The sequence below is a fragment of the Sylvia atricapilla genome, chromosome 20, assembly GCF_009819655.1.
Source record: "Sylvia atricapilla isolate bSylAtr1 chromosome 20, bSylAtr1.pri, whole genome shotgun sequence".
Lineage (NCBI taxonomy): Eukaryota > Metazoa > Chordata > Aves > Passeriformes > Sylviidae > Sylvia > Sylvia atricapilla.
In genome coordinates this window covers 507,940-647,035 of record NC_089159.1, presented here as the reverse complement: position 1 = coordinate 647,035, position 139,096 = coordinate 507,940, and the positions used below count along the sequence as shown (strand labels likewise).

Here is a 139,096-nt window from a genome sequence, read left to right as displayed (position 1 = left end):
GACTGCTGTTACCCAGCAGGACCACACGATGCACCTCGCAGGGTCAGTGCCAGGGAGCACTCCCGCAGCGACCCGCAGCATCAGGCACTTCAGAGTAGAGCCACGAAGGTCAGGCACTCATCTCCCTCACAAATCTATCCAGACATGTCCCTGGGGAGCCCCAGCCAGCCCTGCTGCAAGCTCCGAATGGGATCTGGCTTTTTGCAAAGCCTGGCCCCGGCTGTGGTGCTGAGTGCTGGGAAACCTGGCACTGAGCTCCTCGAAATCTGACTCTTGACACTTAATGACTTTCTCTCATACGACGTGCTTTGTTATTTAAGTAGGAATAAAAGTCGGATGTTGACTGCCAGACTCTCTCCATCCTTCTCTTTCTGAAGTGCTCTGCACCACCATCCCTCCCACGTCCTGCTGCTTTCACCATTGCTCATATTTTTATACAAGTGCAGCAGTTGGCTCCTCAGGCATTCTCTGTGCTCCTTCAGAGCCTGTCCTTGGTCTCACTGAGCTGTGCTGGGATGGTTTGTCCCTGCTCTGCTAGGTTTGCTCCCTGGCAGCCTGCCTGCTGACTGAGTCAGGAGAGAACACCTCCACGCCACCCACACCTGGCCAGGAAGCCCAGAAGATGTCACGCTGTGCAAAAGCCCTATTTCACCTCCTGAGCCAGGCACAAGGAGCTGGTGGGTGCCCTGATTGCTCCTGCCAGAGCGACAGATCACCCCTGCTTATGTACACCAGGAGCCAGCACCTGCTGTGTCCTCAAACTGTCCTCCTGTCCTGACCCTGGAGAAGAAGGTGCTCCCTGTGTCATGCCACTGGCTGATACCTTGGGGCTGTCTTACCATGCCTCAAGCCCAGGGAGCTGGGAGGGTTTGGCCCAGCTGCCCTCTCTGTGCAGGAGAGCTGGGGGCTGGACTGTCTGCTAGGCTCAGCTGCCCACCAGCACCCAACCCCTCACACCTCCTCGGCTCTCTGGGGAGGGTGGCACAGTGGGGAGCACGGGGGGAGCGCCTCCCCACTCCCGAATCCCAGTCAAGGCCAGCTCATGGAGCGACAGAGCACAGACCACTGTCCTAGGAGTAGCAGTCACATGGGGAAAGTGGTTTTCAGCCTCAAGTGAATCTCCAGAAGGAGCAGGGGCCCAGGCTGGCTGTGCAATGGAGCACACAGGCACCTGAGCACATGAGCACGAGCCTCCCGTGGCGCTGAACACAGGCCCCGTTATGCAAAACCACGGCTGGCCAAGGAACGCAGCAGCGCCGGCCCTGGCATGCCAGAGTGAGCACACACAGCACCGAGTGCACCTCATTTACAAAGCACCAGCAGACACACACTGGAAACACAAACCACATGTTGGCCAGCACACACACCCTGTTGGCCACGCCCTGCGCCTGTGCCCTGCCAGCCACGTGTGGCCCCACACACTGAGAGAGCACACACCGCGTTCCTGGTGACCCTCACCGTGCTCCCGGCGAGCCCTGTGTTCCCAGTGAGCCTCATGCTCCTGGTGAGCCTCGTGTTCCCAGTGAGCCTCATGCTCCTGGTGAGCCTCACTGTGTTCCTGATGAGCCTCATGTTCCCAGTGAGCCTCACCATGTTCCCAATGAACCTCACCATGTTCCTGATGAGCCTCATGTTCCCAATGAGCCTCATGTTCCCAATGAGCCTCACGTTCCCAGTGAACCTTGCCACCCCACAGGACCATGTGCCTCTCTGATCAGCCCTATTATGATGGTGGAAATGCTCTCCATGTGGGGACATCTTCCCTCCTGTCTAGGTATTCCCCATTGGCAATGCCAAAGGGCTGGGACATGCCCTTGGCTGTCTCCTGCTCCCTGGTGGGGTTGGTGTGGGTAGGTTCCCCCCTTTCTGAGGTGAGAGACAGCTGTTCCAACAGCCTCCAGGCACCCAGACACCCTGTCCTGCTCTGCTGCCCATGCCAGGACTGACAACACGGCTGAGGGACAAATCCGAAGAAGCAGCAGGAATTTGAAGGCCATTAGGAGCTCTCAGCAGAGAATGAAACTCCAAGTCCCTCTGATGTGGGTGCAGGGAAGCTGTCACTGCAGTGAGAGGCTGGGAACAAACACACCCCACCAGAGAAGACCCTGGCATCAAGAGCTGGGACATGTCTTGCTGTGGACAGGGCATCTTGTCCTCTACAAGATGTCCAGCACACCTCAAGGCTGGGTCTCACCTGCAGCCAAGTATTACCTCAGCTCTTGGGCCATGTGCACACACTGAGCCCAACCTCAGGCCTCCTCAGGCTTCACCTCACTGCAGGAAGGGCTGATGGAAATGTTTGACTCCTGAGAAACCCACCCCATTCTCCCCTCATGTCCAGTTAGGGGTCCTCAGGCCACCCAGCACTGGTAAGGGTTCTTCTGTCTCATCCGACCCCAGGGGAAGAGTCTGGACCTAGGCTGAGACAGCACAGTCATACCTACAGCATCCCAAGCCAGGGCCATGCCTTTGAAGTGTTTTTTCCTTCAGAAACATAGCCAGGAGGAAAAGTGAGAAAGCTGCCGCACGAGAGTTGGTCAGAAACATTTAGACAAGACATTTCTCCATTGGAATGTGCTGGCTCATGGGGATGTTTTGTGGAGACGGTTTGATTGCAGTTGAACACTGCCAAGAAACTGCCAGACCTGCTGCCTGGCAATGCTCCGCCTCTGGAGCAGCTGCCTGGGGCATGGGCAGGCGCCCAAAGGCCGGTGGAGTCTGTGAGCCCCAGGTCTTCACTCACCGCTCCAGGAGAAGCTCAGCTCCCATGGCTGGCCCGGGTTTTGGCTGGAGGACAGAGCAGCAAGCGGAGTAGCGTGAAGTCAGCGTTCCCAGGAATTCCCTGGACCTGGGTGTCAGGGCAGCCAGCTTCGGATCCAGGCGTCCCCACCCTCCCAAAAAAATCTGTGGACATGAAAAACTGTGTATTGGGGTCATTCTATGTCTCAACAAAACCAAGACTCCAAATGTCAGATGTCTGGCAGAAAAGAGAATTGGAGACTTGGTTTATGCACCAGATCCTGAGAGGGTCTCCCTTGACCCAGCTGCTCTGTTGGTACCATGCTCCAGCAACTCCAGCAGCTCCAGGAGCTCCATCTCCAGGGAGAGCTGGGGGGACCTGACAGGAGAAAGCTGTGCCCTTGTCCCTCTGCCAAAGGAAGGGCAGTCTTCCCCAGACAAGCCTTGGGTAAAACGTGAGGAAAAGCTGTGCTAAGCACCACTATGTGCGGAAATCCTTCCTTCTGACATGAAGGGAAGGTCCATATGTGGCTGTGGCCGTGAAACAGGGACTGGATCCCCCTCCAAAAGTGCTTCTCAGCACAGGAGAAAGCTTTCCCTGCCCTTGGTAGGAAAACAGAGACCGCAGTTTGGTGCGGTCTTTGGCCAAGATTGGTGTGTTTGTTCCAGATGAAGTGTTGACTCTGGAAGGGCCCCAGTGTGGGGACAAGCACGAGAGGTGGCGGAGCTCTGATTCTGGAGGCTTTCAAACCTCAGGTAGACAAAGCCACAGTCACTGTGACTGAGTGCTGGCAACAGCCCTAATGTGAATCAGACTGGTCTGGAGCCCTCCAAGGGCCCCCTCCCACCAAATCTTAGGGGGTTCTGGAGAACTACCCCAAGGGATGCCTTCAAAGCTGGACCTTTCCTGCCAGGAGATGCAGGTGCCCTGCAAGCAGCATGAGGATCATGTCTCAGGCATCTGTTTCTATACAGGCACAGTCCTGCCAGCTTAACTTCGGTTGGGGCAGCCCCAGACCAGGCAAAGGGATGGTGTTCCCTTCCAGAGGGACGGTGCTCCATGGGCCAGGGGTGGATGTGTGAGAGCCGAGCATGATGACGGTGCGGGACGGTCTCCAGGAAACACGAGGGCTCTGTGATGTCATTGGAGAGGCAGTGGTTGTGTCAATGCACTGGGCTGTTGTGCGACAGGTAATTGAAGCCGGCCCCAGATTTCAATCAGAGACTAAACAATACGAAAGCCACATGGCACACGTGGAGAGGAGCGGAGCTCTGGCCAGCTGACAGCTCTCAGAAGCAGCTGAGCTGAGGCCCATCACTTGCAAGAGAGTTCCCGCAGTCCCAGTCCTCCACTGTTCAACATGAAGACAATATGATTAATGTTAGAAATGATTAATGGCTGAAAAACATGATTAATGTTGGCTGCAGATGGCACAGGCTGCAGTGGGAGAAAGCAGCCACTGTGCCCTGGGATCAGCAGCATTTTTCTAGCCACATGTGAAGCCATTTTGGCAGCAGCAGGGTACAGACCAGGGGTCTGGCCCCATATGTGCGGACTGAGGGTCGAGATTCCCCTTTCCACAGGCTGGGCCTCCATGCCTGGAGGCAGTTTGAGGGTCTGGTAGGTGATCACAGCCCCCAAAACAGTGACACAGAGGAGCTGGGGAAGAAGCAGGAAGGCTGTGAGTGTCCTGGTGTGCCCCCACAGAGAGCTGAGCTCAGCTCCCACCCATCACAGGGGAGGGCTGGATGGAAGGTCTGGGAAGAGCCATAAAACTGATTACAGAGGGAAGCAGAGAGACTCAGGAGCCACAGAACTACAGGGGACACTTCGTGATGTCCACAAATGTGTTTTGATGGGCAGTACATGAGAGTTCCATGTCTTTGTTTGCAGAGGGGTGCCCGCAATCCTTTAAGGGACTGACTGCACCAGACAGCCCCTCTTGAAGCCAATGTAAAACTGGGAAGTGACAGGGAGGGAAGGTCACAGGTACAGCAGGGTGGGCAGGAACCTGTGCCCCAGCAGGAATGTGGGAAGAGACAGCCTGCTGTGGTCAGATGTCAGTGCTGGAGTCCCTCGAGATAAATGGGTTACGAGGTCATGCAAAATCCTTTGGAGGCCCAGCAGGACAAGGATTCAGAGCGCAACATCTGTCGTGTGAAATGCGACAGCTTTTCTCCCAGCAGCGGTGCAAGGGCTGGAAACCAAGAGCTCCTCCGTGGAGCGGCGGCAGATCCCCGGAGATCCCCGTGCCAGGGGAGCTGGGCTGCCACTGAGCTCCAGGACCCTGCGGCTGTCCCTGGAGCACAGAGCCCTGCGGAGCAGCGGCCACCCACCACCTCGTCCCGCGGGGCAGGGAACATCCGAGTGCCGGCGTCGCCTCCCCGGAGAGCGACCGGGCCCAGTCGGGTTCCCGAGGCCGGCGGTGACCGTTCCGGGAGGTGGCCGCGGGGATCGGCAGCAAATCGCAGCCCGCAGCCACGGCCGCCTCAGCCCGGCGCGGATCAGCGAGGCTTTGCCGGCTGCCCCTCGGGGGTTCTCGGGCCTCAGGCCGTCAGAAAGCAGCATTCCTCCCCGCAGGAACGGCAGCTCGGGCCAGCCGTGCCCCGCGCAGTCGGGCAGTGTCCGCAGGGATGTGCCGCTACCCGGGCGGGGACGTGCAGCAGCGCTGGTGGCAGCGGTCCCCGGCTCCGGGGTGGCCGGCCCGCCAGAGGGAAGCAGACGTGCGTGTGCGGGGAGGAATGTTTGCTCAGGCAGGTCCAGCCCCGGCGCTATTTCTGGTCCCAAGAGGCCCCGAGGGAGGGCTCTTTATCAGGGATAGACTGTACCAGATGGACTTGGCATCTCTAAAAGAAACAAAGTTCATTTTGGGGGGTAGGTGGGGTCGGTTTTTTGTGGGTTTTTTTTTTTTTTTTTTTTTTTTTTTTTTTTGTTGTTGTTGTTGTTGTTGTTTTTGTTTTTGTTTTTGTTTTTGTTTTTTTGTTTGTTTTTTTTTTGACAAGGCGACTGCGAGGAAGGTTGAAGGAGAAGGAGGTGACACGGGACCATTTGGGCTGTAAGGGACAGGACAGGGGGTGTTGGGAGGGCCAGCACAGCAGCCAGCAGAGCTCTCTGCAGTACATTTTTGGAGCCAGGTCATCAGAATCCCTGAAGAACAAGAGGCACAACAAGGAATACGGTGTGTCAAGAGGCTTCAGGAGAGCCAAGTATTGGTGACACAGAGAGCTGGAGTCAGGAAACAGGCCCAGTGTGATGCTGCAAGAAGGTTATGCTCTTAAAGAGGTCCATGGGGCTGTGCAGGAAGAAGAGACTTTGTCTGGTGGAAGCCTCCAAGGCAAAGACTGGCTGCAGGTGTCACCCCGAAACCAGCAATGAGACATGACTGTCAAAGAGGCAAGAGCATGCTGAGGTGACCAAGGCTGGACTCCTGGATACGCGGGGATGGGATTTGCCACCTCTGTGCTGCTGCTTCTCCACCATGTGCCTCTGTCCTCTCCGTCTCCTGGGAAGCAGAAGGTGGAGCTGTCCACAGGCCTCCATGAAATCCCTTTAGGTCCTGGAGGCTGCCCACTGTCTCATCTCCTGTCCAGCTACGTGCTGGAGTGGCTGCTGATGTTGGGTGGGAGGATCTGGAGAACTCAGAGGATGGGACAGAAGTTCTACATGGCCTCAGGTCACTGGAGGGACTCCATGGTTTGGGATCCATCACAGTTTGCAAAGGAACAAGACCTTGGCCACTGCCATGAGAGGTCTCAGGTGGGGATTAGGTGTCTTTTAAGTGCCCCTATGGAACTGAGGATGTCTCTGGCCCCTGGGATGGGTTCCTGGAGGATTCACACTGGGCATCCCAAGCATATGGCGGGGCTGAGACAAGCTGGACTGCTCCCAGGTCATGGGAAGTCTAAAACAGGAGACACCTACTTTTATCACTCTGGGAAGGAAGGGTGTGAGACCGCACCGTGCTGCTGTGAGGCCAAGAGGACACAAGGCACAAGAAGGAGCTACAGGGCTCCAAGCTATGTGACGTTATCAGCCACGGGATGTCCTGGCTGGCAGGTACCCGAGCCTGCGCCTGGGACAGACTCCCAGGCAGGGAACGGCGCCAGAGAGGCACTGGGACAGTGATAACGGAGGTTCTGGGCCACCCATCTGCAATAGCAAAGCCTGGATGAGAGCTGTGTCTCCTTTGGGAGCTAAGCTCATGGCAGGGATCGTGGGAGCAAGTGGAGGATGTGCAGGGACAGCAGCCACCCCAGGACAGCCCGTGGCAGGGCAAGAGCTGGCACAGGGCAGCTCCTTTCAGGAAGGTTCACCCGTGCAGCTCTCCAAGACTTGTTCTCTGGCACCAAGAGCCAACTTCCAGGAACTCCTGGCTGCCTGGGAAAGCCTCAGCTGCCTGCATGTCCTCCTCCATTTAAGGAGTTTGTCCTCCCCAGCTGAACTCCCTCTGCCCTCCCCGAGTACCCTGGACGGCACGGGCACAGCCAGCAGTGCTCCAGCACAGCTTGGGCACAGGCTGTCTGCTCTGCCAGCACTGCTGGCACTGTGGGCATTGCTGGCACAGGCAGGGTGAGCCTGCAGCACCTGGGCATCAGAGGCAGCAGAGTGGAAAAGCCTGGGCAGGGATATGAAGGCTTCCAGTCCTGAGCACATGGAGAAGGAGCTGAGGTGGAGTGAGATGACACATGGAGCACCATGGAGCCTCAGGACTGCTGGGTTGGGGCTCAGAGCAGGAGAGCATTTGTGGGTGTGTGTGACCACCTTCTCCTCTGCACACATGGGTGGACATGGTCCCTCTGGTGCATGTCTGGATGCTGCCACGCCCAGCCCTGGGGTGTATCTGTGTCCTGAGGCAGGGCAGCACTCTAACTAACTAACGCAGGTCCTTGTGCCTGTGTGTGCTGCATGGCTGCCGATGCTGTGCAGCTGTGTGTGAACAGGAACGTGCTGCTCTCCTCCCTGGAAGGGCTCTGCCATGGCCACAAAAAGCTGGTTACACTCATGTGGGACGCTGGCCAGGGTCACCTGCACCCTGCAGTGTGCCCCAGCCAGCTCCCCGCCACACCTGAACCCTCCAGCAGTGGCTGGATTTGGGGCAGGGAGGGCACAGACCTGCTGTGCTGCCTGAGACCCTAGCAGTCCCCACGTGTGGCCTCATCCCCTGCCAGCCCTCCCAGCAGTTGTCACTCCAGCAGAAATCTCAGGGTTTCTGTGGGACACGGCTTCCTCCAATTGTTCCTGAGCCACTGGGCTGGGCATGGGGCGGCCTTGGCACCGGGGACATCAGAGCCACCCACGAGCGAGGTGGGGGAGAGAGATAAGGAAGGGGGCCAGACACAAAAAGCAGCAAGGCCAAAGCTGCCAAGGCACATTGGTGTGTTCAAGACATACATCTTCCAAAGGGACACCTTGTCCTTACAGGGAGGTCAGGGCCAGCGAAGATCCTTGCTATGCCCTGGTGCTGTTGAAGACAAAGCAACAGTGGCCTCGTGTCCTGTTGGTGCTGTAGGGCTGCACAGCGGGGTTAGGGTGGCACAAGATGGTGGAACTGAGAAGCAGTGAGAAGCCATTCATGGAATCACAGAATAATTGAGGCTGGAAATGCCCTTCTGCATCATTAAATCCAACCATTCCCCAGCACTGCCAAGGCTACCACTACACCAAGTCCCCAAGTGCCACATCCACATGGCTGTTAAATCGCTCCAGGAATGGTGACAGCATCACTGCCCTGGGCAGCTGTGCCAGGGCCTGACCACCCTTTCATAAAGAAATTTACTCTAGTGCCCATCCTAAACCTCCCCTGGCAGCACTTGAGGTTTTTTCCTCCTACTTCTTGTTCCCTGGGAGCACAGCCCGACACGCCCTGGCTGCCTCCTCCTGTCAGGGAGTTGTGCAGAGCCACAAGGTCCCCCCTGAGCCTCCTTTTCTCCAGGCTGAGCCCCTTTCCAGCTCCCTCAGCTGCTCCTGGGGCTCCAGCCCCTTCCCCAGCTTCATTCCCTTCCCTGGACATACTCCAGCCCCTCAATATCCTTTCTGTAGTGGGGGGCCCAAAACTGCCCCCCAGGATTGGAGGTGCCTCAGCAGTGCCAGCACAGAGGGACAGTCATTGCCCTGGTCCTGCTGATCTCTGCTTCCCAGCTTGTGGCACAGATCCCAGGGCTTGGCCACCTCTCCCAGCTCCTTGTAGAAGTGACCAGAAGTAGTCTGACATTTAGGCAGCTGGAAGGGAGGATCCTGTGCCATGAGGCTGCCTGGACCTCAGCACCTGGCAGGAGTCATCACCCCATCCCAGGGGGAGCAAGGACACTGGGTGCAAGGCTGTAGGGCAGCCCCCAGCACCAAGGGGTTTGGAGGTGTGCTGAGTCCCTTTCCGGCCATGGGAGGGCGGGAGCCATTGGCACAAGCCAGGTGCAGGGAGTCCAGCCAGCAGAGACCATACCCCCATCTTTAGAGGCACAATTCATGGGAAAAGTGACCTGTGTGCTCCAGGTTTGTTTTGTCATTGTGCCTTGTACATTTTCTGAGGTTACTTTGGATTTTGATCAGCAGTTGGAAAAAAGTTACTAAAAACCATTTCATTGAAAACTGCCTATTTTGCATGACTCGTTATAACTGAGCACCTGGGTCTTCAGCCCACATGTGACTCACTCCATGTGACAAGGTTTCGGTAGAAGTCACTCTGGGTCTCCCACTGGGATTTTCTGTCATCTTGAGCAGAAACTCACGGGCGGCAGCAGCTCTCCAGCTTCCCAAAGTGTTCTCCAGCCCTGGCACAGCTTCTCAGGGTGGTGGTGGAGTCACCACCCCTGGAGGGGATTAACAGCCCTGGGGATGTGGCCCCTGGGGACATGGGTCAGTGGTGGCCTTGGCAGTGCTGGGGATGGTTGGACTTGATGATCTTAGCGGTCTTTTCCAAACTAAATGATTTTGTGATTCTACTGCCCCATGAAACAAATTTGGCAGTGTCCAGGGATCCAGACTCTGGGATCCAAACCCTGGGATCCAAACCCTGGGATCCAAAGCCTGTGCTGCCCCATCCCCAGACAGCTGGGACCAGACACAGCCCACAGTGCTTTCCCCAAGTATTTTCTGGCATTCCCATCTATTCCTTCCCCACATTCCTGTTTAGCATCAGGAATGTGTCCTTTAGTACCTGCTCGTGTCTCAGCCCAACCTTTCCATGCTGCCAGAAACTTCTTAGGGGGCTGGAGATGGCGTAGCAGTGCTTGGTCCTTCTGGCACAATTTGGGCATCCCATCCCACTTTCACTTTCTCTGAACACTGCCCATCCTGTCCCATTCACTGCTGGACAGTTTCTCAGCTACAAACAACTCCTGATACTCGGGGTGACTCCTGGGCAAGGAAAGCTTCCTGCAGAGCCAGCCATGGGCCGTGGGAAGGTGGAAACACCCGTCCTCTTCCAGGAAATTGTGTTTCCAAGGCTGCTGGGCCCCAAGGACCCCTCATGCAGGTAGTGGCCTCCTCACCCTGTGTGCCAACCCTGCTGCCCCAAAAGGACCAGAAGCTTGTTGGGAGGGTTGAGGTCCTGATCCTGCTTGTCAGAGGTCTGCAGGAACAGCCCTGGTGCAACGGTGTCCCCAGTGTGGGATCAGCCCCCGGGAACCTGCCACCACCTTCATCCCAGCCCGAGCTGGCAGAGGGCCCAGGCGGGCAGGGGGGAAAGGCTGCAGGAACTTGATAACGGTGTAGAGGGTGGGGACGTGGGGCTGGCTCCAGGCTGCCTGAGGACAGCCCTGGTCACATCGGGGTCCCCAGGCTGGCAGCAGCTGAGGGGTGCTGGGCTGGGGGGTGTAGGCTGGGACTAGGCACAAGCCTGACTCTGGCGTTGTGTCCTCGCTAAGCAGAGAAAGGGTCCCTGCAGCCTGGGCTGCCTCAGGTGCACCTGCAGCAGTGCCCAGAGAGCAGCCTGTGCTCAGGAGACATGAAAGAGCCAGAGCACAGGGGTCGTGCTCTGCCCAGGCAGCACCTGCATAGTTCTGTGTCTTGATCACGGGACCCCATGGTTTGAAGCTACAAGGGACTTTTGCTGGAGCCTGATGGTCCCTGAGCTGTCTCAGACACCACAGCTTCTTCCTGAGCCCCTCAGAACATGCTCCCAAAGTTTATCCCCACCCTAGTGCTACACTGTCCATGGGCGATAGTTGGCCAAGCAGCCCAGCAGCAGCTGGGAGTGCTTGGCCCTTCATGGGCAAGGGGATAGACTGACACCAGAGAATCATGGAATCATGGTATGGTTAGTGTTAGAACAGAACTCAAACTCATCCAGTTCTGTGCCCTGCTATGGGAAGGGAATTGGCATCTTCCACTATCCCAGGTTGCTCCAAGCCCCGGCCGCCCGGCCCTGGACACCTCCAGGGATCCTAGGGTAGCCACAGCTTCTCTGGGCACCCTGCGCCAGGGCCTGCCCACCCTCTAAGGGAAGGATTTCTCCCTGACATCTAATCCCAACCTCTCTTCTTTGTTCCCCCTAGTCCTGTTTCGCTCTGCCTGTTTTAAAATTCCTCTCCCTCTCTCGTGCTGTCCATGCTCCATCCGTGCTCGGGCCGTGGCTGGCGTATTCTTGCCGCCGTGTGCCCACAGCACATCCCGGGGGTGCCGTTGCCGCTCATCCGCTCCGGCAGCCGCAGCAGCCGCAGCTCCAGAGCCTCCTTGGTGCCCCAGACAGGCCCTGCCGCGGGGGAACAGGGGCTCAGGGGCCGCAGGGACATCTGCAGGGAGGCGCAGCCCGTTGGCAGCACTCGAGGCTCAGGAGCGGCAGCGCCGTGCCCCGGCCCCACGCCGAGGCGCCCGGAGCCCTGCTGGCCGCCGTCCCTCGGACACAGCCGCTCCGAGCGCTGCCGCAGCCGCGCACAGCTGCTCATCGGCCGCCGGCACATCTGGAGCCGCTCAGGCGCCTCCGGGAGCTGCCCGCGGAGCGCCAGGCAGCAGAGGCAGGGGCTGTCACTCTGCCAGGGCAGGATGTCACTGCACCCCACTAGAGACGCCCCAGGACACGCCGCTGTGCCCACCCACTCTCTCAGAGAGAAGCCACACGAGGAGTGGCTGAGGTCACTTGGAATGTTCAGCTAAAGACGAGGAGATTGAGGTCAGACCTCACCGGGTGCTGCAGCTTCCTCCCAAGGTGAAACTCCAATTTCTGCTCCCTGTGAGCAGTGACAGGGCCCAGGAAAACGCCGGAACTGTGTCAGGGCTGGGTATCACGTAAAAGTTCTTCCTCCAGAGGGTGCTGGGCACTGCCCAGGCTCCCCAGGGAATGGTCATGGCCCCGAGTCTGCCAGAGCTCCAGGAGCATTTGGACACTGCTCCCAGGGATGCCCAGGGTGGGATTGTTGGGATGCCTGTGCAGGGCCAGGAGTTGGACTGGATGATCCTTGGGGGTCCCTTCCCACTCGGGATATTCTGTGATTCTCTGAATCTTTGGTTCTATGACTCTTGCTCCAGACCCACAGGATCTCATCCCATTTTCCCAGGGCTGCAGAGCCTGATGAGTAGCAGAGCAGGGCAGAATGATGCCACCCAGGACGGGGGGAAGAGGCTGCCAGCACCCTCCAGTGCCCACAGGGGTCTCCTGGAGGGACAGATGGGAGGGGTGGGCACGAACAGGGGACTCAAGCACACTGAGTAGGGAGAAAGCAAGGCATGGGCACAGCTGGCTGGGAAGGGTCAGCCTGAGCAGCCCAGCTCTTGTTGGACCTGGATGTTTGTTTCAGCCATCCCTCTGGACCTCAGGATCCTCCTCTCCTGCAGCCCAAGTGCACGTTTCATGGGATTCCTGTATAGCCCCAAGCAAGAAGCCCAGAAGATCCCAGGCAGGCTTTGGAGCATCTTCTGGAGATGGTGACCACAGGATTAGGGGCACATGGGTGGGTGGGGCCGCCAGCAGAAGGAAGACATGCCCCAGCCCCACTCTTGCCCAACAAATCCACCAGCAGTCCTGTAGAGAGTGCCAGCACAGCCCTTCTCTCCACTACCCCTCTTTAGGCACCCTGCGCTTTCCCCTTGCCAAGACCCATCCAAGCAGGGTCTTCCCACACCAGCCTCCATCAGGGGATGGGGCAGGCACCTGGACACTCGCCTGGAGGGTCCATCAGCAGCTGTTGTCAGTGCCACATGCAGGACTTCTGAGTTAGACCAGCAAAGACACCAGTTACACCTTGGTGCAGACCCCAAGGTGAAACCAGCCCTGCCCCTGCATTTTTCTTTCCAAGGAATGTCTGTCTGCTTTAAAGCAAAGGTTCTCCATCCAGGTGCTTTCCCCAAGCCACTCTGGGCAATTTCCATCTGGCTTCAGCCCAGGGAGGTTCCTGCCTGGGCACACGTTGGAGTTTGTGCTGTTCACAGCTGGATTATCTCCAGAGCATCTGCTGAGCACCGGCCCCTCCCCAGCCAGGGGTGACCACCACTGCCCACCAACACTCTGGTGAGGGAAGGGGAGAGAGGGAGTGGTGTCCCAGCGCTGGAGTCAAAAACATCACTAATGAAGCATCAGTAGCTCATCAGGGGAAAGCAAGGCTGTTTCCAATTAGTTCAGATCTAGATTAGGCAAGAGAGGTGAGTAACAGCGTGGGCTGGACCCATGTAAAGTTGTTGGCTCAACTAAACTAAAAAATGAACTGGGAAAAAAAAAAAAAAAAAAAAAAAAAAAAAAAGAAAGAAAGAAAGAGAAGAAATACCATATTCAGGTTTGGTTTGTTTATTCAGAAATAGAGAAAATTAAAACATAAGTACTGGGACAAAATATGCCAGCTCTAAATTCTGCCTGAGATGATGATTTTATTAGCAAAGAATCTGGATCTCAAGTTATGTCTCAAAGCAACACAAAACCAGATGCAGAGGTCAGTACTCTCCTGCCTAATAACAATGCTTTCAGTGACATCCTTAAGGAAGAGATGAACTTATCTTGCAAGAGACTTTTAAAACAAATTTGGAGAGCAAAACAAGATTTCACTCTTAGAATCTGCAGTTCAAGTTGAGACAGAGCATAATGGAAGCTCTGTTCCAAATACAATCCCATGACATCACAAAGACTCAACAATTAACATCAGCTGCTTCCCAAGTAGTTTGAAAAACGGAGATGAAGTCATAACTCATCAGCTAAAGCCATCCCATAGGAAAAACCAGCAGTATTCTGAAAAAAACCCGGGGCTTGAAGTCTCAACCTAAAGCCATTTCCCTGGGGAATAATAGCAAAATTAGGAGGAAATAAAGTAGGTAGAGATAAGACAAATGTCAAAAAAACAAAACTCTTGCAGCAAAATCAAGTCCTATGGAGAAAACACTCTCCACTAGCCACCAAGGAAGAGATATCCTAAAGGTCAGCAGGGACACAGCTCAACTTTCCAGGTTTGGAAGAGATTAGCCAGCTCTAGAGAATAATGTGGGCGTGGCAACATGACAACAGCAACCAACAAAACCCTGGGGAAGTGGTGGAGTTACCATTCCTGGAAATGTTCCAAAAAACGTGTCAATGTGGCACTGGGGACATGGTTAGTGGTGGCCTTGGCAGTGCTCGGGGAAAGAGTTGGCTCAGTGATCGCAGAGGGCTTTTCCAACCTTAGCAACTCTATGATTTTATGATTGAAAGAAGGTACTCAAAAAATAAAGCACAAAGACTGTCACAGGAAAGGTTAAGAAATCCTGCAAAAAAAACCCAAGTATGGGGGCACTGGGACCAGCTGGCATCTGTTATTTGTCTGCAAATCTTGTCTTCATTGCCCTCATTTGCGTATAAACCCCAAGTATTTTGCATTTAATTGGAAAATATTCCAGGAAGTCGTACAAAGGGGTTGCAAAGTGACACCCAGGAACAAAACTGGAGACAGGGAGACTCTGTGTCCATGGAGAGCAGTGGCTCTGCACAGATGTGATGTGGACAACTCCATGATTATCCCGACACGTGTGAGCACCCTGCAAGTGCTGTCAGCAGTGCTGCAGCTTGCTTAACCCGAAACTACAGTCAGGACACAGCTCTCATGGCTGACAGAACATCTCCCAGGAGGACTCCTTGGCTTTCTGTGCTGTTGTCTGTCCTGGAGGAAATGTTGATGAGATTCCACCACAAAAAAATGCCATTATCAGTCCCTGGCATTTCAGATCCCAGAGCAACATGCCACATACCAAGATACCAGGACGTTTTGGAGTTTGGAACAGACAAATATGGCACTAAAAACATGATAAAGGCTCCCAGAGGGAGTGGGAACAGAGTATCCAATGCCATGGGAAACCCTCTCTTATCTTTAGAGAAAGCTACAAGTACATGGCATTTGGCGTTTTGGAAAGTGTTTATCAGAAATGCTGATGGCAGATAGACGCTCCTTTTACTCTCGAAAGAAAAAAGTTTTTAAAACTCTGATTTGGACACTTTGTATTTTCAGTCATGTTTTAATGCTCAGCTCTCCCAGTCCAGCCCCTGTCCCAGGGGTCTGGCTCTGACAAGGCCCTCTCTAATAGGAACATAAAACCCACAGAAACCTTTTCCCACCTTAAAAATCCTCCACTTTGCCTGGGGAGGGAAGGAGCCCAGAAGATGGGAGGTGACCACTGTGCTGGAGGCACCAGGCAGCTGCAGGGTGGTGATCTGTGCTTGGCATCATTCAGATGCACCAAATTCAAGACCATGAGACCTGAATATGACTTGGACATCAGGGGCCTGAGAGTGTTGTCCTGTGACCATTGAGCCAGGAATGATCTCTTGGCTTAAGCCCCCCTGATGGAAAGGCAGCCAGGCTTCCTACAGAGCAGAATCCAACCTCTGCTCTCTGCAATTAGTTCCAGTCATGGTCAGTGTTGAAATATGTGCTAATCCACTCTTGAGCAGGCCTTGCTTTAACTCCCAGCCTTTGGGTCTCGTTATTTTAATTCCTCTGCTAAATGAAAGAGCTCCCAAGTACTTACTTGGTGTTTGGATTTTGCGAGGCTGATGCAATCTCGTGTCTGTCCCTCACCCCTTCCTGATGTGTGAATCAGACAAATTTGAACGACTGCTAGTGGCTTTGTGAAGGAGCTTGTAAGAATTTGGGCCAGGTCAGAAAGGGCCGGGAGCAACCTGGGCTAGTGGAAGGTGTCACTGCCCATGGCAGGGGTTGTAATAAGTTCATCTTTGTTCGGGCACCAGCTGTGAGGTAAGGGTCTGAAGTGACCCCGAATCCCCAGGCAGGTGCAAAGGTCAGCTGCTTTATTGTAAAAAACAGGCCTTTTTAAGCAGGTAACCACTTTTCAGTTACAAACTTTTAAATCATAACAAACATAATTCAACCAATCACCATACACCACGATGTGAATACATGATGGTTACATAACGTTTTTCTACCCCTAATTCAGCTGAGTAACTTTCCCATGGTCCTTTTCTACTCAGCTGAAGTAACAAGCCTGAGTCATGATTTTGCCTTTGTAAGATTTTACTTATATACGACACATCTGTAAGGTTCCTTCCAACCCAAACCATTTGATGAGTCTGTAATTCTTAATTTATTTTTTTTTTAATTGGGCAAATATGTGTTAGGAATGAAGCTCTACTGGTTTCTCTTCCTACCCATAAAATTTCTCCAGAGAAAGATGTGAGAAAAGCTTTCACTGGTGCCCACTGTTTTTTATAGAAGAGATGATCCTGGAGGGGCTCCATTACTCAAACCTCCATTATCTCAGTTGAAATATTGATCCAGCAAGAGACATCCCCTTGGAACTTTGTGCATGGAACAGGACAGCCCTGTGAGTTCCTTATCACATCTGATGCACCATCCTGCTTCTCCCACCCAGCCCAGGCACCCGAGATCCAGCTGCTGCCTCCTGCTCCTCTACGCGTGGTCCCTCGTTCCTTTCCCATCACAGGAGCCATTTTTATCCCAGGGACAGTCACAGAACTCAGGGCCAGACTCTTTCCCTTCCCAGGACTCTGGTGCCAGTCTGCACTCCAGATCCGTGCATGCATCACTGCTTTTGCAGAGGGGGTTTCCAGGATAAACAGTTGAGATGAACTCATGGAAATCTGGGGCTTGTTAACCCTGGTTAACGACCCCTGGCACAAGCCCGGGCACTGGGAACCCCCTCAGGGACAGGGTGGAATTGTGGAGGGTGCTGGGCACAGGGGCAGTGCAGGTGACCGGGCAGAGGGGCTGGCAGGGCTGGACGTCCTGTTCTCCAGCCCAATTAACAACACCTCGGACAATGAGGTCATTGGAGCGGCCAGACAGTCTGGGAAAACACTTTCACAGCTCCAGGAGGATTTCCTTTTTCCTCTTTTCAATTGTTCCTCTGTGCTGCCTCCCTCTGCTCCCCCCTCTCAATCCATGTCCTCAGGCCTCCTTTGCACTCAGGCAGAGGCAGCTGCTGGATGCTTCTCACGTTTTCCCTCAGGGAGGCAGGAGAGGAAGAGCTCTGCAGAAAGGCCACCAGGGTGCTGGGGGACCCCAACTGCTGCCATGGGCTCTGCTCTGCCTGTGCTTGCACGTGGCTGTGGGAAGGAGGGGACCACAGAGCTGCTCCTCAGGCCAGCCCCAAGCCTGCCCCACCCCTGGAACTGATGGTGGGGTGGCAGGGATGGCAGCTCTGTCCTTTTCCTCCTCTTGGTCACCTGTTTGGGACAATGAAGTCTGCTCAGCATGGCAGGCAGGAGAACCTCTATATTTTGCTGCCAAAAATATGAAAGTCCATGAAGATGAGAGTTTTCAAAGTAAATATCAAAACAAATCTCTTGCACCAGCATTTGCCAGGATTGCAATGAGGTTGTCTTTGCTTCCCCTCTGTAGCTCTAGACTTGTCTCTCCAGGTCCATCCGTGGGTCCCCCTTGATGTCACCTCAGGAATCCTGTGACCACAGCTGCTGTTGTCCCCTGGACCATACTCACCTTCCTGACTCTCCTCCACACACAGCGATGCTCCCACTCCTCTGATGTGCCCCCCAGCCCCAGCACAGCCCCAAGTCCTCCCTGCCCCACGAAAAACTCCTGGGAGGGATCTCAGAGTTCCTCTCCTGTGTACCAGTGACCACCACATTCCCCATCCACACAGGGCAGCTGGTCCCTGCCCTGAGCAGCTGACGGGTAATGCAGCACCAGCCTAGAAGGAAAGTCCCATCTAGAAGGGAGATAAAGGAGATAGATTTATCCCCCTCCCAGGAGAGGAACTGGGTGTTGGGATGGAGGGAGGAAGGGTCAGGGTTGAGAGATGGACTGGGTTGCAGAGCAGTACATCTCAAAGCAGGTTCCCTTTGCCCCAGCAGGCCAGGATTGGGCACTTGGAAAGAATCCATCACAAACTGGCCCCTCAGGTTTGGGACATGACACAGCACCCACAAAGTGTAGTCTGGCTGTTTTGGGCATGGGAAGGACACTGTCTGGAGAGCTTGTGTGCCTGTGGCTTTCTGAGGGATCAGTCTGGCTTTGGGGCACATCTTCATTCAGACATTTAAAGGGAACACTGAATGAGCAAGACACCAAATGAGAGGCACCCTCAGGACTTGGTGTCTGACACTCACCCTGGGCAGAGAATGCTTGGACAGCCCTGGGCCAGGCTGGCCTCAGAGGGGAGGTGGGCCTGCAAGAAAATCCACACCCTGCAATCACCCTCTGATGCTCCACCAGGCATCCAGGGGAGGAAGGTCTCCAAATACACTTTTCCAAAGGAGCTGCCAGACTTGTCCGTGGCTCCACTATGGCCCCAGGCTTTTGCACTCCTAAGCCACTGCTGCCTTATCCTTTCTGTGCCGCAGTGTTTATTCCTGTCAGCACCCACCATCCCTCCTGGCTTTGGAAACTGCTCCCATGTGCAGCATCACCCTCCCTCGCCTGCCCCACACCCAGAGCAAGAATTCCAGAGGGACTTTGCCAGGCTGCCGTAGACATGACCTCAGGCCAATGTGCAACTTGCTCCAGAGATGCCTGTTTTCCTCTGTGGGGAATCCACAGAACAGGGATACACAAACCCATCTGATATGTTCAAAGAATTACTGAGCATCTGCAAGAAGAGAGAAAGAAAAACAAACACATGGATAAAAGGATTCCTAGAACATGACAAAGAGGAAAGAAAAGGAGACAGGGATGAAAAAGGCCACCCAGACAGGTCTCAGGCTTTTCTGGGAGCCCACCTCTTCCTTGATGAGAAGGACCTCAGCTCAAACTGTCCCAGACTGCCTGTCCCCCTTGTTCCTCCTGCTGGGAACATGCACTCAGACAGGACACAGGGTGCAACTTCACAGAATCATGGAGTGGTTTTGGTTGGAAGGACCACAAAGGTCATCCCATTTTACCCCCTGCCATGGGCAGGAACACCTTCCACTGTCCCAGGTTGCTCCAAGCCCCATCCAACCTGGCCTTGGACACTTCCAGGGATGGGACATTACCACTGAAAAGCTCCTTTCTGCAAAGCATGGTCATGGCTCCTTAGCTCCCAACCTCTGCCCTAACCCTTGGAGCAGCTCATGGATCAGCAGTTCTAAAATGCACATAGTATCCACCTTTAGTATCCACCCTGAGCAATTTCCCTTTGCTTTCTTTCAATGAAACACAGCCCAGGGCAGGCTTTTCCTTCTGTCTTTGTCATCAGTCACATCAGGCACATCCATCCATCTTCCAGTCCTCCAGGGCTCACTCCACTGACATTCAGAAGTCTTCTACATATTGTTCCTCAGCTCCTTTTCCTTGCCCCAATATAAAAAAAAAAACAATGTGGACAACCTGTGATCTTCCAGAATAACCAGAGGAGCTACAGCTTTCACAGTGCCCAGAGAGAGGATGCTGAGACCAGCTCAGATCCCTCGGGAGATGTTCAGACCTGGTGGATACACTCCATGCTGTAGTGCTGAGTGGCCAGGCAGGGATAACACCCACTTCCTGCGCTGTGGGAACACCCATGGTCCCCAGGAGGGAGCAGGGCTGGGCCTGCTAGTCCTCAGAAAAGGTGTGTTTGAGAGCCTGAATTCCTGCTTGCCCTGGTGGATCTCCCACTGCATCTCTGCCTTTCCAGGGAGCACAAACCCTGCTGAGGGAGGGATGGGTTGAGGGGTGTCACCTGCCCTCAGATGTCCTTATTGCTGGGGTTGGAAGTCACTGCTGTTTGCTGCTGTGAGGAGGCAGAGAGGTATCTCTGGGTCACAGGAGAGAGGGAGGAAGAAGGATGATCTCCTTGGTCCCCAAGACTGAAACAGCAGGAAGCTCTCAGGACTGGTTTTCAGTCTGGATGTGGTAAGAAAAGGAGGTGCAGTTGGGATGGATGGAAAGCACCAGGGGAATTGAGCTCTTTCAGGGAAGGGAGAGAAACAGACCTTTCCATGGCTTCAGCCTTTGGACAGACAAATCACAATGGGCCTGGGGAGTGTCCATTTGGGATCAGGGATTCTATGGCAGATGGGATTGCAGGATCAGCACAGTCGAGGAATTAAAACAGGAAAGGAGCAGCACTACAGGCTTTGGGATGTGTGGAGAGCTCAGATGTTCATGTACCGCCCCAGGGCTAATGCCAGGTCCTGGTCCAGATCCAGGCTCATGTCCATGCAAAATTCCCCATGCCCAGTTCCCTATGTCCAGGTCTCTGCCCAAAGCCAAATCCATGTGCGGGTTCAGATCCATGCCCAGATCCAGATCTATCCCCAGGTCCGTGCCCACTTCCCCATGTCCAGGTCTATGCTCATGTCCAGCTACTTAGACCTCATGAAGGTGAAACCACCCAGAGCCCTCTCCTGGGAGGGAGGACATGGGGAAGAATCCTGCCTTGATGTGCCAGCACAGGGCACCCCGAGCACACCAGCCCTGGCTGGAATCAGGGCACGGCTGGCACAGGACAGGAACTGAAGCTCAGCGCCTCTTGCTAGGCTCCACAAACATTCTTGCTGCTGAGTCCCAGGCTGAGCTCTGCAGTCAGTGAGTGCCAGGACCATTAATAGTGCAGTGACAGTGTTTAAATTGGAGCTGCCACCAGTGCAGACACAATAACTCCCGGTGCCCGAGGAACTGATTAGCAACAGTCCCGGGCTGCATTTTCCATCACCCTCTGCAGAGCGAGTGAGGGATTGGCTGGGGGGTGAAGGGTGAGAAGTGGACCTCTGGGGGCTTTGGCTCACCCTTGCCATCACCAGGCCCTGCCCTGAGGCTGTGCCCTGTCCCCTCTCCCTCATGTCCAGCTGCTGTAGCTCCTTGTGCAGAGCTCCAGGGCTGCACTGACACTTATTGTCGAGTGTTTACTGTCATTGCCGGGGAGACATTAGTTCAGATTATGTCAAAACAAAGTTATTCCAAGCTCAATCCTAGAGAAAAATATTATTGTAAGCACTGATTGGCAAGGGGCAGCATGTCCACCGCCAGCAGTCCCAAAGCCCAGGGGGTGGGGGGAGATAGGATCTTTGTTTTCCAGCCAGGCTCCCAGCCAAGAGCAGCCAAAGCTGAGGTAGAAGAGAGATTTTGTGAGGCAGCCAGGAATTCAGGTCAAAGCTTCATTTTCTCCAGAAAAAAAAAAAAATCCTTTAAACTGTAAAGAGAAAGTCTTGTTCCAGTCCCAGCCTTGGCCAGAAAGTGTATGTGCCATATTGTCCAGGAATTGAATGTAAGGAATCCAGATATGCCATGTTATCCAAGAATCACATGTAGGAAATCCAGGAGTGACTTGTTATCTAGGAATCACATGCTGGGAAGCCAGACACAGCCTGTTAGACAGCGATTGTATGCAAGGAATCCAGATGTGGCACATCAGATGGGGGCTGGATGCAAGGAATCCAGATGTGCTGCATTACCCCAGAGCTGCAGGGAGGGGTGAGAAACAGGCAAACACATAGAGGCTGCACCTACTTTGGGAGTTCAGGTACCCAGCTGGCCCTGGCCTTAGCTCAGCAACAGACGAAAAGCCAAAAACAGGCTCAAAACCAAGGGCAGCAGTTGGGTACAAATCAGGGACAAGCCCACAGGCTGGGGGACCTGGTGGCCAGCATGGAGCAGGGCAGGGAGGAAGCGGCTGGAGGCAGAGGTGGGGTCAGAGATCAGCTCTGGGCATGGGGTCAGCAGGGAGGGGGTCACGTGATGGATGGCCCTTCTCACCCACGCTGGACAATGGCCCCAGGGCCACCAAGAGAGGACAACAGGTGCCTTGAGCACAGCTGGCAGAGGGAAAGGGATGCACCAAGGGGAAGAGATGTAAGGGTATAAATGAGCCTTAAGAGGTGCAAATAAGGACAGCAAAATGCAAACAAAGTCTCAGGAGAAATTCCCAGACAGTGAGATAGAGTGGGCAGTGGACACCTCTCCCAGGGCTGGATGGGGATGAATGGGAGCTGTGCAGCAGCTCCCTAGGGATGTGCAGGGTACAGAGCTGAGAGCCCCAGCTGGGCAGGGACCCAGTGCTGCAGCCTGAACCTGGGGAGCTCAGCCTCAGGGGGGGTCACCGAGACCACCCCGGGTCCCATCCCAAGCACAGCTCCCTCATCCAGGGTCAAGGGCAGGTGGGAAGCTGCCTCCACATGGGTGAGCCAGCACGGGTGCCACCACCAACCCGGCACTCCAGGAACCCTTCACAAACCTGGGAAGTGCTAGGAGAAAAGGAATCTTCCCCAACACTTGTCCCCCGGGGCACCCGTAGTTTGGAACTCTTTTGAGACACAGTCCCTTCCCATACTGCCACAACATCTTCCCAAGAGCTGGGAAGAGCTTCAAAGCAGCTGGTACCACCTCTGGCAGCTGAGGCTCATCTGGTCCTATCCTCAAGGGATACAGGGAATAAGGAATGGGGAATACAAGTCCATGACCCTGCTGCTGGGGTGATTGAGTGCCAGCCTCAGATCCAGGGCTGTGAATCCAATGCCCATGATCCAATGCTTCCCATAAAGTGTGCCCTGGGGCTCAGGTGCACTGCTCTGACAGATGCCCTTCCCTCCAGGATGTGGTTTCTCATCTGCTCTCAAGGTCTATTTTTGTCCTGCCCATTGAATGAGTGCCACAGAAACAAAGCTCTGGATGGCTCTGGGGACCAGCCAAAGCATGAGCTGCGCAAATGGCACCAGGCAACATGCCTGGCATTATTCCATCATAAAAATGGCCTCTTCAGAGCCCTCCCCTTCCCCAGAGCTCCTGCAGGAAGGGGCACCCACAAAGTGGAGGTGGAATGTGCCTCAGCCACAAGGGTATACAGAAGGGTATACAAGGGTATACAGAATCAGCACATTCTCCCTTGGGTTTGGGGAGGATGGAGCAGAGGAGGAGGGAGTGGGCAGTGGTGGGACTGCAAGGGTACCCCCAGGCAGAAGGGCAGGTGGGAGAACATTTCTCACACACAAAGTGAGCTCCTTCTGCAGACACACAGGTGGTGTCAATGTCACCAGCTGTACTCTTGTCCCCAGCATTGTCTGCCACCTGTCTGTATGGTCACCCTTGGTGGCTGAGATCTCTATCCCATAACAATCTCCATTCCTCTGCACTGCCTTGTCCATCTCCTGTATTATATCCAATGTCCACCCCCATTCAGGTTTCATGGTCCTCTGTGGTCGCCTGTGGTCTAAGCAGCTCTTTGCTGCTGGACATGGAACTGGACCCACTTTCCTCTGAGCACCTGCTCCTTTCTTAGCTTGGTGCCCCCTACCAAAGGGTAAAGCTCTGACCAGAGGGGCAGCTGGGGAGTGAGGGTCAGGTTCTGCTCTCAGGGAACAGGGACAGGACAAGAGGAAACAGCCTCAGGCCATGCCAGGGGAGGGTCAGGCTGGATACTGGGGAAAACCTCTTCAGAGAAACGCTGATCAGGCACGTGAACTGCCCAGGGCAATGGCGGAGTCACCACCCCTGAAGGGGTTTAATAGAGGTTTTAATGTGGCACCTGGGGCCACGGGTTATGGTGACCTTGGCAGTGGTTGGGGAATGGTTGAACTTGATGATCTCAGAGGGCTTTTCCAACCTCAGTGATTCAGTGATTCCGAGATTCTAAGCAGCAGTACACACTCCAGCTGGTTTCTCCACAAGAGCCACAGAGGAGTGGGATGAACACCTTGATTTGGTCCTTGCCAGCAAAATTTATCTGGAGAATTTCTCTCCAGCCTGGCCCGGAGCCTGACTCACAGAAAAGCCTTGTGCAGCAGAGCTTCAGGCAGTGGTGAATTCGCCGCCCAGGATCTAGAATCTCCTCCAATGCCTGGTGACCCTCAAAGAGTGGGAAACTGCAGGTTGTTTCAAGGCTGAGTTTGTCTAAATTAGATCTGCAGCCAGTGGGCTGTGGTGTGCATTTGTCAACACTCCCCAAAGCATCCCCCACCAGGAAATATCTTTATGTGCAAGTACCTATAAAATGGTGACATCACCACCCAGGCTCCTTGGAGCAAGTGGGACAAACCACACCCTGCATCCTGCAGTTCATTCCCAGCCCCTGGGAGTCCACGACAAGTGGACAACCACGTCTGGCTGCAGGGCCCCCTCCCAGGGCCATCAAGGCTCATGGCACGTATCCAAGCCCTTGGAATTGTCCAGTATTTCCAAGACTTGTTCAAAGTCAGTGTCAGCATTTCAGGGACTGTTCCAGCAGCTCATTCCCAGCTCCGGGGTATCAGTGCTCCAGGCCTGTTGGTCTGCGGTTGCACAGTCTCCCTTGTTACAGATGTAATTGCTTTGCCCTGGTCTGCCTCATTACACATTTAATTACTTTACCGTGCCAGGATTGAATGTGTCTCTCTGTTTCGACCCAGCACAGGGTGGAGTCGTCTGTTGAACACTGAGGGGGTTGCTTGTTATGATTAGGCCCCATTTGTTTTACGTAGGGCTGGGATTTGGGGTAGGCTTTACTTGGTTGTCCTAAATGTTCTCAAAGGCTTCTCACTGCCATCAGCCAGTGACAGCTCACTGATTTCTTTGGCTTCCCCTCCTACCACCAGCAGTTCTGTACCTCGCTGGAGGCTTCCCTGTTCCTCATCCTCCTTGGGTTGCTCCTCCTTTTTCAGCCCATGCACTGGACCCCTGAGTTTTGACACACACCAGGCTCTCAGCAGAAACCTCTGTGTTGGAGTTGTCTCCTCCAGGACAGATGGGAGTGTCCCATGGGCCAGATGGACTCTGCTTGAATTGCCAACCCTGGGTATTCCAATCACCGCTCCTGCAGCCTTTTCCTGCTTGTGTCCACAATCAATCACAGCCACTCCCGGTCGATGGAGCAGTCCAGCCAGGACACTGGTGCTCTGCTGGCTCTCAGGCAGATCGCCCTTGAGGCCTTCCCCAGCTGCCATCATCCTGCTGTCCCAGGACATGCCACCAACGTCTCTTTTCCCATCCAATGGCCACTCAGCTTCATGCCACCATCCTCCCCACCATGTGACACTGCCTGTCAGCATGAGTCACCACTCCAGAAATCATGGCAGAGGCAGAAGGATGAGGAAGAGGGGAAGGCACGCTGCCCTCTCCAAGGCAGCAAAACAAAGTCAACACTTTGGCCTTTGTCCAGTTCCTTGCCTCTGCCCCAGATGCCGGCCAGGCCCCCGCCTGGTTCCCACCTGCTGCAGCACTCGGGCAGAGTGGTCCTCCCCTTGCAGCTGCAGGCCACCACATTTACATGTCCAAACCGCCTCTGACAGCTTCTTCCCTGGGAGAATTATTCTGGGCTATGAAATCATGGCTTTTGGGGCACTGTTGAGATGTCCTTGAATGAGTCCCAGTTTTTGCTAACACCTCCCACTCTAAATTTACAGTCCCAGTCGATCACGCCAGCAATTGTTTCAAATTTTAGCAAATTGACCTTTCAGATGTCCAAATAAACACTCTGTTCATTGATGGCCAAGGCAAGCACAGCCGTGCTGCTCTCTGGTGCCTATGGATCCCCCATACCGAGCCCAGGAATTCACCTGTCACCAGCAGAGTGCCCTCACTCCTTAACCTGACAGTGCCCAGAGCTCTGTGCAGAGACCAATTCTTGTCTGATTTGTAGAAACTCTGCAGAAGTTGTGCTGCTGACTGCACAATGTAGCCCTTAAGCCTCTACCCAGCATCTCCAGGGAATGACTTTCCCTCTTAGAGCCTTTCCTGCAAGCTGTAATCACCTAAAGGACCCTGTCTAATGAGAGAAGGGCTGCCTGCAGGGCTGCCTTTGGAATCCAGGGCCATCAGCGATGTGTCAGCTCCTGTCCTGCCCCTGGGCTGAGCCACCACATCTCCCTTAGCTGCTGCTGCCTGAGGGTCGCAGTGCTCATCCAGCCTCTCTTTCAGCTGTTCCAGGGCTTGAACAGCCCCTCCTGGCAACAGCATTTCATTCATTCCTCATCTCATTTTTCCTCCTTGTGAGACACTTAAAAACTTTACCTTTGAGGCTGGGGTTTTTATTCATTATTCACCTTGGAATCCTTCACCACATTTTTGGCAGCCTTGGGCCTCCAGTCCCTTCCAGCCACTTTTATTCCTGGAGCCAGTTTGTTTGCCGAACCTCGTGCTGTTTCTGGCCGTAGCTTCACTGGACTGAGCTGCCACTACATTTGCAACAAGTGTAGGGCAATAGCAGAAGCAGACTTTCTTTTCTTTTTGTTTCTAAACCGAGCTATTTTTGGGACTCGTGCATGGCGCTGCTGTGGCTGAGGTCACCATCTCACCTTGTGCACAGACAAGACAGTCGCCTTCTCTGTCCCGCTTCATGCCCTGCTCCAACACTCGATGCCCTAAACCTGTGCCAGGAGGCTCAGTCATCAGCACAGGTCACTCACAGCAGGCAGCACCCAGCCTGGGGTCAGCCCCCTTCCCACACACTGTGCTCCAGGGCCTCTGTGGGCTTCCGTGGTGGGATCATTTGTGGAAGGACCATTGACAAGGTTTGGGCACCACAATGGCACTGGGCACATTTTGGAGGTGATGTGGGTCATCCCTGCTCGTTGGTCATACCAAGATCTGCTGCTCCAGGAGGTGCCAGTCCAGCACTGGCTGTGTCCCACCCCCAGGTGACCCAACTGGTGCATCAGCAATGGTATGAACCTACCTCCAAGCACATTGCACAGACCATCCCCTCTCAACACACCTCCCACAGCAATGGGATGTCTCCACGGGGATCAGGCAGAGCAGGGGTGTGGGCATGTCCTTCCCGTGGAGCCACATCTCCAGAAGGAGGATCAACATCATACCGAGCTTCCTGCACCGTGTGGAAGGGAGCCAGATCCCACCACTCAAAATGGGTGTTGCTGACTCATGTTCCCACAGGTGGAAGGACAGAGACTATAGCATCCCTTGGAGCTCCTTGCCCCCGAAGCAGAGGGGATGGGACTAGCCACTGCCTCCAGCTGGTCTCCTCCTGGAGAGCCCCAGTCCCGTGGGACAACCTCTTCCCCTTGAAGATGCTGTCAGACTCGGGCCCTCGGGAGGAGGACACAGCACAGAGGACAAGGTGTCCAGAGCAGAGGTGTCCGGGGCTTGGTGGATGCCCAGCTGTGCTCCCCGTGGCCACGGAGCAGCTGTGCTCCGGGGGTCCATGGCCGCTGCGGGCCGGAGCAGCCCCGGGGCAGCGCACGGGATCTCGGAGGTGCGGCCAGGCGCCGCTGACTCACGGGCTGAGAACAGGCGGGACCGGGGAGCCCGGGGAGACAACAACAGTCTGAGATTTATTCCACAAAGCAGCCTGGAAACAAAGCCGAGGAATGTTAATTCTTTTTCCTCCGTGGCGGGGAAATAAAGGCCGATTGTCTCTCGCCTGGAAATGCTGGCACCCTGACACACGGCTCTCCGCGGGGATGGCGGCCGCAGCTGGCCACTCCCGGCCCCGGGGCAGGCCTGCCCCGCCGCACGGAGGGGACGTGTGCGGGGTGACTGAATCCCGGGCCGGAGCCCACGGGGAGAGGTCCCGGCGAGCCCAGCACCTGCCACAGTCGCGGACACCAGGTCTCCCTTCGGGCCAGCACAGCCCCCGGGCCACGAGTGACGGACACACACGAGGAGGGAGTCGCCACGCCCTGCCCGGAGCTGTTTGTCCCCTTTGTCCCCTCCCTCTGGGGATGCATTGGTGGCAGAGGAGGGCTGGGACCTTCTGGGGCCCGGTCGTGTTAGGTCCTCACCTTGCACACCAGCTGTGTGCATCCTCCCCCAGAAGCCCACCCTGCCCTCAGCAGCGTTCCCAAACACCCTCCTGGCTCCAGAGAGGCCAGGCAAGGGAACGCTTGAGATCTCATTGATCAAAAAACACCCAGCCTAGTCCAGATCTTCTGTAAGAGCAGCCAGCAGTGCAGGAGTCACTGGGTGAGATGTCAGAGACCATGAAGACTTAGGACATACCCGGCACTGTGCCCAGTCACCCCACAGAGAGCACAGGGGCACTCCAAAACCCAGCTGGGGTCACCCTACAGCTGGTGTCACCCTACAGATGGGGTCACCCTACAGCTGGTTTCACCCTACACCACACCCCATCCAGATGCTCTCTTGTTCCTCCAGTACTCCACTTCCAAGAGCTGCTAGCCTCCCAACAGAAGGAGTGCTGCTCCATTCCCCAGGGCAGCTCCCTTTCTGGGAGCAGGAACACCAGCCCTGAGACTGCTGCAGGTGGGAGGGCTGTGGGGATGGGGCACACACCGCTGGGAGCAGGGAAGGGCAGGGGTGGGCAGCACACAGCCAAGCAGCTCCTCAGAATCCCAGCACATCCCCTGCAGCTGCAGCGGGCCCAGGCTGGGAAAGGGAGGGATGGGCTCCCCGAAGGAGGAATTGGGGCCACTAAAGGTGGATGGCAGGAAGGTGGAGTCACAAAGCTACCAGGTGAGGGGACAAAGGACTGTGAGCCCCCAACAGCCTTAGCATTTCCAGGGGTGGGCAGGGATGAAGTGGGGCACTGTGGGCAGTGCCAGCCCATGTGCCCACTGCAGCCACCCCCAGCTCATGTTTTCCACATGCCTGGCAGGGGCCCTGCTCTTTGATCCTGCCTTGCAAGATTTTCCAGCTTTGACCTCAGTCCCACTACAGAACACAGAGCCTCTGCAGGCTTGGAAGGCTGCTGGAGCCCATCCCATTCCCTGCCCTGTCTCACAGGGCCCAGCCCTTTACAAATCAAGACAGTTTATTTAATTTTTTTTTAATGAAACAAAAAATCCCTCACATACAGTTAGGGAAGCCCTGAGACAACAAACAAACATGAGTGTGATACTGAGATTCAAAAGGGCAGGAAGAACCAGTCTGTGCCTCATAAAATAATGAGTGAGTATTAGGAAAAGATCCCTAAATACCACAGATAAAAAAAGCAAAAGCATCTGGCACAGAGCATTTGCAAAGAACATCTCTTGCCTGAGAAACTTAATTGTTTTGTCAGGAAGAATGACTGGAAAAGGCCAATTAGAGCTGGATTTTGGTTCAGTGCCTGGCCGGATGGCCCCAAAGGTTAGCACCCACACGCATCTCTGTGTCCCAAGCACTGTCACACCAGCTCTGGCCCAGCATGTGGAGCAATGCCTGGGAACTGCCAGGGACACAGGGATGTGTCCTGGTTTGTGTGACCACCAGCCATCCTAGGAGGGGGTCAGGGTCCATTCCCAAACCCTGGGGACACTGGGACCAGAAAGGCTGGGCTGCTGCTATTCAGGGAGATGTGACAGCAGCAAAGTGAAGCCCTTAAACCCTGGGTTCCCAAGGCTGGTCCATGGGGAGCATCCTCTGAAGGGTCTGATCAAACTGCAGGGACTGACTCTGAGATCAGGAGAAGAGGAAGAGGAGTCTTCACCACGGTGGGGCAGTTGGACCATCGCAGGGGCACCAGGTACCATGTCTGGGATCAGCCTGTCACGACCTGCTCTGGCACCTGTGAGAGGATGTGCGGCTCCATCAGCTGCATGAGTCAGGACCATCCTTGTGCTGGGTCAGGTGCCAGAGCCAGATGCAGGCCACATCCCAAGGAAACGTCCCAGCTTTAACCAGAGCCTGCAGTGAACAGATCAGAGCTCAGCAGGGAGGTCAAGGTCCCAGGGCAGACCCATTCTGCCTCTTGTCCCCTCCTCTTCTGCAAACCTCCTTCATGATTTGGACTCTTTTACAGCCCTGCTTGGTGCTATCTCTTAGAGCCTTCGGCCCCTCAGGGACTGTCACAAGCTTTACTGTGCACAATCAGAAAAGTCCAGAGTGGCTGGGGGCGGGGGGCACTGTGGAGGTGTCCAGCCCAGCCCCACTCATCCCAGCACAGCAGGTCCAAGGCAATGCTGTTGCCTGGGGCCAGTCAAGTCCTGAACATGTCCACGAGCAAAGTCCTACCCTCTTCTCCATTCCCACATTTTGTGACCATCATAGGGGAAAAATATTCCATCAGGACGATTGGCTTGTGTTACAGGTCTGTCACCTCTGGTCCCGCTGCACCCCAGCAAGCCGAGGTGAAACAGAGCAGCCTCCAGGGGCTCTTCCCTGCTGGGCCCCAGCTCCTCCTCACCCCATGGTCCTGCTCATCATCCCAGCCAGTGCCCCGTGCCCTGCTGAGGGGACAGTGGCTGCTGGGGCACTCAGGTTCAGCACTGCAGGTGCTGCCCAGGAACCCTTGCCCTGCAGGGCTTGGGGCTCGGGGCCAAGGGGAGTGCAGAGGTCAGCAGCATGGGAAGTGGGAGAGGGCAGAGGCTTTGGAACAGCCCTAAGGAAGACATCCATCTACTCACAGAGACCTCAAGCAAGAGTGAAACCAGACCCTGAGAGAGAGATAACAGCACAGTTAGAGCCAAACTGGAATCCAGACCACAGCTTGCCTGCTCTGCTGGGGGAAAAAAAAAATGAAAAAATAACAAAATATCTGCTACAAGCACCAGCTCCTGCCTGCTGGACACAGATCTGGAGAGCTGGTCCATGGCAGGAACCAGGGGCACGGGGCTGTACCTACAATTGGATGGGGCTGGTGGCACTCAGGATACTTTTTTGGGGTCCTTGTGGCACCGAAGCTCTGCAGAGCACTGCCAGCCTGGAGTGGGTCCCACAGACTGGGGAGACAGGGGCCTGGGATCCCAGACATCACAGCATGTCCCAGAACAGCTTGGGATGAGATGAGATTTTATTGCAGCCATGGAGCCCTGGCAAGATGCATCCCTGGTGCTTCCCAGCTCTGGCCACAGGAGGGGACCTGAGGCAATTCCCTCTCTTGGGCAGAGTCCTGGAAGTGCAGAAATCCCTGCATGAGCAGGAGGCTGAAGGCCCAGCCAGGAGGGAACAAGACACCAAGCCCCTGTCACCAGGGGCTGGCAGGATGGGATCTGGAGGCACATGGAGAAACGCCCTGTCCCACATCCCACTCTCAGAATCGAAGCAGCCAGACACAGCCCTGCCTCCAGCCTGGCTTGGCCTTCCCATGGGATGTCTGGGCATGAGGAAACCACTGCTGCCATCAGCTCAGCAACGCCAGTGGCCATCCTGTCTGCAGTGCCTGTCTTGCCCCCACTGCCGTGTCCATTCTTAACCAATTTCAGCCACACTCACTGAGGGCAGCTGGGGACGAGCCCAGGGTTGGCAAATCCCCTCAGGACCACGGCCCCAGAGGAGAAGCAGAGCAGCTGCTGGGTTGTGCTGCCCTGAGCTGCACATCCTGGGGAACTCAGGCTCTCAGGACATGCTCTGGGCCCTGCAGCCAAACCCAGCAGCCCCAGCTGAGCTCCAGCAGCAAAGGTGCTGAGCAATGGCCTGGCACAGTCTGGCACCCCCTGCACAGGGCAGGACACATCACACCTGGGAACAGGGTAGCAGGGGCTTCCATCCTGGGATTATGGAGTGTAATCCTGGGATGTTGGACCCCTGGCACTCCCATCATAAGACAGAAAACATAAAGAATCCCTGGGAAATGAGGAGGTCCCTCCTTACCCTGGACTCTGCCACCAGCATTGGTGGAAGCTGCCCCTCTCTGTCAAGGTCAGGGCAGCTCCATGGGACACTGGCAGCCCCAGACAGCCCCAGTCCCTCTCTCCAGGCAGTGCAGGAGCACAGCATCCCAGGATGTGCCTGTCAGGAGCAGGAATTCAGGCCATAAATCACTCGAGCTGTGATGGGAGCTGACTCCAGGCCACGTCCATGGCAGACCCTCTCATTCTCCCCTTGCCAAAGGGAACAGACAGGGCACTGGGTGCTGGTGGTGCTGCCACCACACGCAATCTGTCTGCAATGCTGCAGCCTGGATTGATATCAAACAGGGCCAAAGGTTGGATGATTTAATTTTTTCATTCTTCCTTGCAGTACAGCAGGAAATAGCTGGGATAGTTACATACCTGGCGAGATGGCTGAGGAGCCGGGGGCCAAGAAACACAGAGGATCTGGCATGGCCCAGAACATCTGTGCTGCACACAGAGCCTGCAGGCACTGGGGGCTGGGGGGTCTGCACACCTGACCAGGGAGTGGGAGGTCACAGCAAGGACCCCCACACTGGCCAAGCTGTCAGGAACTGGTAGAGAGTGACCAGCATGACCTGGGTGGCTTGGAAGCACAGAATCATGGAATGGTTTGGGTTGGAAGAGACCTCAGAGCTCATCCAGGGACACCTTCCACTATCCCAGGTTGCTCCAAGCCCTGTCCAGCCTGGCCTTGAGCACTTCCAGGGATCCGGGGCAGTCATAGCTTCTCTGGGCACCCTGTGCCAGGGTCTCCCCACCCTCACAGGAAGCAATTCCTTCCCAATATCGCATCTATCCCTGTCCTCTGGCAGTGGGAAGCCATTGACTGTGTCCTGGCATAGAAATCTTCTCTGACACTGGTACATTGTGCCATGTTGACCCCCAAATCCTTGTCCTACCAGCAGAGCAATTGTCCTTCTTTTGCTGAGGCTGATAAGACTAGTTTCCTCCTGACCCTGGTCCTGGTCCTGCTCCTGCTCTCCAGCATCTGTGGGGCTCCTCCAACCCCTACTCTTCATCAGGGTCAGCCTGAGAGTCTCCTCTTACGGTATCTCCTTTAACGAGGTGGGCTGTGGGGTGTCTTTTTAAAAAAGATCATTTTTTCAACAAGTCAGGCTCACTTTGAGTTGGTCCTTCAAGGCTTCTGTCTTGGTTTGGGAAGACAGGTATCTGCCAGGGAAAGCTGGAGCTTCCCTTGGAATGGAGAATGTAAACCACCACCACCCCCTTTTTCCAATTATAATTTTTTCAGTTAAAAGCTTTTAGGCAAAAGATTTTGGAAATAGAAATAGTGGTTCTTTACTAGTATGTATAACAAAGCAAACAAACAAACCAAAAAAAAAAAACTAACTACAGCATTGATAACAAAAACAGTACCAAGAACTTCGAGGACTTTGCTTCACAAAACCCAGGGCAGTTTGGTCTCGGTGCCTCTGCAGGATCCTCAGAGCACCAAGCTGGGAACAGTGGAAAAGTCTTGGGCTGGTGGCTGGGATGGCAGGGTGTCCCGGCAGGGCAGCGTGTCCCAGCAGGGCAGGGGCAGGGTGTCCCAGCAGGGCAGGGGCAGGGTGTCCCAGCAGGGCAGGGGCAGGGGAAGGGTGTCCCAGCAGGGCAGGGTGTCCCAGCAGGGCAGGGTGTCCCAGCAGGATGGGGCAGGGTGTCCCAGCAGGGCAGGAGCAGGGTGTCCCGGCAGGCAGAGGGGTGCAGGGTCACTCTGTAGCAGAGGAGCAGTGCTGATGGAACCACGATGGCAGGGCAGGGCTGGCCCAGCTCTCACAGGGTGGCAGAGGTACTCAGAATTCCAGGGCGAGCAGATGATGGCAGATTACCAAGACTGGTCTGCAGTGAAATGCTCCAGCAGGAGCACCAACCCAGCCGTGCTTTCTCCCCAAACGCCGAAAACCAGAGAGCTGAGGCTACCTGAAGCTCTGCCCTTTACCTGCCTCAAACCCCCACCCCCCTCTGAGCTCTGACCACCCCTTTGTTTTTTGTTAAATAGTCTTAAGTACAACATTTAGTCTCCTTGGTAACTTATGGGAAAAAAATTCTTTAGAGTAAAAAGGAACAAAACCGAACCCCCAACAGCTCCTTACATGGCTGTGGATTCAAGGGTGTTGAGGACTGTGGGAACCACACCTGCACACCCATTATATCAGTCCCAGAACAGTTGTGGTCTTCCTGCAGTCAAGGGTCAGACAGGTGTTGTTCCCAGTTGCCTTTCCAAGTGCTGGAGGAGGAGGTTCCCTGCCTTGCCCTGTTCTGAGGAGGTGGGGGGGCAATGCCCAAAGCTCCCCTGCACTTCACCCTCAACAGCAGAAACACAGCACCCACACAGGGTGACACAGCCTCAAATACTTTCCCAGCTTACTGGAGTTTTCATGGACTTCCTGAGCCAGAACTGAGCCTTTGGCTGTAATAATCCCTGGTGGATTTTTTTTCCATGAACTTGAGCTGAACCCACCCTTCAAACACACGTGAGCTTCCCATTTAATTGTTACTTGAGATAATCCACAGATGAGATTTCTTCAGCCAGTGTTCAAAGTGCCATAACACAAAAGCTAATCATCAGGCTTTTGGAAATACAGGATTTATCCAAGCTCCCTGTGCCTCCAGCCCAGGCTGAGCTTGGCCCTGTGGGAGTATTTTACCTGCACTCCCCACTCAATGTAGAAAAGGAAGGTGACCAAGCAGCCTGACCCAGACCCAGCCATGGTCGCACCTCCCCAGAACCACAGGGACCACCATGAGTCAGCAGGACCATCAGGGGTCAGCTTCACCTTCTCTTTGGACCCTGGGAAATCTTTTAGTCACCCCCAGCAGGCCGTGCTGCATCTGCCCACACACTCCTGTTACCCTGTCTCGAATGATTTAAAGTTGTTTCCTCTGTCTGGGCTCCTCATCCTTGTTATTGAGATAATTCCCAAGATTTCCATTTTGCCAGATTCCTGGACGCTGCCTGAGCTTACTCCCTGAACTCCGTTTCTGTGGGAGCAGGCGCTCCCGCGGGACCCTCCCTCACACGTGCCTCCCTGAGCTGTGATGCAGCAGCTCCAGCCCGCAGCCTTCGTTTGCTGCTCTGCCTCTCTCCTTTTCCAAGGCTCATTGCACACCCTCCTCCAGCTGCAACTGTCAGTTCAGAGAGACCCACCACTAGCCTGCTTAACCAGGTCATTTGGATCAACATAGGCTGGAGACGATTCAGAGGAGCAGCTCCAGCTAGGAAATCCAAAGATGCACTGCTGCGGCAAAGTCCTCCAGAGCTGAAATGCTCCGCACAGGGCGGGCAAGACTCAACAGCCCAGAGTGATTGGTTGACATCATCTCAAAAACAAGCACAGATGTCATTGAGCTCTAGCATGGATGAACTCAGGGGTGAGGAACGACTTGGACTTTAAGGTCCCTTCCAACCCAAACCTTTCTAGGATTCCAGGAACTCTCAGTCCATGGTCATCATCACCCAACCCGCTGACACCTTCCTACTCCGTTGCTCTCACTCCAAATCACTTGTGTAACTTCTCCGTTTGCTTTCCCTGGATGTGTGACATGGTCCAAATCTGGTGATTTTGTTCCAGCTGGAATTAACAAAGCTCAGCTCAGGTTCAGCTCAGCTCAAGAAAGTGATAATGGTTTGACCTCTTTGGCTCCTCTGCCAAAGGCACTCCCCCTCAAATCCTCATTTGGGCAGGTTGGGCAGGGGATGAAAGCAGCATAGGGATTCTCCATCCCTCCTGCTAATGGCAATCTGTTGGGCTCACAACAGAGCTGGGATTCGAGGATGTCCCTGAGAAAGGAAGGACTGGACTCCAGGAAATACTGCAAGAGCCTGGGGATAAAATAAATAACAGCAATTGGACACAGCAGCCTGTCCTCCTCCCTGAATATCCACAGAGTTGTGAGTTGGTGGAGGAAGTTACAAACTGCTTTTTAGGATTCAGATAGCCAAACACCACCTCAGCCCTTGTGCAGACAGAGTTGAGGTGGCTTAACCTCACCAAAGGTCCAGAAGTGCTTTAGGATCATCAGGATGAACCTCAACAGGTAAGGTCCAGACTGCCCTAGTATCACTAGGAAAGCAGCCAGCCTTCCCAAAAGCACTGAGTCATCTTTTACAAGTCACAAGAAATCCTTTGTTTATTTATAGCCACTCATCCACTCATTAATTCCTGCTCCAGTGAAAGTTTGCACCTTATTACTGAGCTGGGCTTTACTGACTTCAAATTCCACCTTCTGGATCTCACCCAAGCCTGTCCCTTGTTCTTCCCAGGAGGTGGCAGTCACTTCCCAAGATGCAGGGACAAAACAGGGAAGTCCCAGGGAGGAGATCTGGAGTGGGGCTGAGTCTCACAAGAGTGCTCTGGGTAGCCAGACTGGTGGCAGGGCAGGAGGTCGGGGGGTTCTGGGGTCATGGTCGAGTGGGCTTACACCGAGCCAGGGGGCGGTGGTGCAGCCACCTGGAATTCCAGGAGTGGCAGAGATGTGACCAGCAAGTCACATTGTGTCCCAGGGTGGGAACAGGGAGCTCCTCGGATGGACCTGAGGACACTGAATCACGAGGGTGCTGTTCCACAAAGGATTCTGAGTCATGAGGGTGCTGTTCCACGAAGGATGATGAGTTCCAGAGGTGCTGTCCCAGGAGGGACGCTGAGTCACCGGCCTGAGGTGCGCCAAGGTCAATGATGTCATGGCACTGCCTGTGGGAATGGGAACAGGGGGGACTCACCTGGCTGCAGGAAGGGCTGTGAGGGACAGGAGGCGGGTCCGGGAAGTGATGGGGTGTGACAGAGCAACAGGGGATGTGTGGTGGGTGGGACCTGAGGTCTCTGGGTCTGTTGGATATGGTCAGGGTGGGAAGTCCCCAGTCAGGGGAAAGGAGCAGGTAACAATGGGGACAAGAGGGAAGAAGGTGGAAGGGGACAAGGAGTGAGGTCCACGATCTGGTGGTGCGGATGTGGTTTGTGGGACTGCTCAGAGGTGAGGAAGAGGCTGAGCTCAGATGAGAATTGCAGCCAGAGCACACCCCCTGAAGGAAGCCACTGGCATTTGGGATGCGGATGAGGAGAAATGGGAATGTCACCAGTGTGGGAGCACCATGCCCCTGTGATGTGCTGGCGCGGGGCTGCCGTGTCCCGGGGGGGCAGAGGGAGTGTGGAGCTCCGTGCACCAGGAGCACAAAGGGAGGGTGGAGTCCATACACTGGGAGTTCAGGGAAAAGGAGCACCAAGGACTGGGGATGTAAGAAGGATGGAAGCATCACGCGCTGGGGATGCGGGAGGGAGGGGAGCACCGCACATTGGAGCTGCGGGGCAGATGGGATGCACACACGTGCAGGGGCCGGGACTGAAGTAGGAGCACAGCGGCCAGGGAACGTTCTCAGCATGGCAGGGACGTCTTGCTGCCATGGCCAATGCCCTGCGGAGTGACAGCCACAGTCAGGGAGTCCCCCAGGTCCCGGGGGCTCGTGGGATCTGGGCAGCATGGCCCGCTGGAGACAGCACAGCCCTTCCCAGCCCTGGGAGGCTCCTGAATCAGCTCCGTGAGCTGCTCCGGCCGCGCCACCCGCTCTGATCTCCGCCCAGCTCCGCGCCGGCAGCGCTGATTTACAGCTCAGCCCCTCCTTGTTACCTGGCCCCGAGCCGTGCCGGTGATGGGACCAGGGCAGGAGGGTTGGTGACAGCAGCCCTGGGCACCATCAGTCACAGCAAAGCCGACATTCAGAAGTCGGACAGGAGCCCAGCGACCCAGGTGAGCTCATGCAGCTGAGTGGGGTTCAGAAGGCAAAATCCACAGTCCTTGAATACCAGAGGGACGGGGGTTAGGGGAGAAGTGGACAGATTCCAGTCGTGTTTGAATGCTGGGAAAGGATGTCCTCTAAGGATGTGAGTGCAGAGCAATCCCACCCAGGGTGTGTGAAACCTCACCAGCCACCCCAGTGCTGTCCTTGGCCGAGGAGGTGACAGACAGATCACAGAATTGTTAAGGTTGGAAAAGCCCTTCAAGATCATCGAGTCCGACCAATCAATCCCCCAGCACTGCCGAGGCCACCACTGACCCATGTCCCCAAGTGCCACATCCACACATCTCTTGAACCCCTTCAGGGATGATGAGTCTGCCACTGCCCTGAGCAGCCTCTGCCAAGGCCTGACCACACTTTCTGTGAAGAAATGTTTCCTAATATCAAACCTGAACCTCCCTCCTGCCTCTGTCACCCCACAGGGTTTTCCTTCCCTGCTCTGCACAATTCTGCACCCAGCAGAGCATTCCACCTCTACCTTGTGTGGCTCAATTGCCCCACGGGATGGTTGCCCATGCTTTCCCAGCTCAGGAAGGGCAGCAGAGAGCTCAGGGCACCATGAAGGGATCTTCCCCAGAGCTGGGAATGTCTTGGGATGCCCTGAGGACATTCCCTGGTGCTGGCAGGCTCCTGCACCACCAAGAAACTGCAGTCAGGACAGATGCACAGAGATGCATCCCATGACCCTGACAGCCTCCAATGACAGTTACCATCACTGCCCCCCAAAGTCCTCTGAGCCAGAAGCTGCCAAGTCCATGGTTGTCACCCTCCAAGCCTCTGTCCCCCTGCCCCAGATACATCCACACCACAGCTGGACCCAGGGGCTGTATGGGCCACCCATAAAGTCTCTGAGGCACACAAGGCTGTGGGACTGATCATTCTGTCACTCCATTCTGTCACTCTCTCCTGTGAAGAAGCTTAGGGATATTCCAACATCACTGGGATGTGCAGGGGGGCAGCATTAGTCCCACCCCAAGGGCCAAGGATGTGCCAGGGCTGCCCTGCACAGGCCCTGGGCCATGCAGGCCCCCTGCTCAGGGTACCAATGCCACCACACACTTCATCGGGGGATCCAGGAAGGTTCAGAGGGGGAACCTGCTGGCAGGCTTGGTGCCAGGTGAATATTGCCCACCGTGGAGATGCCTGGCCCAAACACAGCGCTGACCTGGGCTGCCCCAGCTCCTGTCCCAACTCAATGGAAGATTTGAAGGCAAGGGACCATCCCCTGCAGCAGCTGCTTAGGGAAAGAGGGCAGGCAAGGTCCCAGCAGAGATCTCTGGGCTCGCAGGGCTCAGCCCTGCCTTGGGCCCCCCAAGTCCCTTTGAAGGGTGGTGGGGACACTCCAACAGGACAACTGAGCTGAGCAGGGCAACTGCTCCAGAGTCCCAGCACCCCATCAGGGCACAGACAGCCCCCTGTCCCCAGGCAGAGTACAAGGACAGCACCCCAAGGAACTGCACCATCAGAGAGGAACGCCCTCTGACCCAGTGGGAGCCCGCCAGCACCAGGCCACATGTCAGGGCAAAGTCCAGCCTCACACCAGCACCGGCCATGGGACGCTCCAACCTGCCACAACTTGCTGTTCCCTCTGGCCCCCACCCTCAGCGGGGACAGCCCAGGGCATGCAGTGCTTGGCAGCAGCTCTGGTGCTGACCCCACCTGGGCCGTGCTGGGTCTCAGCCAGCCCAGAGCCGTGGTGGTGCCATGGGGTGACATGCTTGCACAGCTGTGCTGTGACAGAGCCAGCCAGCTGCGAGAAGCATGTGCTTCGAAAAGCACCAGCAAATTCGGGGCTGGATCCGTGTGGGTCAAGGCTGCAGAAGGCAAGGCCCAGTGGCCCTTGGGGCCAGCAGAGCAGGGGCAGGGGGCGCTGGTCGTGCAGCCTGGCACTCTAGAGGAAGGTGCAGTTAGTGGTGGGAACCCATGACGAGGCCGTGAGAGCCCTTGCTGGAGGCTACAGCCCTCCTGGGACACCAAGCACGAGGAACAGGATTGGGCCCGCGCTGGTGGCAGCAGAGGGGACAAAACGCACGTGAACAGTGTCAGGAAGTGTCACAGGGCTGCGGCCCCCGCGGGCGCCGCCCGGGAGCCATCGCTGTGTCCTCAGGTGGGCTCCCGCTGTCCCGGGGCCGAGCCCTCGCCGCTCCTCAGCCCCGCACTGAGGGGTTCCAGCAGCAATCCTCCGAGCAGGGCTCCGGAGGCCGGCGGGGCGCGGGCCCGTCCCGCGGGTGGAGGGCTCCCTCTCGAGGGCCCCGGCCAGCACTGCCCGCCGCCGGGCTCGCCTGTCGCCTGTGTGACCGCGGGCACGTCCCCAGGGAGGGAAGGGCAGGAAAACAGGAGGACGCGGGGACCACAGAGGAGGTGACGAGGCCAGCAATGCCACCTCGGAACGGCCACCGTCTCCGTCAGGGCACAGATTTTCTTCCCATCGTTAATTAGCAGCTGAATCCGTCATTAATTAGCGGGTGGATCCGTCTGTTTCGCTGCTGGAAACAGCCAGAGGCGATGGGCACAGCTGTGGCTTGTCCCAGAGCTTGTCCCTCGTCCTCGCAGCGACACAAAAGCTTGGTTTAACGGGGGACTCCCGCAGTGACCTCCCAGGGAGAGCCCTTCGAGAGATAACGATATGGAACGTCCCAAACGTTGGGCAACTGGATCAGGCATTCCAGAGAATTGTGATCTGGAGGTGACATCCTGCCCCTCCCTGTGCATCGCGCGGGTTCTCAGGGGGGTTCTTGCTCTGAGCAAAACCCGAACTTCACGTAGGTTATGCACTCATGGCACACCTCGAGCTGGAAGGGACGCAGTAGAGGTCATTCGTTCCAAATGCCTGCTCCTCGCAGGAGCCAAGATGCGCCTCGTCCTTCCATTCCTCCTCCTCCGGCCAGCCACTGCCGCTCCTGTCCGCTGTCCCTACGGGGCGGCGCAGAATGACCTCCCCGCGAGGGGGCGGGATGGGCAGATCAGGACAAGGAGGAGCTGCCCCGGCGGTGGGTGGCCTCCACCCCTGGGGCAGTCACTGCCCCACACAGAGGGACACAGCAGGCTCGGGTGGTGGCCGCACTGGGTCACGGTCGAAGTGGAGGGGGGAGATGCGGATACAGGATGGAGGTGATAGCGCGGCATTGAGACCGAGCAGGAGGTGGCCTGTTCAGGGCACTGTCTCCGCGCTTGGGACATGAGTGACGCGATGGGAACTGACCCCTGTAGGTGACAGAGCAGCAGAAACAATGGGCACTGCTGGGAGACGGTGGTAGCCCTGGGACTCCTGGTGCCGCTCCCCTTGGGGATTCGGTGTCACGCCGCCAGGACAATTTGATGTCACCATCCCTGGACTTGGTCATCCCCCTAGGGCACTTCACACCTCCCTGGGGCATTTGGCCACCACTCAGACGCTGGGTCAGCCCAGGACACCCGGCTCTTCTCCGCCCCCTTCCCTGCGCACTCGGTCCCTCCCAACGCCCCGAGGGGCAACTCTGGCGGCCAATGGAGCGGGGGGGCGTGGCCGGGGCGGCCGCTCGGAGCCAATGGAGCGGGGGGGCGTGGCCGGGGCGGCCGCTCGGAGCCAATGGAGCGCGGGGGTGCGGCCGCGGCGGTGTCGCGTGTTCAATGGGGCCTGTCCTGCGCGGAGTCATTGCGGAAACGCGCTGGGGGGCGTGTCCTGGGCGGGCCGAGAAGCCAATGAGGCGTTGGGGGCACGTCGCGAGCTGAAGGCGGAGCCAATGGGCTTTGGGGGCGTGCCCGGGGCGGAGCCCTCGGAGCAATGGGGGCGGGGCGCGGTGCCGCTCAATTGGCCCGGGCGATAACGGGCGGTATCGGGATGGGGTTGCCGGCGGCGGTCCGGGAACGGGTGGCCGCGGTCCATCGGGGCTCCACGCTGCCCGAAAGGCTGCGGCTCTACGATGTCTGGGCCGCCCGCTACGAGCAGGTACCGGGGACACAGCGGGGACGGGACCGTCGGCGGACCGCGGCTGTCCCCGCTGACCGCCGTGTCCCCGCAGGATGTGGCGGCTCTGGAGTACCGGGCACCGCATCTCGCCGCCGCCTCGCTCGCCTTCGCCTTCCCCGCGCCGCGTGCGGGAGCTCGGCTGCTCGACGTGGCCTGTGGCACCGGGCTCGTAGCATGGGAGGTACCGGAAGGCCGGCGGGGCAGGGAGGGCCGGGGATAACGGGACGGGGCGAGGATGACGCTGCCTCTGTCCCCGCAGCTCCACCGGCGCGGGTTCCGCTGCCTGCACGGCGTGGACGGCAGCGCGGGGATGCTGGAGCGGGCACGGAGCACCGGGCTCTACCAGGAGCTGCGGCTCTGCGTCTTGGGCAGGGAGCCGCTGCCCGCGCCCGCAGGTAACGGGACAGGGCGGACCCTCGGGGACCCCTCGGTGACACCCACGTGTCCCGCAGATGACGGGCCGGCACGGGGCGGAGTTCCCCCGGTGACGCCCCGTGTCCTCGCAGAGCACTACGACGCCGTGACGGTGGTGGGGGCCCTGGGCGAGGGGCAGGTGCCGAGCACGGTGCTGCCGGAGTTGCTGCGGGTCACTAAGCCGGGTAAGGGGGGGGGGGGAGGGTCGTTTACCCCCGGGGTGCTGGGATGGGACACCGAGCTCCGGTGGATGTGGATTCCCCGATGAATGCTGGACCACGTGGCACAGCTGGGACCTGGCCTTGTCCCTGCTGCCAGGGGCGAGCGATGGCACGGGGTCCCTGACCCTGCCCGCTGCCAACTCTGGGCAGCGGGACAAGGTAGGAGGTGCAGTAACAGTGCTGGTGTGTGACAGCCTGTGCTCGGGCGTGACATCCCGCCCATTCCCTGCCCATGCCCTGCCCGCTGGCCCCTGGTGCTGCCCATCTCTGCCCGCTGTCCTGTCTATCCCCCGCCCACTGCCATGCACTGTCCGTGCCCTGTCTGTGCCCGTTCCCTGCCCTGTCTGTCCCCTGCCTGCTCACTCCTGGCAGGCTCTCAGTGCCTCTCCGTGTCCCCACCCTTTCCGGGGGATGCCGTCCCCAGAGGGGACACCCTGTGTCAGTGTTACCTGTGTCCTGTCCCGCAGGTGGCTTCCTGTGCCTGACGACGAGGAGCAACCCCTCGAACCTGCGGTACAAGGCGGAACTGGAGGCGGCGCTGGGGCAGCTGGAGCGGAGCGGAGCCTGGCAGAAGCTGCTGGCCCAGGAGGTGGAGTACTGGGAGAGAGCCACCACCGAGGAGGAGAGCACCCAGGGCACCGGCTACATCTCCGGGGTGGTCTACATCTACCAGAAATGCCCTGTCCCCCAGCTCGAGGAGGGCTGAGAGCTAGCATGGCTCTGGGGCGGGTGAGCACTTGACCCTTTATAGAACTGAGCCCAGTGACCCCCTCCTGATGCAGGGAAGCTACTGGGGGTGGCAATATTTTGGGGGAATTTCCTCATTCCCTTCCTTGATTCCTTCTCACTGAGGTCTGAGCTTGGTGCCCTTGTCTGCTCCTCAGCATGGGAAGAGTCTCCTGGATACACCAGGGTCTCCTGGGCACCACCATTAGCTCTGACTTTCAGGTATTGACCCCAACACTCACCATGATATCTCACAGACCCACATGGCTGTTCCAAGGCGTGTCCAGTCTGGGATGTCTTCTCCCCACCTCGCCCACCTCAGCACTCGTGGTCAAAATCTGGATCCTTCTTCATTTCCCACCCCCAGAGTCTTTACCTGGAGACTGTTGGAGGTTGGTCCCCATTGCTGTGTCCTGTGGCCTCCCATCCTCATAATCCCTATAGATTCACCCAGCCCTGAGGTGCAAGAGCCTTTACATCCAGAGTCAAAGCAGCAATGCCAAGGTGGCTCCCAGCTGGAGAAGCTTTCTAAGTGCCATATCTGCCTTTTGTCCCACAACAGCTGCTTGAATCTCATTTTCCCACAGCTTTCTAGTTAATGGTCTGGGTGGGGAAATGAGTTTGGAAGGGATTTGGGGAGCTGGTGGATGCTCTCCACCCAGGAGCCACCCAGCACTGCCTGCCCAGCCTGTTCTCCCAGCCCCTTGCTGGGCGGCCTCCACAATTCTTCCTCCACTGCTCCCTTGGGAAGATTTTTACCCAAATCTCTTGCTGGAATATTTGGGTTTTATTTCATTTTCCCCGTCCCCCAGACCTGTTCCTGCTCATCCTGTTCCCGTGTTCCTGGGGAACAGGTTGCATCCTTCCCCTCAGGAGCTGTTCCTCAGTGTGAGACAATGGCTGTGTCTGTCCCTGTCTGTCACCCAGGGCATCCCACATCTTCCACACTCGCCCTCCCCATGGCTCTTGTCACCCTTCTGCTTTGTCTCCCATGTTTTGAGGTCCCTGTGCCTATCAGTACTGTAGCAATCTTCCCATTTGTCTCCAACACTGTCCCCTGGGCAGCTGGGAGTTGTGGCTGTCCCCAGCCCTGCACTTGCCTGTTCAATAAAACCCTGTCCCTGCTGTCTGCCTGTTGTGTTTTTCCCAAAGTAATGGGAATGTGCACCCTCCAGGGTGGGTGGCCAGGAGCCTGGGAGGGGGGATTCAGCCTTTCTCTGGGGTCCCCTCCCAGCCCATGGGGGCTCAGATCCTGGTGTCCCCCTGTGCCTCTCTTAGCTCTCAGCATCCTCTCCCTGCCTCAGTTTCCTGCTGCAGGGAACTGCCAGGAGCACTGTGGCTGACTACTGCTGATCCCCTGGGAAGATGGGGATGTTCCAGGTGCTGGAACACAGCTCCTGGCAGGGCACAGCACCCCCAGGACGAACCACCATCCTCCCCACACCGCGCTGTTCAAAATGAGCCTAGGCAGCCTTGGTGGCACCAGGATGTTTATAGTCCCTGCCCTGGGGAGGGGCACATATGAGGACGGTGCTGAGGGTCAGCACATGGGGATGGGCAGGAGGAAGCAGTGCAGGGGCGGGGGGTGGCACAGGGGTGCAGGACAGGGACAGTGGTGCTCTGCCTTGGGCTAGCACTTGGGTACAGTGGCTCACACATAGTCCTTCATGGCGTAGCCCATTGGGCCACAGGTTTTCACTGCCCTGTACTTCTTGGGGTAGGGGTCCTGCTGGGACTGGGATCCCGAGCAGCACAGGACACACCCACCAAAGAGCTGCAGGGCGCTGGAGGCCCAGCCAATGTAGAGGGCAGCCCCCAGCTCTCTCTTGAGGGCCTCAGGCACCATAGGGTTGTAGAAGTTGCTGACAATGCTGTTGGCAGACCAGGAGACGGGGATGAGCAGCATGATGCTGGCCATGATGAAGATGACACCTGCCACTGCAGAGATCCTGGTCTTGGTGCCATTGTCATCCACACAGCGGGTGCAGTCAGCTCCCGAGAGGGCGATGAAGAAGGCAAAGAAGGCCGCAAAGATGGAGGTGACCACCAGGGCACGAGCAGCTTGCAGGTCCGAGGTGAGCTCCAGCAGGGAGTCGTAGGCCTTGCACTGCATCTGCCCCGTGCTCTCGTAGACGCAGTTCATCCACAGCCCTTCCCAGAAGACCTGGGCCACCACGATGTTGGAGCCGATGAAGGCTGTCACCTTCCACATGGGCAGAGCACAGGTGAGGATGGAGCCCAGCCAGCCCAGTGCGGCCATCATCAGTCCTCCCATCTGCATTGTCATCATCGCCATCGACAGCTCCTGTGGGAACAGGCACGGGTGTCACAGGAACAGCCCTCAGCCAGGGACAGCATGGGCTTCATCTGGTATGTTCTGCTCCCCACCAGGGTGGGAATGGCTGCAGGACAGCATGGGGACATGAGTGACATGGGGACATGAGTAGCGTGGGGTGGTGCTGCAGAACAGGACAGGGACACATGTGGGACCCAGGCCCCAAGCAGGCCAAAGTGCAGGAGCCCCCATGTGTCACACTGGCCCCTACACTGTCCCCACAGCACAGCTCAGCCTCTGCCAACACCCCTTCCCAGGGCATGACAAATGTCAGGGCTTTTGGGGACCAGGACAGGGAGCTTGCTGTCTGTCCCACATCCCACAGTGCTCCAGAGTGCAAACCCCCCCACATTCACCTCAAGTCCTGCCCTGGTGGCCATCCCTCAGTGCCCACCCCACCTCCCACTCCACCACGAGTGCTCAGTCTCCCTGGGGACGAGCCTGGTGCCAGGGGCACAGGCAAGGAAGACAGCCCCCCACACCGCTCAGCAGTGGCTGCTCCTGGTTTGGCTTCACCCTCATAGTCATGCTACAGTGTCCTTTGGACCCAGGGTCCCCCTCCAGGAGAAAATGGAAATGGGTCAGAGCTCAGCTCTGCCATGATCCCAGGTCTGGGGCTCAGGGCCACCTGTGATACGATCCTAGAGCAGCCCCAGGAACAGCTCCAAGAGGGCAAACAAACCCCTGTGAGGGGCTACGGGGTCCCCACAAGTGGTGTCCCTGCGAAGAAGGGTGGTTGATACAGGGACACATGCTGGGCACCCTGGCAGCTCCACCATGGTCACATGTGACTACTGTGGCTCTGGCTCAGCCCAAATCCAGCTCAGCTCCTCATAGAGCAGAGTTCACCCATGGGTGTCTGTGCTACACTTGGCAGCTGGGACCAGCAGGGTTTTATGACCCTGAACTCGGCAGGTATCGATTGTGCCTGGCACACCCTGAGCCTCTTGCCATAGGTTTCACCATCATTTCCCCTGTCCCAGTTTCACTTTCTCCAGTCTCTCCTGTTGTATCCCCACTCCTTACCCAGCACCTTTTATCCCTCAGAAGCCTGATGGACACCCAGCACTGGGACTTTGCATCCCCTGAGCCATGAAAGACCATTTGGGCCAAAATCTCAGCCCCTTTTCTCCTGCTTCATGCAAGCAGGGGCTGGGATGGTGGGAGCCATCCCAGGCACCCTTCCCCAGCCAGCGGGACCTGGGCCACATGAGACACCCATGAGAACAGTATGACTGCCTGCAGGGGGACAAGTGGTGGCTCCAGGGATGCTCGAGAGAGCATTGTGCTCACGTTCCCACCTGGCCACCGACACCACAGAGTTACAGGCATATTTTCCATTATTACGGTGCCCAGTGAAGGAGCCCTCCAGCCCTCAGATCCAGATGAGACACTCAGAGCCAGGCAGAGATACCCCTCATCCCCACAAACCCCGAGGTAGGAAAGAAGGATGTTCCCAAGCCAGAAGAGCACTTGCCCTGCCGGAAGCGAGATAGGCAAACCTGCCGGCGCTGCCCACGCGGGCCGCAGGACGCTCCCAGCCGGGCCCGTGGGGTGGCCCCGGGGCCAGCGAGCCCCGACCCGCCCCGGCCGGCGCCCGCCGCCTTCGTCCTGCTCCAGTGGGAAGATCGCGGCCGGTCAGGCGTGGCACAGCCCCAGTGCCGATCTCCCAGGGAGACGGGAGTCCCAGGGCACCGGAGCACCGGGCTGTCCCACCATCGAGGCGGGTGCTGGAGAGGGTAAAGAACACGAGGCACAGAGGGGTCTGAGCAGCTGCCGTTTAATGCGGGAAGGCTGAACACGGAGAGGGACGGCAGCACAGCCAGGGGTACCGTGAGAACCCACTCACGGCCCCCGGGCACCCCAGTCTGGGGCGATGGATGGGGTCGGGTCCGGGAGTCGCACTCCACCATGCAGGGGCATAGCCCCGCTCCGGTCCCGCCTCCCCGACCGGTTTTCCCAGCCCGGCCGCTGCCTTCCCACTCCCAGGATAATGATCCCCCGCCCTGGGGAGCCGCCGCGAGAAATCACACTCTGTACGGTCGCTCCGAGCCCTTAAAGTAGGTCAAAGTCAAAATTTAGGGAACAGGCAGGTGAGAGCTCCTGTCACCCCTCCAGACCCTGCTGGGGTTTGCAGAGACACCACGTCCCTGTGACCACGTGGGACAGGTTCGCTGTCCCTACCAGCACCGACACCGCCACCCACCCCGAGGGACAGACACGGCCCGGAGAGCTTCACGCGGGGAAAGAGAGCCCTGTGTCACCCGTGGGACGGGCTCTTGGGAGCTGTGTCACCGCATGGCACACCCCGATACCGGGAGCCAGGAAATGCCCGAGGAGGAGATCAGGTGATGTCTCGGAGAAGATGCCTCAGCCGGATGCTCCGGGGGAAGCAGGACCCCCACCGCGGGCAGCCAGGACAGAATCTCCTTGTCCCCTGTTTCAACCGAGATTAAAGAACCGGCTTCAATCCCTGTGGAACAAAGGCGGCTCTGTCTGCCCTCCCTCACACCGCCCCTGCGCCCGGCCAGTCCCAGCCCAGTCGGGGAGGTTGCGTGTCCCGGGAGGTCCCCTCTCCCTGGAGCTGCCGGGGGCTCCAGACAGGCGCGGCGGCTCCTACACGTAGTTGCTGGCTGGCAGCGAGCGAGCAGCCGTGAACTTGGCGGAGTAGGGCTTCTCTCCACGGGGAGGGCAGGTGCAGCACAGGATCCCCCCACCCAGCAGCAGGAGCGCCGAGGCCGCCCAGCCCACGTAGAGGGACGAGCCCAGGTCCCGCTTCTGCGAGTCAGAGACCAGCGGGTTGTAGAAGTCCTGGATGATGCTGTTGGCTGACCAAGAGATAGGGATGAGGATGAGGATGCTGGCAACGATGAAGATAATGCCAGAGAGGATCATGACCTTGGCTTTGGCGGTGTCATCCTCCACACAGTTGGTGCACTTGCCGCCGGTGACGGCCAGTAGGGTGCCCAGGATGGCCAGGACGATGGCCACCACCACCATGGCACGGGCGGCTTGCAGGTCCTGCGGCAGGGCCAGAAGCGAGTCGTAGACCTTGCACTGCATCTGCCCCGTGCTCTGCACTACGCAGCTCATCCACAGCCCTTCCCAGACGATCTGCGCCACCACGATGTTGTTCCCGATGAAGGCTGTCTCCCGCCACATGGGCAGCGCGCAGCAGAGAATGGAGGCCAGCCAGCCGATGACAGAAAGGGCAATGCCCAGCACCTGCATCCCCATAGAGGCCATCGCTCGCTGCCTGCTCTCCTGCCCTTGTCCCGCTCTGCAGTGCGGGCTGCCGGGACCATGGCAGGCATTATATGCCTTTGCCGAGGGAGGAGCACCGCCACAGCCGCCGGCCTGCCGCTGGCACCAGACGGAGGGGTAGAACCAGTTTCCCAGGATTCTTCCACTTGTATTTCTTCCTGCAGCAATGACACTTAATATCCCAGTTGCTCCCACGGAGGAGGATGCAGGGGACTGGAATCAGGCCACCCAGGTGCAAGAGTGCATCCCATTGTTGCAGGCAGGCAGGACATGCCCATGTGCATGGGGCTCAGCCAGGATGCTAAAGGGGAAAAGCCAGCATCCAGGGACTGGGATATCTGCTGTCACTGCTAGAATCCTCTGCTCCATCACTTGGATGGGGTCCCTTCATGTCTTCATGCCTCAGTTTCCCTCCAGCTCATAGTGACTGCTGCAACATCAGCCCAGCCTCTAGTCCCCCATGGCCCCATGCCAGGGGAGCAGCACACTGTCCCCTCTGGTGGCTGGGCTCCATGCCCGGCAGGACACAAAGTGGCTCTTGTTTGCTCCCTGGCATCCATATCAGCACTCCCCAGACCACTGTTAGGCCTCGGGCAGCAGGTGTCCCTGCCCAGACGCACAAACTGGTTGGAGTGGCTGCCAGTTCCCCACGGAGACTGCCTGGGGCAACAGAGGGCCAGACCCCAAACCCAGCCCACTGTGCTCCAGTGCCAAGCCAGGATTCACACAGCCACCCTCAGCCCCAGCCCACATCCCACTGCCTGTGTGGTGGGGTTGGCTGGATGGGGGCTGTCAGGGGCAGATGTGGCCTCAAGCTGTCCCAGTGCCATACCCACTGATCCTAGTGCTGATGCTAACACCAGTGCCAACACTGATGCCATACTGATGCTCACCTGTCCTCCTTTAATCCATGACTTCCACATAGGACCCTGCTCCCTCCAAGTCCCTGCACAGGTGCAGCACAACACCAGACAGATGGCACAGACAGACAGACAGACATTGCCCTGTTTCATCACCCCAGCTTAATCCTGGGCCTCTGGAAAAGATAAGAGGCACTGAGATAATCTTCGTTTTCCCGAGTACTGGGGTTACTATCACAATCCAACCATTTGTGCTTCTTGCTTGGTGTGGTGGCCTCTGGAGCTGTTACTCCTGCCAAGATGTTCCTGGGCATCATGTCCAAGTGTAGTGGGACAAGCCTGGTGGCCCATGTACTGCAGTGCCAGGAGGATGCCTGGGGTCACCCATGTCTCACAGCAGACTCCAGCCTAAGGAGATGGTCAGGGTCCTGCCTGCCTGACTTGTACTGGAGGAGCTGCCCAGGCTCCGTCCCTCTGTCCTGCTGGAACACCCGCATTGCTCACATACCAGTGGGCCCACCCTGCGGCCAGAGCCTTGTGGTCAAGGGCTCCCTTTAATCTACAAGGCTCCAGAGCATCTCTGCTGGGGCCAGACTCTGCCTGAGGCTTTCACGTCCCAGCTGGCTGCTGTAACCACCACATTATTTGGGGCTGGAGAGAGGCACATGCCCCTGTGTGTGGGTGGCTCACAGGGGCCGTGTCCCCACAGGCACGTGGGGACATGTCTCTGGGCTGGGGACAAATGGCAAGACGGGGATAGGGACTCCCCTGCACACGGAGCATCAAAGCTTGAGCTCCTCATACTCCCCCTCAGAGGCAGAGCAGGCGCCAGCACAGTCTCTGACAGCCAATTACTGTAATTAGTGCTGGAACGTGACATATATTCCACCTGGCAGCTGCCACACAGGGGCAGCCCCTGTGCCCTTCCCCACATTCCCCAGTGATACACCCACCTGGACATCACTGCCAGCCCCATGTCCCCAGCACTGCCAGACAGCAGGACAAACAGACACCGGCTCGGTGCAGAGGAGCAGCAGCTGACCCCAAAGCCCTCAGAGCCCAAGGATGGTGGTGCAGCACAGGAGGGACCACCAACTGCCTCAGGACATGCCATCCAGGACAACCACTCCATGGACACCAGCCCCACATGGACACCAGCCCCACAGCCCTGTCCCAGTGCTCATTCCCAGTGCATCTGCAGGACCCCAGTCCCAGATTTTCCCCAGAGCCACCTGAAAGGAGCCATGACACAGGCACATGTCCTAGTGGGACCAAAGCCCACTTACCCAGCAGGAAGTTCCTGCAGCCCAAAACAGGCAGCTCAACACTCAAGCCATCCTGAGCCTTCACCACCAAGCACATATCCCAGCACACAGACAGGTGTGGATGCCCTGCCTCAAATCCAGTGGGATTTGAAGGACATGCAGGAGCTTGGGTTCACATCCCTGTTACACTGCACTAAGAGGGTAGGTGAGGGCAGAGCTCCTGTCCTGGCACCTCTATCAGGAAACACCTTCTGACACTTGTCCTGGGTTCACCAGCATGGGGACACCCTGCAGCCCCTCAGCTGGGCAGTGAGGCCATTCCCACACTGTGTTTAATGTCACCTCCCAGGCAGGGAGGTGACATTAAGCATAGTGCCACCACAATGCCAGGCACTGCTGAGTGCGCAGTAGAGGCTGTATCACCCTGACCTGGCTGAGGGCAGGGGACACCCCACAGAGACAGGGCTTGGGGCATGAATGTCCTGCCAAAAAGGGCTTGGGGATATCCCCACCCAGGACAGGTGACAGTCCCACTTCACATACCCCACACCACTGAGCCAAGCACTCCCCATCCCCCAGGACCCACACATGGACCCACCAACCCGGCTGCCTCAAGGTCCTGAAAACGCAGGTGCGACTTGCCAGCAAATGATGATCCACCGAGATCTCTGGCTTCGCATATGCCACGCGAGGCACAGCCAACAGCCCTCCCGCTCAGCCTGTGAGGAGTGGGGCAGCCTCTCCCCGCCGGAGGCCAAGGATTAGTTACTGACAGGCCAGAGACTGAATGTTCCTAAAAAACACCCTTGCCCAACACAACCCCCTCCGACCGACTCAAATATGCACAGTCAGGTTGTTTCTCGCTATGGGAAAGCAAAGTCTTATCGGCAGGGGAGCCGCGCGCCAGGACCTGCAGAATCCCTGCGGGGAGAGAAGGCACCTTCGGCCTGAAGTCGCTCTGAAAGTCAAAATTCTAACCAGTTTCTGAGCAACAAGTGGCTCCCAAAGGGAAAGACAGCCCTAAGCACTGCCAAGGTGGTTGGCGTAGGGATGGTGGAGATAATGAATCAGAAAGGGGGTCACGGGCGGTGCAATGGGGGTGGCCCCGGCGGCGACGCTCGGAGGAAGCGGGATGCCACGGCAAAGCCCTGGGGAAGCCGATCAGAGCTGTCGGGGTGGGTACGCCCCAGTCATGGCCCAGCATCCCCCAGCGAACCAGCAGCCCCTAGCCACATCCCGCTGGTCCACGTCCCACGCCTTCCCCAGCCCCCGTGTGCCGCAGCCCCCGCCCCGCCGGCAGACAGAGCTGCCATTGATGCTCGGAGCCGCCTCACCTGCTCCCGCCGCGCCGAAGGGGCTCCAACAATGGGCTGCCTGTGTGCCCTGGCCGGGGCAGAGCCAGCAGCCCCGCGCCTGAAATATAAGCAGCCGAGGCGGCATTTACCGCCCCGGCCCCACTCCCCCGGGGGGGGAACGCGCCGGCGCTCCCGACCGCAGCGGCGGGGAACACCCCAAACCCGCCGTACACGTGAGTGGGACGCGGCCCCGCGGCGCCCCAGGCGGTTTCAGCGCACCCCCGGGGTGCTGCCGGGTGCCTGGATGGGGGATGCTGCAGTAGGTGTTCCCCCTGTCAGTGCAGGTGTCCTTCCTTTGGGGCCCCAAACCAGTGATGCTCCCGTGACCTTTGGGTGTGACATTTGTTTGACAAATGTTTGGCACACCTGCCCCCGTGTCACCACTGTGTTCCTGCAGCCACCACACTTTGTCCCCATCCCGAGGGACTTGGATGCTCCTTATCCCTCCCCAGCTGTGCAGGAGTGCAGAGGGACTCCACCGGGGAGGGAAATGCAGCAGTCGGGATGAGGGTGCTCCCAGGAATCCCCTAGGGACGCTGACCCTGCTCAGCTCCTCAGTAAACACCAGTGAGCTGGTTTGCTCACCACAAGAATGTGTCCTGCCGGGGGTGGCTGGCACCCCGAAACCCCGGTGATTTGCCCCTTCGTCCGTCGTGAGTCAGGCGGTGGCAGCTGCCCCAGGCCGGCACGACACTGGACACAGCCTGTACTTTGGGCAATTTGGGATGACAAAGTGAGGACGCCGCGTGTAGGGCTCTGATTGCAGGGTCGGGGGCTGAGGTGTTTCATTGCCCCGTCCCACCTCAGCTCTGCCCTAGTAGCTCCTACCCCATACAACTGCCTCGAGTATCCCAGTCTTTCCCTGCCCCACAACCCTTCTTCGAGTATCCTCCCTGTCCCATATCCCTATCGACGTTATCCCTCCCTCCTACCTCCCACTCCTGTGTGGGTTGTCTCCCCTGTGCCATGCCTTGGTATTGAGTATTCCCATTGTTCCACAGACCTGGGGGTATAACCCTGCCCCTACTCCTGTGCCCCACAGCTCTGTCTGGGGTGCCATCCCCCTTCCCCAGAGCCCTGTCTGGGGTATAACCCTGCTCCAAAGCCCTGCTTGGGATATTCCCACACTCTAAAGCTCTGACGTGGTCCCGTCCTGCCGCAGAGCCCTGCCAGGGGCCCCTGCCCCCGCCTTGCAGCCATGTGTGCACTCAGGGAGGGTGTGTATGTGCTCACCTGTACCACTAGAATGTTCCTGTTCACCTCTGCCTCTGTCAGTCTCGCTGAGTATCTATGGGTCCGTCTGTGTCTGTGAATCTGTTTGTGAGTCTCTGTGTGTGTGTCAGTCTATCTGTCCATGGGTGTGTCTGGCTGCATGTCTGTATGTGTGTCTGTATGTCTCTGTGAGTCTGTGTGTCCGAGTCTGTCACTGTATGTCCCTGTGTCTGTCCACGTGTCTACGTGTCCGTGTGTTTGTGTTTGCGGCTGCATGCCGGGGCGTTGCTGCCGGCAGAGGGGGTGAGTGTTTGTGTGTATGTGTGCCTGTACCTGTGTGTGTGGTTTGTGTGTGTTTGTGTGTGCCTGCGTACCTCTGTGTGTGTGCCTCTGTGTGTGTGTGTGGTTTGTGTACCTGTGTGTGTGTTAATAAATGTGTGTGTACCTGTGTGTGTGTGTGGTTTGTGTACCCGTGTATGTGTTAATAAATGTGTGTGTACCTGTGTGTGTGTGTGTGGTTTGTGTTTGTGTGCGCCTGTGTACCTGCGTGTGTGTGTTCACCTGTGCACTCCCGCACCCCGGGGCCGCGGGCACTCCCCTGCCGGCACACGTGGGGGCCCTCAGCAGCCCGGCCCCACCTCTGTTCACTGCTGGCAGCCCAGCGAGCCTGGCTCTGTGCCCGCTGTCACTGTGACAGCACTGGACTGTGGACACCCACCCTGAGGTGCCCCCGAGGGCCAGGGCCCCCAGCACCCCCAGCAACAAGGGCACAGAACCTGGGGGCTGCTAGCACGGGCTTCCCCCAGCATGGTCACGCCTGGGTACTCCCCAGTGTGCTGTGGGGATTTTGGGTGCCCTCGGGGGGAGAGGGGGGTGATCACTGTACAGTGCGGTGGCAGAAGTTCACCTAGCCAAGTATAGGGTATTTTGAGGATGCCATGGGTTGGCAGAGGCTGTATATGGGGGTATTGGGGTGTCACAGCGTGGTGGAGGTCACACATGGGGTGCTGCAGGGGGCTGGAGGTCAAGCTGGGTGGATACGGGCTGCTGGGGTGACATGGGGTGACAACAGCTGACCCAGCCATATACGGGGTATAAGGGTGCTGTGGGGTGACCCCACTGGCTATGGGGGTTCAGAATGCTGCAGGGCAATCGAAGGTGACCAGATATCAGGTATCAGGGCACTGTGGGGCACCCAAATACAACCCCCTTGGCTGTTAGCTGTCGGGATACTGTGGGGGCACCCAATTCTGACCCCTCTGGCTGTGGGGTGTGAGGGTACTGTGGGGTACAGCCGGGCAGTTGCAGCGCTCCCCCCCCTCCATCCTAGCTGCACAGCACCAGCTGCCAGCATCCCACTGCGCTCTTGAGTAGTTAATAAGTTGTAGAGGAGATTTTTGGAGCAGGCAGGGAACAGGTAGGAGCAAGCCTGTGTCCAGCAACCACATTCCTGGGGGAGGGGGACTGGAAGCACTGGCACTACCCACAGCATGCAAGGCTAGGGGGGAAAACATGCACCCCACAGCCATGGGGCTGATCCTGCCAGGTCTAAAGGGATTGCTCATGCCTTGGGATATTTTTCCCTTTGCCAGGTGCCAGCTCAGGTTGTCAGGGTGATGCCGCCAGGGTGATTACGTGCATTATCTGCTTCCTTCAAGGTCACAAGACTTGTGCAGGATGAGTAAAGATAGTTATCAGCCAGTCAGAGGATCTCTGACAGTGCTCCCGGCCCAGCAGGGTGGGAGCAGGAGGGGCCAGGCTGGAGGGGTTCCTGCTGGGCCAGGAGCACCCACAGGTCCTGTGGAATGGTGACACAAACCTCACAGCATGGCGAAGGGGTTGCACTTTGCACGGTGATGTAAAAGTGCCCAACGCTCACTGAACCCCAGTCAAACGTGAGCACTGACAACAGTACAGAAATCAACAAACCCTGACCTGCCAGCACCTCCACATGGGAAAGGTGAACCCTTGGGATTTCCAGGTCCACAGAAGGCATTTCGTAGGAATGAGCATGATAGTAGTACTTCCCAATACCCATGGGCCGAAACCAGGGGATGGCTTGGCAGGTGGCATTTCTCCTCCTCCCGCCCTTCTCTGGTTACCCGGCGCCATCTCTGCAAACAAAGGGGAGGGTGTGGGACGCAGGTGACGGTGACGGAGGAGCAGAGAGGAGCGTCCAGCAGCCAGCAGCCAGCACTGAAACCCCACCCCGGGGCCAGCCCATATAAATAGCACTGCGCACAGGTGTAAGCCGATCCCCCGACTGTGAGCGGCTGGTGGTGGCGACGGTCTTGGTCCGTGGGTTCTTCTCTGCCATCGCCTGGAGTACGTCACTGAACCATCCACCATGTCGATGGGGCTGGAGATCGGCGGTGTGGCCTTGTCCGTGCTGGGTTGGTTGTGCAGCATTATCTGCTGCGCATTGCCCATGTGGAAGGTGTCGGCCTTCATCGGCAACAACATCGTGACGGCCCAGATCCTCTGGGAAGGGCTGTGGATGAGCTGCGTGGTCCAGAGCACGGGGCAGATGCAGTGCAAGGTCTACGACTCCATGTTGGCACTGCCGCAGGACCTGCAAGCTGCCCGCGCCCTGCTGGTGGTGTCCATCATTTTGGCCGTCCTGGGCTTAATGGTGGCCATCGTAGGCGCCCAGTGCACCCGCTGCGTGGAGGACGAGAGCACCAAAGCCAAGATCACCATTGTCTCCGGTGTCATCTTCCTCCTCTCTGGTGTCATGACTCTCATCCCTGTCTGCTGGTCGGCCAACACCATCATCCGGGATTTCTACAACCCGCTGGTGATCGAATCGCAGAAGCGGGAGCTGGGCACCTCACTCTACGTGGGCTGGGCAGCCTCTGCACTCCTGCTGCTGGGGGGGGGCTTGCTCTGCTGCTCCTGCCCCCCCAAAGACGACAGGTACCCCACAGGCAAGGTGGCCTACTCCGCCCCACGCTCTGCGGTCACCAGCTACGACAAGAGGAACTATGTCTGAGCTCCCCCAGGGTCCCCCGGCACCCCTCGATATCCCCACCCACCCACCCCGGGACCCTAATCGCTCTCCGTGGGGCCCGGGGGCAGCAGCGCCGGGGCGGGGCGGGGGGGGGGGGCGCGAAGGAGGGGACGGGGACGGCCGCGGGGTCAGGGCCGGGCTGTGTAAATAGAGACAGTTTCGGTTAAACACGAGGCAGTTTCGGGTCGGCGGGAGAAGCAGCGCCCGGCGAGGTCCTGCCACGACGATAGGGCAGGATGAGGACGGGATGGGGACGGTGCCCCCCTGCCGTGTTCCCCAATCGCTGCTGGGCCGGCACCGTCTGTCCCTGTTACGCGTGGTCTGTACCGGTTACATTTGTCAATAAACGTGTCCTGTTTTGGTACCCGAGTGTCCTTGGGATGTGCGGTACAATCAAGGTGGGCACAGGGAGGGGGAACACTTCAGTCCAGCCCCTCGAGGCACACCCTGCTACGGCAGCACCCGAGCGGTACAGAGGGCTCAAGTCGCAGCCCCTCTCCCTCCCGCGCCGGGCGTCCCTGCTCGGGGTGGGGACCCGTTGTCCCACTGCATTCCAGGGACAGCTCTCCGGGAACGGTTGGGGCCGAAAGCAGCGGAGGAGCCGCTGGATGCCGCAGGGACACTCCCTGCCTGCAGTCCAAAGTCTGAGGCCACCGGCGGGGCCGCAAGGCACTTCCCCCGCCCGAGAGCCGCGCTGGGGCGAGGCTGCCCTGCTCGGCCGCTCCCTCCCGTCCGCCGCCACGCTCCAGCGGCCAGGGACAAAGGGGCAAGAGCCGCCGCAGGAGCGCGGGGCCGGTCCCGGGGGAAGCGCGGCCGGGGACGGCGAGTGCGGGGCTGAGCCGGCCGGTCCCGCTGTGCCTGCGGGCGGCAGCGGGCAGAAAGGCGCTGCGGAACCCCCGCTGGCCGCAGGGAGCCGCCCCGGCCGACTCACTTCCCCCACACCCAAACCCCCCTGCCCCGCCGCCCGCTCCGGTGCCCGCGGGGGCAGCAGCGAGACTGGCCCCGCCGTGACCCTGCCCGTGCGTGCGCTGCCGCCGGCCTGCCGCGGGGGGGCGCCCGCCGCCGCTGGGGCGGGGCCGGGGCGGGGCCGCCCGCGCACGTCGCGTCACGGCCCTCGCGCCGCCGCCGCCGCCGCCATGATACTTCGCCGACTGCGACGCGCCCCCGTCCCGCCGCCCCTCCCGCGCTCCCTCCTGCAGCCCACCGCCGCCGCCCGCTCCGTGGCCACGTAAGGGCCCGGCCGCGCCTGGGGCGGGGCGGGAGCGGCGGGAGAGATCCCGGGGGGGTGGATCTCGCGAGCAGGGGCGTGGCCGTTATGAGGGGGCTGGCCACGCCTCCCGCAAGCCGTGTCCCTTGCGCCGTGGTGCTCGACACAGGCGGTGGGAGGGTGTGTCCTCTCCCCCTGTAGTCACTCCCCCTTCCGCCGGCGAGCCCTGGCAACGCCCTCACAGAACCCCAGGCTGGGCCAGGCTGGAAGGGACCACAGAGGGTCACTGGTGTCACCTCCCTGCTCAGGCAGGGCCATCCCAGAGCACAGGGCACAGGACTGTGTCCAGAGGGCTCTGGAATATCCCCGCTGAGGAGGCTCCAGCCCCTCCCTGGGCAGCCTGTTGAGGGCTGGGCACTGCCCAGGGCAGAAGTTGTGCCTCCTGTGCAGGGGGAATTGCTGGGCTCAGTCCCTGCCCGTTGCTCTGGTGCCACTGCTGGGCCCTGGAGCGGAGCCTGGGCCCTGCTCTGCCCGTCCCTGCACACAGGGACACCCAGGGCTGAGGGCCCCTCTCAGCTGGGGCTCCTCTCCAGGCTGGACAGCCCCAGCTCCCTCGGCCTTTCCTGGCCATGGAGATGCTCCCTCCTCATCCTCACAACCTGGGCTGGCCCCGCTCCAGGAGCTACATGTCTACTTTTTTTGAGGAGCCCAGGACCAGACACAGCACTCCAAATGTGCCTCACCAGGGCTGGGCAGAGGGGCAGGGCTCACTTCCTTCCTGCACCTCTGGCCATACCCCATGCCTGTCTCCCTACAGTGCAGTGCCCCTGGCCCATGTGGAGGTGGAGGGTCACAGGGATCGGCCACCCCTCGTCCTGCTCCACGGGCTCTTTGGCAGCCATGGCAATTTCCAGACAGTGGCCAAGACACTGGTGCGCCATGGTAGTGGCAAGGTGAGACCCAGGGGGTGGGGGGAGGTGCAGCACACAGGGAGGGGTCTGGGGTCATGGTGGGCATTGCCTGCGGTGACACGCTGCCCCTGCCCAGGCAGGTGCTGACAGTGGATGCCCGAAACCACGGCAGCAGCCCCCACAGCCCCGTGATGACATATGAAGCCATGAGCCTGGACGTGCAGCACCTCCTGAGCCGCCTGGGCATTACCAAGTGCATCCTCGTGGGACACAGCATGGGGGGCAAGACAGCCATGACGTTGGCCTTGCAACGGGTCAGCAGGCATGAGGGTGGGAGTGGGGACACAGGCTCAGGAAGCTCCAGGGGGAGCTGCAGGAAGGGGATGGCACCTTCTGAGACTGTTCAGTGGTGCCAGCCTTGCCCCCAGCTCCACTTGTCTGTGTCAGGGACTTTGTCTGTATCAGGGTGGGTGCTGTCCCACACAGAGCTGTAAGCCAGGCTATGGGAGCAGGGGCAAATCTATGCCCACCAGCCCATGCTCTGCCCTGTCCCTCCAGCACCAATTGTGAGGAAGCTTGGAGATCTGTGCCGAGCACAAGGACTCTGGGAGTGGCACATAGAGGTCTCTGCTGAGACAGGAGGGAGCTAAGAGCCTCCAGGGAATCTGACTGGGAGTGGAGCCCTTTGCCTACTCCCACTGGGGAGATCTTGGAAGATCCCGGTATCTGATTTGCCCTGCTTATGTCTCCAGCCAGACCTGGTGGAGCGCCTCATCTCTGTAGACATTGGTCCTGGCTCAACCGCCCCCGTGTCTGAATTCTCTGGCTACATCTCGGCCATGAAGGAGGTGAAAGTCCCGGTGGGCCTGTCCCGTTCAGCAGCACGCCAGCTGGCAGATGACCAACTGCAGCCTGTGGTCAAGGTAGGAAATCCTGTGGGAGATGGGGGAGGATGGGAGGATGGAGGGTGCCAGGACATCCTGCTTTGCTGCTCCTACTGAAGAGTGCATGATCCCCTTCCATGGCAGCTCCCACAGCTGAGACAGTTCCTCCTCACCAACCTGGTGGAGGTGGAGGGCCGCTATGTGTGGCGAGTGAACCTGGAGGCCATTTCCCGGCACCTGGCAGATCTCATGAACTTCCCTGTCTTCCACAAGCCATATCCTGGTCCTGCACTCTTCTTGGGAGGGTCCAACTCACCCTATATCAGGTGAGACTGGAGAGAAGTGGTTCCAGGTCTGTGGTTTGACCTTTTGTGCTCTTTGCAGCTGCTGAAGGTGGGAGGAGCCCCTGGGAGGGGGAAGGTCCTGAGCAAGGGCTGTTCCTCCAGCAGCCGGTGACATTGACAGACTGGAGCAAGGGGCAAGCTGGGGGCTCCCTGGGCTTTCCCAGCAGGGAAGGAGTCATACTTGAGATCACACTCTGCTTGGGGACGGTGAGAGAAGACACCAGGAGGGACCTATAATCATGGCATCTTCCCTTGTTCTGCAGCTCTAGAGACTACCCAGAGATCCAACGCCTCTTCCCCAAGGCAGAAATCCAGTACATTAAAGGTGCAGGCCATATAGTCCATCAGGATAAATTTGAAGAATTCATCACCGCTGTCCTCAATTTCCTGCCACAGCTGTAGCACTGGGGACCAGAGTTTCTGCAACGACCGTGTGGGTCCTGAGGAGCTCTGGGCAGTGACACAGGGCTCGGGCTCTGAGGGTGGGCTCAGCTGGGCCTGGCTACCCTCACTGCAGTCTCATCCTGCCTGCAAGACCTTCTTCCATCCTGGTTCTCCTGCAGCCAGAGCAGAGAGGCACCTGCATCCTGCTGAGATCTCCTGCCACCTTGCAGGGACATGGGGTGGCACTGGCTCAGGACACTGTCCTGCCTGCAGGTGGGTGTCAGGCACACAAAGGGGGCAGGAGAGCCCTCTTGTTTTCCTGCTGCCAGACCCTTCCATGGATCTGTCTGTGACTTTGCAGATGGTGCAATAAAGCTGAATCCATGCCAAGGCAGAACAGGGGTTGGATGTCACCATGGAGAGCAGGGCATGTGTGCGGGGCATAGGAGGTGGTTCTCCATTGACAGCAGGGATGCTGGTGGGAGGTGACACCTGGACTGGGCCCTAATGTGACAATCTGTGGGAGAAGTGCACATGAGACACAGGTTTGAGGATCTTTCTTGGCTCCCAGGGGAAATGCATCCTTGCTCTATGCCTGGAGCAGTGTGAGGATTGGGGAGTAGGGGAATCTGCCTCCTCAGCAAGGAGGGTGTCTGCTCAGGCTGTCCCAAAGGCAGGTGTTGCTTCGTTTCTGAGTTCCTGACAATTTCTCCCCTCCCACCTGCTCTGCATCCTCCCGAGGCAGCATTATGTTCACCCACCATGGGCTGGAGGCAGAGGAGTAGGGTGTCTGCTGCAAAAATCGCTTTATTGGACAACTGGTAAAGGCAAGGACAGGGCAGAAGTGACTATGGGGGTGACAGATCATCTCTGTTACAACTGGGGCATGCTCTGTGTGTGGACAATAGAGAGAGACACTGACCATCTCTGCTTTTGCTGCTCCAGAGCCAGGTGTCTGCTGCTCCCTGGGATGAGTTTGCTTAGTTTGGGGTTGTTTGGAGACCCCAAAAGGGAGGGAGGGCAGAAGACCGAGGATGTTTTTTTCCAGGTCTAGCTGTAGTTGCCAAGCAGAGTGGGCACCAGGGAGTGCTTTGGAGATGTGCTGTGTTTCTGCAGAGCTGTTCTTGTCCCTTCTCCTTCCCTTCCCCTTCCTTTCCCCTTCCCCTTCCCCTTTCTCCTTCCCTATCCCTTTCTCTTCCCTTCTCTCACGAGCCCGGCTGCATTGGCCTTGAGTTTTCTGCTATATCACCCTCAAATTCAAACACTTGCTCTCTGTGTATTTTTTTCCTGAGAAGAACATCAGACCAGTAAACTCCAGAGTCATAAGTTACTGAAACGAGCTCCTTGGGTGCCACCAGCCAGCTGGGGGTGGGGTCTGGTCCCAGCTGTCAGCACACAAAACCTTTGGACTGAGCCGTGAGCTCTGGAGCCCAGGATCAGTGGGGGATTTCTCACCACTCCTTCCTGCTGGCCAGGTACTAGGTTTGGGGCACAGACAAAAGGCAGCGACAAGGTGCCAGGTGAAGAGTTTCACCATGGCAGGAGATCAGTGGCTTGAGAAGAGGTAGAGTTTCCAGAACTTTGTATCCATTCTTGTGATGGCATCTGCTGAGGGAGCATAGGGAAGCATTTTCGGACCTGGGATGAGAGAAACAGCAGGGAGAAATGAGAGAAGCTCTGTTTCCTGCATGGAAAGGGTACAGGGAATCAAGAGACATCCCAGGGGCACATCCAGGTATGTGCCTGGTGGCACGAGGGATGCCATGGGCTGCACCAACTCACTGGGCTCTATGCCTGTCAAGAGTCAGGGTGCTGATGGTTCCAGAGATCCAGTCGACTCTCCAGTAAAAACCAGACCGCTTTTTGACAGCCTGCTTCCAAGTGGTCTGCCAAAAAATGGCCTGTCCTGACCTGAGCTCTGCTCCAAGCAGGACGCCTGGTCCTCGGCACAGATGCAATTAACCACAAACCCCACCTTTAGGAAGATCTCCATGTGGCTGTTGTAGGCATGATTTCAAAACTGCTCTGTCAGGCATTGAGTAGAAATAGAGCCTGTTGATGACCTGCAGGATGTGGTATCTGCGGTGACAGACAAGTGTGACTTCACTGGTGTCCCTCTCTGCAGCAGTTCTTAATGCTGAGTGGCAGACCAGGAGACTGGGGCACCTTCTCCAAGATCATTCTATTTGGTCCATCTGATCAACAGCATGGAAAAGGGACCGGGCATCCTAGGAAAGATGTAATTCACAATGATGTGAATATTTTCTTCGAGCCTCTGATCTCCTGTTCTCCCAGCTGCTATGCTAGCACGGCCTGGAGCCATCCCAGACCCAGCAGGACAAGCCAATTTCCTCCGCAGTGGCCGGCGAGGGAGGTAAAATGGGCAGGAGGAGGAGTGCAGGCGGAGCCGTGGGGATGAAGGGAGCCCCGCCTCCAGGGAGGCGCCAGGGAAGGCAGTGACGAAGCTCTGGCGTTGGTGGTGCTGGGAGGGGTTTGTGGGTGTCTTCACCACCCGCGTAGCCTGGTAGTGGGGTTCCTCGCAGTAAAGGCTGGACTTAATGACCTCAAAGGTATTTTCCAAACTAACTGATTCTGTGATTCTGTAATCTCCTACCCGGCTCTTTGGTCGGCAGGCCCCTGGCTCCCCTCAGCCCTTGCCTGCTTTCATCAGGGTGGCTGGGCTATGCTCCAGCTCTCCTCTCATCTACTCTGCCCACAGCATGTGGGCTCCTTCTCTGTCCCCGATGTGACAGTACTCAATCAGGTGGCACTGCTGGAGCCACTGCTGGCCCTGGATGCCATCGTGGGCAAAGGGGGCACTTCAGTGTCAGGAAAGGCCAGTGGCACAGCAGAGGGCCCTGCAAGCAGAAAAGCCCTCAGTTACATGGGAAGCGCCCGCAGCAAGAGGGGCTGTTACAGGGCAGGGCCTCTGTTCAGGCCCACAGGGGGGAGCCACCCCCGAGAACTCTGTCATCATAGGGAGGCAGGGAGGTCTCAGGGCAGTGACACCCAACTGTCCCTTGCCTTTGAGCCCTGGACACGCCCTCAGGGCTGGACCCTGCTCCAGCATCCCGCTGGAGGCTCTGGCCAGGAGCATACCATGGCTCTTCATCTCTCACCTGAGTCAGCTCAGACCCAGCTGCTCCATCATCCTGAGGCTGTCAATGAAGATCTGGCTGGTCTTGATGACATTTGAGGAGCCAAACGTTATCCACGTGCATTCTGCATTGATCCTGCACCTCTTCCACATCACCAAGTCTCAGAACCCCTTGGGTCAGCAGGTTGTCCAGCATCCCAGCGATCAGTGGGTTGCTCACGTGCTCCACAAACTTTCTGCACATTCTGGAGCAGCTTCTCTTCAGGATGGCACCATATGCCGCACGCCATAGCTCCAGCTGCCCCACCACTCCCTCCAGGTGCTGTCTCCTCCCCGTCACCTCTCTATCTTACTCCCCCTGCCCAATTGCGAACCCAGGGTGCTGCTGCCTCCTTCGTTTTTCAGCCCAGAGGCTTTTCCTGCCATCACCCACCTCCCCCCTTTTCCACACATTTTTCCCAGCGACATCGCCCGAAGCAATGCATTTGCAGATTCAGCATCCGCTGGACAAGGAGGAAGCTCCCTCCTGCACCTCTCAGAGGCAGACCCGGGACAGCTCCACTTCCAGCTGGCACCAGGCAGGAATGGTTGTCCTCTGTCGAGGACCAAGATCCCTTTGTCCACACCCTCAAACCTTCCAGACCTGTCGAGCGCTGAGCTTAGCTCATAATTTCCAGGGGCTGCAGAGAGACACTGCCTCGGGCAATTGCACCTCATGCTGGCAGCTGGGAGTACAGAAACAGCCGCCCAGGGAGGGCCTGGAGTCTCCCTCTCTTGGAGACATTCCAAACCCACCCGGGCGTGTTCCAGTCACCTGCTCTGGGTGACCCTGCCTTGGCAGGGGGGTTGGACTGAGTTATCTCCATGGTCCCTTCCAGTTTCAACTATTCTGTAATGCAGTCCACAGGATGCTGGAATGTAAAACCTGGGCTGTGAGAAAGCCTGAGATTGCCCACTAACTACACTAGCGGGGATGTTCTGGAGGGCAGGCTGAGGATGTGAAGGGCAGAACTAACGCCAAGGATCGGGAAACGTAGGGACGAGGCGAGGGGCAGTGGCTTTCCAGACACATGGTAGGGGCATATCCAGGCAGAGAGAAGGAGCAGCTGCCCGAGACTGAGCGGGGCGATAGAACTAGGAAGGCCTCACGACCCCTTGGTCATTCAGGTGGCTTCCGTAGACCGCGGGGCCTGGCTCGGAGGCAGCGACCCCGCGCCATCCTGACCCGGTCAAGGCACCGGAGGCGGCCCCGCCCCACCGATGCCCAAGGGTTGTTCCCCTGGGCGCTGCCTGGGACCGAGGTCCACCAGGCTCCGGGACCCCTGGGGCCGCCCCCGGCACCAGCCGGGCTGAGTGGGGGGGTCCCTGTCACCGGGCGGTCACTCCCCCTCTCCCGCCGCCCGCCCGCCCGCCCGCCCTTTCTGAGGGGCCGCGCTGTGCGGCCGTCGATTGGCTGCCGCGGGACGCGCTGTGATTTCTCATTGGCCGTTGGGCGCCGGGCACCGCCCATTCTCGTGTCACGGGATAGGCCTGGAGGGAGGGTAGGTGGGCGTGGCCTGGCGGCCGGTGGTGCTGGGCGGGGACGCGTTCTCTTCGCTGATTGGGCGGTGGCGCCGGCGGTGCCGGGCGTTGATTGGCCGGGGCGCGCGGGCCGGTGGGGGGGGGCCGGGCGGGCGCTGCACGCGGCAGAGGCGGGAGCGGCGCGGCCGGAGCCGGGAGGGACCCGCCGGGACAGGTGAGGCCGGCGCTGCCCGCGACCCTCCGCAACCCTCCCGCCTCCCCGGCACCCAGCGCCGCTCCTCAGGCCGCCGCCCGCTGTGGCTCCGCTCCTTCTCCCCGCCGCCCGGTGAGCGCGGCCTCTCCGGGGCCTGTCCGTGAGAGGCGGCACCGCCCGGTGGCAGCAGCGCAGAGGCGGCGGCGGCGGCCCTGCCGGGCTGCACCGGAGGTTCCGCGGTGTCGCCGGAGGGCGGAGGCAGGGTCGCAGTGAGACCGAGGAACCGGGCGCGAGGCTCCCGCTGGGGCCGGCCCTGCCGCGGGGCCTGAGCCCTTCCCCGGGCCGAGGCCGCGGGCGCGGCTCTCCTCCTTCTGCCTACCCGCACTGGGGCCGTGCAGATCCCGCCTGGAAATGCCTGGCGGGTGGGAGATTCTTGTGCCACAGAGATCCGGAGTCGCGGCCCGGAGCTGGTTCTTTTTCGAATGCGGTGGGGTTTGCCCGGTGCCCCCGTGGAGACCACACACGGCTATGTTTGGAGCAGCTGCCTCCCCTCCCTGTTGGGTAGGAGCTGGTTCTCTGCCGGTTTGCAACTGCGGGTGGCTGAAGTTTGGTGTGGAGATGATGATTTATTTAGAACCCCCTCAGCTAACTGTATTGTAAATACTGGCTTCCCCAAAGCGGCTGATGTGATGTCTTTGGGGTTTCCTGCTGAATTTACTGAAGTGAGATGAACTCAAAATAATCCATGTTAAATTGGCAGTTCCTAGAATGTTACTGGGCACGTTATGTTAACTGTCTCGTAAGGTTCCCGACGGTGATTTTGGTAATGACCTGAAGCTTAGAGGAAGCTGACAGCTAAAAGCTAACGAACTGCATGAGCAACTCAGAGTGCTGAGCAGAAAACGGGAAATGAGAATCAAAAACTGTGAACTTGGATAGTTTAGCATTGGATTTTGGGGAAACCATACATGTTTTACCAGGGAAAACAAACTTCAGGAGGAGTTTGAAATGGGAACAGAGAAGCAAGGGAGAGATAAGTGGAATCTGTCCTGGGAAGCAGGAATTTTTGCCTGGGTTCATGAATATATTGGTCTTTGGTACCTCACTGAGGAGGAGGAGAGGTTGTGTTAACTCAGCTTGCACACTAGTGCAAAAGCTGCTGTGCCCAGGTTTGGTGCTTCTGTGTGGTTCAGAGCTGGTGGAAAGCTGAGCAGAGTTTGGAGATGTATGAGGTGGGATTAAAGGTGAAAAAAGCTGTCATGTGGTGCTGAGAGAACTCCATCTGCTTCCTCCAGCAAGAACTTGGGAGAAGATCTGGCCGGTCTGCATCTATTTGTGGGGAACAGGAGTTGGACACTGGGAATTGTCTGCTGGTCAGGGTGTGTGTACATGGAATCCAGAATGTTTATCTTTAGGTGATAGAGATGCAAGAATGACAACAAACTTCCCTCAGTTAGTGATGAGTTTGTACTGGCTGCCAACTTTTACATGCAGGCTCCATATTTTTATTTTTTTAATAAAAGCAGGTGGGCTCATAGCCTCAGGAGTTTGGGGCCCACTCTGCTTGGGGGTCTCTGAGGTGGCTGTGGTGTCTTTCCGGGAGTTTGCTAGAAGATGGACATCCAAGTAAACTGGGAAATAAATGTAGAAGTTTCACTTACAAATTTCTAGGAAGATCTGGGTTCCCCTTTTTTTTTTGCTACATTCTCAGGAATCTGATTATCTGGCTGTGACAGTTATTTGATCTTTCTGAGAGAGCCTTGACTGGGATATTTCCTCAGAGGTGTCATTGCTCTGGGTTTTGGGGCAGGGTCCTTCCAGCCCATCTGTCTCAATAACAGATGTATAGTCTCAATAACAAATACCTTTGGTTGTAACAAGCTAAAAGAAAAAAACCAAATCCAAAACCCAAATCAGGGGAAGCTTTAGAGGCAGATCTTGCCACAGAGACTTTGGAGAATGCTGCTGTGCCAGCTTTTATTGTGATCTCAATCTGCCAAATATGCACTGGCCTGCTTTTGTTTTCTGTTTATGTGGGGCTTCTCAAAGTCTCCCTTGTGCCAGTGCCGGGGGAGCACAGGGATGGTATGAGCAGCCTTCCCTCAGCCTGATGCCTGTGTGTCACTGAGCTTTGCTCACCTGGAGGCAGGTGCCAGGCCTAGATGACTCTAGTCTGCCCTGTTTGTGAGGATTACTCTGGGAATCGGGCCTTCTCCTCCAAGAGACATGGTTTTAGTCCGTGCTGTTTGAGACAGAGCTAGTTCCATTCCTCTTTGCTGTCCAGTTTGTTTCAGAGGCTGCTGTCAATGAAGGGAGAGGGTTGTTCTCAGTAATACTTTGGTAGGTGAGGAAAAAGGAGGATAGAGAGAAGTGAGATTGTTTTGGGGTGTGTGTGGTTGCACTGAGTGTGTGCAGCGGTGTTGGAAATGACTGAGCATTGTTTCATGGGAAAATCCAGCAGTGTCATCTAACCCAGGCTATTTTTATCAGATAAATGTGAATAGAAAGAAAAAAAATCAGTATTGCATATTTGCACATCGCACTCAACTTCCCAGGACAGGCATGCTCCCCCAAGGAATTAATAATTATCAAGGATTTATGAAAGCTCATACCTTTCCCCTTCCAAGGCAGCTCCAGCCAGCCAGTTTCCTGTGTATTTTTGGATTTCAAGTGGGCTCTTACTGTGAGACTTGCCGCTCTTTGCAGAACTAGCTCAGGGCCCTTTTTAGATAATGATGAATGGAGTTGAGAGCTATTAAAAAAATTACTTTGCTCTTAGCAAATTAGCATAACAGATTAATCCCTGCTTGTAATCCCTGGCCTGTTCTTCAGGAGGATGCTGGGGCTGTGATGGAGCAGGGAGGAATTTTGTCTGGTCACTCAGCGCACGCTCCTGGCCGATGTAATCGCTTCCCTTCTGTTCCTCCCTGACGCTCCTGCAGTTCCCTGACTCCCAACAGCCCCAAAGGATAGGATTTCCCTCGGGAAGGATCAGATGATTAGCTTATAAATAGCAAATGCCTGCTCAGGCCTACTTTCCAGGGTGATTTGTTCCCTGTCCTGTTCAAATCAATGAGTACAACTGCATCTGCACCTTGCAGCCCAGAGCCGAATCCAAAGAAAGGGGGATGCTTTCCCTTGAGATGTTGAATTTCTGCCCAGAAGGAAACTGCCCTGGTGTGAGGTGCTTTGGCTTTGCAGCCAGAGCCTCAGAGGAGGGGATTGACTGGGAGGCTCTGGCAACAGCAGTGTGCTGTGCTGCAGGATGTGCCGGCACCGCACCGGGAAACCAGCTCTTTTCTGGGAATGTGAGCTGAAATGAATCTGAAACATGTTCAGTGGCTGAATCGTGTTTGAAATGAGCCTGTGTTCCTGCCAGGAAGCCTGTGCTGGTAGTGGGGTACCCTTGTCTCAAAGCCTGAGCTCTTGGAGTCCTCTGAGTTGCACACATTCCCCCTTACCTGTTTCCTTCCAGCTTTCCTTCCTTTCTAGTTTGGTCAGTCCTGGGCTGCTGAGTGATTCTGACACACGTGCTGAGTTTTGATGTGCAGCCTCTGGTTGTTCTGACATACCTAGGTTTGCCTCAGAGCTGAAGAAGCCCCTTCCTGGTAGGGTGGGAATTGAGTTGTGGGGATAGCTTTCTCTGGGTGTGTTTTGCAATGTTGTTGTGCAGTGATCTGTGTGCGGTGGGTCTGGAAGCAGCCTCAGCCTTTCCAGACAGAGGCAACTTCAGGAGGACAGAGCATCAGCAGAACTAAACTGACAGTTCCCCTCTTAACAGTGGTAAGGCCTTTGTTGTTACTTATTATTTTGTCTGTGTTGCTCTTTCTCTAGTTGAGAGATGCCCTCAAATTTCTTGTTTAAGAGGGAGAAGCCTGCCCATGGCTTATCCCAAGAGAGGAGAGTTATGTGTCAGTATATTCTGTTTCAACATGTGTCAAGTTTCTGGCCTCAGAGGTTTCCTTTTATATTGTGAGCATTTGTAGGCGTTTTATTCCCTTTAGTTCTCTGATGGAGAGCATTCTTGATCTGCCTTCCCTTGTGGATCCTATTGCTTCACTTCTAGGTGGAGTGTTTGCTCAGTAGTGTGTGTGACACAGCTGATCTCAGACACTGCACACCCAGGAAAATGGGCTGGCCCAGCCATGCACAACGGAGTTCTGCTTTTGCCAACATTTATTTTCCTGGGAGACAGAAACACTGCACTGTCTCTTGTAAGGGTGTCTGATCCCACTGCAGAGATATGCACAGCCTTCAGAGGAAGGATGGCAGTTAGGATTGAGGTTTTCCTAGGTCTTGGGAATGGAGTTTGCTAGAAATAAGATAGGTGGGAATGTTCTGATAGCAAAGTACAGGTGACATTTTGGGTACCTCTGTCTGAGATGGAGCAAGAGCCAGATCTGGTGATTCTTGCTGAGGTTGCTGACCACTGTGAGCTCCTCCCCACTTTGGAGGAGCCTGTGCTGGCAGCAGGGACAGAGGCAGACATGGCTCACAACTTATCTGCTTGGGGGCAAAGTCTTGTAGCTGAACTTAAGCCCAGAATTGCAGTGGAGTGTTCTCTGGAGCTCAGCTTTCTGCCCTTTCATGCTGTCAGAACAGTGCTGGCTGGGAAGCGGAGCCCTTGTTGCTTTTCCAACCCGACCAGTTCTTCACTGCAAAATGAAGTTGTGGAGTTGTCCTCAGAACATGCTTGGATGTGGCACTGCCTGTGAGTAACAGCTTTATGGTAAGGACCCTTGAAGTATTTCTAGTCTACAGTCAGTTCAATTGCTTAGGCTCTGCCAGCCTTTCCCTGATGGTCCCTGCTGAAACTGAGGACCGCTCCGAGCAAGCAAAGGCTGCAGTTTGCATTGTTCCTTCTGGAAGCTTCAGAGGGTTTTGTTGGTTTGTTTTTGTTCTAGAAACTTGTTGAAGTAGACAGCTTCCCCTAAGTGGATGAATGCCTTGTGGCAATCCAGCATGAATCTATTCAGTTGTCTCTGTTTCAACTGTGCTGCATGGATTCACAATTGATTTTTTTAAAAATCTTTCAAAGGACTCCGCAGAAGTCTCCCTGTTGCAGAAGGCTGACTGGCACGTAGCACTCAGGGCCACCAGTGTGACAGAACCAGGTGGGACCTGTTTTAGTGGGAATAAGAGCAGCCATTGTCCTGTTTAGTATCTCCTTTCTGAGGCACTTACAGCCCGGTTTGATGAACGTCTGGCCGAGGGTACCTTGGGAGAGTGTGGCTGGAGGCCAGCGTGGAGCCTGGGTTGTGCCCGTGCTTCCTGCAGCTCAGCCTGGCTGCCAGCACCCCCTGGCAGCTTCATCACCCTGCGGGTGCCTCGTCACCCAGCATGCTCAGGAGGAGCCTTAGGAGGATGTGAGGAGCCCTGAAGCTGTTGCTTCTCACCCCAGTTAGCATCATTTGGGCTTATGCTCACTTCTGCTTTCCAGCCAGACAGCACCCCCTTCCTGCCTCCCCAGGTCAGGGCTGCCCCCGTGCCAGAGGCACTTCTGCTTTCCTTCCCAAATGGTAGACTGAACTTCCCAAAGGCTAAAATGTTCTGTTCTTGCTGAAAACTTTGGAGCAAGCCCATGGCATCTGGACATGGGCCAAAAAGCCTGTGCTGCCCTGGTGTTCAGGCCTGGGGCAGTGGAAATCAGTCTCTCCAGGCCTCATGCCTGAAGAGACTGAAGCTGGATGTGGGATGGAGCAGGACAGAGTATGTGCCAGGACAGAGTCTGTATTTGGATGGTGGAAGAACAGCTGTGAGGTATTTGGGGATTTGGTGGGAAGAAACACACCAAAGTGGGAGTTGCTGAGCTCCTCTGGAAACATCAAAGATGTTTTTCAAGCTGCTTTATGTATGTGGATGCTGTGTCTGCAGTACATTCCCAATGACCTGGGGTGTTAAACTTTCCTCTGGTTGTGCTGAAGTACAGTTCATGATTTGTGTCCTCTTGTTAACTTTCCTGTGCCCTTGGGTAGGTCTGGACCCTTGTCAGCCATACATTCCCCCTCCAGTGCTGCTTCACGGTTTCTTACACCTGAGACTTTTATGTCCTCTGTATGTGGGATTTATTTCCTTTGATGCTACAGTTCAGTGCTGCTTTATTTTTTAAAAGCTGTGGCCTTTGTGACTTGGGGAACTGCTGCTGACTTCTGGTGTGATGAGTGTCTGTGTGCTCCAGGGCAGCCACTTCCCTCCAATCCCAATGGACAGTGGGACGGCTGGGAGCCCTGCTGAGGGATTAACTCTGGCTCCTCCTTCTGGGGTATCAGCTTTTTCTTCTGTGTGTTTGGATCCTTTGTGCTCTTAAACAATGTGCCTAGTTGTTCTCAGTCCTCTTCAAATGATCTGTCTCACCTGCACTGGGCTCTTCATCACCTGCCTGCTGTGGAGTGGAGGTCTGCTGCTCCTGGAAAGTGCCAGTGCTGAATATTTTGCTGTCAGGAGGTCCTGGCTTGTGCTTTTCATATCCACCCCTTCACAAGAGGTTACTTCTCTAGGAAAAAAAAAGTTCCCTGTGTCTACATAACTCTGACAACCAGGTGATGTCTCGAGGCTGCCGATGTGTGTGCAAACCCAGCCGGGGGAAAGTGGATACACTGAGAGGGAGTCTGGGCAACAAGGATTCTCATCTTGCTTACAGCAAGGAAACATCTCTAGACCTGGTTTCCACAAAGTGCCAGGGGCTCTTCCTGCTGCCCCTTTCCCTTCTGCAGAAAGAGGGAATAACACCATGTCCAGGGAGAGGGACAAGAGCTGAGGTTGGCAGTGGCTCTTCCTGAAGAAGATGTAGCCTAGCTGAGCTGGTTGGTTAGCAGCTGATTGGGAATTTTGGTACTGATGGCTCTGACACTGCCAGCCTTGGTTGATGCTACAAACTCACAGGTACAGTGCCTTTATAAAGTAATTTTGTTACTACATTGAGGGAGTTTTATCATAGCCAGGATAACCATATCCTTCCTGTTCCCACTGCAGCTCCTGTGCTGCTGCCCTGCTCAAGGCCTTGCTGACTCTTAACTCAGGTGAAATTGCCTTGGCCTCTGAGTGTTAGTTATGGCTGTGCCCTGAGATTTCATGTTTTGATAGAGCTGCTATGGGAAGAGAAAGTCCCTTGACTTCCAAGGAGAACTGCTTGTTTGTGCTGTGAAGTCCCTGTTTTCTGGGGGTGTTGCACCTGTGGTAAAGGGCACATAATGGCAAGAATAGAGGATTTTTCTTTAGAACTGCTGTGGTGAGGGAAGGGACTGTGGTGGGAGACTCCCAGGCACTGGAGGAGGGTGCAGAAATTCCCTCAGGGACCCAAGAACGAGTCTCAGACGTTCCATGCAGCTTTGCTGGATTGCACGGCTCTCGGGGACTGTGCCAACAGCTCCTGCCCTGGGGGAATTGGTCCCTTCAGCAAAGCTGTTGCCACAGCAGCTTTGCTTTGTGACAGCTCCACTTCTGCTCCTCCTTGTACTTGGGATCCTTGGAGTGGGTGTTCACCATGCCTGGTGAGAACACTGGGGGGTGTTTGGGGCAGTGTCTTTTGGAGGGGTGACCTGGGCACAGTTCATCTTTGCCATAAACATTCCACAGGGATGCTGGCTGTTTTTCTGTGTGATGTGATGAGACTGGGGATTATTGCCCTGGTAATAAGGGCAAAGCAGGTCCTTTGTGGCCCACAGCTGGTTGGGAGAACAAAGAACTGTATTGGAGAGGAGCTTTGCTGCTTGCTGAAGGTGAGGGATGAGTCTTGGTGCAAGAAGGGGTAATTAGTAGAGTTGCCTCAGGCTAAGATTTGATGGATATAGGGAGAAGCAGGGGCTGCAGGGAAACCTCTGCAGGACTTTGAGACCATACATGATTAGAAGAACTGAATGAATGGGCCTGCTATGGCCTGAAGAATTGGTCACACCAGTCCTTTCTGGTGCTGTGGCTGACTCATACCACTGAGTGTTCCTCGGGGAGCTGGTAGCTCCCAGCATCCAAGGTACTGTGCTCGTTATAGGGCAGCCTGGAGACATATTGCAGGCAGCTGCCCAAGGGAATGCCACGTTACAGCAGGCAGCCAGCACAGGCTGGATGCAGATCCATGGGGAGTGGATGCCAGGGCTGGGGTGTGCCAATGAGCGACTCATATCCCTCCCTGCTGTCCTTTGCACTTCCTTGGGTCGACACGACGTTATGTCTTCCTCAGCCTGTTCTTTGCTCTTTCTCCTTTCTGGAACTGAAAAGTTAATCTACTGGCACTCTTCAGGGAGTGCCACCCTTCCCAGTATGCCAGTGAGCAGATGGATCCCTCTCTGCTGTCTCATGTCTTCATTTCCAGATGAAAGTGGGTAGCTAAGCACCTTTGGATGCTGGATAAGATTATCCTAGACAAAGCCTGTTTTGTTCAGCAAGGAGAGCAAATTGAGATTATTTTTTAACGTGAAACTCTTGAATGCAGAGGTTCTGTGCAGATTTGGCTCATTAGGAAACTCTGCAGAGAGCTTCCATTGCTAAATGAGGCAAAAGAGGAAGTAAAAGGAGTTCTGTGCTGTGAAGTGGATTCATAGTTTTGGTTTATAATAAACCACAGACTTACTGACAAGTGAATCCCCCACCTCTCTTTCTCTTTGTTCCACTGCATCGTTCCTTCTTCATTAGGTGTTTTTACTACAGGAATTCCCAGAAGTTTGAGAGGATGACCTTCCTTGTCTTTTATTGACATACAAGAGGAAGTTTCTTAGACTTCTGTGAAAAGGTTCAATAGGTCTCATGGCAGAGGAAGTCACATTTTCAGCATGTTTTACTAATGACAAAGTACTTAAAACTGAAGCCGGAATGAGCAGCCAGTTCCTCTGTTGGAATTCCCTGGGGAGCAGCAGCCCAGTGGGTGGGATCCCACTGCGCTTTGTGCTGCTGCTCCTGCTTCCTCCCACCCCCCAAAATCCCACAGCCAGGGGTTCATACAGGAGTGCTAGAAGCTGGGAAAGTGGGAAGCACTGAGTGTTGTGACTCCAGCTTGCCATTCTGCCTGTTCTCCAGAGCTGTGGGGCTGGAGCTCAGGATGCTGGCCTGTGTGGCAGCGTGGGCTGGAGTGAAAACACAGTGCTGAGGAAAACCTGGATTCCGCTGGAATTGCTCAGAGAGCTGCCACTGGTTTCAGTGACTGTGGGGTTTCATCAGTGTGTGTCAGTGATGCACTGTCAGGAGGAGGGGCAACTGCCTCATGTTTGGGCAAAGATGATAAAAATCCCAGTGCTTCCTGAGATTTGTCTTTGTGTTAGATAGAATAAGTCTGATGCATTGCAGTCTTGTCCTTAGACCTTGTAGGGGCAGGAATTTGATCCTCAATGAGTTTTATTATAGTCAGTTATTAAGGGGAAGAAGTCCCAGGCTCTGTTCCCTGTGTGAATTGCAGCAGATGAGAATAAATCCTCTGGCTCCTCTCGGTACTGAGCTCAGCATGTGGCCACCTTCATCCCTCATCCTGCTGGAAGCTGCCAGCAGGGAAGGGACAGCACGTGTGAATTTGAGCAGCTCGTGCTGCTAGATAAGCTGGGGACTTGCTTTATATATCAAATTGCCTTCTCGTCCCTTGTATCGATTGGCTGGGGATTTCCCTTTCTAAGAGTGCCTCTGGAGTGGCATGGCCAGCGCTGTTTTTAGAAGCAGTTAAGCTCATGCTTAGAGAGAGACGAGATGGGAGCACTTAAGCTCAGCTGAACTTGCTGACCCACCCACATCCTTTGAGGTGAGGTTATTAATGAAAGCAGGTCAGTGTGCAAGGCTTCATGGGATTTTCCATTGCTGAAGTGCAAACCAGTTTTGAAGGCTCCAAATATCTCGGAATTAAAGACCAAAGGCTCTGGTTTAGCCGCCTTAAACTTTGGGGGCTTGGGGTGGGAAAGGGGAATTGTTAAACACCAGGTGAGGTATTGCTTGGTTTTGGGAGGGATACCACCTCCAGAAAGGCTTCATAAAGGCCAAGTTTGCAAGTTTGTTGCCTGGTTGTGAAGAGCAGCTATTGCAACACAAAGCCCTGATAGGGTTCCTTGGGAAGGAGGATGTCCAGACTGTCGACATAACAAACCATCAGGAGACAGTGCCTGCAAACCCAGGGTTTCCATGGCAGCCAACAGCTCTGACTGCGCTCAGGTTGGACATGCAATTGAAAGTGAGTTCTTAACTTATTAATAACAGTTCTCAATGGTTTGCATCTCCTCTTGTGGTTTTCTGTAGCTTGATGGTAAGAACCCTGAGATGTTTGTTGCTCTGTTTTAGAGGTTCTTCCTGTGAAAGGGGGAGCTGGGAACTTAATGTGGTGATGGCACAGTTATTGCAACTTTTGGAGAGGAACTAGCTTTCCCCCAGGAGTGGGGAGGAGCATTCAGCAGAGCTGTGTGTTCCCAGCCATGTTTCAAGAGTCACTGCTGCAGGGCCTGGCACAGGATCCTCCTCCTTGCTTGTGAGGAGGGAAACTGGGCTTGGTCTGGGTGAGTCAACAGAATAAATCCTGATGCTTCCTTGTGCTCTCAGACCTGCTGATGGTTTCGGTCGTAGCCTTTTCGCATATGTGTTTATGTGGGTTACTAAAAGATGGTTCATTTTATTCCCATGGAAGAAAACTACTCTTGGAGAAAACAGACCTTCCTAGAAATTTTTTCCTGTGGTGAATGGTGGCACTTGAGCTCTGGCCTAGGGTCTGCCTCCAGCCAGCAGCACATGGTTCCAGAGCTGAGGAGCCTCAGCTGGAGCTAGAGGCAAGGCTGTTGCAGGGCTGTGAATCCCAGTAGTGTTGCAGGACATGTGATCACCTGGAATAAAAGCAGTATTTTGTGCTTTCAGATCCTGTTTCTGTTGACTCCCAGGGGAGATTCCAGATGCTTGCCAGCAGGCACCACTTTAGATGCCAAAGGTGTCCTGCCTGCTGTTTACCAAGGGCTATAGTTCCCCCATCCATCCTGTCCTCTGGCTGCAGGAACATGCCTCAGAAACCTTAGGACTCCTAAAGTAATACCACACAGGTATTGTTTATGCACCTGTATAAAAGAATAATAGTTACATTTGTAATAACAACAGGGCTGAAGTTGTGTTGCTGCTGTTTGGTTGAATTTTAAAATACTCACATGTTGAATGCCAGGATACTAGACATGGGTGCTTGGGAAAGCCCTGAGCTTGGCTGGGAAAACCTGTCGTGGGGTAGGGAGGGCAAGTGGCACACTTCAGGACTTAATCTTTGGATTTCAGAGCCTTCTGGTGTGTTTGGGTCACATATCTCAGGGTTTTTTTCTGCAGTCACAAAGATTGCCTGTCAGAAAAAAATGCGGCTGTCAGAGACTCCCCAAGCTGATGGGAGTTGAAGGTGAATTCTCCTGGTGCATAATGAGAACTGAGTGTTTGCACAGAGACCAGTTTAGACAACACTTCTCTGGCCTGGAGACTTGGGATTGACTTCAGTAGTGCAGGCACCATTTCCTTGAAGCTGTTGACACTTCCTTCCTGAGACTGAGTTCCAGTCAGTGCACAGTGTGGAGGCAGGCCAGGGCAGCGTGAGAGGGAGCCCAGAGCCCACACATTCCTCCTGCTGGAGCAGGCAGGAGCCTGGATTGAAGCTAGGATGGGTCCATCTGCATTGTTTTGGGTAGGGACCAGGCAATTGTTTGTACTTGAATAAAGGCTTAATTGTGACTTGAAATGTCCCAAGAGCTTTTTTAAAGAAAAGCAAACAAAGCTGGAGAACAACAGGCTGAAGTTACAAGGGCACTTTGGAAATATTTGCCAAAGCTGTGCTTCCTGTCTCTGTCAGTCGTAAGGTTAGGGAGTTCAGCTCGGAGCCTTGGCGTTGAATTCCTTCTCTGCCAGCCTGGGGATGAGAGGCCTGTGGGGTGGGCACGGCACGGGGGCAGCAGGGCCCCTCACTCTGTGGTTTCTCCACGTGCCCTCAGGGAAATGACTGAGGGCTCTGTCCGTGTCTGTGCCTGCCCCGGGCTGGGGAACGAATCGGTGCGGTGACGGCCCAGCTTGTGCCCAGCCGTGCTCCCGTCCCCGCTCCCACCAGCTCCTTGGGAACACCAAGGAGGAGGCAGACGCTGACCTGGCAGGGGACCATCCCCGGTGTGCTGCTGCCACCTGGTGCCGCCGGCTGCCCCAACCCCGGCTCCGGCAGAGCCACAGCCTCGGGAGGAGAGAGGAGATGAGCTGAGAAAGTCCTGCTCCTGGTCCTGGCTCTGCTTCCTTTACTGTCACTGGGTTCCCCTTGAAACTCCGATTTCACTATCGTTAATGTAAAGAGCAGAGTCAGCTGGCAGGCAGGCAGGCTGCTGAAATGAACGATGCTTACAATCATCGCAGAGGTGGATAGCAGTGCTTGTTAGGGTCTGGCAACGTGCTGGGCTCTGTTCTCTTCCCTCATTATCCCACAGACCTGGATGGTGTCTGGGTGACCCTCCAGCTGGGTTTGTCAGAATCTGCCTGTGCACCCCCATCCCATAGAATCACAGAATGCAAGGTCTGAAAAGGACCTTAAAGATCATTTTTTTCCATCTTGCACATGATAGAAACTGTTTTCTGGCTCCTCTGTGAATCCATCTCTCCTGACTCCTGGCTGAGCAAGATGTGTCAGAGGAAACGATGGGACAGACAAAATGCTGCTGGGGACATGGTCCTGCAGCTTGGATGCCTCATAAGGATCTCTCCCTCCCTGGTTTCTTCACTCTTCTGCAAAACAAGTTGTCATTGGGCTGTTTTGACATTGTCCCCAGGCTAAGCTGTCCCCTGAGCCTGACACAGAGGTGGCTGGCAGGTCTTGGCTTCAGGTGTATCCCTGGCCCAGCCTATCCAGTTCAGCATTTTTTGAATTCTGGTGGTGTTTTCCTCCCACAGGCTCTAGTCTTGTTTGCCTGTTTCCCCCTCCAGCTCTTTCCACACCCTCTTCTACATTCCTGTGTCCTTCTCAGCTTCCACTGTTCCTTCCACTCTCAGTAGTCCTCAGTTCCACGCTGTCCAGCAGCACAAACCCCAAAGCTGTCTGTACCCCAGTGCTGCTCCTACTCCAGTGACCTCTGCTCAGCTCAGTTACCCCTGTTCTTGCCAGCAACTGTGCCCCAGGGTCTGCATTGCTCTTCCCAAGCTCTATGATCCTGCCCACCTCACGTATTTCCTTTTTCAAAATTTCTCCTGTTCATTTTCCCTTTTGGCAGTGGTGCATCCATGGCAGCTCTTGCCTCCAGGCCTTCCCACAGCCATGCAGGCTCAGAGCTCATGGCAGAGCTACTCTGGGCTTTACTAAACCAGAGCTTTGCTTTTATTGGGCATTAAGCCTGTGATTGCTCCAGGCACCCCTCTGATTTCTCGAACCTTCTTTCCCCTTCTTTTTTACTGCAGAGGACCTTGTTTCTTTAGAGGGGAAAGGACAACATATGGAGTCAGCATGCCCTCCTGCCTCTCTGCATTCCTCCTGGTGTCCTGCTCCTTTCCCTGCACCACACACAAGTTCTCTGGTTTGTCCTCTCATCTCTGCCCCTGTGCTGTCTGTTCCTCCCTGTTGCACTATTCCTCCTCCCCCCTTGCTCAGTTTCTCACCTGTCTCTGAATAACTCCATGCTGTGTCGTTTCTCCCCTGTCAAAAGCAAAGCTCACCTCTGCTCCTACTCACCTCTTGTGCCTAATTTTTTTCCCCACTTCTATAAGGCCCTTGGACACAGCCCAGTCAAAGTGAAGTCCCTGATCTCAGCCTGGAACTGCTGCTGCAAAAACCCTCAGCTTGGCAAAACTCCATGTTACTCTCCCTGCCTTCGCCATTTGGGAGATTTGACTCTGTGATGGTCGTGCTTCTGAAATCCTGAACTGGCTCTGCCCGTTCTCTCCTTTGCTCTGCTGCTCCTCCCACACTTCCTTGGGGATTTGCTGTCCCAGCAGGGCTCTGGTTTCTGTCCTATTGCTCTGTGTAACCTTATCCTCACACACATTTCCTGCCCTCCTTTGCAGCTGGCACAGGCAAATTCTGTACCTCTCCTCCTGTGCCTAGCTGTCAGTCACAGGCCTGGATAATCTGTCCCTGTGTTCCTTGTGTCACTCTGTGGCTGATCTCAGCCTCCAGCATCCTCCCTGTACAGCTGTATGTGCTTGCCCTGGGAATGGGCATGAGGATCAGCCCAGCACTTGCTACACATGGGTGTGTTTTTGAGGGCTTTTCTCCTGTTGGATGGTGCTATGCAGTCAGGAGCATTCCTGGCTATGGCAGCTTTCCCTAAACCCAGCAGTCCCACAGAGAGCTGATTTATGTGTCCTGGCCTGAGCTCTTGGGAACAATCCCACGTTTGAAACCTCGATGTTCCCACTTGGAATGCAACTGGAGCCTCAGCAGCCTTCAAAGAGGTCATGATTACTTTTAAATAGGAAGAAAAATGCTTTCAGGGTATTTTAATCATGACCTGACTCCTGGGTTGGATGAACAGGAAGAGTTTGCAAGTTGTGACCTTCTCCTGGTGGCTGTGGGTGAGCTGGGGTGGGATGTGGTTCTGTGCCATGGGCTGAGTGAGGCAGTGGCTGTGTCTTGCTCTGTGTTGGCCTGAGGGCATCCCCTGGAACTCAGGATGGGCCATGCAATGCAATGGCAGGTGATCCCCTCCCCTGGGGTTCCTCTTGCCCATCCCACATCTCCCAGGTAGGATAACTTTGAACATGAGACTGTTATCCCAAGCCACTGATCCTGGGAAGAGTAACTGGAGGTTGGGGTGTACCAAGGGCACTGTGGGCACTCCGCTTACTCGGAGCCTGTGAAGGTTCATGTATTCACACATGGACTAAAACCAGCTATTTAATGGAGTTTTAAATAATCCAAGCAACAAAAAGCACAACATAAGCTTGATGGAATTTATTCCATTCTGAAACTTCATCTATCAGTAATTGGATTGAGATCTGTCCTTGTCAGCAGGACCAATACTTCGCATAAATACTGCAGTATATTCAAGAATTCTCCTATTTTATTATCCTTGGGTTTTTAAGCTGCATAGGTGAGCTGATTTTGCTTTGGATCAGTACATGGGATTGCTCCAAGTGTCCTGGCTGAGCTCTGGCAGTTGTAGCCATGGTCCCAGCAGTACTGGGGAGCTGAGGACAGAAATGCCACCAATCTGTCCCCTCTACCATCACTGCTATTATATATTTTTGCAGTGGACATCTTGCCAGTCCTTGTTGAGCAGCTCAGATGGGAGATGCCTGTGAGATCATCTAAGCTGCACTTCCAGCAGCCCTTCATCCATAGGTGCATCTTGGAATTCTTCCCCCTGGTTAGACCATAAATTAGCATCCCTTCACACTGCAGAGCAATCTGAATACTTTGGCAACTTGTCACCATAATCTGGTATTGCTGTGACATTCCTGGGCTCTGGTAGCCCGATCTTTTCTTTTTAATAATTATTCAGCAGTAAAAGAGTTCTGTTGTTGAAGAGCAGCTGGTTGTGGCCTTCATTAGAAACAACCTTCTGAGCCGTAATTTTGTTTAAAATAACAAAGACTGGGCCATACAGTCTGTTTTGCATGTAACTGTGGGGTCTGACAATTATATTTTTAGCCTCTAATTAGTCCGGAGGCTTGAGATGGCTGTTTCTGTTTCATTTGGGATCACAATAGGTTTCCTGGTTTTTTCCTTCTAACATCCCATATTTAATATTGGACTTGTTCTTCCCTTTAAGTGCACCAGGACCAACTCTACAATTTTAGCCGAAATTAAAGAAAAATCTCTGCCTGGGGCAGATGCTGAGCACAGAGAGCTCTGCTCCAACTGCAAACAATGGCTGGAGTTTTACGAGCAATTAAAATCCAGTCTCCTAGCAGGGAGCGAAGAGCTGCCAGGGGCCACCCACCTCGCCTGGGGCACCCACGATGCCCCTGCAGCCAGGAAGCCTTAGCCAGCTCTTGCTCCCTTTCCCAGCTTTCCAAAGCTCCATGTGTGTATGTGCCCCAAAAGGCACCCTCCTTCCCACAGGATCCCTGCTCCGTGCTGTGCTGGCAGGTGATGGCAGGGAGTGGGTGCTGTTCCTCTTTATTCTGTATTCCCCATGCATGGCTCACCATTCATTATTCATGTTCCCTATGCCCAGCTCACCATTATTAATCCCACTGTGCTGGAGGCAGGACTTTCAGCTTTTTTCAGAGGTTCCTGTGAATTCACAGCACTGTGCTTTTGTGGCACATCCATGAGACCTGGGGAGGCAGAGGGAGAGGAAGGTGATTCTCCTGGGGTTTGACAGCACAATTGTTTGTGGGGATTGCTGCGATTCCTAGTTCCTGTCACATCCTGGCTTGGATTGCAGCTGAGAGGGGACCTGGGTGCTGCAGTCCAGAGCTGCAGTTTGGAAAAGGAGCAGTCCTTTCCTGGTGTGTGACAGTCTGGCCAGGGCTGAGGATGAGTATCCCGGAGGATGCAGGCAGAGCTTGGTCCTGGCCGGGTTCTTCCAGCAGCCTCTTCCGCCATCTGCAGGGAATGGGGACAGAGGTTTCCAGACACTGCTCCAGTCCCTGCCCCTGTTTCTTACCTGGAGGGGCAAAGGTCCCTGGAGGCAGCAGTGTGGTTGCATAAGGAAGTGTGATGTGAGTCACGCATGCAGGAGGCTACAGGAGAGCAAATGAAGGGTTTTACGAGTGTTCTCAACTCTGACAATGGCTTTATTATCTGAGGGTTTGTCTCCCAGACTGAGCGTTCAGGAGGAGGTTACAAGCTATAAAAATGCTCAAGAGAAGTGAGTTATTTTCTCTACTTCCCCCATCCCAGGTGTGTCAGGTGATACCACCTCAGCAGCCCCACCAGCAGCACCAGTAGTGTCCTGTGCCTCCTTCCAGTGAGCAATAGGGAGGCAGTCAGCTGCTGGCCCCATGCTCTGCCTGGGACTGCACAGCAGCACAACAGCCTGAGGCTCTGCACTTTGGGGTGACTTGGGGGTGAAATAACTCTACATGAGCTATCAGTGTGCACTGGCACCCAGAAACCAGTGACAGGACAAGGAGGAATAGGTTCAAACTGAGAGAGGAAATTTAGGTTACATGTATTGGGAAGAAATTGCTCTCTGTGAGGCCCTGGCACAGGTTGTTCAGTGAAGCTGTGGCTGCCCCTGGATCCCTGAGAGTGTCCAAGGCTAGGCTGGGGCTTGGAGCAACCTGGTCTTGCCCATGGCAGGGGCTGGAACAAGATGAGCTTTAAGGTCCCTTTTAACCCAAAGCATTTTGTGATTCAGTGATTCCATCTCTGTGTGAAAGGCCATTGTTCTCTTTTATCTTCTTTCCAGTGCCATCCATTTTGTCTTGGCTTTCTGTGACCCTGGTCCCATCTTCATTGAATTCTGGAGCATCAACCTCCACCTCGGCATAGCGGGTGGCCAACCCCAGCCCATCCCCTGTGACCAAGATTTTAAGGGGAGTGTCTGACCTGCATTTTGGGGTAATCCAGCCTCTTGCATGGGAAGCACCTCTTTAAGCAGGTGCCAAAAATTATTTCCACAGGAGAAGTTGGTGGGTCCAGTCCTGAGGGGTGCTGGACAGCATTGTTGGGTGCAGTGGGCACCTACCACCTCTTTTTCAAGGGCTGAAGATGCTGGGCTAGAAGCCACAGGGGCAGAGCCAGCAGCCAGTGGGACACAGCAGCCTTTGAAAGGAGGAGGGCCATGGCCAGCCCTGAAACAGGGAGATGCATTTGAGGTGAAACCTAGGAGCACGTGGAACTGCACAAGTGCTCAAGTGAGACTGCCCGTGGCCTGGACTGACTGTCATTCGGTAAGGCTGGAGGGCCACAGAGGCACAAGCAGCTCTTGGGTTTTTGTGGTATCTCCTGGCTTTTTCTCACCCTAAAAATCATCAGGAACCCCTTCAACTTTGCCCCTGCTCCCACAGGAGGAGGAAGGCCCTGGGGACTCAGAAGCAGCAGCATTCTAGTAGACTGAGCTCATGGAGTCAGGAGTCCTGCCTTCCTCTTGGGCAACTGGCTGTCCAGAGAGCTGGGGGATGGGAGCAAAGAGGAACCTCCTCACTCATGATGCAGCCAGAGTTTCAGTTTCTGGTCATTACTGACTTGTACAAGGAAGGAACTGAGAAACTGCACTGTCTGTTAGCAGAGATTGGATACGTTGGTACAAAGCACACTGCAGGAACAGTACTCCTGTTGTTCAGTGTGGTCAATAATTCAAGTACCTTCAGATTTAGTAAAAAAAGTATATTTATCATTTTTCTTCCCTTTCTTACCCATAGACTAGTTATGCTTCTCATGTCACTTGTATGTCACTGGTTGGCAGTAACTCCTGGTGCCTCCTGCTGGAGGCTCTTTCCTCTGTGAAGTGTGATATGTGAGATCATTGCTAAGTAGTGGGAAAAAGGCTTTTATAGTTCAAAAGAGCCAGACTAGTTTGGTTTGAAGGGAAATAGTGCAGTATTTGGCCTCTTCTATTTTCATAGGAAATTTGATTCCCAGTGTGAGTGGGTTTTTTTCATAGTTTCCTGGAATTGGTGGTCTGCTTTTAAATGTAAGGTAATATGACAGAATGGTTTGGGTTGGAAGAGACCTTACAGACCCATCTCGTTCTACCTCCTGCCATGGGCAGGGACACCTTCCACTATCCCAGGTTGCTCCAAGCCCCATCCAGCCTGGCCTTGGGCACTTGGGATCCAGGGGAAGCCACAGCTTCTCTGGGCACCCTTTGTGCCAGGGCCTCCCCACTCTCACAGGAACAATACCTTCCCAATATCCCACCTAACCCTGCCCTCTGGCAGTGGGAAACCATTCCTCTTTGTCCTGTCCCTGCATCCCTTGTCCTAAGTCTCTCTCCAGCTCTCTTGGAGCCCACTCAGGCACTAGAGATGGCTCTGAGGTCTCCCTTCAGCCTTCTCTTCTCCATGTGAACACCCCCAGCTCTCCCAGCCTGGCTCCTGTACAGACGGGCAGCAGCCCTCAGAGCAGCTCCATGGCCCCATAAAGATAAGAATTAAATGTAGAAATATATTGCACAAGTCTGGAGTCCTTTCTGACTTCCCATTCCATTCTCTTGTCCTTTTCTGTCAAGTGCATGGCAGGATCTGAGAGATGACCTGAAAGGCCAAGGATAATGATTCCAACCTGGGCACAGCAGGAGCAGGGTGGGAGCCGCTGCCTCCCTGTGGGAATCACATCTCAGCAATGACTCCTCAGTGCTGGCATTCAGCTTGGCCTTCTGACGTGTGGATGTCAAAGCTGACTTAATTCTGGGCTGGGAGGAAATCCCTGAGCAAAGGAAAGCCTTGGGCAGGTATTCAGAGCTCTTCTGAGCGAACACAATTCCTGAGTGGCAGAAGGAGGGGGATTCCCAGCTGGGGTGTGTTGTGTGAGATGTTTAGGTAATCTCCAATTGCGCATTTGTTGGCATTTGTATTTCCCCTGAGGAGGAGAAAGGTTAAAATTAATGGTGGCAAAATTTACAGAAGACCTTGAGCATTCCCAGAGTTCTGACATGCTACAGGGGACTGGCAGAAATCAGGTTTGGTTGGTGAGCTCTCAGCCATCCTCAAGCTACACTGAAATACTGAAGATACCTGTTTAAAGTATCATTGTATTTAAAAAACATTGGCACATGCAGATTTCTGTGTTGCTTCACAGAATCCCAGAATGGTTTGGGTGGGAAGGGACCTTAAAGCCCATCCCACCCCCTGCCATAGGCAGGTTGCTCCAAGCCTTGTCCAGCCTGGCCTTGGACACTGTCAGGGATGGGGCAGTGGGAGGCTGCTCAGGCAGGTGAGTGGTACCAGGACAGGAGTGCCCAGGGCTCAGCCCATCCCTGGTCTATCCCAGTTTAATTGTGGATAATTCCATCCCTTCTGTGGGGCTGGAAAAGCAAAGCAGAGGCAAAATGTGGGCAGATGAGAGAGATGTTGGTGATCAACTGATCTTGTATTGGAGATACCTGAAAACTTTGAGGAAGGGTCTTCTCCTCCATGGAGCTCTCAGGATCACTGGAAGCATCTGGTCCTGTTGGAAAAGACCTTCTTGGAGCAGGACCTTGTTCAAGTCATGCTGCTTTGCTTTTCCCTTCCTACAGATACCTCCTGTGATGTCCTTCAAGCGGGGCAAAGCTGGCAGAAGAACCTGCTGGTTTTTCCTGGTACTTGGAGTGTTTGCATCCTGTCCCACCTCCCAAGCAGGACCCAATTGGATTTAGAGAAGTTTTCCTCCCAGGACTCCAGTGATCTTCTCCAAATACTCAAGTTCCCTGTGAAGGATCTTCCCCAGGTCCTTGAATCACAATGACCAAATCTGTCTTCCTTCAGCTCCCTCCTGTGTTCCCTCGAAGTGTGGGTTTTGTACTTGCGGGGCACAGGCTGCTGTGTGCTTATGTGACATGTCTTGGGGGCTGTGTTAGTGAATGACCAAAAGGGTTTGGTGTCTCCCCCTAATGCTGAATCTGGTTTCCAGCAGCTCCTGGAAAAGGCACAAAACAGAGGTTGGCAGGGATAGGTACAGACGGGCACTGGCCTTGGGGGTCTTGATTTTTTTCTCCTGTTATGTTCACACTGGAGTACCATTCCTGTAAATTAAACTTCTTAAATAACATTGTATAAGCTAAACCTCTGCTCTGGGTTGTCTCCTCTTTGCTGCAGGTGAGAGTTGTGGAGGAACAAGAAGAAACTGAACTGTGATTGAACCAGGAGGGTTTGGACTGTGTCTGAGGATGGTGAGTCCATGTTCTATTTCCTCTCTACAGGATGGACATTGAGGGGCTGGAGTGTGTCCAGGGAAGGGGCTGGAGCCCCAGGAGCAGCTGAGGGAGCTGGAAAGGGGCTCAGCCTGGAGAAAAGGAGGCTCAGGGGGGACCTTGTGGCTCTGCACAACTCCCTGACAGGAGGGGACAGCCGGGGGGGGTCGGGCTGTGCTCCAGGGAAACAGGGACAGGAGGAGAGGGAACGGCCTCAGGCTGGGCCAGGGGAGCCTCAGGGTGGGTTTGGAGAAATTTCTCACTGAAAGGGTTGTCCAGCCCTGGCACAGCTGCCCAGGGTAAGGGTGGAGTCCCCATCCCTGGAGGGGTTTTACAGCCCTGTGGATGTGACACTTGGGGACATGGGTTTAGTGGTGGCCCTGGCAGTGCTTTGGGGACAGTTGGACTCAACTTTGGGGACGGTTGGATGGTTGGATGATCTTAGAGAGCTTTTCCAACCCTAATGATACCATGATTCTGGTCTGCCTCTGTCCTCTATGGGTGGTCTTGTTCTCTGTGTGTCCAAATCTTGTACTGCTGCTAAATGTAGGAGAAGAAATACAAGAATGAGCAAGAAGAATGGAACAGTATTGTGTATTATATACAATAATATAATAGAGAGGATTTATCACTGTCATCAAGATGCTGTAAGCAGGATACATTTATTCCTAAACCTCTTATTGGAATATATTTTGGGAAAAAAGTAAATAAGACTGGAACCCCCTTCTGTCTCCCTGGACTACTGACATAGTCATCCAGTTCTTGTAGTTTACTGATTTATTTTTTCTTTAAAACTTAGTGCTGGGGTTTCTCATTGTGTTCCTCTGTCACCTCACAGTGAAGGATTTCACACCATGTTAATAACTCCTCCAGTGCCACCAAAGGAGCAAAAAATTCACAGGAATTAGTCACAGAAAAATGTGGTAGCAAAGAATCTGAACCACAGCCAAAGCAGCCAGATTGCTGATAAACTCAGATAAAGGACTTCTAATGCCTCCAGCAAGAAATAACCCAAAATGCAAGGGATCTGCTGGGAGGAAAAAAGCTGGAGACTGGAAACGTTGAAAGATTTGCTGAGAGTGTCCTAAGGGGAGTAGTTTGAAGAGGGTTGATCTGCATGTGGGCAGAGCCTGAACTTGCTGCAATGACATGGATCAGCACCAGTTTGTGTTGTTGGGGAAGGGGTGCTGAGGAGAACTGCGGAGACAGACAAGGGCTGGAAATTCAGATTGAGGACATGAAAATTTAGGTTAAACATGTTTGAAAAAATAAATTATAAACATCTGGCAGAGTGCTCCAGGAAATTGTGATGTCTCCTGAGGGATGTTCCCGATGTATTTTGTAACAACTGGAATAGGAAAGGAAACCTACTCTCTCTATTAGTTGAGCTCTCAGCTTGAGTAGTTACACACAGCATTTTTGCTGTAGCCCCTGTCCTCATGCTCACTGGTGCTGCCTCAAGATCTCCCATGCTTCCTGCTGGAAGGGCTGATCCCTGTGCTGCAGGGTGAGGAACTTGGTCTGGAGTGGGGAGGTGAAAGTCCTCGCCTGTCTAAACCTCATAAAGGATCTCACACTTAAGCTTGGAGCTGCCCTGGTGTCACATTGGAGGTGTAAAACCCAACAGCTTCTCTGGGTGGATTGAGGTGAGAGGGATGCAGATGTATCCAGATACGAATTTAAAAAAAAGGGAATGAACACATGGAAAATGCATCAAAAATCCCCCCAGGAAACCCAGAGAAGGCCAGGTTGGGCCCCCTGAGGGCAAGGCTGGTCAGTGAATGCTGCAGGGGAGCATGACTCAGGTGTGTGACCTCACCTGGCAGGACCTGCAGCTCAGGGACTTGGTAATCCAGAAACAATTTATTGATGTTATATGAGCCCTTGGTAGGTTTCCCTTCCATTAATTCATCAGGCTTTTAAAAACCAGATGAAGATTTGCAGTTGTGTCAGAGGTGTGCTGCGGAGCACCTCTCGCTTTGTTTTGGAACCAGCCCTGTGTTGTTTTGGCTGGTTCTTTTATTGGGAATAACAATAAAAGTGTGGTGCTGCCTGTGAGCATCTCGTGCCCTTCAGAATTTTGTAGATTTCCACACATTCCTCTTAGACATCTGAAGAGCTCTAGTCTTTCAAATTCTCTGTAACAAAGCCACCTTTAGTTCTCATCACCACTCTCTGGATCTGTTTTGGTTTTTGGTTTTGGTTTGGGGATTTTTCTGGGTTTTTTCTTTGTTCATTTTTTTCTGTTTGTTTTGTTTTTGAGTGCAGAGACTGGAATTTTGGATTTACTAAAACATGGAAGCTTTTCTTTTCTCTGAACTCCTTTCGTGTGTCTGGGCAGACTTACTCTGACCTGACCCTGCCCACCCTTAGGTGTAATCATTCAGTGTTTGGTTTCTTCTACAGGAGAGCGTTTTCTGCTCCTTATCAGTACCCAAAGATACCTTAACTGTTTCAAATGCCCTTCTGAAAGGGTTTTTCTATATTTTACTAAAATGCTCCTTTGATTTTTTTGAAAATTATTTTTTCATTTTGGAAAAAATAAACCAACCACCAAAAGCCCCTCCCATTTCACCCACTGTTTTGGGACGAGACTATGGGCTTTTTGTCTCCGATGGCAAGGGAGACAAAAAGCAAGTTGTAATTGCAAGCTGTAGAAAGAAGCACTTACCTCCACCCCCTTACCTGAGCTTCTGTCAGCAGCTGAAGGCAGAGAGAACTGATGGAAATTCCTGACAGCCACCTTGGAGTCCTTCTGGGACCTCTCTGGAGAGTTCTGGCTCCTGAGTTAAACACAGAGAGGGCTGGAGGTGGGCTGTGGGTTAAGGGGTACCACGGGGCGGGCTGGAGCCCTGTTCCCTGCAGGCAGGCTGAGTGCTTCCCTAACTCCCTGTGCTCCTGGCAGGCTGAGGCCACAGCATCAGTGCCCTGTGGCTAGCAAGGGCAGGCCCAAAAGCTTTGCCCTTAGTCAGCAGCACCCCAGATGTGCCTCACCAGCTGCTCTCCCCTTTCTGCTGCTCCAGATGCCTGGTTTAGTGTTAACAGCTTGGATTGCACAACTCTTCTCGCTTTTCCCCAAAACTAGCTGCTGATGGGAATGACCTTGAAGACAGCACTAGTGCTGGTTTAATCCTTAACTCTGGCTAATGGAAACCTAACGAGCACTTGGTACCTTAATACATTACTTAAAACTAATCTGGCAGGTGGGTTGGGGCAGGTGCTGTGCTGGCAGCTCAGTGTTCAGCTCCCACAGCAGCATTCCCTCTTCTGACTGCTGGGATAGTGGCACTGTAGGCATCTGGTTCTTACCCTGCAGAGGTGCCCGTGACTTATTCGAGGTGGGCATTTGGAGCCAGCCCTCGTCCCCTCATGCTGGTGCATGGAGTTGACAGCCCATGACTTGTCCCCTTTTGTCCCTCTTCTTAAAGGTTTCTTGCTGCATATTCATTTCCATGTTCACCTCTGGGTACCTTTCTGAACAAATACCAAATGCAGTATTACAGATCTATAAGCTCTTCCATCATCCTATCCAGATTAAAAGATAACACCCACCATCCCAGTCCTGATTTATGGGGTATAAAACATAATTTCTCTTTGTCCAGGTTTATGGATTTATTTCCACCTCAGGCTCAGCAGCTTACAGTTCACCCAAAAACCTCCCTAGGCTTTGAGGAAATGAGCTATTTACATAGGGGGACCTGAAACAAAGATGCCCTTTGTGCAACAGAAGTAGGGGAGGCAGAACAAGAAGTGCCTTTGGCCACAGCTCATCAGTCCCAGCATCAGCTTATGGAGAGAGAGAAAGAAATACTTGTCTGAGTGCAGCTCATCTCACCCAATGTAGGCATCTGCCAGGCAGAAAGAATAAATTTTAACTTCTAGAATGAGATAAATGATGCAAGTCTCTCCCTTCCCCATCTCACCTGGAAAAAAAGATCTAGATAATCTAGATAACTAGTTCCTAGCTTGATCTTCACTGAAAAAAAATATTCAGAACTGGAAGGATCTAAAGTAGAGTATCCTGATGGTCCCTCTGCTGTTGGAGCCCCTGATGTCAGAGCTTCCCTGGCTCCCGCTGATTTCTCATGTCCTGGAATTCCCTTCCCAGGGCAGTCACCTCCTTCTGCCAATTTTTCTGTTGGTTTCCTCCAGCTCGAGGTGGATCAGGGCAGACTATGCAGTGGATGTGCTACCAGGGACAGGGCTGTGCATGCAGATTTCTGCCAGCCCTTGCCTTCCCTCCTCTCCATCTGTGGGGTGATGCCCCGTGCTGGGGTGAGGAAAAGCCCACCCTTAATCTGTAGAAGGCATGGGTGTGGTATCTTCTGCCTAAGAAGGGAATCATTTTATTTGTGGTGCCAAAAAGGAATAGAGGATAAAGCTATGCCAGGGTTGGGAAGGTGGGAAGGGTGTACGTGTCTGTGGAAGACTGAGTCAGGTGTGCTGGCAGCTCCATGCGGTGAATGGGACCAGTTTTTCTCTTAGAATCATTCAGTGGTTTGGGTTAGAAGGGACCTGGCCAGGTGGGAATTAGCTGCTCCCTGGCCCACACTTTCCCAAACTTGCAGAAGGCTGGATCAGCCACTGGCAAAATGATTAATTTCAGGATGCTGACTGGCTCCAGACCATGAGAGAGATTTCAGCATCCTGATGCCTGTCCCGTGCTGCCAATGCAGATTCCACAGGCATTGAGGGGCCAGATGTTCCTTGTGAACCCTGTGCTGCAGGCTGGGCTCCTGGTGCATGCAGGCATGTCTCCATAGGGAGTATCATTTCCTTTGGAGGCTGCAGTGCCTTGAGTGCCAGTCCTACCTTGCCGAGCACTGGGTCATCTCCAAGCCCCCAAATCCCTTTTGGGACCTTCAAGAGAAGGCTGCAATTTACTTGCAGTGTGGATCCAGGGATATCTTGAGGGCTGGGAGGTGCAGTACAGGAAGTGGGCAGTGCTAGGGGCAAATCAATGCCAGCTGCCCTTATGAACATGCTACCCATGTTATATTCAGCTCCTCTTCGTCAGAATTGAGAAACACTTGGAATGGTTGTTGGGAGATAATAAGGGAGAGTTCTCTCTCTCCCTATGTGAACACACACACTGAGAACACTCAGAGGACCCCAGTTCTGTGAAATAACCTTCTCTTCCTTGGTGATTTATGATAGTGGAGCAGAGCCCAGCTGGGGAGGCAGCCGAGGTGGCATTAAGAAATCCCTCTGACTAAGCCAGCTAAGGACTCTGGAGCACTCTGCAGTCCTGTGCTGGGCTGCCCAGCACCACTCCTGCCTTTGCCTGGGTCACTGGAGGAAAAGGAGGGGAGGTATTTTGGGAACTCTTGAGGGAAGTGAAAACAGAGTCTGAATCAAGTTCCTCTTGAAAGTCTGTGAAGCCACTGAACCTCAGAGCAAGGTTTCTGCTCTGCACCAGGCTCAGTGCTTCGGCAGAAGTTTCCAAGTCCTGCATGAGTCTTTTTCTGATACTAAAAGTGCAAAAATATTTTGGTGAAAGCAGAAGTTCTATTTGTGGATGTTCAGGTCAGCTTAGGTTGGAAATTCAGAGTACTGATCTGAGGAACAGCCCTTTGACTCTGCACAGCTGCAGCCTAGAGAGGTTACAAAGGTCCTTCTGCAAACAATCCCTGTGCCATGCCCTGAACTGAGCTTTGGCCCTAAAAATCTCACTGTGGGTTGGAGCAAACCTCTTACCTATCTTGTCTGTGGTTTTGTGTGTTCTAAACTCTGGTCTTGTGCTGTGTGCACTTAACAGCAATGTGTGCTCACACTCTGCCCAAGAGACTCACAGACTTCGGCTGTTCCCCAGACATGCTGTGTTGCTTTTCTCCTGATACATGTCAGAAAAAATCATAAATATTTGCCTTACAGTGTTTATAGCCACATTTTCTTCCAGTATAAAAGGTTCCTTCAGCTTTAGTTGCACTGGTTTCTCAGCATTCCCTCTAGTAACCCAGGCAAAGGTCACCTGCAGGGAGCAGGGCACCCCTCTGGCCACTTACTTTTGGCCAAGACAAATCTATAACTTCATCCATAACCCTCTGTCCTTATGTGTAGCCCTCTGTTTGTGTCCATAACCCTCTGTTCTTGTGTGTTGATTTGTGGTTGCCAGCTGGTTCAGGTGCCCCAAGGATAGGCAATGCCTGACATCCACCCACTGTGCTTCATGTAAATGGCAGAGTGAGGCAGAGCAGGGGTGAAATGGGATTTCATGGCTTATCTCCAGGTGTGGCTATGTGTTCTTCTAAGTCTTTTATCCCAAGTAGTAAAGCTGGTGTAACCATGTGAGTCCGTGGGATTGTTTTGTCAGCAAGGGAGCTCATGGAACTGAATTTTGCCCTGCAAGTGACAGCATGTCTGGGTGTCACAAAGCTGTCCCTTTAGCCAAGGCAGCTCTGAATAACCTAACCCTGAACAATTTTGCAGAGAAATGCTGAAGTCTTTTATCTGACGTGAGAAAAACCCTTTGAGATCCCATTGGTATTGCTGGGGAGAGCTGTCTGTGGTATCTGTGGGGCAAACACATCTAAGAGGAGCTCAATGGCTACAGGCTGTGCTCTGTTTGGATTTGTGTTTTGGAAGCAAAAAAGTTGGTGTGATTTCAACCAGATAGTGGGGCCTTTGAGGATTGGTGAAGAGTCAAGTTTTAATTTTGCATTTTAACAAAGATATTCGCCCTCTGACTCAGTGGTCAGGGCAGAGCAGCAGCTGATGGTAGAAATGGAAAGGGGTTTGCCCAGGAAGCTGCCTCTGTGGTTCCTGGAATAGGCTGTGACCTGGGAGCTGTTTGCTCCTGGGCTTGATGAACAGCAGGTAGTAAAGATGAGCTTTTAGGGGGCTGGGGTAGGGAGGTGGGTGCTCGACCACAGCATTTCCTGTACCCATGGCCTTACCCTGCATCTGTGAGCACTGCCAATGGAAGCTGAGGAAACTTCAGGGGAGCTAAGTGTCCAAATGATTAGCAAGAGGAGCCTTGTCCACTCCAGGGCCCTGGCTGTACCACACGGGTGCTGGTGGGAGTCAGGGATGTGCGACTACTCCCTGGTCACATGAAGCTCCTGGAAAGGAGGACCTAAAGTCTTGGGAGTGTTGAGTGGTGAGATGCAGCAGGGCAGCCCCTTTATCCTCATCTCTCTGTCCAGGCACAGAGGGCTCCAGGAGGATGGCAGCTCAGGGGTGCAGTGGCAGGTCTCCTGGCTGGCCTCCTGGGAGTGGGGCCGAGGCTGGGGCTTGGCACCAGGGCAGAGGGCTCAGCACTGGAGTGCAGGGCTGGGGGTCAGTGCCGGTGCAGAGGCTTCGCGGCAAAGGGCTTGATGCTGGGCTTGAGGGGTCGGCACAGGGTTGAAGGGCTCAGGGCAGAGGGCTCGGTGCCAGGGTGGAAGGCTCGGAGCAGAGTGTACGGAGCTGGGGCAGAGGTCTCGGAACAGAGGGCTCAGTGCTGGTGCGGAGGTGTGGGTGTGGGGTAGATGGGCTGCGGCAGAAGGCTCCGTGCCGGGCTGGGGGGATCGGCGGGGGGCTCGGAGCAGAGGGCGCGGTGCCGGGGCACGAAGCCGCCTTCCCGCTATTGTTCTCGGCGCTCGCCATCAGTGCGGCACGAGGCAGGAGCCGGCGGTGCAGCGCCATGGGCCGGGAAGGCCGCTCCGGGCCGAGGAACGGGCCGTGCCCGCGGGCCCGCCGCCCGCTCCATTTTCTGTCTCGCCCGTCACGGAGACGCTCAGATGGCAGAGCCGCGCTCGGCGGCCCTGGGAGGGAGGTGGAGTCTGCTCGTCCTCCGCCCGCCCTCCCTCCATTGTCAGCGGCGGCGGCGGCGGTGGCACCTGCTCGGGCCGCCGGCGGCCGGGATGCTCCTGCCCTTCCCGGCGGAGCGGGGACGCTGCCGCAGTGCCGGGGCCGCAGCTCGCAGCCGGAGGGAGGAGATGCTGCTTGTGCCTGCCCGGCCCTGTTGCCGCCCCTGGAAATGAACATGAGTCTGCCAGGCCGCGTCTCCTGCTCCATGCTCAATTGCTTTGTAAGTGCTGCTTTTTATTCCCCTTCTCTCCTCCGTGAAAGCGGGGCCGTAAGCCAGCTGCCGCTCTCCAGCTCACGTGCCGGCGGAGGCATCCTCTGGATCTGCCCGGGGAGAAAGGGGATCCCCTTCCCACATGCCGCCGGAGGACACCGTAGCCCGTCCCTGCTGCCCTGGCTGGGCCCAAGGGCACGGCGGTGCCCGGCGCCGCGGGCTGAGCCCCGGCAGGCCCTGGACCCTGTGCTGGGACCCCCGGGCTCTGCGCCCTGCCTAGGGCTGGGAAATCACCGTGCTAGAGCAGCCGACTCCGGGGAGCCCCGCGCCCCCTCCCTGGTGGCGGCTGTGCAGGACCTCTCCCGGCTGTGCCGTGCCGAGACGGGGGCTGCGCTCGGCGCCTTTTGTACTCCCAGCGAGAGGGGGCTTCCTGCTCTGACCCTTCCTGCAGACCCATCCTCAACCCCCCCAGGACACTCCTGGCCAGGTGGGCTCTGAGGGCTTCAGGAGGCTTGTGAAGAGAGCAGCGTGCTGCCCCCCGCCCCCTGGGACAGGCTTGTGGCAGGAGGGGATGCTCAGCCTCTGCCCGCCCTTCGCTGCAGGCGAGGAGGGACTCAAGGACACGCAGGCGGGTGGAGAGCTCAAGCTGCTCTGTTCCAGTTCCTGCTGCTCCCTGGGATTTCTCTGCGAGCTGCAAAGTGACGATGGGATAGGATCTCTGCTTCCTGGCTGCCGCACCGGCACATGGGCATACACCTTCCCTTTGTGCTCTCCTGGGCTGGTGCCTCAGCCTCGCAGTGAGCCACTGGCAGGAGGGGTGCCGAGCCTCCTGTGGTCTCCAGAGAGCATCGGCTGTTGCTGGAGCCGGTGCTGCACCTTGTGTCTCTCACAGCATGGTGAGAGGGGCAGTGCCTGTTACTCCAGCTGGGGCTGATTCTAAGTTTTATGAAGGCTGTAACAGCATGTTACATCTGTGCAGGTTCTTCGGATGTGGGGTGGGAGTGTCTGGCTGCCCCTGTCTGAGGTCCAGGGAGCACCTCAGGCCAGGCTGTTCCTGCAGATGCTGAGGCTTCAGCCCCTGTCAGTAGCACAAGAGGATTTAGCATCATTTTAAATATTCCTGAGCCAAAAGGATTGGGATCTCCTTTCTTCAGGTTGAAATTGGGATTCTGGCTTTGGTGACATATCCAGAAAGATATGTCATTTTAAAATATTACTCAGTGCTTACAGAAAACAGTGTTTCCTGGTAAATGCTATAACTAGAGTTAGAGAGCAAGCAGCCTTCTGAAGAAAACATTCACACACCAAATACATGTGGAATTAGCACCAACCACCCTGGATTCCCAGCAGTGAGCATCTGCAGCTGGATGTCCGGGTGCCACTCATTTGGGCAGCAATTCAGTGATGTGACAGGGCCTGGGTGAGGGCTGGTGAAAATTGTCACCAAGAGTTCATACCAGAGCACAAGGAGCATTGGAACAATGCGCTGAGACACATGGTGGGATTTGGGGTGTCCTATGCAGGACCAGGAGTGGGACTTGCTGATCCTTATCCCTTCCAACTCAGGATACTCTGATTTTATGAAGATTCTCATGTTCCAAACTAGGACATACACTCCACTTGTCAAGGATGGCATGTGCAGGTTCCATGTGACCTCTCAGACCTTCCTGAGGCCTCTGTGAGGTTTCTGGGGTGTCCATCTGAGCAGGCTGGACACGTCTAGCTGCCCTGGGCTCGGTATTGGCACCAGTCAGTAGAGCCTGTTGTGAATTATGTGCACTGGGGTGCCGTTGTTGTAGGGTTGTAGGTTGTTCACAGTCGTATCTTCTCCAGAAGATTCAGGCTCTTCCCAGATTTCTTTGATGTGGCAGTGAAAAAGAAAGCTCCCAAAACAAAGCAGTCCTTAAGAGGAAGAAGAGTAGGCTGACACTGGACTGTAGGCAGAAACCCTCTGTGTCATGGTGTCCCTGCTCTGGTGCCATGGAGCAGGTAACGGGAACAGCTGACATGACAAGTTACTGTCAATCAGTCCCCTGTGGCCAAGGTGTGTCTGCTTAGCTTTCCAAACACCATTCAGCTGAAGAGGCAGGACTTGGTGGCTTCAGCATTTCACTGTGCTGTGGGCTCTCTGCAACAGCCAGAGAAACTGCTGGGGTCTGGAGGCAGAACAGGCATTTCCATGCACTGGTACCCCAAGCTCCTGCGGTGCCAGGAATATCCAGCAGCTTCAATTTTTGGCTTTCACAGCATGTGCTGTGAGGCTGTCTGACTGTGTGCTCTCTTTACAATGCAGGGTGAGGAAGGCCCTCCCAGTTTGGAGTACATCCAGGCCAAAGACTTGTTCCCCCCAAAGGAGCTCATAAAGGAGGAGGAGTCACTGCAGGTAAGGAAGTAAAAACACCCAAACAGCTCTGGGAAGTGGCAGGCTGGGCTCTGCAGAGCAGCTCTCCAGCCCAGCACATCCTGGAGGCTATGGGTGGGCTGGTGCCGGGGGCACATTCAGAGCAGCAGGTCCCTGTGCATAGGGGCCGGGCTGGCTGTTCCCAAGGCCCTATCCCTGCCTGCCCAGCCCTGCAGCCTGCATCCAGGGAGATTTGTGGGACGGGAGAACATGAGAGCTGTGCTCTGTGCAGCCACAGCATGCAGCTGCACTGCCTGCTCTCCCCTGGAACACCTTGCTCCTGGTGTTTTCCTGCTGCACAGCGGCTGGAAGAAGGAACCTCCATATGATTCCAGCCTCCTGCTGCAGAAAGCCCTGGGAAGAGCCCCAGGTGCTGTTGCTACTGTGCAGCAAGGGCAGCATTCCCTCCTGGGAATTGGTGCTTCCTTTAACATCATCCAGTGCTTATTGTCCTCCTCCTGGGGCTGGAGCCAGGCTCATCTTGTTCTTGCTGCAGTGTTTGAGTTTGTTCTGAGAATGTCACTGCCTTGGCAAACACTGCTGGGGAAAGCAAGGACTGAGAGCTAATGGCGTGAAGGAACAGCCACAGGCTGGGGAGTTTTGCAGGGTCAAGGCTGCCAGGCAGTGTCTTTGGGGCCTGAAGCTGCTGGGGCGACTGAATTGAGACTTCTTGAGAAGACCAGACTCTGCCTTAGTTTGCTGCTTGAAGAAGTAAAGTTCAACACTCCCAAGGGTAATTTGCCTTCAGTAAATTGTTAATTTATTGTAGAACTGAGTGTTCAAGGCCAGCTTGGATGGGGCTTGGAACCTGGCCTAGTGGAAGGTGTCTCTGCCCATGGCAGGGCGTGGAACTGGATGAGCTTGGGTTGGGAGACCAGCACAAACCATTCCAGGATCCTGTGACTTTAGAAGGACGCCATTAGTTGATAATAGGCTGTATTGGGGCACCTGCTGGTTTATTCCAGGATTTCCCTCCGTCGATTCTTGCAGCCTTACCAGCCCCTTTCTCTTCTGTCTCCCTTCTGTTGCTGTGTGAAAGAGCCACGTAAGCAGGAGAGACATGCCAGATAAAAACAGCTCTGGCAAGCATGCAGAAGTCAACTGCAGAAATAAAGAGAGTATATTCTCTTAGGCAAATAATTAATATTTTTCAAGAGTGTTCGGACAGATGCCAGGCTAAGGTGGTTATTTTTGTACAAAGAAAGGAGAAGTTCTTAGTACAGTTGTCACTTGAAGTCTGAAATCCAGGAAATTCAGGTTTTTATACCCAAGCCATAGAAACAACTTTGAAATAAAGAGAAGGTGGTCTGACTTGTACTAATTACAGTACAATGAATTGTATCATCAGCTGCCCTGTCTGGCAGGTTTCAGCTCTGTCTGAAATGATAAATTGTCGTGACATTTTTTGCATAATTGGTTACCGACATCACCTGGTGTCGGTGGCATTCAGGCAACAGGAGAAGCCTGATTAGCTAAGGACAAAGGGACTCGGTGAATTTTAGGCTGTTCTGCCTTCTTTTTTTTCTAATATAAGAAAAGGCAGACTTGACTGTCTGCCAGGATCCCGTGTTAAAAATAACTATGGCATGTCCAGACTGACAGGTTAAAACAGACACTTGATTATGGAGATATTTAAAAAAATGGAATACAGGTAACTTTAATGAAGCTTTCTTGCTTGTTCAGGACAAGGTTCCTCAGTCATACAAATAACTATACACGGGGAATCCCTGAGAGCCTTGTTAGCAGAAACTAGGTACAACTTTGATTCGTTTGCTTACCTGGATGGTACTGCTGAATCTCACAGGGCTGCTGAGGGCCTTATTTAAATGGCACAGCAGGATCACACATGTGACACTGCCCTGGGACAGAGGCTTCTTTCTGATCAGTCACAGAATCCCAGAATTACTGAGGTTGGAAAAGATCCCCAAGACCATCAAGTTCAACCTGTGGCTGATCCCCACGCTGTCACCCAGCCCAGAGCATTGAGTGCCACATCCAGTTTTCCTCAGGTGCCTTCAGGGATGGTGACACCACCACCTCCCTGGGCAGCCCCTGCCAGTGCTTTCCCATGGTGCTGGGCTCTTTCAGAGCTGTGCAGAGCACTCCCCTCTTCTCTCTGAGCTGTTCTGCATTCGTGTCCCTCTCCATGCCTCTTCTGCCAGGGCTGGTGTCCTGTCTCTGAAGAGCAGGGACCATCAGTCCCTCTGTCCCCAGGCCACCCCTCGCTGCCAGGTGTGCATGGCACACAGGTGATCCCTCAGGAGGTGCTCACTGGCTCCACAGGCATCCTTGGGGAGAGCTCAATGTGTGAGGCTGGGCAGTGGAACCGCTGCTCTCTGTGCTGCTCTCAGGGGAGCACCTTGCTGGGTGTGGTTCCTTGGGAGATGCACTGTGGAGGCAGTGGGAAGAGTGGCTCTGGAAATTCCAATGTACAAAGTACCTGTGTGACCTGACCTGGTGCTGTCTCTCTTCCAGGTGCCGTTCACTGTGTTGCAGGGTGAGGGGGTGGAGTACCTGGGCCATGCCAATGACGCTGTGATCGCCATCTCCAACTACCGCCTGCATATCAAATTCAAGGACTCTGTGATCAACGTGAGTCTGGCTCTGCCTGCACCATCACCTCTTGCAGGGTTTCAGAGCATGGAGGGGTGGGAATACCCCTGGGGGTTGTGGCACAGGAAGAAGCCTCTTGGAGGATGCCAGGCTTGGGTGCGCAGTTGCTGTTTTGCTGCTGTATTTAAGTGTGAGGATGGGGTTTTCCTTTGGATAGTAATTAGGTCTTTCCTTTGCTGTTTTCCTTAAATTCGAGCAATAACTTTGGTGGTGTTAAGGCTGTTGAGGTCTCTGGTAGGTCAGTTTTAATGAGACTTCTCACCAACGCAAAGTCGGGCAGCAGGAGCTTGAGACTTTCTCTCACTGCCTTGACTTGCCATCTCTTACTGCTGCTGTTGTTTGGCTCAGTTACCTGTGCTTGGCTGGATGTGATTGAGTCAGGAACTGGCCCCAGCTGGGAGATTAGCAAGGGAGAGAACAGGAATCAGAATAATAATCATGGAAGAGCTCTGTGCTGACTCATGGAGCTCCATAACCCTGAGAGTGGGATTGTAGTTCACAGAAGCTGTTCGTCACTGGAGGAGCTGTGCTGGAGCATGAGGAGCCTGCAGGCACGGCTGCTGGGGCTGCTCTGGCCTGTAGTGTGCCTTGTCATGCCCTGCATCTGTCCCTCCCTCATAGGTGCCTTTGAGGATGATGGAAAGTGTGGAGTGTCGGGATATGTTCCAGCTTCACATCGTCTGCAAGGACTCCAAAGTGATCAGGTATCTGTTTATTGCTGTGGTACAGCTGCTGCTGCTGCAGGCTGGGACCAGCTCTGGTGGCTCCCTCTGTGTTGCCATTGGAATTGAGCTATCCATGGTCACGGTTCTAAGGCTTGGGGCTGTGTTCCTTTTCCCAGCTCAGTCCTGGCTGGGTGACGTCCCCACTGAGGGTGATTTGCCTTTGGGTTTGCAGGTGCCATTTCTCCACCTTCAAGCAGTGCCAGGAGTGGCTGAAGAGGCTGACTCGAGCCATTGCCCGCCCTGCCAAGCCTGAGGATCTCTTTGCATTTGCCTACCACGCCTGGTGCTTGGGGGTGTGTGTGGATGAGGAGGATCAACACGCACATCTCTGCCGTCCAGGTGAGCTCCTGGCCTGGCTCTTCCTACTGCTCTGGCCAGCAGCACTGCACTGCAGTTGAGCTCTTGTTCATAAACTCTGGTTTCAGATTTGCCTCACTGGGTCACCTGTGCCTGGCCTAGAGATCCAGGTAATGGCCAGATGCTGCTGGATAAGAAATACAGTGAAAGGAATTAGTTACAAACACAGCAAAAATCTTTATGACCCAGCAACACAGAAGCAGCTTTTCCCTTTCTCCTTGTGAGAAAGCATCCCATACTTAAGTTCTCTCATCACAGTGATAGAGACCTAAGGCAGTCCTGTCCTGGAGTGGCAAACAGCATCAGTTTTGAGGCAGCCTAATTAATGTGAGCCTATTTGCATCTCTTCTCCAACACCCAAAAATGCTGTGACATTCCCAGAATCAGGTCTCTGGAGGGCTCTGGCTCATCCTCACACAGATGCAGGTCAAGTATTTAAGTCCATGGAGAGAAAACCAGAGTTGTGCTGGTGCCCTCACGTGGACTGGGAGTTTCCCTTCCCCGGGAACACAAAGTTCGCTTGCAGTTGCTTTGTCTTATCAATGATGAAGCTGTTTAGAAACAGAATTAAAATGAGTGAGAAACCTGGCTTTAGACTGAAAAATGAGCTGATCTAAAGAAGAGCAGCAGTAGTCTGAATGGAATGTCTAAAGACAAGCTAGATGGAGGGTTGGGGTTCAATAATACAGCTATTCCAAGAGAAGCTGATAGGGGAAATGTAAGCTCTGTATCCTTACCATGGCGCAAACGCCAGCAGAGATACTTGCTGTGTTTCCTTCAGGGAAAGTGTTTAGTATAAATAAACTCACCTGTGCAAGTTGCTGCTGTAGGATATGGCTGAGGTGAAGAGCTTTGCAGTATTTATTTATTAACAAGATTTGACATTGGAGCAACAAAGGCATCCAGAATTTGTGAGGCAAGGCTAAAACATGAGAAAGGAAACCCTAGTCGGCATCTGAAAGCAGTATGGAGCAAGGAACTGCCTGGGGTGGGTGCTCCTTGCCATAGGGTTCCGGACATCCACTTTGGAAGCTGTTTGCCAGACAGGCAGATGTGGATTAAATTAACCCCTACACGCCCCCTTGACATGGAGAGGCTGTTTCTGTGCCCTGAGATGAGATCTGACTTGACCAAACAAGCAGGGGAACCCCTGTGAGGGACAAGTCTTTCTGGCGTCTGAAGCGCAATCCCTGCTGCCATCCAGTTGCCCTGGAGTTTCTCATTGCCAAAAAGATGCTCCCAGGGCTGGAGCCCCTCTGCTCTAGAGCCAGGCTGAGAGAGCTGGGGGTATTCACCTGGAGAAGACAAGGTTCAAGGGAGACCTCAGAGCCCCTTCCAGAGCCTAAAGGAGCTTATAAAAAAGAGGCAGAGACTTTCTATACAGGTGGATAGTGACAGGACATGAGGGAACAGTGTTAAAGTGACAGAGGGCAAGGTTAGATGAGATGTTAACATGAATTCTTAAATCAGGGAATGGAGAGGCCCTGGCAAAGGGTGCTCAGAGAAGCTGTGGCTGTCCCTGGATCCCTGGAAGTGCCCAAGTCCAGGTTGGACAGGGCTTGGAGCAACCTGGGATAGTGGAAGTTGTCCCTGCCCATGGAAGGGGGTGGAACAGCATGAGCTTCAGGTCCCTTTTGACATAAACCTTTCTGCGGTTTTGTGACTCTCCATCCTGTGACAATTGCTGTGGAGTTGCACAAACGCATTCAGATTTTCTCCATGCTGTCAGTAACTCCTTATACTCTGGTCCTCAGGGGACCACGTGAGGTTCCGGTTCGAGATGGAGCTGGTGAGGATGGGCTTCGACCTGCAGAACGCCTGGCGCGTCTCTGACATCAACAGCAACTACAAGTGAGTGTTTCATCACCAGGCTCTCCCCACTCTCCTCTTGCCTTACTTTTCCTTCGGTAATTCCCATGCAGAACAGTGGGTGAGTCAGACTCCAGCTAATCCTCCTTCCTGGCCTTGACAGCCCCCAGGCAGATCAGAGTATGTATGAGCCAGATCCCTTTTCTTTCTGCCTTTCACATGGTGGAATTGGAGAGGGAATACAGCCCAAACATCAGAGCTAGCAGGAACTGTAAATGCTGACTCAGATAGTTTATATGTGGTGGCTCTAATTTCTCAGGGAAGACATTTGGGAGTCTGGAAGTCCATCCATTGTGGATTTGTCTTTCTGGTCAGTCCTTCTCTCTAAAATGCTCAGTTTGACATAACAACCACAGTTTTTATATACTCAGGCAGCTGTTCAGCTTTGTGATGAGCTGGGGTGAGCCAGTGGAGAGCTGTCAGGAGGTTCAGGAGCCTAGGAATGAGCAAGGCTCATTCAGTCAGAGCAGGAGAAGCTGAAGAATGATTTGCCTTCAGCTGCTGGCAGGGCATTCACAAAGGGCATGGAGTAAAACTCCTGTCAGTGGCATGTGACAGAGCAAGAAGTGACAGCCCCAGAATGCAGCTTGGGAGATTTGCACTGTGGAAGGGAAAAGAGCATTCCCTGGGAGCGTGGTGGTGTGCTGGGCACATTCCCAGCAGGGGCATTCTTCATCATTGTGGTGTGACATTTCAGGTGAGCCAGTGTTGGAGGTGGTCCCTGTGGGCATTGGGCTGGAGATCTCTACAAGGTTTTCCCACTCTCACAGTGGAAGAGACCTCTTGCCACCAATCAGTGTTTCCAGCCTGTCATCTGTTCCTGCAGGAGCACAGGAGTCTTGGAGAAGGGCAGCTGCATTGTTCGCAGCAGGTGGCATTAAGCCAATGGAATTTCAAACTTTGATGGACATACTCATTTGGCATTCCTATAATCCTGTTCTTGAAACCAGTGGTATCCCTCAGCCTTTCCTCTCTGTCCCAGCCAGGCTAGGCATCCCCATTACCTGTGGATTGGACAGTTCCAGGTCGCTGTTTCCTGTGGTGACCATGAGAAATCTCAGACACTGGACTGGGGAAATCCCAGTTTTGGAGCTTGCTGGCTGTTCTCTTTACCTGAAGAATCCAGGCCACAAGCACTAAACTTGGGGAGTGAATTCCATTTTACCTTTGCTCTGCTCACTACATTGTTGCTTTGGAACTGTTCACATGACTTTGCTGGCATTTACACAGTTTATTCAAGGATCCCAAATAAAGTTATTGTCCTGAACTGCTCAGTTATGGAGGGCACAGCCTGTGGGTCCTTGTCCTAGGTAGAGTCTCTGGATTTCAAGCCTTCTTCCCTGCTGGATGTTGCTTGGGGTGTGGTTCCCTCTGACTATTTCAGGAAGTTCATCTTCCGTTGACCATCTGTGCTTTGCTTCATGGCCAGTAATCCACAGCCATTAGCCACCTTCTCTGAAGACAGGTGTTTGATTTCCAACCAAATGAGGGAAGAAAGCACTTAAAACAAACCTCAGCAAGCTGGGTGTAGGCCTGGTTTTGCTTCTCTCCACCTGCTGAGTTCCTCCCTGGGGATCCTCACAGGTCCCAACTTCCTGCAGAAATCTTGGGATCTCAGGGGTGGTGTAATTGCCTTGTGCAACTCAAACCAGTTCTCTCTTGCTGCTCTGGGAGTGTAGCTTAAAATCCTGCCTTGGCTTTTGATTATTACCACTTGCCTCTGTTCACAGGGATCAGGTTACTTTTTAACTGTTTATAGTCCTTTTATCTTTTTTTTTTTTTTCCTGCATTGGCAAAACAGTGTTGTTAAGGTAATGCCTTTGTTCCTTGTCTTTCAAGTCTGTTCCAAGATGTCCTTATCTGGGAACTATTATCTCCTTCCTGGAGACAGCCATCATAAAATGAGAGCAATACAAGCTTATAATAACCACTCCTTCAGTCTTGATTAAAGTATACAGTGATAGTAAAATTATTACACAGTGTCTCCCTGGCTCTCACATCTTCAGGAATCTTATACCCAGAGAAATGGGATCACTCCAGCATTGTCCATCTGGTCCACAAAGGCTTTCCAAGGTAGTTATTTCATATCAGCCTTAGTACTGGTGCATTTGGTACACATGTAGTTCCTTCAAAAAAAGGAAAAGAATCCCAACACTTTTCCTCCAATGTTGATGCTCATTTTCAGGTTTTGTCTTTTTACTGTTGTGGTTTTATTTAACTTTGAGTTTATGGGGAAAAAGTTGCCTGGAGTTCTGTTACTGTTTTAGCCAGATGATATTTCCTACTAGTTTCTGAGACTGCTCTTAATTCAAATTCTGTCTTTTTTACACTTCTCTATAAATTTTAATACTATCTATACCATTGCAAAGTGATAATTACTGTCCCTGCTTGGATTTGCCACAGGAACATGTGGACAATAAATCTATGAGGACTGTTGGTGGTCCATGTGTTTGCCTTCTGTGAAGCAAGAGCTTTGACAAGGCTCTCAGGCACAAGATGGGATTGTTGGGGTGTCCTGTGCAGGGCCAGGAGCTGGACTCGATCCTCTTGGATCCCTTCCAAATCAGAGTATTTCACTCTCTCATTGTTATCTCTGTGGCAAGAAGGTTCTCTGTTGATCCTTGTTCACAGGTGCTCATTCCTGTGTCTGTGTTGTTCCAGCCACCCTTGCTGCCATCAAACCTCACAGTTCAAGGCTGTTTCCCTTGGCTCAGCCTGGTCCTCGGGGCTTTCCAGGCCACCCCACTGCAGGTGGTTCCCTTTAGGTTTCCCCTTGTGGTGAAAAATGGTTGTTGAGGTTGTGAACTATTTCTTACCTTCTTAAGAGCCTCAGTTTCCTAAGAGGAACATCCTTCAGCTCTGTGGGGACACACCTGTTAAAAAACACAGGCAGACAAAAAATCTCAGAAAACCCCTTCTGTAAATCCAATTCTGCCCTATCTGCTCATTCACTGATGTTTCAAGTAACTCTCACACGTGAGGGGTGACCTCTCTCCCAACAGCCATGTTGACTCAAAACCCAAGTGCACTGAACTTACCCTTTTTGTTGGTGTTGGTGGTGTTGTGGGAGCCTTTTCTTCTCTAAAACATTATTGAATCTACTGAGTGATGAATGCTGTAACAAAGGGATTTTTTCAGTTATTCTACTTTGGAGCAGCTTAGGTCCAAAGGAAAAGTCAGAGACTTCTGTATAATTTTGCTGGTAGCACCAAGAAACACCTGATTGTGTCTGAAAATGTCACCTGTGGTTCAGATACTTGTGTGTTCTGTGTGGAACAGCACAAATCTCCCATGGGAATTTCTGCCCTCTCAGCCTTTCTGCTTCTCATCCGCCTCTGTGGATGTCACTCCTGTCACTCCAGAGGTTGGTAGTGTTGCCTCAATGCTGTGCTGTTTCTCTTTAGGCTTGGGATTTGATCTATGCACATTCTAGTGGATGCTGGTCACTCCGAGCATCACACCTTTACCCTCACCTTCCACTGGAAGTTGCCCACACTTTGTTCACAAGCTAAGCCTATTTCAGGTTTCCTACAAAGCTTGTACTCTGAAATTTAGGGTGCCACAGATACTTTTCCTTGTATCAATTTATAAGATACTGTTAAGCCAACAGAGTTACTTATCCTGGAGTTTTACTTCCTGTACTGTATTCCTCTGGAATGCTAGCCTAGAAAGACATGTCTCTTTGTCTTGACCTTATTGCCTGTTTCTATGCACCATGCTTGAATTTGGCTTCACTTATTAAAGATGTCCTGTTTCCTACCTGAATTTTATTGATTTCTATCTTACTGTTTTCCTAAGGGTACAGAGTTATAGTGGTTTAACTCTTGGAAGATACATTCCTGAGCCTCTCGTGGACTACCTCTCGCCAGTCTTTACTTTTAAGATATCATCCATGTTTCATCTGAGGTGCCAGGGAACTGTTTGCACTTAAGTGAAGCCCATTCGTGTATAGACTCAGCTATTCTAGAAGTTCCTCCAGACCTGAACAGGTGCTAACCCTCTCCCACATTCCTGCATCCTCAGTCACACTTCACTGCTTCTCTAATTTCCTGACCACCTTTATTTATGGAATCTGAGGCATTTCAGAGATGTCCATGCCCAGACATCCTACCACAGACAGCCTGATCTTTACCTTCTTAACTGACAGCTTTAATTTTGCTTCCTGAATTCCTCATCCTCACCCAGTTGCTTTTATCCTTTAATCACCTTTGCTTTCTGCCTGGAGCTCTCGGAGGAGCTGTGTAGACATTGCAGTGCCATTTTCCAGTGTGGCAGGCAGTTCTTCACTAGCACCCTAAACTAATACGGGACTGTGCTTGTTGCCATCAGCTGGAGTAGCCTGGGCTCAGGAATACCAGACCACCCTCTGGATCTTACTGGCTGGATCCATTCACCCCCTCACTTTGCTCCTCATCTGCCCTGAAACATTTCTGCTAAATGGTGTGGAATAGCCTTGAGCCAGAGCTGCTCTTTCATGTTCCCTACCATCTACCCATGTGTGCCTGCCTGGGCTGTAGGAGCTCAGCTGGTCCAGCTCCCAGGCACTGCTGTGTCTGAGCCTGTCACTGCTGCAGCTGGTCTGTAGCTGCAAAGATAAATTTGGCCATAACAGACCCCCAAATTGAACCAGCCTAGAAGTAAACAAGTCCCTGGGTGAGCAATGATAGGATGGATTCAAACTCAAACAGGGACCCCAGTCAATCCTGAGTGCAGATATATCATTGGCCAGGAGCTGGGTGGTGCTGAGACCCCGACCAATCAGTTGTCCAAGCCCAGGAATTTTGAACCCCTTATAAAAGGAGGCAGCTGTAATAAATCTCTGCTGTTTGTCTCATGGTCATTGGTGTGTCCATTCGTGAATCTGTCTCCAACTTCCGACCTGTAATGTAGTAAATGGTGACCCTGATGTGAGGACACAGCCATTTTCCATGAGCAGAGTAGGGGAGACAGAGGGCAGTGCATGCAGAGCCTGTCGACAGTGGAAAAGGTGCCAAAAAAGGTGAGAAGAGCATTTTTACAGCAAAAAAAGCTGCAAAAATACAGTGAGCAGAGCTGTCTGTGGTAAAAAACCACTCAAATCTTATTCCTTTTGTAAATACCCCTAAAACAGAAGAATGGTGCCAAGAAAATGGGAGGATGGTTTTTTCACTGGAAGAAAACCCAATCTTTAAGCTATGGATCCTCTTTTTACTTCAGTGGAGAGTAAAGTATGAGCAATAGGCTCTGAAAGTCGCAGTAGACATTATAAAACACAGGAGGCCTGTGTCAGGCTAGCTGGGGTGGTTGGAAGCTGAGTGGCACACAGGGACAGCAGTGGAGATGCTGCAGGTGCCATGCACCAAGGACAGAGAGCAGGAAAGCGGCGGGGGAGTGGATGCCATCCATCCTGCACACACCAGCAGAGGAGACAGGCGACAAGCCGAGGGGAGAGCGGCTGTTACTGACCGGAGCTCCCCCGCCGCCACCGGCAATCCGCAATGTCTGCATCACACATAGGTTTGCCCGTGCCGCCACTGCCCGAGCTGCTGGGTGCATCCTCAGAATGGCCGGGGCCACTGCGCCCCAGCTGCAAGAACCATTGGTTTGCTACACACCCCTCATCCCCATGGACACGCCTGGCATAGCCCCTTACAGCCTCGGCCTGCAGGCAGGAGCTGGAAGTCAAGTGGCACGTGATGCCAGAAATGGGAGTGCAGAATCGTGCGCACCAAAACCCCGAAGCACCGCTGAAAAGTTGCATCGGAATGGTGGAGCACTGTGTCATAACAAAGCCAAGGCTCAAGGAGCATGAAAGACACTGTGGCAGCCAGCACCCAAGAAACTGGAAAGCCCTGCCAGCCGCAAGCACCCACAGGGAGCTGCAGAGCAGAGTCACCCAACACCAAGAGTCATCCCAGGGCAGGTGCCCAATTACATTGCATAGCAACCACCATTTGCAGCCAGAGCCTAACACAACCTCTGAACTGACCATAGCCATGCCAAAACCCACCGTCCTGGGAGGGTCTTAGGCAGCCCCAGCCTGAACTCACGGGACCAGGGAGTCCTCCCGTGGCTGCTGCAGGTCCCGTTATTGATTCCTGCACTGTGGGGCATGACAGTGCGGCCGAGTGGGCACAGCTGTGTCCCAGAGATGTGAGATGGAGGCAGCAGGCCCAGGGGCTGTCCTGGCCACTGCAGCCCACCGCAGCCTGCCACAGCCCACTCGCCGGTGGCCATACAAGTGCCCAGCATGCAAAGCAAGTCCAAAGGCTCTACCCACAGAATTGAGACACATTAAAAAAGCTCTTTTGGTGGGGTTTTCAAAAATTGAATGTGACAAATAATTGCCATAAAGGCAAGTGCCCATTCTAATGTTGGTTTCTATGTATCTTCAACAGGTTTAGTCCTCATGCTGTGAGGGACAATACTGGGCTCTTTTCAAATGTCCAATGAAGTTTCAGTATAATACTGTGTAATATTTAAGGAATTTAATTTAACTTAATAATTTTCTTCTGTGTAAAACTCACAGTAGTTTTTCAGGCTGTTTTTACCCTCCGGAGAAAAGCATCAAGGTATTTTTTCCTCTTCCAAAAATCTTGCCATTTCAGTTATGTGATTTCAAAATCTAAATTAAATTTTGTTCTCATTTAAAATTGTGCAAACATTTTATCCAAGGATGAGAACTGTGGACTATTTTTGGTTTATCTAGCAATTAACAAATCTATAGCAAATCAGCCAAATTTAGTGTAAAGCTCTAAAGCTTAAAAGATTATTGAGGCAACACCAAAAAGAAACCTACTAAATATGTTGATAAAGGGAAAGCCTTATTATAAAGCATACTAACTTTAGGATGTTTTTCCCTTCATAGTAAACTGTTTAAAACAGTCCCTTTAGAATGTTTTCTTTTCATAGTAAACTGTTTCCAAAATGAACTTATACATTATACTTACACAATATTCATAGTAATATTTATCTAGATTTCATCACCTTAAACTGTTGATGCTTACACATGCAAATACAGATGATAAAACCCCATCTCTAACTGAACACACTTCATAATAACTCTAGAAAATAGCAGTGTAACACTTAGTATATACATTGTGACATTTTAGAATTTCAAGACACTGTTTGTTTTAAAAGTCCTAAAAAGAATATTCTAAGTTCATGAAAGCAAACATAGAAGTACTAATTTGGTGTAGAAGAGAAGTGTTTCATTAGCAAATTTCAGTTGCAGTTTTCTGACTGAGGATTTGCCATCTGTCATTTCTATTCACAGTGTCTATAAAATCATTTTCAAGCTGAAAATAATTTTCAAGTACCTTTCATAGTTTACTCATGCCAATTCCTGTTGAAATCAATAACAGGTTTCTGAATATAGCAGGTCTGTCACTGCTATCACTAAAATACTCATTTACATGTTTTCTTACTTTTGAACCAGAATTTAAAAATGGCTTCTAATATTCAGTTTTTGGAACTAAACATACGGATGCAATAACCACAGAACTGAGGTAATTTGAAATTAAAGAAAAAAACTATATATGAGAAAGTATTAACAAGAACTTCTAAGTAACAAAAATAATTTGTACTGCATGAAACATATTAATTAAAGATGCATAATCATCCGAAAAGCATTTAAATTAATTGGAATTGTTGATTCTGCCCATGTGTACTGTAAATTAACACCTTCCCTTTTTATTTTTGCTGATTAATTTTGACTCAATTTCAAAACTCTTAACTTAACTTTTTCCTTAAAAGGAAAAGGTTCATTATTTACACTGCTGCCATTAAGTGATGATGTTAAGTATACTACTGATAGTACAATAGCTGTATAAGTAACTTAATTCCCTCCAACCTCAAGAATCGATATGTTAAGGACATTACTAACACAAAGATATGTCATTTTAAATCATATACCAGGATACGGCTTATAAAACCTAACTGAAACAAAGAAATGTTTCTTTTGGTAGTTTTGAATTGGTTCATTTGTACCAAAAGGGTAAAGAGTACTTTGAAAAGAGTTGTATATATATGTACATAGTTGTAGTTATTTACAAGTTATTTATAATATCATTGGTTATTTAGCTAAGGATAGATGACAAAGACAGCTGTTATGTGAGTCATTACTGAAAGACTTCTTTTAAAGATATGATAAGGAAGCCCTCTCAGTCTAAGTCTTAGCTTTGGCTGAGCTATGGCCTTGACTGGCAGGAGAAGTATACCATCAAACCCAGGTGTTTCTGTGCTGAAATTGAAAGCAAGTTGCTTTGACTAGCTGATTTGGCTTTGCAGAAGCTGAACCTCTTTCCTTTGAGGTAAACATGGAAGCCTCATCAGGAAGAGGCCTTCCATTCCAAGCCCTCATTGTGAAAAGAAGGCTCCTTAGCAGACCCTTCATGATAGCAAAGCATATAGGCAGTTGAAAGTTTCACTTCATTAATTTCATTCACAAGTGCATGTTTTGTTAGGATTAAATGATGCTCCTGTTGAGTTGTTAAAACAAAGAAAGGGGGAGAGTGTGGGGTGGATGTATAACCCCCTCAAAAGTCTTGAGTGCTCTCATGTCTTTCAATCAATTCACAGCATAACCTAGCAAGCTGACAACTTTTCAGACGCAGAAGATTGTCAGTAGTAAGACAATCTACCCATCACCCTACTTGAACCCCAAGACTCAATCAGTGGCAGAAGGATGTGTATTTTCAATTGAAATGGTTTTGAGTTGAATTGTTTACTGTTTATAGTGTTAAGTTGTAAAGTTACAGCTTCTAAGTAATGAGCCTGTGGCATGCCATTTTGAAAACTTGTATTGCTGGTATTCCCTTTTGACAGCTCCTAGATGTGAATGTTACAATTCCAATCATACATGAGATACATCACAGGCTGGGGGAGACTAAGCTTGTTGAGTTGGATGGAAACTCCTATTCAAACTAAGTTTATTATATGTGTCATCATGTTATCTTTGTCATCCAGTCTGCAGGGCACCCTGCAGAGGATGACAAAGAACACTTTGCATTTTTTAATAAGACAGAAAGGGGGAATTGTCACTGCTGCAGCTGGTCTGTAGCTGCAAAGATAAATTTGGCCATAACAGACCCCCAAATTGAACCAGCCTAGAAGTAAGCAAGTCCCTGGGTGAGCAATGATAGGATGGATTCAAACTCAAACAGGGACCCCAGTCAATCCTGAGTGCAGATATATCATTGGCCAGGAGCTGGGTGGTGCTGAGACCCCAACCAATCAGTTGTCTAAGCCCAGGAATTTTGAACCCCTTATAAAAGGAGGCAGCCATTGTAGGAGAGGGTGACCTCATCCTTGATAAGTAACAGCTGTTTTAATGACCTAATACAGCCTCACCCCTGATGAATCATAGCTATAGCCAGTAGAGATAAGTGTGATAAAAGGGAGTGGGTTAGCTGGTGAGAGGAGGGTCTTGAACCAGAGGATCTTGAGGAGAGAGAATCACTTCTGTGAGGTTAGTCTGGGTCTGCAGTTAGAGCCTGTTATTGGAACCTGCAGCCAGTCTAGCTGTGTAAAAGCCTGCAGTCAGAGTCTACAAACTCATACCTGCAGAGTTTAGCAGGAAATAACCAGCAGTCAGAGGCTGCAAGGGAAGCCTACAGTAAGAGCTTGCTGCAGCCAGAGTCAATGAACAGTTGGAGTCAGGGTGGCTAAGCTGTAAAGAGAAACAAACCAGGACCCTTTTCATGTTGTGATAAAGAAGAACTTTGTGTCTCAGCTCATTTCTAACCTCTAACAAGAGGGCTGCTGCAACAGGCCATAATAAATCTCTGCTGTTTGTCTCATGGTCATTGGTGTGTCCAGTCGTGAATCTGCCTCCAACCTACAACCCGTAAGATAATACAAGCCTGCCCTCAGCCTGTGCTGGGAGCAGCAGGGGCAGGGGAGGAACTGCAGGAGCCAGAAAGCCCCCCCTGCATTCCTGGAATTTTGCGTGTGCTACAATCCCAAAATAGTTTGGGCTGGAAGGGATCTTGAAGCCCATCCCATTACACCCCAGCCATGGCAGGGACCCCTTCCACTCACCCAGGCTGCTCCAAGCCCCAATGTCCAACCTGGCCTTGGGCACTGCCAGGGATCCAGCCACAGCTGCTCTGGGCACCCTGTGCCAGGGTCTCACCACTCTCCCAAGGAACAATTATTCCCAATATCCTATCTAAGCATGCCCTCTGGCAGTGCCCTCTGCTGTGAGTTCTCTCACTGCTGGTATATGTTCAGGTATCTATAAGAATTTGATTTCTGGCACCCCACAAACCAAGATATGATTTAGCTCTCACTCCTGTCGCTTTATTTGCATATCCCCAGTCCCCACTGCTAAATTTCAGCACAAATTTGTGTCTTCCTCACTGAACAATGTGTCAAATTGAGCAGTGGTGTCGTGTTCTGCCGGGCAGAAAGTGGTAGGCCATTCTTTACCAGAAGCTCTGTGTGTGCCTGCTACAAGAAAACAAAAGCTCCATGTAAATTATTGACTGTTCCCCTAAACCCTCATGAATTCTCCAGAGGTTCTTCCAAAGGCATCCTGGGAAGTACTGTGATACTTAGTATGAGCCCAGAGGTGAGGCCTGAGGTAAAAGGAGGTTATCTTCTCTCAGTCCATTCCTGACAGCACGTTTTGGCTCACTTTTTGAGGCTGCTCTTCAGATGTGAGGAGGAAGAGCCAAAGTCCTGCATGTTGAGTTTGGGGAAATGTGAGCTGCTCTGGGGCAGATTTTTAATTTCTCAGTCCTCATCTTGCCTTTCATGCTTTCTCTTCTCCAGGCTTTGCTCCAGTTATCCCCAGAAGCTGCTGGTCCCTGTCTGGATCACTGACAAGGAGCTGGAGAACGTGGCTTCGTTCAGGTCATGGAAGAGGATCCCCGTGGTGGTGTACAGGTAAATGCAAACCCAAATTGCCTCTCCCAAACCCATGACAGCTGCCATGTCCTTGTAGTTCTGCAGGGGCTTTGGGACAGGGATGGCAGGAGAGCTGTTTATCCTTTTGCCTCCTGCCTGCAAACGTGGTGCTCCCAGGGCTCCTTCTCTCAGCACCATCTGCAGCAGGGTGTTTTCCAGAGAAGCAGTGTTCTAGAACTGTCCTTTGCTGCTTTGTTAAATTTGAAGGTGTGGGTGAGTTTCCTCCTACAGGAGATGTTGCAAGATGAGGTCAAATTAAAGTTCTCTCAGAGTTTCAAAATCTTTCCACTCATTGGTCCTTGTCTGGCTGCTACTTTGAAAAGAAATCTGAGCCAAATGGAGCCTGCTGGGTGCCTTGTGCTCAGCAGGGTGTGCAGGCCTGGACAGACCTGGGAATGCCCTAATCTCCAGCTTCTCATGAGGGGCAGTGGAGCTCTGATCTCTGCTTTTGATGACTAGGGATAGGACCCAAGAGAATGGCTTGAGCTGTGTCAGGGAAGTTTTAGGCTGGATTTTGGGAAATGTCCTTCCCCAGAGGGTGCTGGGCACTGCCCAGGCTCCCCAGGGAATGGACACAGCCCTGAGGCTGCCAGAGCTGCAGGAGCTCCCAGGGATGCCCAGGGTGGGATTGTTGGAGTGTCTGTGCAGAGCTAGGGGCTGCACTGGATGACCCTTGTAGGTGCCTTCCAGTTTAGGATAATCTATAATTCTGTGAAATATTCCTGATCAGCCTTCCACAAATAATTTAGAGGGGGATGCAGGAGGCCAGGCAGCCAAAGGAGCAGGGCTCTGCAGGGTAGGGGCTAGTTCCTCATTAAATGTGTCTCCCAGGATACTGATGTGTTTGAAACCAGCAGGAGGCTGATGGAAAGAGGGACCCTGGCCGTTGTGCTGTTGTAAAATGTACATTATGGTTTTTAGCCTTAGACTGTGTTAGCAGTTACCAAATCCAAATATAAAAACCTTAAAATATCAGAGCTGTATTGGAAAATACAGAAGTCAGGAAGCAAAACCAGTGAATTTACAGGTACCTTAACTCTGCACCTTCACACTTCATGGCTTGCTGTTGGATGTGGCAAAACACTGTGCTCCTTCTATAACTCAGTTCTGCAGCAGAGTGGGAATGAGCACAGCTTATCAGATGGAGCCTTTCCCTCACTGTAGTCAGCTCAGCTAAGAATTAATTGTATTTGTGACTCTTTTTGCTAAAAATGGCCTGGTGCTGGAGCCTGTCCCACTGTGCCTCCCCACCCGAGGGCAAAGCCATGTCTTTTTCCTACTCCAGCAATTATTTTGTTCCTTGCTTTATATCTCTGTAATGGTATCCAGTAATTTACAAGCTGAGTGCAACCCTTTGCAGCCTGGGATCAGATTAGAAGACGCTGACAAGTGGTGTTACAAGATGCGTCAAGTGCTTGCCCATGTGTCTCTGATTTTCATGCACATTTTTTAGTCTTTGCCCTCAAGATTGAAGTCTTTGGAGCAGGAGGGTCCTTGAGGGTCATGGCTGCTTCTGCAGTGCCTTGTGCTGTGGGGAAATGAAAAGCCTGATACTCAGCTCCTCCTTCTCACTTGGAGTTCAAGAGAGAATATATGGGTGCCTGCCTCCCAAGGGCCTCTGATAGACCTCAGAGCTTTTGGATAAGACTGATCTCACTGGGTCACAGTCAGAGGTGTAAAACATGACACCAAAGGTACCCCGTTATCAGATTTCTTTAAAAAAGTGTAATTTAGCTATAAAGCAAAACAGAAATTAATGTCTCCATCTCAGTCCTCAGCAGAGATGTGCCAGAGAGATGCAGGAGCCTCCAGGCACAATCCACTTGTAAAACAAGTGCAAAGGATGCAATCAATTATTTAGCTGAGTAGAGAGGCAGACAGGCACGGCGTGGCAGTTCTGGCTCTGTCTTCTTAGCCACCTTGAGGAGACCTTGGGCCTGTGGCATCAGGAATGCTCCTTCTGATTCTTGGCATCCCCTGCCAGGGGACAGCGGGCACTGCTCCACCCCACAGCTGAGCCTCGCTCTTGGGCTCTCACATCCTGCCACAGTGAGAAAGGAGTTTATCCCAAAGGTCTTGGAAATGGAAGCTCATATACACACAGATATCTCAGTTGGGAACCTTTAGGCTCAACTCAGTAAACCCTCTCCAAGCTTTTTCTTGTGCTTTAAGCAAAGCTCCTTAACTTGTCCAGGAAATAACAGAGAGGAGACTTAGGAGATCACATAATCGTGGAAAAGTTTGGGTTGGAAGAGACCTTGAGAATTGTCTACTTCCAACCCCCCCGCTACCTTTCACTAAACCAGGTATTAATCCATCATGGAGGATTGTTTGGGGTTAAATGGCATGTGCTGACAGTATCAGATGTGCTCTAGCCTTGTAATCAGAATGAATCTGTGAGGAAAAACTCAACTGATAAACTACAGAGGCACTTCATATTGCAGCTTTAGATCATGAAAGGGTCTTGAGTCATTAAAACTAAACTGAGGATCCTTAAAGAATAATTTGTTCCACATAAGTTAAAACACTCTGGCACTTTCTGCCATTCCGGTTTCCAGAAAGGAGCTTTCTCCTTTGAGGAAAACCTTCCCCAAACACCCAGGTAAGAAAAGGCCTTAAATGGTTCCTGTGCTCATGCTAGGGAGATGTGCAGGGAAGGCAGAGTCAGGCTCTGGTACTCCTCTGCCTTGGGAAGCTCCTTGGAAGCTCAACTGTGGTTTGGTTCCTCTGCTGGCACCTGCTGTATTTTCTGCTTGCTGGTGCCTTCACACTCCTTGGTGCTGCCACATTTCCTTGTTTACTGTCAGGTCACCGTGTCTCATGAAGGTCCCCAGCAGTTGTTCAGTGCTCAGAGGTTTGTGTTACCAAGAGTTTTGTGAGTTCAATGCGACCCTTCGGCTTTGCCCGAAGCAGCTGCTGTGCCCTGCGCCCTGTCCTGCCCCACAAGCTGCCTGCTGCAAGCAGTCCCTGGCACAGCACCTGCCTTTCCCAAAAACATGCTCAGGCGCTGTCTGGGAAAGTGCTTCTTGGCACAGGCCAGGAGCTGTGGGTGGCTCACAAACAGGGTTGGATGATCACAGGCTGGTGCTTAAGTTCACACTTTGGCTCTGTTTCATTTACTACTATAAACAAAGCCATTGCTGCTCTCTGTTATCCATCCTTGAGTGATCCTGAAGGCAGGAATAGATCTCCTGGGAGTGACTGCTCTGCAAGTCACCTTGCAAAACAGAGCAGCACTTAAAGTAAAGGGTCCCTACAGTGTTTTGTCTTGGCCAAACATGAACATTATTTCTTTGGAAGGATTCAGTTTAAAGTCTTCATTGTTATTATCTGTGAGATGTCATTAAGGAAGCTACATAAACTGACACAGGGCAGGTTTATATGGGATATTGGGAAGGAATTGTTCCTTGGGAGAGTGGAGAGGCTCTGGCACAGGGTGCCCAGAGAAGCTGTGGCTGCCCCTGGATCCCTGGCAGTGCCCAAGGCCAGGTTGGACACTGGGGCTTGGAGCAGCCTGGGACAGTGGGAGGTGTCCCTGCCCATGGAGGGGGTGGAATGGGATGGGCTTTAAGGTCCCTCCCAACACAAACCATTCCTTGACTCTGTGGTCTCCAGGTAAATGTTCCAGGTGGGGTGGTGGGATGGTTGATGTGTGGGTTTGGTTCAGGTCTCTTCAGTTCATTTTCCCATCTCCAAGAAAAACCAGGCAGCAGGAGCAGCACCTCAGGGAAACATAACAAACAGTATAGGGATGCAGGTGATCTTTCCTTGTGCATCTTTGGAGCATCTGCTATCTTAGATTTCCTACACCCATTTGGGAGAATGGGTGACAGTCTCACTGTCCCTTGGTGAACCTGCCACCAAGTGTTGGAACCAGTTAGTAGTTCCACATTGCACCGTGGCTGTGAGTCCACTCTTGGTTTTGTTTGTCGTCCAAGAAATACTTGTGTTTCTGAAGCATGGCATGACCATTCCAGTGCTTGCTTGTGTCTGTGCCACCCATCTCTGGGACTTGGTTTGTCTACAACATGATCCTTTTTGAGAGGAATTTGTGTAGTTTTAGGGTGGTTAAGATGTGAAGTCATAATATTTTATGTCTTATTCCTTTCCCAATAACTGTTAGCACATCCTTAACCTTTGTGCTTCTCTTGAGCACTGAGCTGAGGCTTTTGAGAGCTCCCCAGTGACTTCAAAGCCTTCAGGATTTGGCTGCTAATCTGCACCAAACTGCTCTGTGTCACAGCTGGGGTTACACTTTGATCATCTGTAAATACTCTTCACTTATTAATACTAAGTTTCATACTTTCTGGGTCATTCTTTATCACCAGCAGTTTTGTCACCTCACAGTCCCTTCCCTTTCCAGGCCAGTTGGGAATAACCTGACCAGTGTGTTCATGTGAGAAATGCACTGATTCCTACTTCAAGGCCTCCTGCTAGGTGTCAATAAGCACAGCCAGGGTAGGGTTCACATTTTGAGGTTGTTGATAAATACCAGCTCAGGCCTCCACCCAGAAACTCCCTGGTCTGATGCCAAGGGAGCTCATCTTCCCAACTTAGAGGTCATAAGTGAAATGGTTTAACAATGGGTCTGTAATTTAAGGGAGGAAAAAAAGAGAAGAGAACAGAACAGCCTTAAAACCAAGTGGAAGGTGTCCCTGCCCATGGCAGGAGGGTTGAACAAGATGATGTTCCACGTCCCTTCCAACCCAAACCATCATTTGGTGATTCTATGACATAACTATTACTTTCTCAAAATATAACCATGTGATTTTAAGTTCTTCTCTCTGGTTTAATATATAAATACTGTCCTATCTATACACAATAATATCCATTTTATATATTATATATTTATAGGTTACAGGATATATTTATATATAAATAGAAGTCTGAAATCGGACTTGGGGATCTTGAAGGTCTTTTCCAACCTAAATGATTCTATATTAATGCAAATAAAACTATGACACTGGTTTAGCTTCTCTATCAGTGCTGCAGTGGTGAGAAATGGTTATTTGAGATTCCCTATCCTTTTTCACTGCTTGATGAGAGGGTCAGTGCTGTAGATAGAGCAGTTGCTGCATGCAGCAGACGAAGCAGCTCCAGCCAGGAGTAGCTCAGGTGTGGCTGTGCACAGGGAGTGTCTCCCGGGCCAGCCCAGCGCTCTCGGGGGCTCAGGCAGCCTCTGTGTTCCTGCAGACACGTGCGCAACGGGGCAGTGATCGCGCGCTGCAGCCAGCCTGAGATCAGCTGGTGGGGCTGGCGGAACGCTGACGATGAGTACCTGGTGACATCCATTGCCAAAGCCTGTGCCTTGAACCCTGGCGTGAGGACTCCGGGCGCCGCGCTGCACACTGGGAGCAGTGATGGCGGTGAGCCCTGCGACGCTGACTTCGGTGAGATGGCTCCCACCAGCCCTCCTGAACGGGGGACACCACAGAGGGGCTGCCAGGGCTGTCCCAGGGCAGGGCTTTACCCTAGTTTCCAGGGGGACAACCTGGGCCACATCACGCCGTGACTGCGGTGTGTGAGTGGCTCTCTGGGCTTACTCACGGTGGCAGTGGGGGGGAGGGAGGGAGGTGCCAGGAGCTCAGGCCCTGTGTGTCCCTGCAGATTCATCCTTGACAGCGTGTTCGGGCGTGGAGAATGCGGGAACCCCTCAAAAGCTGCTGATCCTCGATGCCAGGTCCTACACGGCAGCCGTAGCCAACAGGGCCAAGGGAGGTGGCTGCGAATGTGAAGGTACCAAGGGCCAAGAAGTCCCAGAGCATAATCCTCTTGGGCCTGGCAGTGGCTCCTAAGGCACAGCTGGGGATCGGGGCAGCATTTTGGTGCTTGGTTAGAGAACATGTTCCTACACAGGGATCTGGATGGGCTGGATCAACGGGCCAAGGCCAACTGGATAAGGTTCAGTAAGGCCAAGTTCTGAGTCCTGCATTTGGGTCACAGCAGTCCTACTGGAATGCTCCAGGCTGGGGCAGAGTAGCTGGAAAGCTGCCTAGTGGAAAAGGACCTGGGAGTGCTGGTTGGCAGCAGCTGAACAGGGGCCTAGGTGTGCCCAGCTGAGCAACAGGTCAATGACACCTGAGCTGTACCAGCACTAGTGTGGTCACAGGGCAGTGACCGTCCCCCTTATCTGGCCACTGCTGAGGCATCTCCAATCCTTGGTTCAATTTTGTGCCCATTAGGACAAGAAAGACCATGAGGAGGGAATGGAGCTAGGGGAGGGTCTGGAGCACCAGGAGTGTCTGGGGGAGCTCAGCCTGGAGAAGAGGAGGCTCAGGGGGAACCTTCTGGTTCTGCACAACTCCCTGACAGGAGAGGGCAGCCAGGTGAGGGTTGGGCTTTTCTCCCAGGGAACAAGGCACAGGATGAGTGGAAGTGGCCTCAAGCTGTGCCAGGGGAGGTTTAGGTTGGATATGGGGGAAAATTTCTACATTAAAGGGTTGTCAGGCCCTGGCACAGCTGCCCAGGGCAGTGTTGGGAGTCCCCATCTCTGGAAGGATTTAACAACCCTGTGAGACATGGGGTTAGTGGTGGCCTTGGCAGTGGTGGGAAATGGTTGGACTCAATGGCCTTGGAGGTTTTTCCCAACCTTAGTGACTCCATGAACACCAGGACTGGTGTGTGAGGGGCAGCTGTACTGGAGTGTGGAGACAGTAGCAGCAGAGTTGGATTCAATGACCCTTGTCAGAACCCAGTTCAGAGTGTTCTGTACCTGCTGTAGCTCTCTCTAAATGTTCCTGTCTCTCATATTAGAATATTACCCCAACTGTGAAGTTGTGTTCATGGGCATGGCCAACATCCACTCCATCCGGAACAGCTTCCAATATCTGCGTGCTGTCTGCAGTCAAGTGCCAGACCCCAGCAAGTGAGTGACCTTTCTATAGCTGAGTTTGATGCCATATCTGTCAGTGACCTGGAGAGGGGTTCACTCTTTTTTCCTTTTTTTATCCCAAGTTTCTACCTGAGAAAAGAGAGGGGTGGGAAAGTGCTTAGCTTGAAGGCTGCTAATTTTAATTCATTAATCAAGAAGGGATTGTGGCACTGTCTCAATGTCACTTGGTTGTGTGTGTCCTCTGAGGGTTTCCAAAATGTGGCTGTATTTGAGAAAAATTAAATTTTGGGTTGGATTCTTTGCCCTTTTTTCCAGGCTGCCTGGCTCTTCTGGGATATGTTTTAAAAAAGACTGATTTTTCACTGAGGACTCCAAGAAAACTGAAGTTAAAATGTATTTTTTTGTCCTTCAGGGGAGAGCTAAGCAACCATTTTCTTGCCTTTTTCCCCCTTGCAGCTGGCTTTCAGCCCTGGAGAGCACCAAGTGGCTGCAGCACCTGTCTGTCATGCTGAAAGCAGCAGTGCTGGTCTCCAGTGCAGTGGACAGAGAAGGGCGTCCGGTGCTGGTTCACTGCTCTGATGGCTGGGACAGGACTCCACAGATTGTGGCACTGGCAAAGATTCTCCTGGACCCTTACTACCGGACCATGGAGGTAGGATTGTGCTCTGCTGCAGTTTGTGTCTGTTCAAAGGCAGCTTTTGTCTTGGAAGCACTGTGGAAAAAGGCAGGATTGTATTTGAGAATAAGCTTAGTGGTGTTTCTGAGCTGCTGTGGTGGGTGTTGAGTTTTCCCTGTTCTCTTCCTGCCTGTTTTGGGTGAGCTGTTCCTCACTCCTCTGCCCAGCCTGGGGAAGTGCTGTGGGAAATACCATCTTGTGCTCAAAGTTCAGCTGCTTCCCTACTCTAAATTCTCTGAGCTGGTTACTGCATAGGCATAACAACTGTTAGTTTGTGTCTGGAAACCTCCAACCCTGGTGAGCTTTGCTTCCAAACCAGGCACCACAGCACCTCCTTCCCAGCCTTTCCTGGCACACGGGCCTTGCTTTGTCCTGCCCTGTGTCCTCAGCAAAGTCTCTGCAATTGTTTTTTCTTTTATTCACAGGGCTTCCAGGTGCTCGTTGAATCGGACTGGCTGGATTTCGGTCACAAGTTCGGGGATCGCTGTGGACACCAGGAAAAGGTGGAAGATCAGAACGAGCAGTGCCCAGTTTTTCTCCAGTGGCTGGATTCTGTTCATCAGCTTCTAAAGCAGTTTCCCTGCCTTTTCGAATTTAATGAAGCTTTTCTGGTAAGAAATACATGATGGAAGATCGTGATGTTGTACAGTACTGGAGTTGAAAGAGAAGAGGTCTGCAGAACCTGGAGGATTGTAATGTGATCATAGAATCTCAGAATGGTTTAGGTTGGAAGTGAACTTAAAGCCCATCTCATTCCATCCATTCCCTGCTGTAGGCAGGGACACCTTTCAATACCCCAGCGTGCTCTGTCCAACCTGGCTTTAGTCACTTTCAGGGATGGGACAGCCAGAGCTTCTCTGGGCATCCTGGTCCAGGGCCTCACCACTCTCACAGGGAACAATTTGTCCCTAACATCTAATCTAAATCTGGTTTCTTTTAGTTTAAAAATGTTCTCTCATGAAGAGATGGTGGAGAGTTTATATACTCTGGTTTTTATGGATCCTTTCTCCAGTTGTTTTCCAGCCTAGGGAATTCAGATGCCAGCAGTAGCACTGGTTTGATTTGCATGGGACTGAAACATTTGAAAAAAAAAATAGGGAAAAAAGTTAACCTCTGTCCTACCAAAAAAATGCAGGAGAGGATTCTAGAGTCACTTGGTTCTAGAGAGATGGATTTGGTATCAGTTGATTGTTGCTTTCCCTTCCATTTAAGTGATCCCTGTCCTGCTCAGTTTAGAAGCAAGGACAGCAGTGAGGTCACCCAGGGTAGGCAGTGCATGAGCCCATCCCAGAGGAGAGGAAGATGTGTCCCCTGTAAGCAAGAGCCCCCTTTTCCCCATGGCTCTGAGTGTGGCTCTCCCTCTGTGCCACAGGTGAAGCTGGTGCAGCACACATATTCCTGCCTCTATGGGACCTTCCTGGGGAACAGCCCCTGCGAGCGCGAGATGCACAACATCTACAAGCGCACGTGCTCTGTGTGGTCCCTGCTGCGGGCCGGCAACAAGAACTTCCACAACCTGCTCTATATGCCTGGATCTGAGCAGGTCAGTAGAGCTCCTGGCCTAGCTTTCCAGGCTTTTCCCCTGGCAGGCACAGGGGAGGGAGCTGGAGGGCTTTCCATGGCATTGGGCTCTGACACGGGTGGTGTTGCAGGTGCTGCATCCTGTGTGCCATGTGCGCGCCCTGCACCTCTGGACAGCCGTGTACCTCCCAGCCTCTTCACCACATCCTCTGGGACAGGAGGACATGGACATATACATGCCCCCTGGATCTCAGAGCCAGGACTTCAGTGGCAGGTGTTTGGACAGGTAAGAGCTTCAGGCTCAGGGTGTTGTGTACCCACAGATCTTCCTGATTTCTTGTAGTTTCTTGTAGTTTCCCTGTTGTTGTTCTCATCTTCCTTATGAGAACAAGAGCTCAGTGCCCCAGCCACTCAAAAGTTGAGGTCCCTGCTGCATCTCAAAGGCAGGAGGCCACACTGTGGTGTTGTGCATTTCAGCTCCTGCAGCTGCACTGCTCCTCTCCACCCACCCCTGGAGCTGTAATGGGGAATATTTCCCTGCCCTCATCTGTCTTGATAGAAACCAAGGAAGTTTCAGGGGGTTTATTGTGAGATTTGCTTTGCCTTTGGGTTCTAGATTACCAAAGACAAGATCTGTGGATGACCTGCTCTCTGCCTGTGACTCCAGCAGCCCTCTGACCCGCACATCCAGTGACCCCAACCTGAACAACCACTGTCAAGAGGTGCGGGTGGGCTTGGATGCCCGGCATGCGAGTCCTGAGGGGGCTGAAGGTGCTGCAGTGGCCACAGGAGAGGCACGGCCCAGGGAGGAGAAGGAGGAGAACCCTCCTCTGCAAGACAGCAGCTGTGCTCAGCACGAAGGGCCAAGCAGGCAGCTGGCCAACCAGGCTGCTGTGCCTGCCAGCAGTGTCCCTGTGGAGGTGGAAAAGGGAAATGGAACACTCACAGAGGAACTGGATGGCATAGGTCCGGATCCAAATTCTTCCGGACAGGAAAACGGCAACGAGGTTTCCACCACTTCTGGAAAGCATTTGGAAATCTGTCCCCAGGAACCTTTAAAGGCTGCTGGCACAGTGTCCAACAGAGGAGGCTGTCCCAAAAGAATCACCACCCACCAAGACATTCCCAGCCAGGAGTCACTGGCACCAGGCACCCCTTCTCAGGACATCCCAGGCCCTGCCCTGGATATCCCGTGCCCAGATGCAGACAAGGGCAGAGGTGATGCTGGCCAGAGTATGCCCTTTGAGGAGCCTGGCCGGCCAGGGAGGCTCGGGCTGGAGCAATGGCGCAAGCCCATTTCTCAGAGCCAAAGCAGTGAGTTCTCCTTCCTGGGGTCCAACTGGGACAGTTTTCAAGGCATGGTGACATCACTCCCCAGTGGGGAGCCCACACCCAGACACCTTCTCTCCTATGGCTGCTGCAGCAAGAGGCTGAACAGCAAACCCCTGCGGGCCCCGGGCCTGTGCCTCAGTGGCCCATGGTCTGGCAGGGAAGGTGGGAAGCCCTCGGCCTGCACTGGCCACGTGAACACATATTTTGGGAAGCCCAGCCGTTTGTGGCTGCCCTGCCACCTGAAACAAGCCTCTGGTCCCAAGCACCTGCCGCCAAAATGTCCTTCTCCTGTGCCTCCTCTCTACCTGGACGATGATGGGCTGCCCTTCCCCACGGACGTGATCCAGCACCGGCTGCGGCAGATCGAGGCCAGCTACAAGCAGGAGGTGGAGCAGCTGCGCCGGCAGGTGCGGGAGCTGCAGCTGCGCCTGGACATTCGCCACTTTTGTGCCCCTCCAGCCGAGCCCCCCATGGACTACGAGGATGACTTTGTGAGTACAGGCTGCTCACACCCCATGCCGGGTCCCTGTAACTCCTGCACACCTCCCTCTCCAGCCCACAGCTCTCTGTCCCTTTGGGAGGGGGTGGGAAAGATTGTTCCTCTGCCAGTTGTGTCCTCTTCATGGCCATGCCCTCATCCACCCAGAGATATCTCTGCTGCTCGAGGACCAAACTCCTACAAACTCGTGGATGCTTTGCCCCATGTCTGGGGGCTTGGGAGCCCACCTAAGTGCCCCTCACCAGCACAGAGTGTGTGGAGCAGAGCACGCCCTGAGTGTGTGCCCAGCAGCAGAGGGGATTGGTGACCTGGTCTCGTTTTGCAGACGTGTCTGAAGGAATCAGATGGCAGCGACACAGAGGATTTCTGTTCTGACCACAGTGAGGACTGTTTGTCGGAAGCAAGCTGGGAGCCTGTGGATAAGAAGGAGACTGAGGTGTGTGTCCCATCATGGAGCTGTGATGCAGTGGGAGGGAATGATGTTTTTTGCAGCTGATCTGGGTGGGCACAGCAGCAGAGAGTGGTCTGGAAGTGAGGCAATGAACAGCCTCCCATGTCGCTGACACATCCTTTGCTGCTGCTGACTTGGGTAGGGTAGGCTCACTGTGAGGTGTGGCCCAAAGCCACCTCCAGCCTGTTCAGAGCTGTCACTGTGGGATTACAGATAGGAGTTGACTGTGTCTGCCCTAGGTCACGCGGTGGGTCCCAGACCACATGGCCTCACACTGCTTCAACTGCGACTGTGAGTTCTGGCTGGCCAAACGGAGACACCACTGCAGGTAAAAATGTCAGTGCTCTGGACCCCTCCTCTCCTTAGCCTGGTATCACAAAATGCCCCTTTGCCAGGTCTGTTCCCTCCAGATCCTAGGAGAAGGTTTCAGGTCTTTCCACTACATGCCAGGCCTTCTCAGTTTCCTGCAAAGATCCATTCTACATAGTTCTTGTTTCTATCTTTCCAAGGCCTTTGATCCCTCCCTGTATGGGACAGCAGTGAGCCTTGTCAGCACTAGCAGTTTACTTGCACTGCTGACCACAGTATAAGAAACACGTTTACAGTCCTCCGTCAGGCTGGTACTTTGCCCTGACCTGGGCCCTTTGTGCTTGCTCAAGTTCTGTGGTGGTCCCAGCTCTCTTCTCACTGTTTTTCTTGCTCCTTGACAGGAACTGTGGGAATGTGTTCTGTGCTACCTGCTGCCATCTGAAGCTGCCCATCCCTGATCAGCAGTTGTATGACCCTGTCCTCGTTTGTAACTCCTGTTATGACCATATCCAAGTGTCTCGTGCCAGAGAGCTAATGAGCCAACATATGAAGAAACCCATTGCCACAGCTTCCAGCTGAATGCCGGACAAGGGACCTGTCTAAGCCCAGCCTTTTCTCTCGTGGGTTTGAAGGGTGCCTCTGCCTCCAGGGTAACTGTGAAGGCCTTTTGGTGCAACACTTGAACACCAAGCTGGAATGCACTGTCTGCAGCAGCCTCACTGCCGGGCTGGAGCAGAGGAGCTCAGATGAGAGAGTTTGCTGTGTCCCCACTCCTGAGCTGGTGGGCCCGTGTGTTGAAGCCCTGATGGCCTATGGCTGGGAGAGGATCACAACCTCTTCCTTTTGTGGGCTGGAAAGCAACGTTTTCACAGCTCTTGCCTGTGCTAAGTCTCCCCAAAGCAATAGAAAGGCATGTTTAGAACCACCTCCCCCTCCAAAGGCAGGCTGCTGTGTGAGAAGGAAGAGGGCAAGCTCCCGCTGGTGTTGGAAGGGCCTCAGCCTGGAGCAGATCTGTAGATTCTCTTTCCATGAGTGTGATTTGCGATCAGCTTGGTGAACAAGACTTATTATCCATCACTAATTGATTTTCTCTTGGCCTCTGAGGAGAAATGTATTCCAGCTGAAAAGGGCTGAGCAGATCGTACCCGTTTTCAGGCTCCGCTGGGATCGGTGGCACACTAGACTTTGTCCCTGCCCCCAGCACCATGGGAAGATGGGAGATTGGCTTTTCACTTCTGCTCTGCCCATCTGCTTTGTCTGCGGTTGTGTCATAGCCTGGTGCTAACACAGGAATGGCACCCTGATCCTCTCCTGGCATGGAAACAGAACTCGTGTTCCTGTGTTGCTCCTCCTCCCCTTTTCTGCCCTCAGCTCTCCACTTCCTACTGCTCTTTATCCTGAAAACTTGATACCTTGAGGGTATAGGCCATAATGTGTTGTTATACCTCCTGGAATGTGCTGTCTGGTGTATGTGAGGGTTTCAGTCCAAATGCTGCTATATATTTCTGTGCACTTAATATAACCCGAAGAAGGGAGAATGAAGCATCGATACCAAAATGGGGGTGGGAAAGGACACTGGCTGACATAGACACTACGGTCTGTGCTTTTCACTTTAGGATGTACAGCCAAGCTGCAGTAGTAACCATGACATGTGGCATCTGTTCAGTGGTGGAAAAAATCTCTCTGACTTGCCCCAGTGCTACCTGAAATGCCTCTTGAATTTGACTTCTTTGTCTTCTGTACAGTGGTCAAAGTTCGGAGTTGCCAACTTGTAATTGCCTCTCTGCTTCTCCTTTAAACTAGAGAGCAGGAATCCCAACTCATCCTAAGGACAAGAAACTGGGTTTAGAAAGGAAGAAAGGTTTATAAAGTGGGCTTCAATGGGCTTGTAATCCCTAGATCCCTTGGGGAGCATCCATACTGCCTCCTCTGTAAGGCATCTGTGGATACTAGTCAGGAGTTTCAAACTCAGAAGAGTTTGAAAGTGGGGCATTTCTTTGCAGAAGTGTAGGTTTTCTTTCCAGTATATTCTGCACTTCAGGAGCTGAGACTCGATATGTGGCAGGGAGGGCCTGTGAGGACATTGGTCTGCTAACAAGGCAAAGAACTTGACACTGTTGTGATCTCTCAGATCTTTCGGTAATGGTTTGTCATCTCTGTCAGAAGGAATTAAATAAGGACCCTTACCTGCACTTTGACTTGTCAGCCTCTGGTTTTGTAAACCTGATGTGTGAGTGAAGCTCATCCTCTGAAGACCCTGTACTTACTTAGATTCTGCTTCTTTTTCATACTGGGAACAACCAACATGGCTCTGGGAAGAGAAGGCACCTTGCTTCAGATTCTCCCTTGCCTTGTACCTTGCAGTCATTTCCAGGCATGGAAGTGTGACCATGGGCCTGGCAGAAGAAACTGGATTTGCTCCTGTTTTGCACGTGTTGGAATGACTGCAAGTGATGAGGAAGCCAGAAACCAGGTACCGCTGGCCTTCCCATTCAGGCCATTAGTCCAAACTGCTTTTAGCTCTTTTGAGTTTCAGTGTCACAGTGTGCTGGCCAAAAACTCTCCAATCAGTTTGATGGCATTGTGACAAACAAAATGTGCTGTACAACTCAATCCAGTCAAAATAAAATCTCTATATTAGTGCTGCTGGGTTTGGCCCCTTCTTTCCTCTGTGGGGTGTTCTGCTTGCCCAGGGGGTTTCAGGCTGCTGTTTACTCACCACCTTTTCCCTTGATTAAGGTTTGTTAGGGATTTAATATCCCTTTCTCACAATCACAATCGCAGGTAGGGCACAGAACACCTCTGCCCTCTTCCAGACAAACTTGCAGGATGACCTTCCCAGGATAACCAGGCCTTCCAGCCTCTCCTATAAGGACTCAAGGAGAAGTTGTTTTCTTTCTAAGGAAGCATTGTTAGGCAGGATTCCCTGCTGTGACGGAAGGCTGAGAGAGCTGAAATTGTTCACCTAGAGTAGACTCCAGGGAGCCCCTTAGAGCCCCTCCCAGTGTCTAAAGGATCTGCAGGAGAGCTGGAGAGGGACTTTGGACAAGGAATGGAGGGAGAGGCTTCCCACTTCCCATGGCAGGGATAGATGGGATATTGGGAAGGAATTGTTCTCTGGGAGGGTGGGCAGGCCCTGGCACAGGGTGCCCAGAGAAGCTGCAGCTGCCCCTGGATGCCTGGCAGTGTCCAAGGCCAAGTTGGACATTGGGGCTTGGAGCAGCCTGGGACAGGGGAAGGTGTCCCTGCCCATGCTAGGGAGTAGAACTGGATGATGGTGGAACTGAAGGCATGGCCAGACCAAGGCCAGCTCCCCGCCCCCCCCACAGGAGGAGGGGAGCAGCAGGGCCTGGCCAGCCTGGGCTTTATTACCTTCTGTGGCTGGAAGTGAAAAAGGGCTTGGCTTGAGCACACTCAGTTTTATATGGGTATTACCAAAAGTTGCCTTCTGTTTTCTCAGTGGTCAAAATACATGTCAGTCTAAAAACTGGCCCCTGATAGATCCCTGTCCTTTCCAAAGAATTCTAAGGCCCTAGTAGAGCAATATTCTATTAACCAAAAAAACCAAACTGTATTAACCTATGACAAGGTCCTTGCAACCAAACCATTCTTGATTCTATGATCTCCTCACTCCACTGATGTTTTCTTAGCACCTGTTCCAGGTAGGTGTGTGGGTGGTTCTTCTGTGCAGGATGGTGGGGGGGAAAGTTGTGCTTTGTCAGCTGGATGGTGCTGCAGATCAATCATAGTTTGTGATGGAGCCAGAGAGAATCTCCTGGAAAACCTGTCCTCAATTCAAAGATCCAGGGATACTGAAATTCAGCAGATCCCTGGTAATCTACTCCCTCAGATTGGCTCAGGTGTTCCTGTCAGACAGGTGATACCTAAAGGCCGCATATCAGAAATGCGGGGAACGGGACAGTTTGTCACATTGTAATGTGAATCACTGTTCCTCACAGTCACACGAGGTCAGCTCAGGAGGCTGCCTTTGCTGGAGGTTGTAAAACTGAGACAAAGAAGGTATTTAAATGAGATTCTTTCTAGAAACCAGATAAATCAGTGAAATTATAGTCCTCACAACACTTGAATACAGATTTGTGATGTGAAATGGAATTGGTACTACTCAACTGACATGAGAATTATGAAGAGCTTAGAGGGGTAGCCTCTCTATGGAATGTGCAGTCACTGCCCCAGTGAGGTGAGGGCTCAGCTTTGAGGAATTCCCTCAGGCAGCTGCTGACCCTCAGAGAATCCCTGTCTGCTAACCGAGGATGAGACTCCACTGACCCTCGGCAGGGCTCCATCCCAGTCCAGTCTGATCTATGCTCAAACAGTCACATTAACCATGGCTGGTGGGGGTCTGACCTGCTGCCCACCACAGCCACCACAGGTGTGACAGGCTGGTTACACTAGGACTGCCTGTGGCAGGGCACTGGCTGGAGGGGCTGCTCCCAGCTGTGGTGGGTGCTCTACCACAGCAACACTGCCCAATATTAGTCGTGACCAGCATTTTTACAAGAAAATGCCATTTATTATCAACTTCCATCTCTAGCAGTTCCAATGTCATCTGGAGAGGCAGAGGAAGGCTGCCTGCTGGGACATGGGTGTGACTTGTTGGCTTCTTATCCCCAGGAGGGAAAATACCACAGCAGAATTCCCCCATGCACAGTTAAAAGATATATCATTATTTATAAATAATATTTATTAAGTAACAAGCTGCTGGGACTCTCGTGGCTAGTGTCACATCAGCCTTGGCCACCCCAGTGAGGGGCACTGAACTCTCCCAGTTATTAAGCATGGAGGAAAGTGTTATCACTACAGGAACATAAAGCCATCGTTGCCAACACGTTCAACCTGAGGTAATTGATACCTGCCGAAATGGGTCTGAACCCAGCACAAACAGGGACATCAAAGCCTTCCCGATCCACGCACCAACTGCCAGGAATCCTTGGTGAATTAACAACTGGGGCTGTGTGTGATGTGCCACGCTATCTCAGCAGCCACTGAACAAAATAAACACAACATTTCTGTCTAGTGAGAAGCCAGGTCAGGCTGGTGAAGGCTGGGCTTACTCAGGTGTGTTAATGGATAACGCTGAAACAGCCAGCGATGCAGAGGAAGAAGAGGAAGGTGACTCGTGGCCTTGTCAACCCTGAGAGTGCTGCACAGGAGACACTTCAAAGTGAGAGACACAGGCAGGAAGGATTTCCTAGCTTTTTCAGGTGTGTGTCTGTCCGGTCCATTTTCAGTGATAGTTCACACATTTCTCTCCCAAGATCTTGGGCTTTTGTGAAAGTGAACTTGGGGTGCTGCCATTTGTTTATAGGACTTTGGGTATCTCTGTGTGTCCTTAGATAAAACAATTGTCTGTAGATGAAAGATGCTGCACGCAGCCTCCAATATGTTTAAAATTATCATGATTTGAAACAAAAAATAGTTGCCCAAAGCAGTGCACAGCTTCAGTCTCACAGAGCTTAGGCTGCTCGTGCAACTTTAGAATCACAGAATAATTAAGGTTGGAAAAACCCTCTTAAGTCACTGAGTCAAACCGTTCTCTATCGCTGCCAAGGACATCACTGACCCATGTCCCAAAGTGTCACATCCACAGGGCTGTTAAACCCCTCCAGGGATGGGGACTCCACCACCTCCCTGGGCAGCTGTGCCCGGGCTGGACAACCCTTTCAGTGAGAAATTTTCCTCAAACCCACCCTGAGGCTCCCCTGGCCCAGCCTGAGGCCGTTCCCTCTCCTCCTGTCCCTGTTCCCTGGAGCACAGCCCGACCCCCCCGGCTGTCCCCTCCTGTCAGGGAGTTGTGCAGAGCCACAAGGTCCCCCCTGAGCCTCCTTTTCTCCAGGCTGAGCCCCTTTCCAGCTCCCTCAGCTGCTCCTCGTCGGGCTGGAGCTCCCTTTCCCGCCTTTTTCCCTCAGACGCTGGCCCCGGGCGCCGCCCGCGGGCCCCGGAAGCCCCGTGGCGGGCAGCGATGGCGCGCGGGGCGGGCGGGCTGCGGGCGCCGGGGGAGCTGAGGGACGGCGCCGGCCTGAGCCCTGCGCTGCTCGGGGCCCCCGGGGCGGGGAGAGGGTTGTTCTCCGTGGAGGTGGACGCGCTGTTTCCCGGGTCGGTCTGCCCGTATCGTACAGCTGCGTGTGCTGCTCTGACACTCACCCTGCTTCCTGCAGCACCGTCCACCTTTAGGACAGGTCAGGGTATGCCAGTCCTTGTTTTTGGTTGCTGTTAAAGAACAGGAATTGCCTTCTGATTCCTGAGGTGTTTTCTGTGGTATATGTGGGACTTCACCTGTAATATCAAGAAAACAAAACTAAGAATTTGACAAGGCAGAAAACTTAGCTCAACACCAAGTTGGGAAGAATTTAAGATTTAACATTGTTAAGACGAAGATGAATCACTAGAGACTTCTTCAGTGCAGCCTTCTCTGACTGATGCACTGCAGGGCAGTGGTAGAGCAAACACTAAGATTTTTTTGGCATCTCTTTCTATGGGATGCACGTTTAGGGAGCTTTCATCCTCGGAGTCTCAGTTTCTAGAAAGACAGAACAAGGCAAACATTGAGTTTCATGCACAACCGAGTTCTGACAGGCTGACAATTCCCTGTCCTGATGATTTAGGCATGGCTTTGCTGTAAATGTGAGGTAATTTGAGAGATAGAGGATATTTTTGTTTGCAAAATGTCAGTCTATTCCAAATGTCTTGCAACATTGGGACTCTCTGTTAAACATCCAGGAACCACAACTGTCAAGCAACTGTGCTTCCTAGCTTGGCTAGATGGTGTCTTGTTGATAAGTTAAGACTTGACAATCATAATTTCTCTATCCAGAGGTAAAATATAAACAAGGGGATTCTCAAATGTTTGGTCATTCTCTGTAAATATATGGTAAAAATACTGATTTAAATAAAAATACTTTCTGCTCTTTCTGAGCAGGAAATAATCAGTCCTAAATGTTAACTTTTGATGGATTTTCAGGGCCAAGTTGTATTTATTTAGTGATTTTTAAGGATTTAATGTGAACTTGCAGAATGATGACTGTAAGTTGTCCATCTTGAGTTAGTGCCCATCGCAGAATCATGGAATGGTTTGGGATGGAAGGAACCTTAAAGCCCATCCAATTCCACCCCTCTGCCATGGGAAGGGCCACCTTCCACGAGACCAGGTTGATCCAAGCCCTGTCCAGCCTGGCCTGTCAGAGGACAGAAAGAGGTAAATGTGAGGCTATTTTTAAAAATTCCTTTAGAGTGAGAACTGGGAACTCCAGGGTGAAAGCCTGGCTGCTGAAGGAACCATTTTGGTGTAAACTATCCTGAAATTTGTACTTGGCATGGGACATCTCTGCAGAAAACGCACAAATGCAGGTGTGTTTGTACGAATTCAGTGAGCACAGTGGTCCTGGCTGTTGCTGTCAGTGTCTGAACAAATTCACTACAGCTTCTAATAGGAATCAAACTGTCACAGCTTATGAGCTAATTTAATGAAATAATCAGCAAGAGAGGAAGCTAAGAGAAAAAAAAAAAAAAAAAAAAAAAAAAAAAAAAAAAAAAAGAGAGAATACCTACAAAATGACAAAATGGAAAGGTTTGGGATATTTTTGTTTAAACCGAACTGGTTGAACTGACTGGAAAAAAAGTTGACTTTGAATTTTTATGCTTGACAAAATGCCTTGTCATAAAGTGCTTTCAGGGTCACCTGGAGGATTTGGACATTGCTCTTCCCCAAGCTGTCCAGGAGCTGCTAGTACTGGAGTTCTGGTGAAGCCTGGCTTTGTGATTTCCATGGATTTTTCACCATATTGTCAGGTTTAATGCACAGAACTTTTAGTATGATTGCTTTAATTTAGTGGCTCCTGCACACTGGGATTTCAAGCAGATTTCTGAGCACTGGAGACTTGTTCCTGAGGTTGGAGGAGACTGAGGCGGGCTGGCACTGCCCTTCTGCCACTGCAGCAGCACCATGTGCTCAGGGTGGGGACACAGCCTGGTTCTGGGACAGCTGTGGCACAGCAAATGTGGTCCTGCTCCCCCAAAACTTTGTAGAGCCTCAGCTCCTCATGCTGCCTTTCACTGCCTGGGAAAAGTCCTCTCCCCAACACTGGTTTCACTTTCTCCTGTATCCCCTGCAGCACTGCAGGTTCAGGGCACTTTTATCACCAGAACACTTTCTTTCCATGCTTTTACTTAGCAACCTCATCCCAGAGGCAGGAAGATTCCCAGACTTTTCCAGATAAAGGGGTTTCCACTCTGGCTGCTTCAGCAATGGACTCAGCCCACCGCCGCTTCCATTTTCCAACCCTGTACATCCTCAGTGCCGGACTCAGGTCCATCAGGTATGAAAAGAATTTCTGCACTTGCTCATCAAAAAGAGAGTTAAGAGTGACACTTTTACATCTCATTCTGCAATGTTGTGGTGTTTGTATCTCTTAAGTGAGAATTGGATAGAAAGTGGAAACTCTAAACAGAAGAGAAACCTTTAAAGCCAAAAGATTCTGTTTGGTGTGCCTGTCCTTCCTCCAGATTTTGAGCATTCCCTAGTGATTTCCAGACAGTCCCTGCTGAAGTTAAAGGGCAAGGATAAAAACATTTGTCCACAACTAGTCACTGCTAGGCTAACATTCATATATTTTTTTAATTAGGCAGAATTTGGACAATAAAGAACTGATGACTTGTTGAAAAGTTCTCAGTCTCATGTTTTCCCAGGTTATGTTTTTAAAGGCAAAAGATTAGTCAAAAATATTGTGTAGAATAGTTCATTCTGCTCATATTTTTTTTCTTGCTTAACTTATTTATGTTGTATTTTTTTATGCACTGATGGGCATAAAGTAGAAAAGTCTTGACTTTTTCCTTTTGTCCAAAATGGTTCTGTTAAAAATTTCAGTGTCACTGAAATATTCTTACTCTTCAGAACAGAAGCTGAAGCAAGTTACTAGAAAAAAATTCTTCCCTGTGAGGGTGGAGGGACCCTGGCACAGGGTGCCCAGAGAAGCTGCGGCTGCCCCTGGATCCCTAGGAGTGCCCAAAGCCAGGTTGGGGCTTGGAGCAACCTGGGATAGTGGAAGGTGTCCCTGCCCATGGCAGGAGTGGCACTAGATGGGCTTCAAGATCCCTTCCAACCCAAACCATTCTTTAATTCTGTGATTTCGTGTATCCCTTAATCCCTCCGCTCCCCTTCCTTCTCTACACTATAACATACAGAATGCTGAAAGGTTATTTCTTCTTGCATCTTAAGGGCACAGCACCAAGATTAGCTTATTTGCAAAGTCATATTTCAAATATGTATTTCCTAAATGAGGGGACTAAAGAATATATTTCCAATCTTATTCTTGACTCTTTTCATGTCCCTGTTGAAGTCCCAGTAAATTAAGTCTAAGTAGAACTATGTTAGAAGATTTCTTTATATGTGTATGTGTGTTCAAACTTCTTTGTTGACTTCAGCAACAAGAAGTTTTCTCTGGATCTTTCACTGAGAGCAGTAAAAGAAAAGATGCCCACTTGGGTCTCTCAGACCATAATTATTTGAAGGATTTTGTTCTGTTTGCTTTCTACTACTGCCAAAACCTCTGCTAGAGGTAGGGCTGGATCAGAGAAATGCAGCGAAGCTTTATTATCAAAGAATAATGAAAAATCAGTCAAGGAGGCTGTGTGAGAAATGGCAGTTATTGGTGCCACCTGACTTTGCAAGTCTAGTCATGCCTTCAAATGCACCAGTGGCCAAGGGCTCTTTTGCCCATGATCACCTTTATGGTGAGTGGTAACCTCAGAGCAGTCGTGGTGCTGAGTGATACACACCCATTAAGATAAATAATTGTCTTTGTATGCAGGGCTTAAAATTCGCATGGCCAAAAGGGGATTCGTAAAGTAAAAAAGCAGCTGAAAACATCTGTTTTAACACAGCAGGAAGAGCACCACATTTTCCCTTGAGAAAAGCAGAGTAGCTGCATTAGTAATGCACTTGTAAAACTCGTTGTAGGATTCATCATGCCTAAGATTCATCTGAATGTGTAATAGTCAGTTGGATGTGCCTGGGCTTGCACAGAAATTGCACAGAGATTGCACAGAGTCAGTGGAGAGAAACAGGCACCTCCCAGAGCTTGAGCCACTCCAACTTTCTTAGATGGATGCCTTTGGAAGACAATTATTTTTTTTCTGATGAGCCTATTAGTTCATCAAGTGTGCAGAGAGTTGACAGCTGCCAGACCTCTGTGACTATGGCAGAAAGGCACTAATCCCACCTGGCTGTTGAAGTGCAGACAACACTGTCTCTCCCATTTTCCCTTCTTGAAGAGACTTTTTTCATTTCGGTAAAGAGATAATTTTCGTTTTCATCAGTCCTTTGGTTGATACAGGACCAGAGCTTGCAGATTTTATATCCAGACCTGTTGCAAGTGTTCAGCGATCAGGCAGGAACAGACACAGCTGCATTTCCTAATTTCCTGCACAGCTCTGAGTTCTGTTGACCCCAGATGAGTAACTAGCTCCCCTTAACCATAACTTTTGGACCTGACTTTGTAAGTTCCCAGTGGAAGGATGGGCTTAAGTTGCTTCCTTGGTATTTCCCATTCAGTGTGTACTCAAGTGGGATGGGAGATGCTGAAGAGTGTCAGTCTTGTGTCCTTTGTCCCAGCTGAGCTGGTGATAACCCCTTTTGATGCTGATTCCTACCCACAGTGCCTGGAAATGATCTAGGCATTTCTTCAATTTCCAACAGATGTTTGGAGAAATTATGTAGCACGTGCTACTTCAAGCTTGGAACACATCTGATGCTGGTCATTTTGGATTTGCATTCATTTCATAGACCCATAAAAGCATGGAATGGATTGATCTGGAAGGGACCTTAAAGCTCATCCCATTCCACCCCCTCCACGGGCAGCGACACCTTCCACTACCCCAGGGTGCTCCAAGCCCTGTCCAACCTGGCTTTGCACACCTCCAGGGATCCACAGCTTCTCTAGGCACCCTAGAGGGCCTCCTCACCCTCACAGCCAAGAATTTCTTCCCAAAATCTCATCTATCCCTGCCCTCTGGCAGTGGGAAGCCATTACCCCCTGGTCTGTGACTCCAGGCTTTTGTAAGTAATCTCTCTCCATCTTTCTTGTTGGCTCCTTCAGGCACTGGAAAGTCACAATGAGGTCACCTCAAAGCCTTCTCTTCTCCAGGCTGAATGGAGCTGCTCAATCCCTCTGATCATCCTGATGCCTCCTCTGGACTTGCTTGAACAGGTCCATGTCCTTGCTGCTCTGAGACCCCAGGGCTGGATTTTTGGGCTTTCTGATTTCCTGAGCTTGCAGGTAGCCCTGGGACCTGTGAAAAGCCCTCAATACAAATGTGAGCCCCTCCTGTGTGCAGACCCCACCAGGAAAAGTGCCCAGGGGTCTTGCTCAGCCCCATCATTGGACTGGTGAGAGCTCTCCCCAAAATGAAGCTGAGCTTAGTTCAGTCCTTGGCATGGGGCCATTCCCACCAGGCTGTTTGGATGTGGCAGTTCTGAAATGGAAGAGATTTTCCCAGTATTAACAGCCTCTGTGCCAGAGAGTGGAACTGGATAGCTACTGGTAAAGCTGCAGCCTTTGTGCCTTCAGTTAAAGTGATGATTGATTTGTTCTTTACTGGAACACTGAGAGCCACAAAAAATAATATCGTCTGAAGAGGAAGGTGTCTGTAATAATGTGGTGTTAGTGTTATCACCCCTCCAGCTAGATTTTACATGCTTATTTCTATCCAAATAATCCAATTTTTTCCAGTTTTGAGAAAGCAGGATTTAGTGAATGTCTGAATAATTCTCTAATGAACAGATCTCTGCTTTGAAGAAAAGAACATAGGCCTTGGTCAGACCAAAGTCCCATCCCAAAGCTCTCTACCTCTTCTGACAGCAATGCCCAAGGTGGAGGCAGGAGCACAGCAAGCAGGGACTGAAGCATCCCAAAAACATTTCCACAGAGTGTATTTACTCACTAGGGTGTCAGCATTGGAAGGGGCTGCCTGGGAAGGTTTGGAGTCTCGATCCCTGGAGGTGCTCAAGGAAGGCCTGGACATATGCGCTCAGTGCTCTGGGCTGGGGACAAGGTAGGGATTTGGCACAGCTTAGACTCTATGGTCTAGGAGGGCTTTTCCAGTCCAAATGATTCTGTGATTCCATGTGGGCTGACGACATAACCATAAGCTGTATTATATAACCCTTGGTGGATTTCATTTCCATGAATTCATTGTCCCAACTGATGCCGACAGGTGGCAAATGCATGACTGTGCCAAGGACTTCACTGTGGGGCTGTTGTGTCCAGAGCCATCTTCTCCTGTCTCTTTTGAGCCTCCTGCATTCAACCTCCACTTGGTTTTGGGTGTGATTGGGTCTCCATCCATGTCCCTCTCACTGCCCATGATTTTAAACACTTCTGTCTCAGTTCCCCCAGTTGCATTTTCTCTGGAAAAGAGAGTCCTGTCCCACTTAATTGTTTTTCAGGAAAGTGTTCTGTCCACCATCCATGTGCCTTCCCTCGTATGTTCTTGCTGAGATGCAGAGTCCATCCAGAGCTTCTGTGGGCCCAAGTACATCACCTTTCTGACCCAAACCAAATTTATTTTAAGCCTGATTTGTCTGGTTTGGAAGAAGGAAGGGGCTGTGGGTTTTTTCACATTTATCAGTAAATAATGATTATTCCATAAAACACCATTCATCCCTGTTTTCCATAGTACTCAACTGACGATCATTGTTCCCTGTCAGCTATTTCATAACAGCTGGTGAGGAGAATAGGCTGTAGCTGGTAATTTCTCTGGGTAGGACTGGATCAACCATATCTTAGACAAGAGAGGCTTAGAAACTTCTCTCCAGTTAACAGGCAGGATGAGAATGTGTGAGTGAAGTCTCCTGGTCTGTTTTGTTACCTTTGATTCAATTCTTGAAGTCTTAGATTGAATTGCCACCTTCCCCTTTGATATCTCTGCCAATCAACAACACTTCCTTCAGTGTGTTTTGACTTTTTACTTGTAGCTTTTAATAGCATATGATCTGGCATTTGATGTTTTACACTTCTCTCCAATTCCACAAACAGTTTTCCCCTTCAGGTCTTCCCTCTTCTTTTCTTAGAATATTGGGTTTCTCTGTAGTATCTGTTTGTTTTCCCTTGGAATCATTCCAAACAAGCTACAAGAAATTTCTCCTTTGCCTATTGTCTTGCTCACCTTGTCTTCACTGGAGCCCTTCAAAGGTTTCTTTTGTTGGTTTCTCAGATTTGCAAACACACTTTGGAGCTTGCAGTGAGAGTTTCACAGATATCATTCAGGGATTTTGGCAGTATCCAGAATTGGTTCTGTTCACAGGTCACAAAATGTTCTCAAAGATGCCCAGATTTCATCATAAAGCTGCTCAGATTAGCTTTGGGTAATATGAGTAATTCCTACATCTGCTGCTTTGGAAATGATGGCCACCAGCTCTTTCTGTATTGGTCAGCTCCCAGGTTTGTTGCTCCAAACAGCACAAAAATACAGCAACATCCTATTAAAATGGCAGAGATATAAAAAACCTTCTTTGTTATGATAGCAACCAATCTCATGTAAAATCCCATGTAAGTCCAGGCATTGCAAGGTTAATTATCTGATTTGTTTGCCATCTCAAGTTATACTTGTTACGTTTACTGATTATTAACATTGGATTAAATCTGATTTCATCAAGGATTTCTCTCTTGCTCAGAATAATTGCAGATTATAAGACTCTCTGTCCTGCAAATAATGCCTTTTGCTTTAAATTATCTCTGGTGTATCACCAAGTAATACCTGCAGAAAACTGCCTCTTCTACAAAGTTGATTTTTAGAATAAAATCAGTGTTTAATTTCACTGTGAAATCCACATTGCTATGTGAATCCACTTTCTGTGGCTTGCTGTGGTGATCAAGTCAAGCAGCCAAATCAAAAGGCTGATAATACAACACTAAAGACTGGTTACGTAGTTACTACATGTCTGTAGATCAATTTTCCAATATATACTTTTAATATTTATTAGAATTTATATAAAATACATACTATATATATATACAATAAATAGAATATATAATATACATTCAAATAAATACTTTTGAAGACAAATCAGTCTTCAAATCACTTGGGTAAAAATATGTTTCTGGAATTTATTTTACTGGGTGACTCTTGAAATGTTTAATCAAAGTAAGCCATAGCACTCTGCAAACTGAGCACAAGTTCTGGGATTCTGGGAATCTGTGTTTGGATCCTCGAGCCCCACCACAGGGTTGTTTAGCCCCCAGCCCTCTCAGTGGCTGGGCTGGTTCTGCAGCTCCCCTGCCATGGCAGCAGCACCTTCCAGGGGGAGCCCAGGGAGCAGGAGAGAGCAGGGGAGACTGCGGGAGAGAACTGGAGGCCTCTGGACTTCTGGAATGAAGGCTATAAATTTGAAAATTGATCCACTTGAGAAAGGGAAAGCATTATGTGTTACAAATATCTATTTCAAAGAAGCCCTGAACATGAAACGAGCAGTTCTGTAATTCAAGTGAGGTTCCAAGGCAGCAGCATAGTGGGTGTCCTCATCAGTGCAGTGGTTTGTTCTTCAAAAGTTTTTTGCTTGACTTCACCAGAATTTATCTTAGTTAACGAGTGTATGTTTATCTTTGAAAAATGTCCTTGCCTGGAAAAAAAAAATCTTTATTATTATGAAAAGACTGGGAAATAGCTCCAGTTTTTTTTCCCAGACAGCTTTTTGCAACCCTAAGTTTCACTTGATGAATGAGAAAAACTACAGTGACTTTTGGAACTGGCCCCACCTCCAAGGTGCCTTATTAAAGAGAACTACAGCACTTACTCTAAATGCTTTATATCATTCCAGTGGAAAGTGCTCCTTACTTGGAGGGCCTGGCTTATCAGATATCAAAAGATCTGAAGTAAAAATGCAAGGGCTTCCTTTTCTACTACAACATAATGCTTATCCTTTTTTCTCCCCCTCACAAAGGACAAGCAAAGCAAGTTATGCTTATGTGTGTTGAAAAAGACTTGACCTACCCAAGCTTGATCATCCAGTTTCCCGCCTTGTAAGTATCAACCTTTGTCTTTTATTCATGATTTTTTTTTAAATATAAGCTTATCCAAGTTTATCCAACCATGTCCAACTTGGCCACGCTGTGGCTAGGATAATGTGTTGGCGTAAGGATGGGAATAGCCAGCAGCTAGTCAGGCCATTGATATTCCAATATTTATTTTTCACCCAGTCCAGCTTTTCCTTTCATTTTCACCATGAGCCTCTTTTAAAACTTAGCTCAGAATGGATGTTTGGAAGAGAAAATTACTCCAAAGCATTTGGTTTAGTCATGGCAGTTGCTGAAAAGGGATGGTTTTCAATGAAATTCCCATCTTCTCTTTCACCACTTTGGCTAAATTTGACCATTTTTCCTCTTGAGCTCAAGTGACCAGCAAACCATCAGTCCTGACTTCTCCATCTTTTGTCTCTCTTCATTGTTTCATTGCTGTCCCTGTCCTATTCTTGTCTGTCCTA

At 53.0% G+C, this 139,096-nt stretch overlaps 6 protein-coding genes across 9 annotated transcripts; 4 read left to right on the top strand and 2 right to left on the bottom strand.

The window, feature by feature from the left end:
• Positions 1-41,059: 41,059 nt before the first annotated feature.
• METTL27 (methyltransferase like 27) lies at positions 41,060-43,735 on the top strand. Its single transcript, XM_066333105.1, has 5 exons — positions 41,060-41,224; positions 41,298-41,426; positions 41,505-41,640; positions 41,752-41,844; positions 42,348-43,735. The coding sequence occupies exons 1-5, from the start codon at positions 41,060-41,062 to the stop codon at positions 42,584-42,586; spliced, it is 762 nt and encodes a 253-aa protein (XP_066189202.1). The 3' UTR covers positions 42,587-43,735.
• Positions 43,736-44,094: 359 nt separating this feature from the next.
• Positions 44,095-44,902, bottom strand: LOC136370287 (claudin-3-like). Its single transcript, XM_066333660.1, has one exon. It carries the CDS (start codon positions 44,900-44,902, stop codon positions 44,258-44,260), a length of 645 nt encoding a protein of 214 aa, XP_066189757.1. The 3' UTR covers positions 44,095-44,257.
• A 2,640-nt stretch (positions 44,903-47,542) lies between these two features.
• LOC136370286 (claudin-4-like) lies at positions 47,543-48,205 on the bottom strand. The gene has a single exon (XM_066333659.1). The coding sequence runs from the start codon at positions 48,185-48,187 to the stop codon at positions 47,558-47,560; it is 630 nt and encodes a 209-aa protein (XP_066189756.1). The 5' UTR covers positions 48,188-48,205; the 3' UTR covers positions 47,543-47,557.
• Positions 48,206-55,141: 6,936 nt separating this feature from the next.
• CLDN3 (claudin 3) lies at positions 55,142-56,271 on the top strand. The gene has a single exon (XM_066333658.1). The coding sequence runs from the start codon at positions 55,245-55,247 to the stop codon at positions 55,887-55,889; it is 645 nt and encodes a 214-aa protein (XP_066189755.1). The 5' UTR covers positions 55,142-55,244; the 3' UTR covers positions 55,890-56,271.
• Positions 56,272-57,032: 761 nt separating this feature from the next.
• ABHD11 (abhydrolase domain containing 11) lies at positions 57,033-60,034 on the top strand. 3 transcript variants are annotated; one of them, XM_066333124.1, is made up of 6 exons: positions 57,033-57,135; positions 57,932-58,067; positions 58,166-58,339; positions 58,778-58,948; positions 59,054-59,235; positions 59,517-60,034. In XM_066333124.1, exons 1-6 carry the CDS (start codon positions 57,044-57,046, stop codon positions 59,653-59,655), a joined length of 894 nt encoding a protein of 297 aa, XP_066189221.1. In that variant the 5' UTR covers positions 57,033-57,043; the 3' UTR covers positions 59,656-60,034. The 3 variants fall into 3 exon arrangements, with proteins under 3 accessions (XP_066189221.1, XP_066189223.1, XP_066189222.1); XM_066333125.1 differs by lacking the exon at positions 57,033-57,135 and having other exon boundaries at positions 57,943-58,067; positions 58,162-58,339; XM_066333126.1 differs by lacking the exons at positions 57,033-57,135; positions 58,166-58,339 and having other exon boundaries at positions 57,780-58,067.
• A 4,382-nt stretch (positions 60,035-64,416) lies between these two features.
• Positions 64,417-126,245, top strand: MTMR4 (myotubularin related protein 4). 2 transcript variants are annotated; one of them, XM_066333118.1, is made up of 19 exons: positions 64,417-64,469; positions 85,032-85,105; positions 95,422-95,511; positions 98,005-98,121; positions 98,764-98,846; positions 99,040-99,206; positions 100,979-101,075; positions 111,849-111,962; positions 117,177-117,373; positions 117,591-117,719; positions 118,737-118,848; positions 119,272-119,467; positions 119,917-120,102; positions 120,864-121,034; positions 121,144-121,298; positions 121,629-122,835; positions 123,169-123,279; positions 123,534-123,622; positions 124,005-126,245. In XM_066333118.1, the coding sequence occupies exons 2-19, from the start codon at positions 85,103-85,105 to the stop codon at positions 124,180-124,182; spliced, it is 3,402 nt and encodes a 1,133-aa protein (XP_066189215.1). In that variant the 5' UTR covers positions 64,417-64,469; positions 85,032-85,102; the 3' UTR covers positions 124,183-126,245. The 2 variants fall into 2 exon arrangements, with proteins under 2 accessions (XP_066189215.1, XP_066189216.1); XM_066333119.1 differs by lacking the exons at positions 64,417-64,469; positions 85,032-85,105 and adding an exon at positions 93,056-93,137.
• Positions 126,246-139,096: the final 12,851 nt, after the last annotated feature.

Bases quoted from the DNA above. Each gene is read 5' to 3' on its own strand.
- MTMR4 (XM_066333119.1), top strand. From the start codon at position 93,087: ATGAACATGAGTCTGCCAGGCCGCGTCTCCTGCTCCATGCTCAATTGC. The intron at 98,122-98,763 runs GTGAGTCTGGCT...CCTCCCTCATAG, and splicing joins TCAAGGACTCTGTGATCAAC to GTGCCTTTGAGGATGATGGA. The intron at 99,207-100,978 runs GTGAGCTCCTGG...TCTGGTCCTCAG, and splicing joins CGCACATCTCTGCCGTCCAG to GGGACCACGTGAGGTTCCGG.
- ABHD11 (XM_066333124.1), top strand. From the start codon at position 57,044: ATGATACTTCGCCGACTGCGACGCGCCCCCGTCCCGCCGCCCCTCCCG. The intron at 57,136-57,931 runs GTAAGGGCCCGG...GTCTCCCTACAG, and splicing joins GCCGCCCGCTCCGTGGCCAC to TGCAGTGCCCCTGGCCCATG. The intron at 59,236-59,516 runs GTGAGACTGGAG...CTTGTTCTGCAG, and splicing joins TCCAACTCACCCTATATCAG to CTCTAGAGACTACCCAGAGA.
- CLDN3 (XM_066333658.1), top strand. From the start codon at position 55,245: ATGTCGATGGGGCTGGAGATCGGCGGTGTGGCCTTGTCCGTGCTGGGT.
- METTL27 (XM_066333105.1), top strand. From the start codon at position 41,060: ATGGGGGCGGGGCGCGGTGCCGCTCAATTGGCCCGGGCGATAACGGGC. The intron at 41,225-41,297 runs GTACCGGGGACA...GTGTCCCCGCAG, and splicing joins GGGCCGCCCGCTACGAGCAG to GATGTGGCGGCTCTGGAGTA. The intron at 41,427-41,504 runs GTACCGGAAGGC...CTGTCCCCGCAG, and splicing joins CCGGGCTCGTAGCATGGGAG to CTCCACCGGCGCGGGTTCCG.
- LOC136370287 (XM_066333660.1), bottom strand. From the start codon at position 44,902: ATGGCGATGATGACAATGCAGATGGGAGGACTGATGATGGCCGCACTG.
- LOC136370286 (XM_066333659.1), bottom strand. From the start codon at position 48,187: ATGGCCTCTATGGGGATGCAGGTGCTGGGCATTGCCCTTTCTGTCATC.